This window comes from Dendropsophus ebraccatus, chromosome 2, assembly GCF_027789765.1.
Source record: "Dendropsophus ebraccatus isolate aDenEbr1 chromosome 2, aDenEbr1.pat, whole genome shotgun sequence".
NCBI classification, from domain to species: Eukaryota; Metazoa; Chordata; class Amphibia; order Anura; family Hylidae; genus Dendropsophus; species Dendropsophus ebraccatus.
Window position 1 is genome coordinate 4,537,883 of NC_091455.1, and position 144,179 is coordinate 4,682,061.

General features: G+C 48.6%; 2 protein-coding genes and 1 long non-coding RNA gene across 5 annotated transcripts; 2 read left to right on the forward strand and 1 right to left on the reverse strand.

Moving 5' to 3' along the window:
* Positions 1–27,709: 27,709 nt before the first annotated feature.
* LOC138784255 (uncharacterized) lies at positions 27,710–28,721 on the forward strand. The gene is made up of 3 exons (XR_011361794.1): positions 27,710–27,795; positions 28,223–28,369; positions 28,649–28,721. It is a non-coding gene; the product is annotated as an uncharacterized lncRNA (long non-coding RNA).
* A 2,958-nt stretch (positions 28,722–31,679) lies between these two features.
* Positions 31,680–60,329, reverse strand: LOC138782934 (mucin-2-like). 2 transcript variants are annotated; one of them, XM_069956951.1, is made up of 3 exons: positions 59,848–60,329; positions 56,757–56,856; positions 31,680–34,661 (listed from the first exon to the last, which is right to left on the reverse strand). In XM_069956951.1, exon 3 carries the CDS (start codon positions 34,537–34,539, stop codon positions 33,016–33,018), a length of 1,524 nt encoding a protein of 507 aa, XP_069813052.1. In that variant the 5' UTR covers positions 34,540–34,661; positions 56,757–56,856; positions 59,848–60,329; the 3' UTR covers positions 31,680–33,015. The 2 variants fall into 2 exon arrangements, 1 of the variants encoding a protein (XP_069813052.1); XR_011361596.1 differs by lacking the exon at positions 31,680–34,661 and adding an exon at positions 55,587–56,124 and having other exon boundaries at positions 59,848–60,274.
* Positions 55,696–116,474, forward strand: LOC138782933 (cytochrome P450 2C20-like). Of its 2 annotated transcripts, none has more exons than XM_069956950.1 (10): positions 55,696–55,785; positions 70,032–70,215; positions 75,863–76,025; positions 93,065–93,214; positions 94,028–94,188; positions 95,975–96,148; positions 98,855–98,996; positions 111,548–111,735; positions 115,430–115,571; positions 115,674–116,474. In XM_069956950.1, exons 1-10 carry the CDS (start codon positions 55,775–55,777, stop codon positions 115,871–115,873), a joined length of 1,515 nt encoding a protein of 504 aa, XP_069813051.1. In that variant the 5' UTR covers positions 55,696–55,774; the 3' UTR covers positions 115,874–116,474. The 2 variants fall into 2 exon arrangements, with proteins under 2 accessions (XP_069813051.1, XP_069813050.1); XM_069956949.1 differs by lacking the exon at positions 55,696–55,785 and adding an exon at positions 58,397–58,741.
* Positions 116,475–144,179: the final 27,705 nt, after the last annotated feature.

Below are 144,179 nucleotides of genomic sequence, written 5' to 3' on the forward strand. Positions count from 1 at the left end.
ATTGCCCCGTGTACCACCGCGCAGGTCCTCTGGTCCACACGGGTCCCTACGCTAACTCCACACCGTGTCGGTCAGCGACCGCCAACCCCGCAAAGCGTGCACGTGCAGGGAAGGGAGGCCATGGAACGGCCCTGCAACCCCAATGTCACAGGACCAGACCCAAAAAGCCCCACCAAAACCAAGCCAGCACCACCGGCGGGGAAGGCTGCCCCCAAACGACACAAGTATGGATATGGTATTACACTTACCATTGCTGCTCTCACAGAATGGGGAAGACATAGGGTCCAGACATGTGAGCACAGGCATATCCTGCTAATTTTGGTCATGTGGGTCTTATAAAGGAGTGCGAGCTGTTCAGAGAGGGAGAACTGTGACCGACACGGTGTGGAGTTAGCGTAGGGACCCGTGTGGACCAGAGGACCTGCGCGGTGGTACACGGGGCAATATGGCTTGATCAATTCATATACAGACACTCTGGTGTTGATTTTTAATATAGGCCTAGCGGCATTAGTATCAGCCATAGATGGGATGTGCAGCCGTTCCACTCTCTCCAGTTCGTATAACTACTATAATACTGCTCCTATATACAGGGATATAACTACTATAATACTGCTCCTATATACAGGGATATAACTACTATAATACTGCCCCTTATATACAGGAATATAACTACTGTAATACTGCTTCTATATACAGGAATATAACTACTATAACACTTCCCCCCTATATACAGGAATATAACTACTATAATACTGCTCCCTATATACAGGAATATAACTACTATAATACTGTTCCTATATACAGGAATATAACTACTATAATACTGCCCCCTATATACAGGAATATAACTACTATAATACTGCTCCTATATACAGGAATATAACTACTATAATACTGCTCCTATATACAGGAATATAACTACTATAATACTGCTCCTACATACAGGAATATATCTACTATAATACTGCTCCTATATACAGAGATATAACTACTATAATACTGCTCCTATATACAGAAATATAACTACTATAATACTGCTCCTATATACAGGGATATACTACTATAATACTGCTCCTATATACAGGAATATAACTACTATAATACTGCTCCTATATATAGGAATATACCGTACTACTATAATACTGCTCCTATATACAGGAATATAACTACTATAATACTGCTCCTATATACAGGAATATACTACTATAATACTGCTCCTATATACAGGAATATACTACTATAATACTGCTCCTATATACAGGAATATAACTACTATAATACTGCTCCCTATATACAGGGATATAACTACTATAATATTGTCCCTATATACAGGAATATAACTACTATAATACTGCTCCTATATACAGGAATATACTACTATAATACTGCTCCTATATACAGGAATATAACTACTATAATACTGCTCCTATATACAGGAATATAACTACTATAATACTGCTCCTATATACAGGAATATAACTACTATAATACTGCTCCTATATACAGGAATATACTACTATAATACTGCTCCCTATATACAGGAATATAACTACTATAATACTGCTCCTATATACAGGAATATAACTACTATAATACTGCCCCCTATATACAGGAATATAACTACTATAATACTGCTCCTATATACAGGAATATAACTACTATAATACTGCTCCTACATACAGGAATATATCTACTATAATACTGCTCCTATATACAGAGATATAACTACTATAATACTGCTCCTATATACAGAAATATAACTACTATAATACTGCTCCCTATATACAGGGATATAACTACTATAATACTGCTCCTATATACAGGAATATACTACTATAATACTGCTCCTATATACAGGAATATACTACTATAATACTGCTCCTATATACAGGAATATAACTACTATAATACTGCTCCTATATACAGGAATATACTACTATAATACTGCTCCTATATACAGGAATATAACTACTATAATACTGCTCCTATATACAGGAATATAACTACTATAATACTGCTCCTATATACAGGAATATACTACTATAATACTGCTCCTATATACAGGAATATACTACTATAATACTGCTCCTATATACAGGAATATACTACTATAATACTGCTCCTATATACAGGAATATACTACTATAATACTGTCCCTATATACAGGAATATACTACTATAATACTGTCCCTATATACAGGAATATACTACTATAATACTGTCCCTATATACAGGAATATACTACTATAATACTGCTCCCTGTATACAGGGATATATCTACTATAATACTGCTCCCTGTATACAGGGATATATCTACTATAATACTGCTCCCTATATACATACATTGTGCCGTCCATACTATTGCCATCACGAAGCAGAATATGTTTCATATAATGTGCAGCCAGTGATGTCGCCCTTAGCGGTAGATGAGTTACGGGTTGCCCATCATGGCCGTCCCCCTTACATTCAGCGTGGTCTTTTTCCGGCTCGGCGTTTGTCACAATGTGCGTACCTCAGGGTTTGTCAGCAGCCGCTTGCTCATGTAATCCGCTCCTCAGCGAGTGTGTATATAAATATCTAGATGAGACTGCGACACGTCATCCATTGAAAGGTGACAAGCCCCACCATGAAGAAACTGGTTTTCCTCTCATTATCCTGTCACGTCTTGTAAGGACTCTCATAGACTCCCTCATATTCATCGCTTCACTTCCTCGGGAAGGATCTCACCTCTGCCTTGTGGTGGTTGTCGTCATCTGTGGTGCCTGAGGTGCCATGTCCCGCACCCTCCTGCTCTGTGCCCTGGCGTTCCTTATTGCTGCAGGTCAGTGCCCGCTCCCCGTATTACAGTGCCCCTTACTATATCCGGTCAGACTGAACCCTAGTGGTGGGAACAACCAGGATCTCCAATGGATATCATTATGTAGAGTTATGTGGTAGATGTCTCCTCATTTACTGCCTGTGGTGGCCCCAGGTACCATCCACAATGTATGAGGAGAGTAGAGGCCCTGGTACCATCCACAATGTAAGAGGAGAGCGGGGACCCAGGTACCGTCCACGATGTAAGAGGAGAGTGGTGGCCCCAGGTACCATCCACAATGTATGAGGAGAGTAGAGGCCCTGGTACCATACATGATGTAAGAGGGGAGCAGGGACCCAGGTACTGTGCACGATGTATGAGGAGAGTAGAGGCCCTGGTACCATCCACAATGTAAGAGGAGAGCGGGGACCCAGGTACCGTCCACAATGTATGAGGAGAGTAGAGGCCCTGGTACCATCCACAATGTAAGAGGAGAGCGGGGACCCAGGTACTGTCCATGATGTAAGAGGGGAGCAGGGACCCAGGTACTGTCCACGATGTAAGAGAAGAGCAGGGATCCAGGTACCATACATGATGTATGAGGAGAGTAGAGGCCCTGGTACCATCCACAATGTAAGTGGAGAGCGGGGACCCAGGTACCGTCCACGATGTAAGAGGAGAGTGGTGGCCCCAGGTACCATCCACAATGTATGAGGAGAGCGGGGACCCAGGTACCATACATGATGTAAGAGGGGAGCGGGGACCCAGGTACCATACATGATGTAAGAGGGGAGCGGGGACCCAGGTACCATACATGATGTAAGAGAAGAGCAGGGATCCAGGTACCATACATGATGTATGAGGAGAGTAGAGGCCCTGGTACCATCCATGATGTAAGAGAAGAGCAGGGATCCAGGTACCATCCATGATGTAAGAGAAGAGCAGGGATCCAGGTACCATACATGATGTATGAGGAGAGTAGAGGCCCTGGTACCATCCATGATGTAAGAGAAGAGCAGGGATCCAGGTACCATCCATGATGTATGAGGAGAGCGGGGTCCCAGGTACCATCCACGATGTAAGAGGAGTGGTGGCCCAAGAGGAAAGTAGGGGCCCAAGTACCGTACATGATGTAAGAGAGGAGTGGTGGCCCAAGGTACCATACATGATGTATGAGGAGAGCGGGGTCCCAGGTACCATACATGATGTAGCAAGAGAGCAGAGGCTCCAGGAATAAAACACGATGTAGGAGAATAACAGGACCTGGGTACCATAAATGACATTGGAGAAGGGGTGGGGGCCATTTTGTGGATTTTTGTTCTAAGATTCTTTGATAAATAATTCCTATATGTGATGGAGAACACTGGGCCCTTCATGTACCGATCCCAATGGCACACAGCAGAGGTGCCCAGGATGGTTTAGTGATGCCGATCCTTAGGCCCTGGTATGGCAGCTCATCCCATCAAAGTGAAATGGTGGGCATGTATGAGGGATGAGGAGTTTTTTTAAGGGTAAGGTCATCAGTATTGAGGAAACTTGATATATGGTATAGATGACAGTAAGAACTTCACTAACCCCCAAGGGTAGATGGACTGGTGGACCCTCTAATGTGTAGTGTCTGATGGAAATAAAGGTCAAGGAAAATGTGGTTTAACCTGAATCTATAGGGGACATTTTGGTGCATGTTGCCGGGGAGGTGTGTGTGGGGGGGCTATTGTCCCTCTTGCCTCCCAATAAGCAGCTGTACACTGGTGGCTCTGTTGAGCAAAGTGTTCATTAGTGTTGGGGGCATAAAGCGCCAACAGGAACCTCACCCTATATACATCAAAACATGGCCTCCCCAAACCAAGGGATCAAGTCCACCCTGGATCTGAAGAGTCGGTTGCTCCACCACCCACCTGCTCCTCCCCCGCTTACACCAGAATCCCCCTCCTCACCGGCCATTAGAGTCCTCCTGACCAGAGATGTCAACTGCGATGATCTCCTGAGACGGAGAAATCCACATTTTCTATGTAATTCTGGTTTCACAGATTATAGAGCCGCCATATATATGAGATAACGGATAGCTCTACCCCATCCAAAAACATGAACACTTTGTCCTGCCGATGGGAATGTGTAGTGATGTCATCGAGTGTCTAATGAATTCGCTACATTTCTAGTGATGTCACAATTTAGGTCTTGATTTCTCTATTCGCAGTATGCGTCTAATGATGTCACCATGTGTCCAATGATGTCACCAAGTGCCTTGTGATCACCTCATGTGTCCAGTGATGTTTCCACATATCTAGTAATCTCACAATATATGTCCAATTTCTTCAATAAGTGTCTAGGATCAGTATGATATCTCTAGTGATGTCACCATGTGCTCGGTCATTTTCCCATGCGTCTAGTGATGTCACCATGTGCCCGGTCATTTTCCCATGCGTCTAATGATGTCACCATGTGCCCCGTCATTTTCCCATGCGTCTAGTGATGTCACCATGTGCCCAGCCATTTTCCCATGCGTCTAGTGATGTCACCATGTGCCCGGTCATTTTCCCATGCGTCTAGTGATGCCTCCATGTGTCCTGGGAAAGTGAGTAGGTACAAAAATACAAATGTTTAGTGATGTCACCATGTGCATAGTGATGTCACCACATTTCTAGTGATGTCACCATATGTCTATTGATTTACCATATGCCAAGTGATATCTATACATCTAGTGATGTCACCATATGTCTAGTGATGTCACCATAACAAATCACTCAAAACTGATCATATGATCAAGGGGAAGCTTCTCCCGCTGATGATGTTGGATTTATGACATCAGGTGTATTAACTCCTTTTCTTCCTCCTCCCAGGTGATGCCTTACGATGCATGGACTGTAGAGACTACACTGGAGCCTTCTGCTCCGGGGACGCGGTGACCTGTCCTCCAGACACTGATGTGTGTTTGTCCACTCTGGTTCAGTATGAGATCAGTAAGTTCTCTGCCCAGTGACATAGTAGAGAAGGTCCACGTCTGGCCTTGTGGTTGTTTCTCTCTGGCCTCTTTCTGTCATTTTTGGGCCTGCACAGGTGGTTCTCCCCAGATGGACCCCCTGGACTACCTCTATAGTATGCATCCTGCTTGTTTTGTATACAAGGACCCACGATGTATAGTTGCCTGGGAATATTCCATCATTTTAGGAACAGAGGACATCACTGATACAGCTGGCTAGGGTCTGGTACTGACCCCCTGTGGTACCCAGGCATGTCTACCAGTCAGTACCAGTCTGGAGCTGCAGCTTCATGTCTGGGGGGTTAGTGGGTTTGGAGCTCGGTGCCCGGGGTACTGATGGGTTAGCTCAGTGTCCAGATGGTCCAGCTCTTAACCCACCAGCCTCTCCAGACACTGAGCTCCTAACCCACCAACCCCCCAGACACTGAGCTCCTAACATACCAACCACCCAGACACTGAGCTCCTAACCCACCAACCCCCCAGACACTGAGCTCCTAACATACCAACCACCCAGACACTGAGCTCCTAACCCACCAACCTCCCAGGCACGGAGCTCCTAACCCATCAACCCCCCAGACACCGAGCTCCTAACCCACCAATCTCCTAGGCACAGAGCTCCTAACCCACCAACCCCCCAGACACTGAGCACCTAACCCACTGGCCACCTGATTTACAAACCAAATGTGCCAAAAGGGGCCAGTTTAGGTGGATTCAAATACTATAAATAAGGTTAGAGACAACAGCCCAAAACACGTCCCAAATTGCCCCCACTAAGTAAAGGCCTCCTCCTCATGACGTCCATGTGTGGGTGAAACAAGTTGAGGGGCTATGCGGCGTGTTTAATATCACTTGACCATCAGTCGTTACATAGATAGTGTATTACCGACATACTAAGGGCCCTATTCCACCGGACGATTATCGTTCAGATTATCGTTAAATCGTTCGAATCTAAACGATAATCGTTCGGTTAAAATGCAGTTAACGATTAATGACCGAACGAGATATCGTTGATCGCTTTATAAGACCTGGACCTATTTTTATCGTAGCTCGTTCGCATTGAATCAGACGTCGTTCGGTCGTTCACTGTAGATACGAACGCAATAGCGAAGAAATAGCGAAGGAAAACTATCGCAAATATGATCATAAGTAACGAATATCGTTCCATGGAAATGAGTGAATGTTTTCAGGTCTTTCGCAATAGCGGTCGTTTGAGATTGTTAATCGTTAACGATTATGCAAACGATAATCGTCCGGTGGAATAGGGCCCTAAGATAGTCAGTAGGCTGCAGCTACTAAGACTATTATATACCCTCTAAGGGCGTATGGATTACTTATTTTAGTACTGTGGTGGCGTGGGTTTTTAAATTACGTAACTAATATGTGAGAATATACATTTTTAGTAAAAGCCAATAAAAGTTATTGGTACTTTATTTATTGGGGACCAGTTGGGACGTGTTTTGGGCTGTTGTCCCTATCCTTTTTGATAGTGTTCGAATCCACTTAAACTGGTTGCTTTTTGGCATTTGGTTTGTAAATAAGGGGTAAGTTTGGATCTCAGTGCCTGGGGAAGGGATTAGTGGGTTAGGAGCTCGGTGTGCAGGTGCTTAGTGGGTTAGGAGCTCGGTGCCTGGGGGTTAGTGGGTTAGGAGCTCAGTGCCTGGAGGGTTAGTGGGTTAGGAGCTCAGTGTTCAGGTGCTTAGTGGGTTAGGAGCTCAGTGCTCCAGTGTTTAGTGGGTTAGGAACTTGGTGCCGGGTGGTAAGTGGGTTAGGACAGTGGCGGATTAAATGTACTCTGGGCCCCGGGCTGTCCACCCAACCTGGGCCCCCCCCCCAGTCAATTCGCCCACATTATAATCTGCTACTGCGCCCCCCCCCCACTGTCCCCAATAAACACTGCCTGCCTCCCCTCCCTGCTGGCCCCAATAAACATAATGTTTGGTCCCTTGCTGCTACCCCCAGTAAGCATTGCCCACCCCACCTCCACTGCCCCCAATAAACATATCGCCACCTCACCTGGTCCCCTGATGTTGCCCCCCCCCAAGGTCACAGCAGCACAGAGGATGTCAGGAGAGGAGGGTGCTGATCTTATAGGAGAGGTCCAAGCAGCACAGAGGATGTCAGGAGAAGAGGGTGCTGATCTTATAGGAGAGGACCGAGCAGCACAGAGGATGTCAGGAGAGGAGGGTGCTGATCTATAGGGGAGGTCCCAGCAGCACAGAGGATGTCAGGAGAGGAGGGTGCTAATCCTATAGGAGATAGTCCCCCTCTGTAGATGGTCCCCCTCTTTCCCCCTTATAGCTGGTCCCCCTCTTTCCCCCTCTATAGATGGTCCCCCTCTCCCCCCTCCCTTATAAATGGTCCCCCTCTCCCCCCTCCCTTATAGATGGTCCCCCTCTCCCCTCTCCCCCTATAGATGGTCCCCCTCTCCCCCCTCCCTCTATAGATGGTCCCCCTCTTTCCAGATGCCCCCCCCCAGTGAGTAAATAACACAAAAATAACAAAATATAACTCACCTACCCTGCGTTCCCCCGTCGATCTTCTCTCCTTCTGCAGTCTCCGTCTGATGCGCGGCTGCCGGGGGTGTCCGGTCCTCTCCCCGGCAGCGCGCGCATCACACAGCTCCTAGTGCCGCCTGGGCCCTGACTTCCGGTACGTACGCTCCCAGTACCGGAAGTCAGGGCCCCAGGCGGCACTAGGAGCTGTGTGATGCGTGCGCTGCCGGGGAGAGGACGGGACACCCCCGGCAGCCGCGCATCAGACGGAGGCAGCAGGAGACTCTTGTGACCGCAAGCGAAACAATGCTTGCGGTCACAAGAGTGCAGTGGCGGGGGGAAGGGGGCCTCCCGGGCGGCATTATAATGTGGGCGGCAAGGCATGGGCCCCCCCGGAGCCTCGGGCCCCGGGCGGCCGCCCAAACCGCCTACATTATAATCCGCCATTGGGTTAGGAGCTCAGTGCTCCAGTGTTTAGTGGGTTAGGAGCTTGGTGCACAGGTGGTTAGTGGGTTAGGAGCTTGGTGCACAGGTGGTTAGTGGGTTAGGAGCTTGGTGCACAGGTGGTTAGTGGGTTAGGAGCTTGGTGCACAGGTGGTTAGTGGGTTAGGAGCTTGGTGCACAGGTGGTTAGTGGGTTAGGAGCTTGGTGCACAGGTGGTTAGTGGGTTAGGAGCTCAGTGCCCAACTGGTTAGTGGGTTAGGAGCTTGGTGCCCAGGTGGTTAGTGGGTTATAAGCTCAGTACCTGGAGTTAGTGGGTTAGGAGCTCGGTGCCTGAGCCCTAGTGGTTTTCCCGTCTCAGGATCCAGTAGTTATTGCTTCCAGTCACAGTGATCCATTGGTTCTCAATGATCCATTATGTATAATGATCTGTATAGAGAAATCTCCAGATATACTGGGAGATGGATCTGTTATGAGTCATAGTGTTAACCCCTTGTGTCCATTATTCATGACTAGTATTGACTTCCTGTTGTTACTTTTGACAGATTCCACAAATCCTCAGATCCAGAATGTTCTCCATTCTATAGGAGCTGGTGAGTAGACAATTCATTAAAGAGTCATCAGGTCTCTGATCAAACACTGGATGCTCCCAATCTCATCTGCAAGAAGTTCTGCTCCTTCAGGCTATGTGCAAACTGAGGAATTCTTAAAGGAATTGTAGAGGAAAGTTTTCTGCTTGAAATTACTTGCCTAGGCTATGTGCACACTGAGGAAAAGGGGAGGAATTCAGCTTGAAATTCCTCCCGTAAAAAATGTACAGAGCAAATTCCCATTGTGTTCAATGGGTTTTCTGCTCTGTTGTTCACACTGCAGAATTTCAGAGCAGAATTTTCTGCCGCAGATCTGCTAGAGGAATCCTATAGAAGTCAATGGGGGGCTTAAATTCTGCTTGAATTCTGCCTGAAAACTTTCAGCTACAATTCCTCGAGAATTGCTCAGTGTGCAAGGGCCCTGATTCAGCTATAAGGCTATGTGCACACTGAGCAATTCTCGAGGAATTGTAGCTGAAAGTTTTCAGGCAGAATTCAAGCAGAATTTAAACCCCCCATTGACTTCTATAGGATTCCTCTAGCAGATCTACAGCAGAAAATTCTGCTCGGAAATTCTGCAGTGTGAACAACAGAGCAGAAAACCCATTGAACACAATGGGACTTTGCTCTGTACATATTTTACGGGAGGAATTTCAAGGTGAAATTCCTCACCTAATTCCTCGCCTTTTCCTCAGTGTGCACATACCCTCTGGCAGAATCTGCTAGAGGAATCCTATAGAAGTCAATGGGGCTAGAATTCTGCTTAAAATTCTGCTTGCATTCAGCTTGAATTCCACTCGAATTAAGCTCAAATTCAGCTCCTATTCTGCTTGGAGCAGAATTAGGCTATGTGCACACTGAGGAATTGTCGAGGAATTGAAGCAGAAAGTTTTCAGGCAGAATTCAAGCAGAATTTAAGCCCCCCATTGACTTCTATAGGATTCCTCTAGCAGATCTACAGCAGAAAATTCTGCTCGGAAATTCTGCAGCGTGAACAACAGAGCAGAAAACCCATTGAACACAATGGGACTTTGCTCTGTACATATTTGGGTATGTGCACACTGTGGAAAAGGCGAGGAATTCAGCTTGAAATTCAGCTCAAAATTCAGCTTGAAATTCCTCCCGTAAAAAATGTACAGAGCAAAGTCCCAATGTGTTCAATGGGTTTTCTGCTCTGTTGTTCACACTGCAGAATTTCCGAGCAGAATTTTCTGCTGTAGATCTGCTAGAGGAATCCTATAGAAGTCAATGGGGGGCTTAAATTCTGCTTGAATTCTGCCTGAAAACTTTCAGCTACAATTCCTCGAGAATTGCTCAGTGTGCACATAGCCTTTTACAGGAGGAATTTCAGGCTGAATTTCAAGCTGAATTTCAAGCTGAATTCCTCGCCTTTTCCTCAGTGTGCACATAGCCTTTGGGGCCCTTGCACACGGAGCAATTCTCGAGGAATTGTAGCTGAAAGATTTCTGCTTGAAATTCCTCGCCTATTCTGCTCTGGCAGAATTTGAGCGGAATTTGAGCGGAAATCAAGCGGAATGCAAGTGGAATTACCAGCAGAATTCAAACCCCATTGACTTCTATAGGATTCCTCTAGCGGAATCCGCCCAAAGAATTGACATGTACATTCTTTGGGCGGAATGCGGATTCTGCACGGAATTCCAGACGGAAATTTACTCTGTGTGCACGGGCAGTCGGAAATCCCATTGTTCTCTATGGAAAGAGCAATGTTGCATTTACCCGGGCGGAATTCCATGCGGATTCCGCCCGCTTTTTATGGCGGAATTCGGGCAGAATTCCGCTAGAATTGCTCAGTGTGCACATACCCTTGGGCAGAAAGCAGATCCGAGGCAGAAAATTCTGCTCTGAAATTCTGCAGTGTGAACAACAGAACGGAAATCCCATTGAACACAATGGGACGTTGCTCTGTTCATATTTTATGGGAGGAATTTCAAGCTGAAATAGCGGATTCCTCTTGAATTCCTCACCTATTCCTCAGTGTTCACATACCCTGATCCTGTATTGTCACTTACCACCTTCTTCTTCTCTTCTTACTCCTGGATCTTGCGTCTCGTCTGTCATTTCCTTTTCTCATCTGACTCCTCTCTTTACTCTTCTCCCTTTCTGTCTTTCTTCCACCCCCTCTTATTCCTTATCTTGTACTCCCTCGCCATGATTCCTCCTGTCTTCTTCTTCACTTCCTCACTTCCCCTGACTTCCATCCGTTACCCTCTAACTCTTCCTGCCTTCCTATCTTTTCCTCTTGACCAGTCTTTTTCCCTCTCCCGATCTTTGTCTGCTTCTCTGCCCATCTTTCTCCATTCTTCCATCTCTTTCTTACATTCTGGTCTTTTCCCTGAGACTTCCTATGTTCCCTTGTCCTTTTTTCTGACTTTTCCTCTCTTCCCCTGGCTCTTCCTTTCTACCACCTGACTCTTTATCTCTTTCTTCCTCTCTTCATCCAGTTACTTCCTCTCTTCCCCGTTCTCTACTTTTCTTCCTCAATCCCATTTTCTCTTCCCCTGATCTCTTCTTCTCTTCCCCTATTCTCTTCGTCGCTTCCTTGCTTGTTCTTTTTCTCTTCCACGTTCTCCTTCTTTTCCTTGCTCCTTCTTATTCTCTTCCTCATTCTCTTCCTCGCTCCCTCACATTTTTTCTCTTCTTCCGTTACCACCTTGTCTTGCTCTTTCCCACTCTCTTTCCCCATGCTCTTCTTCTCTTCCACATTCTCCTTCTTTTCCTTGCTCCCTCTTATTCTCTCCCATTCTCTTCTTCTCTACCATCTTGTCTTCTTTCCTTCTCTCGCTCTTATCTCTCCCTCTATTCCCGTTTTTTTCTTCTCTTTCTTGCTCTCTCACCTTCTCTTCTTCTTTTTACTCTATTCTGCACGTTCTCTTCCTCACGTTCACTCACTCTTGTTCTTTCTCTTATTCTCTTTCTCGCTCCCTTGCGTTCTCTTCTATTACCCCATTCTCTTCTTTTTTATCTTGCTCCCACCTGTTCTCTTCCACGATTCTCTTCTTGTGTTCCCTCGTTCTCCTTTTCTCTTTCCCCGTTCTCTTCCCCTCTTCCCCCATAAAACATATCAGGAAAGACTTAAGGATTTGAATCTATATAGTCTGGAGGAAAGAAGGGAAAAGGAGGACATGATGGAAACCTTTATATATGTTACAGGGGGAAGAAGGGAAAGGGAGGACAAGATGGAAACCTTAATATATGTTACAGGAGGGAAGAAGGGAAAAGGAAGACATGATGGAAACCTTTATATATGTTACAGGAGGAAGAAGGGAAAGGGAAGACATGATGGAAATCTTTATATATGTTACAGGAGGAAGAAGGGAAAGGGAGGACATGATGGAAATTTTTATATATGTTACAGGAGGAAGAAGGGAAAGGGAGGACATGATGGAAATCTTTATATATGTTACAGGAGGAAGAAGGGAAAGGGAGGACATGATGGAAATCTTTATATATGTTACAGGGGGAAGAAGGGAAAGGAGGGGCATTATGGAAACCTTTATATATGTTACAGGAGGAAGAAGGGAAAGGAGGACATGATGGAAACCTTTATAAATGTTAGAGGAGGAAGAAGGGAAAGGAGGGACATGATGGAAACCTTTATATATGTTACAGGGGGAAGAAGGGAAAGGGAGGACATGATGGAAACCTTTATATATGTTACAGGAGGAAGAAGGGAAAGGAGGACATGATGGAAACCTTTATATATGTTACAGGAGGAAGAAGGGAAAGGGGAGACATGATGGAAACCTTTATATATGTTACAGGAGGAAGAAGGGAAAGGGAGGACATGATGGAAACCTTTATATATGTTACAGAAGGGAAAGGGAGGACATGATGGAAACCTTTATATATGTTACAGGAGGAAGAAGGGAAAGGGGGGGCATGATGGAAACCTTTATATATGTTACAGGAGGAGGAAGGGAAAGGAGGACATGATGGAAACCTTTATATATGTTACAGGAGGAAGAAGGGAAAGGGGGACATGATGGAAACCTTTATATATGTTACAGGAGGAAGAAGGGAAAGGGGGACATGATGGAAACCTTTATATATGTTACAGGCGGGAAGTGTTTTTTTAAAAAAAAATTGAACTCAAGAGCAAGAAGTTATTAGGGGAAAGATCAGAAGCAACGTGAGAAAATATTACTTTACTGAAAGAGTAGTAGATACTTGGAGGAAACTTCCAGCAGATGTGGTTAGTAAATCTACAGAACAGAACAATAACAGATAATAATAAGGGAAATACAGATAGGGCAGACTAAATGGACCCAGTGGTCTTTTTCTGCCGACAATCTTCTATGTTTCTTCCTCTCTTCACCAATTCTATTCCTCTCTTCCCCCCATTCACTTCCTCGCTCCCTAATGTTCTCTTCTCCTCTTCCCGTGTTCTCTTCTTTTCTTCCCCCGTTCTCTCTTCGCTCTCTAACATTCTCTTTCCCCCTTTCTTTTCCTCGCTCCCTAACGTTCTCTTCCCGTTGCCTTTTCTTACTTGCTCCCTAATGTTCTCTTCCTTTCTTCCCCCTTTCTCTTCTCTTCCTGTTTTCTTTTCTTCTCCCCTTCTCTTCCTGTTTTCTTCTTCTGCTTTCCTACTCCCTAACGTTCTATTCTCTTCCCCATTGTCTTCCTCGCTCGCTAACGTTCTCTTCTCTTCCCATTCTCTTTTCTTCCTTGCTCCCTCCTGTTCTCTTTTCTTCTCCTCTTCCCCCATTCTATTTTTCTTGTGGTGTCCCACTAGGGTGTTACTGTTGCTTACACCCTTTGCAAAAGTCTGTACTTTTTGTGGTCTTATTGCAGCTAAAGTAGTGGTCTTATTGCAGCTAAAGTAGTATTAAGAGATGACTACTAGATGTCGCCATTTTTTGTATTGAAGTATAGAAGATGCACGGCTGAAGTGTCTCAAAGGGTTGATGTGTTTGTGTGTACCAGAATCTGTGGACCAGTAGGATCTTCACTTTCTTCTGTCCTATTGCCTCTTCTCTGTGTTCTTCTGTTGCACTCTTTCCACCCAACCACAGCACGCTTTACACGCTGGATAGGAAGTTAGTCCCTTGGGTAAAGGAGGGGTCTTAGTTGGAATTCTGTGGAGAAAGGACGCAGACCAGATTGCTCTCCACAGTGGTCCTACCTGGGCCCTGGCCCTCTGCCAGGTCCCCACATAAGGAAGAGGAGTAGTCTTAGTCAGTGCCTTGCATGGGTAGGATGCAAGACAGTGCTCTGCTACAAACTTCTCTCTCAGTGCCTATACCCCATATGATGCAGTGTTAAACCTCTCAGGAGAGGACTAGTCAACAGATCACCTCAACCCACGCCTTGGACTAGGAGAAACAACAGTGCAGGACAGTATCCGCTAAAGAGCCAAAGAGCTAGGAACTGATCCGGGTGGAGCCAGGTTACTGTTAAAGTCTATGAACTCCATTTTGAAGCGCAAGTGTTAGCCAGGGAACCCTCAGGTCTGGGGCCTGTATCACCTATTAGCACGGTTCAGCCAACGCTAGTGGGCATAAGGTGGTGTGAAGATTATAGAAAGGTCAATACACAGGCACAGGTTTTCTCATTCTTCTTCTTTGGAAAGTATTCTTCTATATACTCCAACATCCCGGCAGAGCACATTAGTACTTGGGTTGAGACTCTCACGGCACCCTCCTATCTATTCCGCTACCGCAGTACAACTCTGCCAACTCTACTACATCGTACTCAGCTCTTATCAAACAGATCTGGTGGTTCTATGTTCGAGTATTCATTGGAACGTTGGCACCTTTGCCAATAGTAAATCCAGTCAACGTTCTCCACGGAGTCTGTGGAGTCACTACCACCTGCACAGCAGATACTCTGTAACCTTGGGACCAGGGCAGTTTCTAGGTCTTTTTGGCAACAGGGCGACTCTTGATAAAAACGCCCCCCCCCCCCCCCCCCCCCTTCAGTCCTGGGGAAGAAAGGGGGGCTATTATCAAGATTCGGGTTAATAGGAAGAAGCAGTGTGTGTATTATGGAATAGAGCAGTTCCGCACCCCTGACAAATAATGTTCTCCTGAATAGAAAAACATCATTCAGTGACTCACAGGTAAAGTCTTCCTTGATCTGAGGCGTCACTTTCGTTTTCCTCTCCTTCTGGCCTGGACCTCCATGATGATTTCTGGCAGTTAGAATTCGTCTCTTCAGAACCTGCCAGACAAACATCTCAATCTTTGCACTTCTTCAGCAACTTTCTTCCCTTTTCCCACTTATAGGGTCTCAAAATGTAATAATTGTGCTGTTTGGTGCAGTAAAGTCAGTAGGTATGCGAGTTACCCTTAGTATGCTGTGCCCCCATATAGTAATAATGTCACCCTGCACTCCCCCATATGTCCCCCTGCACTTCCTATATAGCAATAATGTCCCCTGCATTGTCTCCATATAGTAGTAATGTCCCCCAGCATTGTCCCCATATAGTAGTAATGTCCCCCAGCATTGTCTCCATATAGTAGTAATGTCCCCCTGCATTGTCCCATATAGTAGTAATGTCCCCCAGCATTGTCTCCATATAGTAGTAATGTCCCCCAGCATTGTCTCCGTATAGTAGTAACGTCCCCCAGCATTGTCTCCATATAGTAGTAATGTCCCCTGCATTGTCCCATATAGTAGTAATGTCCCCCAGCATTGCCCCCATACAGTAGTAATGTCCCCCAGCATTGTCTCCATATAGTAGTAATGTCCCCCAGCATTGTCCCCATATAGTAGTAATGTCCCCCAGCATTGTCTCCATATAGTAGTAATGTCCTCCTGTACTCACCCTATATAGTAGTAATGTCCCCCAGCATTGTCCCCATATAGTAGTAATGTCCCCCAGCATTGTCTCCATATAGTAGTAATGTCCTCCTGTACTCCCCCCATATAGTAGTAATGTCCCCCAGCATTGTCTCCATATAGTAGTAATGTCCCCTGCATTGTCCCATATAGTAGTAATGCCCCCCAGCACTGCCCCCATATAGTAGTAATGTCCCCCAGCATTGCCCCCATATAGTAGTAATGTCCCCCAGCATTGCCCCCATATAGTAGTAATGTCCCCCAGCATTGTCTCCATATAGTAGTAATGTCCCCAGCATTGTCTCCATATAGTAGTAATGTCCCCAGCATTGCCCCCATATAGTAGTAATGTCCCCCAGCATTGTCTCCATATAGTAGTAATGTCCCCAGCATTGTCTCCATATAGTAGTAATGTCCCCCAGCACTGCCCCCATATAGTAGTAATGTCCCCCAGCATTGCCCCCATATAGTAGTAATGTCCCCCAGCATTGCCCCCATATAGTAGTAATGTCCCCCAGCATTGTCTCCATATAGTAGTAATGTCCCCCAGCATTGTCTCCATATAGTAGTAATGTCCCCCAGCATTGCCCCCATATAGTAGTAATGTCCCCCAGCATTGTCTCCATATAGTAGTAATGTCCCCCTGCATTGTCCCATATAGTAGTAATGTCCCCCAGCATTGCCCCCATATAGTAGTAATGTCCCCCAGCATTGTCTCCATATAGTAGTAATGTCCCCAGCATTGCCCCCATATAGTAGTAATGTCCCCTGCATTGTCCCCATATAGTAGTAATGTCCCCTGCATTGTCTCCATATAGTAGTAATGTCCCCTGCATTGTCCCCATATAGTAGTAATGTCCCCTGCATTGTCCCCATATAGTAGTAATGTCCCCCAGCATTGCCCCCATATAGTAGTAATGTCCCCCAGCATTGTCTCCATATAGTAGTAATGTCCCCCTGCATTGCCCCCATATAGTAGTAATGTCCCCTGCACTGCCCCCATATAGTAGTAATGTCCCCCTGCATTGTCCCCATATAGTAGTAATGTCCCCCAGCATTGCCCCCATATAGTAGTAATGTCCCCCTGCATTGCCCCCATATAGTAGTAATGCCCCCCAGCATTGTCCCCATATAGTAGTAATGTCCCCCTGCATTGCCCCCATATAGTAGTAATGTCCCCCAGCATTGTCTCCATATAGTAGTAATGTCCCCCAGCATTGCCCCCATATAGTAGTAATGTCCCCAGCATTGCCCCCATATAGTAGTAATGTCCCCCAGCATTGTCTCCATATAGTAGTAATGTCCCCCAGCATTGTCCCCATATAGTAGTAATGTCCCCCAGCATTGTCTCCATATAGTAGTAATGTCCCCCAGCATTGTCTCCATATAGTAGTAATGTCCCCCAGCATTGTCTCCATATAGTAGTATTGCCCCCCAGCATTGTCTCCATATAGTAGTAATGTCCCCCTGCATTGTCCCCATATAGTAGTAATGCCCCCAGCATTGTCTCCATATAGTAGTATTGCCCCCCAGCATTGCCCCCATATAGTAGTAATGCCCCCCAGCATTGTCTCCATATAGTAGTAATGTCCCCCAGCATTGCCCCCATATAGTAGTAATGTCCCCCAGCATTGTCCCCATATAGTAGTAATGTCCCCCAGCATTGTCCCCATATAGTAGTAATGTCCCCCAGCATTGTCTCCATATAGTAGTAATGTCCCCCAGCATTGTCTCCATATAGTAGTAATGTCCCCCAGCATTGTCTCCATATAGTAGTAATGTCCCCAGCATTGTCTCCATATAGTAGTAATGTCCCCCAGCATTGTCCCATATAGTAGTAATGTCCTCCTGTACTCCCCCCATATAGTAGTAATGTCCCCCAGCATTGTCTCCATATAGTAGTAATGTCCCCCAGCATTGTCCCCATATAGTAGTAATGTCCCCCAGCATTGTCCCCATATAGTAGTAATGTCCCCTGCATTGTCTCCATATAGTAGTAATGCCCCCCAGCACTGCCCCCATATAGTAGTAATGTCCCCCAGCATTGTCCTATATAGTAATAATGTCCCCTGCATTGTCTCCATATAGTAATAATGTCCCCCAGCATTGTCTCCATATAGTAGTAATGCCCCCCAGCATTGTCTCCATATAGTAGTAATGTCCCCCAGCATTGTCTCCATATAGTAGTAATGTCCCCCAGCATTGCCCCCATATAGTAGTAATGTCCCCTGCATTGTCTCCATATAGTAGTAATGTCCCCCCAGCATTGTCCCCATATAGTAGTAATGTCCCCCCAGCATTGTCCCCATATAGTAGTAATGTCCCCCAGCATTGTCCCATATAGTAGTAATGTCCCCCAGCATTGTCTCCATATAGTAGTAATGTCCCCCAGCATTGTCCCCATATAGTAGTAATGTCCCCCCAGCATTGTCCCCATATAGTAGTAATGTCTCCCTGCATTGCCCCCATATAGTAGTAATGTCTCCCTGCATTGCCCCCATATAGTAGTAATGTCCCCCAGCATTGTCCCCATATAGTAGTAATGTCCCCCAGCATTGTCCCATATAGTAGTAATGTCCCCCAGCATTGTCCCCATATAGTAGTATTGCCCCCCAGCATTGTCTCCATATAGTAGTAATGTCCCCCTGCATTGTCCCCATATAGTAGTAATGTCCCCAGCATTGTCTCCATATAGTAGTATTGCCCCCCAGCATTGCCCCCATATAGTAGTAATGCCCCCCAGCATTGTCTCCATATAGTAGTAATGCCCCCAGCATTGTCTCCATATAGTAGTATTGCCCCCCAGCATTGCCCCCATATAGTAGTAATGCCCCCCAGCATTGTCTCCATATAGTAGTAATGTCCCCCAGCATTGTCCCCATATAGTAGTAATGTCCCCCAGCATTGTCTCCATATAGTAGTAATGTCCCCCAGCATTGCCCCCATATAGTAGTAATGTCCCCCAGCATTGCCCCCATATAGTAGTAATGTCCCCCAGCATTGTCTCCATATAGTAGTAATGCCCCCCAGCATTGTCTCCATATAGTAGTAATGTCCCCCAGCATTGTCTCCATATAGTAGTAATGTCCCCCAGCATTGCCCCCATATAGTAGTAATGTCCCCCAGCATTGCCCCCATATAGTAGTAATGTCTCCTGCATTGTCTCCATATAGTAGTATGTCCCCCAGCATTGTCTCCATATAGTAGTAATGTCCCCTTGCATTGTCCCCATATAGTAGTAATGTCCCCCAGCATTGCCCCCATATAGTAGTAATGTCCCCCAGCATTGCCCCCATATAGTAGTAATGTCCCCCAGCATTGTCCCCATATAGTAGTAATGTCCCCCAGCATTGTCCCCATATAGTAGTAATGTCCCCTGCATTGTCTCCATATAGTAGTAATGTCCCCCAGCATTGTCTCCATATAGTAGTAATGCCCCCCAGCACTGCCCCCATATAGTAGTAATGTCCCCCAGCATTGTCCTATATAGTAATAATGTCCCCTGCATTGTCTCCATATAGTAGTAATGTCCCCCAGCATTGTCTCCATATAGTAGTAATGTCCCCCAGCATTGTCCCCATATAGTAGTAATGCCCCCCAGCATTGTCTCCATATAGTAATAATGTCCCCTGCATTGTCTCCATATAGTAGTAATGTCCCCCAGCATTGCCCCCATATAGTAGTAATGTCCCCTAGCATTGTCCCCATATAGTAGTAATGCCCCCCAGCATTGTCTCCATATAGTAGTAATGTCCCCCAGCATTGCCCCCATATAGTAGTAATGTCCCCCAGCATTGCCCCCATATAGTAGTAATGTCCCCCAGCATTGTCTCCATATAGTAGTAATGCCCCCCAGCATTGTCTCCATATAGTAGTAATGCCCCCCAGCATTGTCTCCATATAGTAGTAATGTCCCCCAGCATTGTCCCATATAGTAGTAATGTCCCCCAGCATTGTCTCCATATACTAGTGATGTCCCCTGCATTGTCTCCATATACTAGTAATGTCCCCCTGCATTGCCCCCATATAGTAGTAATGTCCCCCAGCATTGTCTCCATATAGTAGTAATGTCCCCCAGCATTGTCTCCATATAGTAGTAATGTCCCCCAGCATTGCCCCCATATAGTAGTAATGTCCCCCAGCATTGTCTCCATATAGTAGTAATGTCCCCCAGCATTGTCTCCATATAGTAGTAATGTCCCCCAGCATTGTCTCCATATAGTAGTAATGTCCCCCAGCATTGTCCCCATATAGTAGTAATGTCCCCAGCATTGTCCCCATATAGTAGTAATGTCCCCCAGCATTGTCCCCATATAGTAGTAATGTCCCCAGCATTGTCTCCATATAGTAGTAATGTCCCCCAGCATTGTCCCATATAGTAGTAATGTCCCCCAGCATTGTCCCATATAGTAGTAATGTCCCCCAGCATTGTCCCCATATAGTAGTAATGTCCCCCAGCATTGTCTCCATATAGTAGTAATGTCCCCCAGCTTTGTCCCCATATAGTAGTAATGTCCCCAGCATTGTCTCCATATAGTAGTAATGTCCCCCAGCATTGTCCCATATAGTAGTAATGTCCCCCAGCATTGTCCCATATGGTAGTAATGTCCCCCAGCATTGTCCCATATAGTAGTAATGCCCCCAGCATTGTCTCCATATAGTAGTAATGTCCCCCAGCATTGTCCCATATAGTAGTAATGTCCCCCAGCATTGTCCCATATGGTAGTAATGTCCCCCAGCATTGTCCCATATAGTAGTAATGCCCCCAGCATTGTCCCCATATAGTAGTAATGTCCCCCAGCATTGTCCCATATAGTAGTAATGTCCCCCAGCATTGCCCCCATATAGTAGTAATGTCCCCCAGCATTGCCCCCATATAGTAGTAATGTCCCCCAGCATTGTCCCCATATAGTAGTAATGTCCCCCTGCATTGTCCCCATATAGTAGTAATGTCCCCCAGCATTGTCTCCATATAGTAGTATGTCCCCCAGCATTGTCTCCATATAGTAGTAATGTCCCCTGCATTGCCCCCATATAGTAGTAATGTCCCCCAGCATTGTCTCCATATAGTAGTAATGTCCCCCAGCATTGTCTCCATATAGTAGTAATGTCCCCCAGCATTGCCCCCATATAGTAGTAATGCCCCCCAGCATTGCCTCCATATAGTAGTAATGTCCCCCAGCATTGCCCCCATATAGTAGTAATGTCCCCCAGCATTGTCTCCATATAGTAGTAATGTCCCCCAGCATTGCCCCCATATAGTAGTAATGTCCCCCTGCATTGTCCCCATATAGTAGTAATGTCCCCCAGCATTGTCTCCATATAGTAGTAATGTCCCCCAGCATTGCCCCCATATAGTAGTAATGTCCCCCAGCATTGTCCCCATATAGTAGTAATGTCCCCCAGCATTGTCTCCATATAGTAGTAATGTCCCCCAGCATTGTCTCCATATAGTAGTAATGTCCCCCAGCATTGCCCCCATATAGTAGTAATGTCCCCCAGCATTGCCCCCATATAGTAGTAATGTCCCCCAGCATTGTCTCCATATAGTAGTAATGTCCCCCAGCATTGTCCCATATAGTAGTAATGTCCTCCTGTACTCCCCCCATATAGTAGTAATGTCCCCCAGCATTGTCTCCATATAGTAGTAATGTCCTCCTGTACTCCCCCCATATAGTAGTAATGTCCCCCAGCATTGTCTCCATATAGTAGTAATGTCCTCCTGTACTCCCCCCATATAGTAGTAATGTCCCCTGCATTGTCTCCATATAGTAGTAATGCCCCCCAGCATTGTCTCCATATAGTAGTAATGTCCCCCAGCATTGTCCCCATATAGTAGTAATGTCCCCCCAGCATTGTCCCATATAGTAGTAATGTCCCCCAGCATTGTCTCCATATAGTAGTAATGTCCCCCAGCATTGTCCCATATAGTAGTAATGTCCCCCAGCATTGTCCCCATATAGTAGTAATGTCCCCCCAGCATTGTCCCATATAGTAGTAATGTCCCCCAGCATTGTCCCCATATAGTAGTAATGTCCCCCCAGCATTGTCCCATATAGTAGTAATGTCCCCCAGCATTGCCCCCATATAGTAGTAATGTCCCCCAGCATTGTCTCCATATAGTAGTAATGTCCCCAGCATTGTCCCCATATAGTAGTAATGTCCCCCAGCATTGTCCCCATATAGTAGTAATGTCCCCCAGCATTGTCCCCATATAGTAGTAATGTCCCCTGTACTGCCCCCATATAGTAGTAATGTCCCCCAGCATTGTCCCATATACTAGTAATGTCCCCCAGCATTGCCCCCATATAGTAGTAATGTCCCCCAGCATTGTCCCCATATAGTAGTAATGTCCCCCAGCATTGTCCCATATACTAGTAATGTCCCCCAGCATTGTCTCCATATAGTAGTAATGTCCCCCTGCATTGTCCCCATATAGTAGTAATGTCCCCTTGCATTGTCCCCATATAGTAGTAATGTCCCCCAGCATTGTCCCATATAGTAGTAATGTCCCCCAGCACTGCCCCCATATAGTAGTAATGTCCCCCAGCATTGTCCCATATAGTAGTAATGTCCCCCAGCATTGTCTCCATATAGTAGTAATGTCCCCCAGCATTGCCCCCATATAGTAGTAATGTCCCCCAGCATTGTCTCCATATAGTAGTAATGTCCCCTGCATTGCCCCCATATAGTAGTAATGTCCCCCAGCATTGTCTCCATATAGTAGTAATGTCCCCCAGCATTGTCTCCATATAGTAGTAATGTCCCCCAGCACTGCCCCCATATAGTAGTAATGTCCCCCAGCATTGTCCCATATAGTAGTAATGTCCCCCAGCATTGCCCCCATATAGTAGTAATGTCCCCCAGCATTGTCTCCATATAGTAGTAATGTCCCCTGCATTGCCCCCATATAGTAGTAATGTCCCCCAGCATTGTCTCCATATAGTAGTAATGTCCCCCAGCATTGTCTCCATATAGTAGTAATGTCCCCCAGCATTGCCCCCATATAGTAGTAATGCCCCCCAGCATTGCCTCCATATAGTAGTAATGTCCCCCAGCATTGCCCCCATATAGTAGTAATGTCCCCCAGCATTGTCTCCATATAGTAGTAATGTCCCCCAGCATTGTCTCCATATAGTAGTAATGTCCCCCAGCATTGCCCCCATATAGTAGTAATGTCCCCCAGCATTGCCCCCATATAGTAGTAATGTCCCCCAGCATTGCCCCCATATAGTAGTAATGTCCCCCAGCATTGCCCCCATATAGTAGTAATGTCCCCCAGCATTGTCCCATATAGTAGTAATGTCCCCCTGCATTGTCCCCATATAGTAGTAATGTCCCCCAGCATTGTCTCCATATAGTAGTAATGTCCCCCAGCATTGCCCCCATATAGTAGTAATGTCCCCCAGCATTGCCCCCATATAGTAGTAATGTCCCCCAGCATTGTCTCCATATAGTAGTAATGTCCCCCAGCATTGTCTCCATATAGTAGTAATGTCCCCCAGCATTGCCCCCATATAGTAGTAATGTCCCCCAGCATTGCCCCCATATAGTAGTAATGTCCCCCAGCATTGTCTCCATATAGTAGTAATGTCCCCCTGCATTGTCCCCATATAGTAGTAATGTCCCCAGCATTGTCTCCATATAGTAGTAATGTCCCCCAGCATTGTCTCCATATAGTAGTAATGTCCCCCAGCATTGTCCCCATATAGTAGTAATGTCCTCCTGTACTCCCCCCATATAGTAGTAATGTCCCCCAGCATTGTCTCCATATAGTAGTAATGTCCTCCTGTACTCCCCCCATATAGTAGTAATGTCCCCCAGCATTGTCCCCATATAGTAGTAATGTCCTCCTGTACTCCCCCCATATAGTAGTAATGTCCCCCAGCATTGTCCCCATATAGTAGTAATGTCCCCCCAGCATTGTCCCATATAGTAGTAATGTCCCCCAGCATTGTCTCCATATAGTAGTAATGTCCCCCAGCATTGTCCCATATAGTAGTAATGTCCCCCAGCATTGTCCCCATATAGTAGTAATGTCCCCCCAGCATTGTCCCATATAGTAGTAATGTCCCCCAGCATTGTCCCCATATAGTAGTAATGTCCCCCCAGCATTGTCCCATATAGTAGTAATGTCCCCCAGCATTGCCCCCATATAGTAGTAATGTCCCCCCAGCATTGTCCCATATAGTAGTAATGTCCCCCAGCATTGTCTCCATATAGTAGTAATGTCCCCAGCATTGTCCCATATAGTAGTAATGTCCCCCAGCATTGTCCCCATATAGTAGTAATGTCCCCTGTACTGCCCCCATATAGTAGTAATGTCCCCCAGCATTGTCCCATATACTAGTAATGTCCCCCAGCATTGCCCCCATATAGTAGTAATGTCCCCCAGCATTGTCCCCATATAGTAGTAATGTCCCCCAGCATTGTCCCATATACTAGTAATGTCCCCCAGCATTGTCTCCATATAGTAGTAATGTCCCCCAGCATTGTCCCATATAGTAGTAATGTCCCCCGGCATTGTCCCATATACTAGTAATGTCCCCCAGCATTGCCCCCATATAGTAGTAATGTCCCCCCAGCATTGTCCCATATAGTAGTAATGTCCCCCAGCATTGTCTCCATATAGTAGTAATGTCCCCCAGTATTGTCTCCATATAGTAGTAATGTCCCCCAGCATTGTCCCATATAGTAGTAATGCCCCCCAGCATTGTCTCCATATAGTAGTAATGTCCCCAGCATTGCCCCCATATAGTAGTAATGTCCCCCAGCATTGCCCCCATATAGTAGTAATGCCCCCCAGCATTGTCTCCATATAGTAGTAATGTCCCCAGCATTGCCCCCATATAGTAGTAATGTCCCCCAGCATTGTCTCCATATAGTAGTAATGTCCCCCAGCATTGTCTCCATATAGTAGTAATGTCCCCAGCATTGCCCCCATATAGTAGTAATGTCCCCCAGCATTGTCTCCATATAGTAGTAATGTCCCCCAGCATTGTCTCCATATAGTAGTAATGTCCCCCAGCATTGTCTCCATATAGTAGTAATGTCCCCAGCATTGCCCCCATATAGTAGTAATGTCCCCCAGCATTGCCCCCATATAGTAGTAATGTCCCCAGCATTGTCCCCATATAGTAGTAATGTCCCCCAGCATTGTCTCCATATAGTAGTAATGTCCCCCAGCATTGTCTCCATATAGTAGTAATGTCCCCCAGCATTGTCTCCATATAGTAGTAATGTCCTCCTGTACTCCCCCCATATAGTAGTAATGTCCTCCTGTACTCCCCCCATATAGTAGTAATGTCCTCCTGTACTCCCCCCATATCACCATACATATTCCCCTTTGGTTGCCCCCAATATAACTCCACCTCCCCCTTGTATGTATATTAATTTACCCCCCTCGGACCCCTTGCATTAACCCCTCAGTCTCCACAGTAATGCCCAAAGTCCGAATAATAAGTCTACGTTTAAAAAAAACCCAATACACTCACCTGTTCTCCGTTCCAGCGCTGATCGGCCTCATCCTCCTGTAGTCTGCGGCTTACAGGTCTTCTCCTACAGGTGGTGCATGATGAAATGACGTTATCACGCACGGCCCGCGGGAGAGGACGTGCGCCGTTCTTCTGTACAGGAGCAGGGAGTCCCTGCTTCTGTACGCACATTACGTAATAAGCTACGAAATGTACGTACAGGAGCAGGGATTTCGCTCCTCCTGTACTGTAGTGAGTACATTGTACGCATTGCCACTTACTTTTCACAGTTTTGAGCGGCTGAGCGGGCAGTCGGCGGCAGTGTGCAGGGCTTCCCTTTCAGCTGTGTGGCCGCACACCGCGCAGCTTAAAGGGAACACTGCCTAAGAATCTGACGCCCCCTCCAGGACCGCAGAAGCGCCACCTAGAGGTGAGGGGGGAGATGTGGGAGGTGAGGGGGGGAGATGTGGGAGGTGAGGGGGGAGATGTGGGAGGTGAGGGGGGAGATGTGGGAGGTGAGGGGGGAGATGTGGGAGGTGAGGGGGGAGATGTGGGAGGTGAGGGGGGAGATGTGGGAGGTGAGGGGGGAGATGTGGGAGGTGAGCGGGGAGATGTGGGAGGTGAGGGGGAGATGTGGGAGGTGAGGGGGGGAGATGTGGGAGGTGAGGGGGGGAGATGTGGGAGGTGAGGGGGGAGATGTGGGAGGTGAGGGGGGAGATGTGGGAGGTGAGGGGGGGAGATGTGGGAGGTGAGGGGGGGAGATGTGGGAGGTGAGGGGGGAGATGTGGGAGGTGAGGGGGGGAGATGTGGGAGGTGAGGGGGGAGATGTGGGAGGTGAGCGGGGAGATGTGGGAGGTGAGGGGGGAGATGTGGGAGGTGAGGGGGGGAGATGTGGGAGGTGAGGGGGGAGATGTGGGAGGTGAGGGGGGAGATGTGGGAGGTGAGGGGGGAGATGTGGGAGGTGAGGGGGAGATGTGGGAGGTGAGGGGGGGAGATGTGGGAGGTGAGCGGGGAGATGTGGGAGGTGAGGGGGGAGATGTGGGAGGTGAGGGGGGAGATGTGGGAGGTGAGGGGGGAGATGTGGGAGGTGAGGGGGGGAGATGTGGGAGGTGAGGGGGGAGATGTGGGAGGTGAGGGGGGGAGATGTGGGAGGTGAGGGGGGAGATGTGGGAGGTGAGCGGGGAGATGTGGGAGGTGAGGGGGGAGATGTGGGAGGTGAGGGGGGGAGATGTGGGAGGTGAGGGGGGGAGATGTGGGAGGTGAGGGGGGGAGATGTGGGAGGTGAGGGGGGGAGATGTGGGAGGTGAGGGGGGGAGATGTGGGAGGTGAGGGGGGGAGATGTGGGAGGTGAGGGGGAGATGTGGGAGGTGAGGGGGGAGATGTGGGAGGTGAGGGGGGGAGATGTGGGAGGTGAGGGGGAGATCCAGAAGGAGGGGGTGCCGCCGGGGGGTCCGTTTTACCTCCCTTAGGGAAGGGGGTTAGCAGGGGTGCTGATGATGCCGTGAGTCTGGGTGGCTTGTCGGGCCCTGCCGTGCGCCCCCTAGCGTGCGGTGGCCCGGCCCGCCTGGTTATAGAAACGGCCCTGCTTGGGACATCTCTCCTTTCTGTGGGTGGTGGGGCCTACCATCCAGGAGGCTTGTTACACCACTCTGACCACCTGTGACTACACTATCCCGAGGGACCCAGCAGCAACCGGACAGGACACCGACCACAGGGGAGAAGGGTACAACCGGCCTTACACCCCTAAAAGCAGACGTGCCATCACACCTGTGCCCACCTGGCACTGGCGTCACGTGACAAAACCCTTAAGGTCCGGCTGTATCTCGGCCATCCACCACAGGAGTGGCGTCACACTACAAACAAGTGACCGGCCGTCCCACGGCTATAACACCATCCGGGGGCTCGCCACACTCCCTTCCCCCAGCTCTGCCTCTGTTTCCCCGCTCCTTTCTTTTGTTGGTTAGGGTTTTAGTAATATCCCCGCAGGCTGCATCATTCTGCCTATAAGCGCCATAAACCTCATTGTGGTTAGAGCCTTGTAGATTTGACCTTTATTCTTCCTCTTCTTTATACTTTGCAGTTTCCCCGCTGACCTTTGTGAGGGGCTGCGGATATTCGGAGAAATGTATGGATGTGGTTGTACTCAGGACCCCATATAGCAGAACCGTGACAATTAACAGGTGCTGTAAATCAGATGTGTGCACACCAGAGACACCCGCAGGTGAGTGCTGGGAACTACAAGCAGTAATGGTGAGATGTAATCAGTAATGGTGACTGTGAAGAGCTCAGCGATTGTGACCTCCGCATAGTCATCTCCCCAATGATAATTCCTCACTTACCCCCACTCGCTTCTCCATGGTGCTTGCACACAGGCCTGAGATTACTATGCTCAATGCCAAGTGTCAGCCCAGGAAGGGTAAAGCCACTAACAGTGGACTCCTCCGCAGACGGCCCTGAGGCCAGGACACTATTACCTGCCTGGATGTGAGCAGACGCTCTGCTGGAGGAGACTCCATGGTCACCATTAGGGAGGACACAAAGCTTATAGATGACGGCAGTGACCCCATGAGACTGTACTGGCCTTGGAGTTTAGTGACTTTGTTCTGGTTATAACTCACGTTATATAATCTCCATCTCTTCACTGTCAGTCCTTCCCGAAGCCCCTAAGAACAACATCTTCTGCCCCGGATGCTTCCAGGTCACCCCCAACTACTGTAACAGCTACACCCCTGTACTATGCCGGGGCACCGAGGACCAGTGCTTCACCTACAACAACCTGCAGCTGTATGACAATGGTGAGAACAGCGCCCCCTAGAGGGGTGGTAATTATCAGACAGGATGGGTTATGGGGGGATGTGTAGGTGTGATATGGGGGGGGAATGTGTAGATGTGATATGGGGGGGGGAATGTGTCGATGTGATATGGGGGGGGGGGAATGTGTCGATGTGATATGGGGGGGGGATGTGTAGATGTGATATGGGGGGGGAATGTGTAGATGTGATATGGGGGGGGGGGGGATGTGTCGATGTGTTAGGGATATCAGCCTCTTATTCTTTCTTACATTCCTCCCTCAGTCTCCATCGCCATTGCTGGTTGTTCTACGAAGACGGCCTGTAACCTCAGCCTGCAGGGGGATCAGAGGAAGCCTCAGTGCATCGGGGGGATTGTCAGCGGGGCTGGAAGTCTCTGCAGCTCCCTGCTCCTCATCACAGCCCCTCTTCTTATTATTAAATCCTTATAGTGACCTTAGTATGACCCCATTCTATGACCTCACAATAACTGCAATTTCTGACTTCAGTATGACCTCATATAATAACCATACTGGGAGCATGTATTAATACCCCCAGTGTAATGCTCCCGTCTCAGCCGGCCCAGTGTGCACAGTGAAGCCCCTAAAACATCTTACACGTCTGTGTTTTGGATCCAATTCAGACTTTATCTGTACAGTGTGAACGGAGTCTGAAGTCGAGATGAAGTAAAACCCCCACCTGTTATTACTCAATTACTTGCTGTATACCGCCATCGCCCGGCTAACTGCTGTATACCGCCATCACCCGGCTACCTGCTGTATACCGCCATCGCCCGGCTACCTGCTGTATACCGCCATCGCCCGGCTACCTGCTGTATACCGCCATCGCCCGGCTACCTGCTGTATACCGCCATCGCCCGGCTACCTGCTGTATACTGCCATCGCCCGGCTACCTGCTGTATACCTGGCTATCAATGGCAGGCATAGTTATAGAGGAGTGTACAGTATATCCTGCTCTGTTTGAGGGAAGGGGGGAAGGGTGTGGGGCCGCCATATAACAGTAAATAACGGCCATTATTTCAATATAACAGCCGTTGTTCTAAAATAACAGCAAATATTTGCCATTAAATGACGGCCATCCACTCAATTTCACCATTGTGTGAACAGAGCCTTTCTGTGTTTTTAATCCACTCCTGGTTTTGGTTGCAATATGAGGACCACAATACTGACTGAAATATACGTAGTTTGAATGCAGCCTTATACTGCTCCTATATACAGGAATAATACTGCTCCTATATACAGGAATACACTACTATAATACTGCTTCTATATACAAGGATATAACTACTATAATACTGCCCCCTATATACAGGAATATACTACTATAATACTGCTCCTATATACTGGAATATAACTACTATAATACTGCTCCTATATACAGGGATATAACTACTATAATACTGCTCCTATATACAGGAATATAACTACTATAATACTGCTCCTATATACAGGAATATACTACTATAATACTGCCCCTATATACTGGAATATAACTACTATAATACTGCTCCTATATACAGGGATATAACTACTATAATACTGCTCCTATATACAGGAATATAACTACTATAATACTGCTTCTATATACAAGAATATAACTACTATAATACTGCTCCCTATATACAGGCATATAACTACTATAATACTGCCCCCTATATACAGGAATATACTACTATAATACTGCTCCTATATACTGGAATATAACTACTATAATACTGCTCCTATATACAGGGATATAACTACTATAATACTGCTCCTATATACAGGAATATAACTACTATAATACTGCTCCTATATACAGGAATATACTACTATAATACTGCCCCTATATACTGGAATATAACTACTATAATACTGCTCCTATATACAGGAATATAACTACTATAATACTGCCTCCTATATACAGGAATATAACTACTATAATACTGCTCCTATATACAGGAATATACTACTATAATACTGCCCCTATATACAGGGATATAACTACTATAATACTGCTCCTATATACAGGAATATAATTACTATAATACGGTTCAGGGAAGAAAAAGAGTGCTGCACCTCACACCTATGGCTGATACTAGTGCCTCTCGGCTGCATAAAAAACATCAGAATTCTGTATGTGAATTGATCAAGCCACACTGCCCCATGTACCGCGTGCAGGTATCTGATACACATGGGTCCCTACACTAAGTCCACACTGTGCAGGTCAGCGCCCCCCCCCCCTTCCCCCCGCAGGCGTGCACAGTCAGGGAAGGGAGGCCATGGAACGGCCCTGCAACCCCCATGCCACAGGACCAGACCCAAAATTGCCACACCAAAACCCAGCCAGCAGCACCGGCAGAGGAAGCTGCCCCCAAACAGCACAAGTCTGGATAAGGTATTGCACTCACCATAGCTATCAAAGATAGAATGGGACAGACAGGAGGGATTAAAACCATGTGCACTCAGGTGTCTCCTGCTAATTGCGGTCATGTGGGTCTCACCAGGAGGAGTGCAAAACACGGAGAAAAGAGAGAAACAAAATACGGTTCAGGGAAGAAAAAGAGTGCTGCACCTCACACCTATGGCTGATACTAGTACCTCTCGGCTGCATAAAAATCATCAGAATTCTGTATGTGAATTGATCAAGCCACACTGCCCCTGAAACGCATTTTGTTTCTCTCTTTTCTCCGTGTTTTGCACTCCTCCTGGTGAGACCCACATGACCGCAATTAGCAGGAGACACCTGTGTGCACATGGTTTTAATCCCTCCTGTCTTTTCCCATTCTGTCTGCAGCAGCTATGGTGAGCGCAATACCTCATCCAGACTTGTGCTGTTTTGGGGCGACCTTCTCCGCCGGCGGTGCTGGCCGGGTTCTGGTGTGGTGTTTTTGGGTCTGGTCCTGTGGCCCCCGTTCCCTGACTGTGCGTACCTGCGGTGTTGGTGGCCACTGACTGGCACGGTGTGGACTTAGTGTAGGGACCCATGTGTATCAGATACCGGCACGCGGTACATGGGGCAGTGTGGCTTGATCAATTCATACACAAAATTCTGATGTTTTTTATTTAGCCTAGCGGCACTAGTATCAGCCATAGGTGCGAGGTGCAGCGCTCTTTTTCTTCCCTGAACCGCATAACTACTATAATACTGCTCTTTCGTTGTCACTGACCATTATGTGGTATTAGGGGCAGAATGATGGGGGAGAAGAGGCAACATAAAGTGTGAGAAAGTAACCAGGGCTTTCCCTTTTGTTCCATATATAACAGCACACAGTAAAATGTTAAGATTTTTTTGTTTATTACATTCATTTGTGTTAGGTGCAGTATGTATTAGTATTAGTGTTACATAGTGTTCGGTGCAGTATGTGACGGTGATGTTACATAGTGTTAGGTGCAGTATGTATCGGTGATGTTACATAGTGTTAGGTGCAGTATGTGTCGGTGATGTTACATTGTGTTAGGAGCAGTATGTGACGGTGATGTTACATAGTGTTAGGTATAGTATGTATTGGTGCAGTATGTGTCGGTGATGTTACATAGTGTTAGGTGCAGTATGTATCGGTGATGTTACATAGTGTTAGGTGCAGTATGTATCGGTGATGTTACATAGGGTTAGGTGCAGTATGTGTCGGTGATGTTACATAGTGTTAGGTGCAGTATGTATCGTTGATGTTACATAGTGTTAGGTGCAGTATGTATCGGTGATGTTACATAGTGTTAGGTGCAGTATGTGACGGTGATGTTACATAGTGTTAGGTGCAGTATGTATCGGTGATGTTACACAGTGTTAGGTGCAGTATGTATCGGTGACTTTTCATTGTGCTAGCTGCAGTATGTATCGTGATGTTATATTGTGTGAGGTGCAGTATGTATTGTTGATGTTACACAGTGTTAGGTGCAGTATGTATTGGTGCAGTATGTGTCGGTGATGTTACATAGTATGTATTGGTGCAGTATGTGTTGGTGATGTTACATAGTGTTAGGTGCAGTATGTATCGGTGATGTTACATTGTGTTAGGTGCAGTATGTGTCGGTGATGTTACATAGTGTTAGGTGCAGTATGTGTCGGTGATGTTACATTGTGTTAGGAGCAGTATGTGACGGTGATGTTACATAGTGTTAGGAGCAGTATGTGACGGTGATGTTACATAGTGTTAGGTACAGTATGTATTGGTGCAGTATGTGTCGGTGATGTTACATAGTGTTAGGTACAGTATGTGTCAGTGATGTTACAGTGTTAGGTGCAGTATGTGTCGGTGATGTTACATAGTGTTAGGTGCAGTATGTGTCGGTGATGTTACATAGTGTTAGGTGCAGTATGTATCGGTGATGTTACATAGTGTTAGGTACAGTATGTGTCAGTGATGTTACATAGTGTTAGGTGCAGTATGTGACGGCGATGTTACATAGTGTTAGGTGCAGTATGTATCGGTGATGTTACATTGTGTTAGGAGCAGTATCTGACGGTAATGTTACATAGTTTTAGGTACAGTATGTTTTGGTGCAGTATGTGTCGGTGATGTTACATAGTGTTAGGTGCAGTATGTGACGGCGATGTTACATAGTGTTAGGTGCAGTATGTATTGGTGCAGTATGTATCGGTGATGTTACATAGTGTTACAGTATTGTGTGACTGTGATTATTAGCAGACAGCTATGGCTGACATCTCTTATCATTGGTGGCCTGGATTTCTTGTATTATGTCCTCCATGGCCGCCTTCATGATTGTCAGAAGCTTTTGCTGGAGGTCAAGCATTGGTCCTCTGACCAGACAGGGATAGATGGGGTGCAGTATAATGGGGGGACATTGTGCGTTGTTGCTGTCTTGTTCAGGTGTTCCTGTAGAATTGCTTACATCACTGGTTTTCTGCTTGTGTTGGGTTTCACCTTGTTTTGAATCCTCATCTTCTGAATGTATTAGTCCAATCAAAGGAAGTCTCACTTTATCCACCATGTCTAGACTCCCTGTGACCCCAGACTCACCGACTCTGCTCATCATGTGACTGGGTGCAGTTGTACTTGCTGATGAATCAGGTGTAGTTGTGCTTGATGATGGATCGGGTGTGGTTGTACTTGCTGATGGATCGGCTGTGGTTGTGCTTGCTGATGGATCGGGTGTAGTTGTGGTTGTAGTTGCTGATGGATCTGGTGTAGTTGTTCTTGCTGATTGATCGGGTGTCGTTGCAGTTGTGCTTGCTGATGGATCGGGTGTAGTTGTGGTTGTACTTGCTGATGGATCGGGTGTAGTTGTGGTTGTACTTGCTGATGGATCGGGTGTAGTTGTGGTTGTACTTGCTGATGGATCGGGTGTAGTTGTGGTTGTACTTGCTGATCGATCAGCTGTAGTTGTGCTTGCTGATGGATCGGGTGTAGTTGTGGTTATAGTTGCTGATGGATCGGGTGTGGTTGTACTTGCTGATGGATCGGGTGTAGTTGTGGTTGTCCTTGCTGATGGATCGGGTGTAGTTGTGGTTGTGCTTGCTGATGGATCGGGTGTAGTTGTGGTTGTGCTTGCTGATGGATCGGGTGTAGTTGTGGTTGTGCTTGCTGATGGATCAAGTGTAGTTGTGGTTGTAGTTGCTGATGGATCGGGTGTAGTTGTGCTTGCTGATGGATCGGGTGTAGTTGTGGTTGTGCTTGCTGATGGATCGGGTGTAGTTGTGCTTGCTGATGGATCAGGTGTAGTTGTGCTTGCTGATGGATCGGGTGTAGTTGTGGTTGTAGTTGCTGATGGATCGGGTGTAGTTGTGGTTGTAGTTGCTGATGGATCAGGTGTAGTTGTGGTTGTAGTTGCTGATGGATCGGGTGTAGTTGTGGTTGTAGTTGCTGATGGATTAGGTGTAGTTGTGGTTGTGCTTGCTGATGGCTCGGGTGTAGTTGTGGTTGTAGTTGCTGATGGATCGGGTGTAGTTGTGGTTGTGCTTGCTGATGGATCGGGTGTAGTTGTGGTTGTACCGGCTGACAACTCTGAGTCACTGTTTCCCCATTGTAAATTCTTACTGAACTGCTGCCATTTGTTGGTGTCCTGTTTGTCGCTGGCTGATTTGTTGTGGATTTGTGATTCCAGATATTCTTGAGCTCTGAGTAATTTCTTTAATAGTTCTAGAGAGTCCAGACTTGTGGTGTTGGTGGGGGAACTTACAGCCGGTTCTGCCTCCCCTGTGGGGGGCATCTTCATCCGTCCGTGAATAAGCAACTTGTCAAACAATTTCTTACATCGCGGATCTGGTTCCCCCAGCTGATCAGAGGTTGTGGCTCCCTGCGCTGCGTTTGGTGTTGGGGTCGCATTATGTGAAGCCCCTAAATAAAGAAAGAGGTGGTTATAACAGAATCGTCTCCATGAGGGGTAAACCCATATAATATAAAGCTTCTGTTATTAGGACGACAATTGGGGAAGCTATCCAGGAAATACCGTATGTAGTGGGCACAATTTCTTATGAGGGAATTCAACCAAAACCATAGGAATGGGGGTTAAAGGTCAGATCTTTCCCCTCTTTCTTACAGTCTGTAGATTCCCACATCTTCTAGTATCGGGTGCTCGGCACATGAAGCTCTCTGTATGAGGGTTGTGAGGTATAGGAATTAATATGGGGCCATGGGGTATGATACTGCTGTTGTGGTGCCTGTCTAGTGACCCGGTAAGGGCCCCAGTCTTATTGCACCTGAGTAAGGTAACTCCCTTGGGTTCACACAGTGAGAGATGAAGTATCCACTGCAGTAAGTGTTTTCCCCACTAGGTGTTACTAAAGCACTTGTTATCTCTCATGCACGGCTGAAAGAGACTAAAGGGTTAACTGTTTGTATGTCACATGTGTTGTTTCCTTCACTTACAGGTGCAGGTGCTCCCCCTACAGTTTCTGTCCTATGCACTTGTGGTGTCCCACTTCTAGTGTTTCTGTACACCTGTCAAAAAGTTATCAGGTTTAGAACCAGTGATGGATGAGGTACTTTACAGTTTCCCCACTAGGTGTGACTGTTTCTTGTATTTATATGTTCTTCTATGCACAGCTGGAGGAAGGAATGGGTTAATATTATTTGTACCAAGTGTTGTGTGCTCACCACTAGGAGGTGCTCTTTCTTTTCAACCTATCCTACCCTTGCTCTCTTACACTCACCCCCTGTAGGAGGAGTTAGCTCCGTGTGGGAGGAAGTGAGACATGTTAGTTTAGTCTAGCTACTTGACTGAGCAGATGCATCTAAAGACAACTACTTCTTCTAAAAACACTACCACCTTCACTATCCAGTGCTAAGCACCAACAAGGGAGAGTAGTCACCAAGGAACACCCTCGCCCACGCCAGGAGCACGTCTAAAAAGTGCAGGGCAGTATCCTGAAGCAAGAGGAACTGACCTCAGTAGGACAAACCTACTAGTAAAGTAAAGGTCTACATATCCTACTGCGCAGTGCCGGAAACTGGGACACCTTGGACACCTAGCTACACCCAGATAACCATGGCTGGGGCTCGTGCTACCCTCCTGGGATGAGTTCTAAGATACCAGAGGGCAGAAGGCGGTCAGACACAGTCTTAACGTGAGTACGAGCATCACTTCTCAATCAAAGATATCTACCAAGGTTCCGGTAGAGTACAAGACTACATTGGGTTGGGGCTCCTCTGGCAAACTCCTCCCCTCTACTCTCTACAAGCACTACTACAGCTACTTCTTCAGCACCTACCTCAAGCACTAAGCTCCGCACTAAAGTCTGTATCAAGATTATTCACTGTGAAATGTGTACTGTGAAACTGCAAAGCCTTACAGCAAAGCTGTTAAATTTTTATACAAACACATGGGACTCTGCCATCTTCTGTCTGCACCAGCACCTGTGCATACACCCCCACACACTTTGGGTTATTTCTCACCCCTTCTGTAGGTGGCGGTACCGATAGTCCGGGTGGGTCAGTTCCCACTCCAGGTTGCTGTGACAAGGACTCCAAAGGACCCCGCAACAACCTGGAAGGTTAACAACCATTTTGGGTAATACAGCCAGCCACACAAACAAAGCAGGGACCAACATCACACCTGTGTGCTGTACTAGCACTGGCGTCACGACACTAACACCTTTGACTGAGCTCACAGCCAATCCCACCATACACGGTCTTCTCTCTTTTGTGCACACACAGCCCCCACAAATCACAGGAGGGTTTGGTTAGACCCCTGTAGGAAGGAGTTAGTTCCTGTTGGGAAGAATCAGTCTAGTTGATTCTAGTCAGTGAGTAAGGAAGCAACAAGAACTAAGTCCCTGCCGAAGTTAAGCCAGGGCCTGTCCCATGTCTGGGACACAAGCAAGCAAACTACAGATTTCCCTTATGCAAGCCACAGCCACTATGCGCTGCTAGAAAGTAACAAGGAGGAGAACAGCCACCGGAGGATCACCTTGTCCACGCCAGGAACCTCTCTAAAGTGTGGAGGGAAGTTACCTAGGAGTCACAGGAACTGACGCCAGTGAAACAGTTACTTCCAGTCTAGGTAATCCACTGCGCATTGTACTACTCTGACAGGACGAGTAGTTCACTACACAGGGCAGAAGGTGGTCAGACATAGTCTACATGTGAGTTTGAGTGATCTCTCTTTACCCTCTCCAGCTTAAACCGTTCCAGGCATATACATGTCTAATTGGACAAGGCCCTTAAGGCATCCTCTCTCCTCTGCTAAACTTTCTCTTACAAGCACTATGGGGGAGATTTATCAAACTGGTGTAAAGTAGAGTTGTCTTAGTTGCCCCTAGCAACCAGTAGTGGATTACAATAGGGGCATTTTGGGCGGTAGCCCGGGGCCCTGAGCTCCTTGGGGGCCCTGAGCTCCTTGGGGGCCCATGACCACCCAAAATGACTTAAACTTTCAATGGTGTACTGTCTCCTGGCTACACTTCTGCCATGATTTGCAAAAAATCACAGTTTTTTATGGCAATTTTGCACAAATCATTATGACATTATCTGTCCTGTACTATGAACGCCAGGCTACAAACCGTTCCATTATTCAAGTATTGGACCCTGGCCTTTTCTTGCGCACCCGCACCTACACACATCTAAACTTGGGTTAAACCTTTCTCTGTCTCCCTGTGTTGGTCCTATACCACTCCAGGCTATGGTGACAAGTGCCCAAGTGACCCTAGACCCACTCAGCTGCTGGTCCTATGGTAAGGGGCGGGGGCAATGATGCGTGTCCTATGGTAAGGGGTGGGGGCAATGATACGTGTCCTATGGTAACGGGGGTAATGATGCTGGTCTCATGGTAAGGAGGATGGGTAATGATTTTGTTACTATGGTAAGGGGGGGTTATCATGTTGGTCCCATGGTGGGGGGGGTAATGATGCTGGTCCTATGGTAAGGGGAGGGGGGGTAATGATGCTGGTCCTATGGTAAGGGGAGGGGGGGGAATGATGCTGGTCCTATGGTAAGGGGAGGGGGGGTAATGATGCTGGTCCTATGGTAAAGGGGGGGGTTATGATGCTGGTCCTATGGTAAGGGGAGGGGGGTAATGATGCTGGTCCTATGGTAAGGGGAGGGGGGGGTAATGATGCTGGTCTTATGGTAAGGGGGGGGGGGGAATGATGCTGGTCCTATTGCAAGGGGGGTAATGATGCTGGTCCTATGGTAACGGGGGGTAATGATGCTGTTCCCATGATAAGGTTGGGTAATGAAGCTGGTCCCATGGTAAGGGTGGCAATGATGCATCCTATGGTAAGGGGAGGGGGGTTATGATGCTGGTTCTATGGTAACGGGCAGTAATGATGCTGGTCCTTTGGTTAGGGGGGGGGGAATGATGCTGGTCCTTTGGTTAGGGGGGGGGGGAATGATGCTGGTCCTTTGGTTAGGGGGGGGGGGAATGATGCTGGTCTTATGGTAAGGGGGGTAATGATGCTGGTCCTATGGTAAAGGGGTGGTAATGATGCTGGTCCCATGGAAAGGGGGGTAATGATGCTGGTCCTATGGTAAGGGGGGGTAATGATGCTGGTCCTATGGTAAGGGGGGGTAATGATGCTGTTCCTATGGTAAGGTTGGGTAATGAAGCTGGTCCCAAGGTAAGGGGGGCAATGATGCATCCTATGGTAAGGGGAGGGTGGTTATGATGCTGGTTCTATGGTAACGGGCAGTAATGATGCTGGTCCTTTGGTTAGGGGGGGGGGGAATGATGCTGGTCTTATGGTAACGGGGGGTAATGATGCTGGTCCTATGGTAAGGGGGGTAATGATGCTGTTCCCATGATAAGGTTGGGTAATGAAGCTGGTCCTATGGTAAGGGGGGCAATGATGCATCCTATGGTAAGGGGAGGGTGGTTATGATGCTGGTTCTATGGTAACGGGCAGTAATGATGCTGGTCCTTTGGTTAGGGGGGGGGGAATGATGCTGGTCCTTTGGTTAGGGGGGGGGGAATGATGCTGGTCTTATGGTAAGGGGGGTAATGATGCTGGTCCTATGGTAAAGGGGTGGTAATGATGCTGGTCCCATGGAAAGGGGGGTAATGATGCTGGTCCTATGGTAAGGGGGGGTAATGATGCTGGTCCTATGGTAAGGGGGGGTAATGATGCTGTTCCTATGGTAAGGGGGGGTAATGATGGTGGTCCTATGGTAACGGGGGGTAATGGTGCTGGTCCTATGGTAAGGGGGGGGGGGGATAAAGATGCTGGTTCTATAGTAAGGAGGCAGTAATGATGCTCGTCCTATGGTAAGGGGGGGGGGGAGAATGGTGCTGGTCCTATGGTAAGGGGGGGTAATGATGCCTCTTATGGTAAAGGGGTAATGATGTGTCCTATGGTGGTGATGGGGGGGTGATCGTCTTCTTGTTGATAAAGAAGCCAGAGAATGGTAGAGGACACTGAGCACTTCCTCCTCCTTACTGGCTAGGCTTCCTCACACTTGGCAGTGTCGTGGGTGGTTTCTAAACGATCCCAATTCGCTGCTGCTGGAGCCGCACGCTCCATTGTGTGCACTGACAGGTTTTCTGTGGCCGCTATTCAGTGAACATTCAGGACATTCTCTGTAGGTTGTCACATTCCAGCTTCCTCTACCGATAAATATAACTCACCAGCTTCAGCAATGGCCATAAGGATGTAGAGCGTGGATACGGTCACTAGGGTCATCATGGTGGAGTGACCCCCGAGTCTGTGTCCCCCAGAGAAGTGGCTGCGGTGCTGCTGGAGTCAGAGGAGCGTTCTCTTTGCCTTGTTGCACTTTTTTCCCTGACTCTTTTAGGACGTTGTTTCTCTTCATCTCTGGTTTTGGCTCCACCTGGAAGAGTCCTGGATACACTGATAAGATGACACAATGCTGGCTCCGATCCTTACTGCATCTCCTGTCATTATGGGAGGTTTATACTCTGCTTGATGCTTGGTGAACGGCACTTGGTATATTCAAGGGGTTTCCACTTTTATGCAAATAAATGTAATTCTTTATGAAAAAGGGTTAAAAAAAAGGACTAATAATCTCTAGTGGTCATCTACAGGGACATATATACAGTCCATCAGTATACAGCCCCTTGTGACCAGGCCTTCCTCAGTATACAGCCCCTTGTGACTAGGCCTCTCTCAGTATACAGCCCCTTGTGATCGGGCCTCCCTCAGTATACAGCCCCTTGTGATCGGGCCTCCCTTAGTATACAGCCCCTTGTGACCAGACCTCCATCAGTATACAGCGCCCGTGACCAGGCCTCCATCGCTATACAGCGCCCGTGACCAGGCCTCCATCGGTATACAGCCCCTTGTAGCTAGGGCTAACGGCCACAACAATGGCTCCTGATTCAGAGCTATCTGTACTTGACTCCAGGAGATCTTCACTTTATGACCTGCCCGTCTAACTCTGTCTCTCACCATCACTCCTGCCCATCTATCTCTGTCTCTCACCATCACTCCTGCCCGTCTATCTCTGGCACTCACCATCACTCCTGCCCTTTTACCTTTTTATTCCTTGGGGTAGGTCTCTGACTCGGTATACAGCCCCTTGTGACCAGGCCTCCCTTGGTATACAGTCCCTTGTGACCAGGCCTTCCTCTGTATACAGTCCCTTGTGACCAGGCCTCCCTTGGTATACAGTCCCTTGTGACCAGGCCTTCCTCTGTATACAGTCCCTTGTGACCAGGCTTTACTCGGTATGCAGCTCCTTGTGACCAGGCCTCCATCGGTATACAGCCCCTTGTAGCTAGGGCTAATGGCCACAACAATGGCTCCTGATTCAGAGCCTTCTCCACTTGACTCCAGGAAATCTTCACTTTATGACCTGCCCGTCTATCTCCGGCACTCACCATCATTCCTACCCGTCTATCTCCATCTCTCACCATCACTCCTGCCTGTCTATTTCCGGCTCTCACCATCACTCCTGCCCATCTATCTCCGGCACTCACCATCACTCCTACCCATCTATCTCCATCTCTCACCATCACTCCTGCCTGTCTATTTCCGGCTCTCACCATCACTCCTGCCCATCTATCTCCGGCACTCACCATCACTCCTGCCTGTCTATCTCCGGCACTCACCATCACTCCTACCCATCTATCTCCGGCACTCACCATCACTCCTACCCGTCTATCTCCATCTCTCACCATCACTCCTGCCTGTCTATTTCCGGCTCTCACCATCACTCCTGCCCATCTATCTCCGGCACTCACCATCACTCCTGCCCATCTATCTCCGGCACTCACCATCACTCCTGCCTATCTCCATCTCTCACCATGACTCCTGCCCGTCTATTTCCGGATCTCACCATGACTCCTGCCCATCTATCTCCGGCACTCATCATCACTCCTGCCCATCTATCTCCGGCACTCACCATCACTCCTGCCCGTCTATCTCCGGCACTCACCATAACTCCTGCCTATCTCGATCTCTCACCATCACTTCTGCCCATCTATTTCCGGCTCTCACCATTACTCCTGCCTATCTCGATCTCTCACCATCACTTCTGCCCGTCTATCTCCGGCACTCACCATCACTCCTGCCTATCTCGATCTCTCACCATCACTTCTGCCCATCTATTTCCGGCTCTCACCATTACTCCTGCCCGTCTATCTCCGGCACTCACCATCACTCCTGCCTGTCTATCTCTGTCTCTAACCATCACTCCTGCCCATCTATCTCCGGCACTCACCATCACTCCTGCCCGTCTATCTCTGGCACTCACCATCACTCCAGACCTTCTTTTTATTCCTTGGGTAGGTCTGTTCTCTGGGTAGGCCTCTGACTTATGATGAATCCCCCCTTAAAGACATTTGACCACAAGTCCCATTGTATCATGTGCGCTGTAGGCAGGTGGCACTGAAAGAGTTACTGGATCCACAGCCTCCACGAGGTTCTTCCCGGCTTCGTCTTCTGCTTGGTCTTTGAGGGCGTCTCCATTGTCACCGTGGATATAATGTAATCTGCATTACCATCTCATTGCTGCAGGTGACGGTGACCGCACAATAGTAACAGGAAGACAATGGAGCAATAACGGGAGTCACGTACACAGTCTGGGTAATCAATCCAATGTGACGACTGCCCAGCTCTGCTATCAGGGGTCCTGAGGGGATCATAGAGGGCACTTCACTGGGTTTACAATAGGTGGCAATATCAGAAGGCCATTAAGGAGGGGGGCGTCAAATCACGGGAAATCCACCATAAAATCAAAGTGGGAGGATAAGGGAGGCCGAGGAGACGGCCTAGAGGAAACCCCATAAAGTGATAGGATAAGGGAGGCTGAGGAGACCCCATAAAGTGATAGGATGAGGGAGGCTGGGGAGACCCCATAAAGTGATAGGATGAGGGAGGCTGGGGAGACCCCATAAAGTGATAGGATGAGGGAGGCTGAGGAGACCCCATAAAGTGATAGGATAAGGGAGGCTGAGGAAACCCCATAAAGTGATAGGATGAGGGAGGCTGGGGAGACCCCATAAAGTGATAGGATAAGGGAGGCCGAGGAGACGGCCTAGAGGAAACCCCATAAAGTGATAGGATAAGGGAGGCTGAGGAAACCCCATAAAGTGATAGGATGAGGGAGGCTGGGGAGACCCCATAAAGTGATAGGATAAGGGAGGCTGAGGAAACCCCATAAAGTGATAGGATGAGGGAGGCTGAGGAGACGACCTAGAGGAAACCCCATAAAGTGATAGGATGAGGGAGGCTGGGGAGACCCCATAAAGTGATAGGATGAGGGAGGCTGGGGAGACCCCATAAAGTGATAGGATGAGGGAGGCTGAGGAGACCCCATAAAGTGATAGGATGAGGGAGGCTGGGGAGACCCCATAAAGTGATAGGATGAGGGAGGCTGGGGAGACCCCATAAAGTGATAGGATGAGGGAAGCTGAGGAGACTGTCCCTATAGTCTGTAGTATTATATGACTGTCCCTATAGTCCCTAGTATATGACTGTCCCTATAGTCCCTAGTATATGACTGTCCCTATAGTCCCTAGTATTATATGACTCCCTATAGTATAATATGACTCCCTATAGTATTATATGACTCCCTATAGTCAGTAGTATTATATAATTGTCCCTATAGTCTGTAGTATTATATAACTGTCCCTATAATCTGTAGTATTATATAACTGTCCCAATACCATAAATTAAATAGGCTAGCATCACTCCATAAATGATTCGCAATCCGTATATGAAAGACAATGGGAAGATTTATCAAAGGGTGTAAAATTTTGACTGGTGCAAACTGACCACAGCAGCCAATCACAGCTCAGCTTCTACAGCAGCCAATCAGAGCTCTGATGAAAGGAAAGCTGAGCTGTGATTGGTTGCTGTGAGCAGTTTACACCAGTCTAAATTTTACACCCTTTGATAAATCTCCCCCATTGTATCTTATTATAGGAACATCTAATATTTATCTAAATCTGCATGAACGGCTCTAGGGAACCAGCCTCCTCCATATTACAGTAGCATGTTGTAGAGACAGAGGCGTACTATAGGTTCCCTTTCCTCTTTAGATAAAACATAATTCAAGAATAATTTCCATTTTTTCATAAACAAAGTTGTGAAAGTCTCCTTGTTACGTATAGTTCCCAACATCTCCCAATGTAAAGTTTGTTTTAAATAAGTAACAAATTCTGAAATGTGTGACACAGAAGAGTCTATGTTATTGGTTCTACTATGAAATATGTAAGTGATCGGATCCAAAGGAACCATCAATCTCCAGGTATCATGTATAAAAGTTTTAATTAACTGCCAATAAGGCTAGGTTCACACACCGTTTTTTCATCCGATTTTTGCAAAAATCGGATGAAAAAAAAACTATGCATTTGTGTGCATCCGTTTTGATCCCTTTTTCATTGACTTCCATTATAAAAAAAAAAGGATCAAAATGGATTTTTTTTTGTCAACACTACTCTTGTGTCCGTCAAAAAAAACGGATCTGTTTTGATCTGTATTGTTTATAATGGAAGTCAATGGACAGTGCATCATCGGGCAGCAGGAGTACTCAGTCCACAACTAGCAGGCAGTGTTCACACATAGTAGCTTCATAGGGTCACTGCACCATCTGACAGAGAGAGTCATCAGACAGCAGGTGTACACAGTCCACAACTAGCAGCTTTAAGGGTCCGTTTACACACACAGATTTTTTTAAACCAAAGCCAGGAATGTATTTTAAAAGAGGAAAGATCCCACACAGGGAACACACAGTCCAAAAAAGGCACCATAAGTATAATATACCTTGCTGAAGCATCAAGAAACGTCAGCCAGGTCAGAACACAGATCTGCACAGCGACACATACAGTATATACATGTATATTCCTACTTTCCACACGACCATGTGGACAGGAAGAATTGTTGGAAACAGAAGTAAGGCGTAGGCCTGACCCTGCTCCCTTTCCTACAGGGGGAGAGAAAAACACAAGGAGCCAAAGGGTCTGCTGGGTTCTTATAGGCCGGTCAATGAAGTCACTAATTGTTTTTACCATCTGTGCTATCATTGCAGGAAGATAGAATCTCCCCATTAGGTGCTGCTGCTTGGGACATAAGGGAAAACATGAAAGCGTCCTACCAACATTATCCTACCTGATTGTGAGCAAAGTCACTGGGGCTGAGCTGCAGTCACATATCAAACAGCTGAGCGGCATGGGTGTCGAGTGTCCGCTCATTAGTATGTTTTGCCCCAAAAAAACCCTTTAAGATGTGTTAATCTATAACTATTATACTGATTATAATCATTGTGTGACACATCTACATAAATAATAAAATAATTCTCAGTCATTGCAGCGTTTTGTCTGTTTATCCTAATAACTTCAAGTGTCCATTTTTGTATCTGAACTTTAGCAGCAGCAACTTTTTCTCCAGTATGGACGCCATAATGTGACCGCTCTTACAGTACAGACTCCATAGTGTGAACGCTGTTACAGTATAGGAGACTCCATAGTGTGACCGCTCTTACAGTACAGACTCCATAGTGTGACCACTCTTACAGTATATACTCCATAGTGTTACCGCGGTGGTGCGCATGCGCGCGGAGCCCAGGACAGACGTGCGCCGCTGAGCGCAGTGACCCGTCGGCCACCGGAGGCAATATATAGCTAACGAAAGCAGCCCACCTGGTCTCAGACGGCAGCGGAAGGTGTGTGGAGGTCCCAGCGAGTGCGGGGACAGTCCGATGGCCACAGGAGCAGGCAAGAGAAGCGGGATTCCGAGGCGGGCCTACACAGCCCCAGCAACGGCACGGAGGAGGCGGGAAAAGGCAGTAAGCGAGACGGCGGCCACCATTACACAGCGCAGCAGCATCCCCTAAGTCCCCACACTTACAGGGAACGGGACATACAGCAGGCATGTCTACCCCCCAGCCCAGAACCCCCAGCCCAATAATGGACTTGTTTGAAGGACAGTCCTCACAGGCCTCCTCCATGATTAGGGCAATGGCTGACCTGCCGTTTAGCCAGAGTAGCCCTGAGCAGCAAGGGGCTGAGGACACTAACACTGAAGACAGTGAGCCTGCAGGCGCCACTAGCTATTCTGGAGACAAAATCCTATTAGCCCGCTTTTCAGTGCTACTACAGCAGGAATTAGAGAAAACATGAGCAAAAATAACTGCTGAATTAAAAGCTGATTTTCAAAACTTGGGCGGTCGCATTGAGGCTATAGAAACAAAAGTGTATGCTGCCATTTCTACTGTTAACCAACATTCTGATGAAATGGACGCCCTATCTGAACAGCTGGAGGAAGCCCACTCCAAAATTGTGCACTTAGAAACTACGTCCCGTCGCTAAAATTTCCGTATTAGGGGCTTACCAGAGACGGTGATTGACTTGGAGGAAGCTACAGCAGAATTGCTGAACATGCTTCTTCCCGATTTGCCTGATCGATATTACGATCTGGAAAGGGTCCATCGGGCCCTGACGGCTCCTAGGATGGACGGACTACCCAGAGATATTATAGTCAAACCGCATTATTATTCTACTAAAGAGAAGCTGTTACGTGCTGCGAGAGATTCCCCCCAGCTGCAACTAAGAAATTCACCTAAACAGATGTTTGCGGATTAAGCCCCGCGCACCATTCAAAGACGTAGGGCACTGAAGCCTCTGTTGCAAATTCTACAGAAAAACTAAATTCGCTATCGTAGGGCCTTTCCTTTCAGCCTGAGGTTTTCTTGCAAGAATCGCAACTACAGTTTTGCTACAGTGCAAGAAGGAGAGACAGTCCTTGATTCTCTGGGTCTACTCGTCAGTGAACAAGCGAGTTCATCAAGAAATTCTGCACCTCGCTTTGATCAAGAAAAGAGGAGGTGACGATGGAGACGAGCTTCCAGATCAACTACTTAGTGATGGTCAACGGACGACTTATAATGATTCTTCTGTGCTGGACATATTTTGATAGTGCCGTCCTCTAAAGGGCCCGTTAGTATTTTCTCTCCCTTCCCATCCTTTTTCTCTTTTTTCTCCTTCTTCCCTTCTCCCCCCCCTCCTTTCTCCTCTTCCTTCTTTCCCTCTTCACCCCCTCAGCCACTCCCATCTTCCCTCTCTCTTCCTTCAGTTTTCCCCCTTGGTTACTCATGCCCTCCCCTTTCTTTTTCCTTCCCTTCTTCTTTTTCTTATTTCTCCTTCTACTCCGACACCTGCTCTCTACTATATTATTTTATTCACCGACCATCCTTCCCCGTCACTGGTTGGTGATAGTACACCATTTGATAATGCAGTATGGTGGGTTATGTGAGGCCTTTGTAGGCCGGCAGGGGTATGCCCTTGCGCTCTCTATGACATCCGGGAAAGTCCCCCCAGACGGGTACTGGAAGGGTTCTCACTCGGGGTCCTGGGAAGGGGCTTTGCCCCCTCGGTCCTTGGTGACCTGTTTGGTTTGCTTGGTTTTGTTTCTGCTTTGTTTGTGCTCCTCCTCCTGGTCAGGTATCATTAGAGTAACGATTATCTGTTATGATGGCGGATAGAAATACATTTCGGGTGGTAACACACAATGTTCAAGGCCTTAATAGCCCAGTAAAGAGGAAAAAGGCTTTCCATTTATATCATTCTATGCATACTGATGTTTTGTGTTTACAAGAGCTCCATTTTTCTAAAAGTTCTGCTCCCAAATACATGCATAAAATTTTTCCTGTATTTTTCATGTCTTTAGCGGAAGAAAAGAAGAGAGGAGTGGCCATCTTTTTCTCCAAGAAGGTTGACTTTACCTTATCTGAGATGCACTGCGATAAGGATGGGCGCTACCTACTGGTGACGGGCATGCTGCAAGGTTCCCCAATATCCTTCCTTTCATATTATGCACCTAACACAGGTCAGGTCAAATTTTTTCAAGACCTGCTAAAGACATTGGCTCCTCACTTAATGGGACAGCTTATATGTGGGGGAGATTCTAACTTGGATAAAAAAGCTGGGCCCAACAAACTGGGCCTTGATTTAGCCAAATTACTTCACTCATACGACTTGATTGATGCATGCCGATCAGCTAATCCTTCAACAAAGGATTACACATATTTCTTGGTGGCCCACTCCTCCTACTCTAGAATAGACCACATCTTATTGTCTGTACAACTTGCTTTTCAATTAATTCTAAAATTATCCCTACTCCGTGGTCTGACCATGATCCAGTTTTGGCCTCCCTGGAGGCGCTCTGGGTAACTCCAACAGATTGCCATGGCGGTTGAATGAATCTCTTTTAACTTCACCCTTAGTTTATGAAGAAATTTTAACCGAGCTCAAAGGGTTTTTTCAAATCAATCTTGCCCAAGACACTTCTCCATTTATAAATTGGGAGGCACACAAAGCGTGTTTGAGAGGCAAATTGTTGAGTATAGCTTCTAGACTAAAAAGAGAGAGGGAGGCCACTCTGACCAAGAAATCAGCTGAATATGCACGCTTACTGGCTCTCCATAAACGGGATCCGGTTAGGACTGAATTGAACATGTGTTTGACTTCAGTAGCGGAACGCAGTCTGCGATGGACACAGTTTAGGTTTTTTGGTCAGAGTGACAAACATGGCACTTTGTTGGCCCGTCGACCCACGCCCAAAATTAAAAATGTGTTCATTCCCACGCTTAGACTAGCTGATGGGACCAAAACTCACCATCCACGAAAGGTCCTAGAGACTTTTCACGCATTTTATACGAACTTATATAAGGGTGACCATGTATTTCATAAAAACAAAGCTGAAAATTTATTTAGGGACATAGTATTGCCTACTATTGCCCCCAGTCACGCTGAATTTATGGATAAGCCAATCTCTTTGGAAGAGGTGCTTCATGCCATAAAAACCCTTAAAGGAGGCTCTGCCCCAGGTCCAGATGGCTTTTCGAGCCTTTTATTACAAAAAAATTGCGGATGTTTTGGGCCCACATTTAGTAGTTATGTTCAATGCTTTGAGAGACGGGAATTCGCCATGTGTAGAGGCTTTGAAAGCATTTATTTCGGTGATCCCTAAACCTGATAGAGATCACAATTATTGCGAAAACTTTAGACCCATATCGCTTATTAATGTTGACTTGAAGATACTTACTAAAGTGTTGGCCATTCTCTTAAATTAATTTTTAGAGACATACATTCACCCTGACCAGGTGGGTTTTGTCCCAAACAGGCAAGCAGCGGATCAGACAAGGCGGGTGATAGATCCAATTTCACTTATTCAGTCACAATGGGCCAGGTCCACGTCTAAACAAGCTCTGTGTCTTTCTTTAGACTTGCACAAGGCCTTTGACTCCCTTAATTGGGACTATTTATTTTATGTGTTGGAGCGCTGGGGATTCGGTCCTAAATTTATAACTATCTTACGGGGCCTTTATTCCTCTCCCACAGCGAATGTGAACATAAAGGGCCACATCTCTCCGTCAATCCCGATAAACCGTGGCACCAGGCAGGGTTGCCCTCTGTCGCCCGCCCTGTTTGTCTTGGCTATAGAACCATTAGCGCACCTGATCAGAGCACATGATAGCATTAAAGGGATAGAGGTGAATGGAACACATCATAAATGCGCTTTATACGCAGATGATATTTTATTAATGCTTTCTTCTCCATTGACCTCTCTCCCTAACGTATATCATGTATTAGACAAATTTTCCGAAATCTCTGGCCTTAAGGTTAATCACACTAAATCGGAGATTTTAAACATCAATGTCCCGACTGAGGTGATCAATTTACTAAAATTGAATTTTGATGTGAAGTGGAAAGAAGATAAAATGAAATACCTGGGGATTTTCCTCACACCATCGCTTCCTTCTTTATTTTCGGCCAATTATACTGTTATAGGCAAAACCCTGAAAACTGAGCTCTCAACATGGTCCGCTTTGAATCTATCTTGGTTAGGTCGGGTCGCGGCCATAAAAATGACCTTCTTACCAAAAATCTTATACATGTTCAGAACAGTCCCAATTGATGAACCCGTCGCCTTTTTACTCTCCATCCAGAAGTATATCTTGTCTTTCGTATGGGGACCCAGACGCAGCCGGGTTGCTAAAAAAACGTTATATACCAATAGAACAAATGGAGGGTTGGGCCTCCCTAATATTACTAAATACTACTACGCTGCTCGCCTTGCACCAATTGTCACCTTACATAGAAAAGCCTTTCGCCCAACTTGGGTGGCGGTAGAACAGCAAACGTGCCCCCAGGTTCCTATTGACCTGTTACTATGGATTCCAATGCGTAATCGTCCTACCATCCTATGCCCAACTCCTCTCTTCTACTTTAGCCTTATGGGATCGACTATGGAAGCCTTTTGGGTTACGGTCTGACCATACACCTGCAGCGCTCTTGTTTGCAAACCCAGACTTTCCTCCTGGGAGACAGATTAGTCAGTTTAAATGGTGGGTGGAAAGGACCTCTACAGGATAGGAAAGTTCTTTTATCAAAAGGGCATTTGGCCAAAAGAATATTTCATGTCCAAATTCAATCTACCTGAAAACGAATATTTTCGATATAATCAAATAGCCCATTTTATTTCTTCTGTAAAAGATGGCGCCACAGATGTCACGACTTCGTCCATGTTTGAACATCTATGTATAAACTCTGCTAATGAGCCTCATGTGTTATCCGCCCTGTATAATGTATTGATCTCTCCCGCAGGGAAACTATCATACATGATACAATGGGAAAATGACTTAGAGGTGTCTAATTCTACTAGAGAATGTCAAGACATTGCCACCACTACTGCTAAGATATCTATAAATGTGGCCCTGGTTGAAGCAAATTATGAGGTCTTGCTCAGATGGTACTTGGTCCCAGTCCGCATAGCAAAAATGGTTTCGGACTATCCAGCAGACTGTTTTCGTAGATGTGGGGCTGAGGGCACTATGTACCACACATGGTGGGCTTGCCCGAAAGTTAAAAGGGTTTTGGCGGAGAATCTTTAATATGCTTTTTTCTCTGACTCATTGTAATGTTAGAATGTTGCCTGAGTATGCTGCGTTATTTAATGTAAAATACCCAACATGCAAAGAGCCTCTCAGTGTTTTGCTTCATACCTCTTCCTAGCTGCTAAAATAGCCATTGCCACCTCATGGAAGAAGCCTGTAGTCCCGCTTGATCTGGTAAAGTCCAAACTTAATGGGATCATGGTTAATGATCGCCTCTCTTCGATTTTGTATGATAAAGGGGAATAGTTTTTGAAGGTGTGGCAACCCTGGATAACATATCTAGATCCGAGTTCCGGGAGAGTCTAGATGGAATGGCTGTTGGAGGGGCACGGGAAGTGAGTGGATTCCCTTTGTCTTTTGTGAATGTTCTGTCTATGTCTGTTATGTGTGACGTTAAGATTTATGATTCTTTGATCTGTACTGGTTGAATGACGGATGGGAACTGGTTTTAAATAAAAGGGACACTCCGGTTTAAAGAACTGTTGAAAAACAGTGACTAGGTATCTTACGATGTATTTACCAGGGTTAAACTGGTTTTGAAGGAAGAATTGCCAATTTTCTACCTGTCTTTTTTTATGGCTAGCTTATGTTATGCCTTGATGTTATTGCCTATGTTGGGCATATTGTTTGCATGTCTTAAAAACTTTTGAAATAATTTAATAAAATCTTATGAAAACCATAGTGTGACCGCTCTTTTACACTATATACACCATAGTGTGACCGCTCTTACAGTATATACCCCATAGTGTGACCGCTCTTACAGTATATACACCATAGTGTGACCGCTCTTTTACACTATATACACCATAGTGTGACCGCTCTTACAGTATATACCCCATAGTGTGACCGCTCTTACAGTATATACTCCATAGTGTGACCGCTCTTTTACACTATATACACCATAGTGTGACCGCTCTTACAGTATATACCCCATAGTGTGACCGCTCTTACAGTATATACTCCATAGTGTGACCGCTCTTTTACACTATATACACCATAGTGTGACCGCTCTTACAGTATATACCCCATAGTGTGACCGCTCTTACAGTATACACCATAGTGTGACCGCTCTTACAGTATATACTCCATAGTGTGACCGCTCTTACTGTATATACCCCATAGTGTGACCGCTCTTCCAGTATATACCCCATAGTGTGACCGCTCTTACAGTATATACTCCATAGTGTGACCGCTCTTACAGTATATACCCCATAGTGTGACCGCTCTTCCAGTATATACCCCATAGTGTGACCGCTCTTCCAGTATATACCCCATAGTGTGACCGCTCTTACAGTATATACACCATAGTGTGACCGCTCTTACAGTATATACCCCATAGTGTGACCGCTCTTACAGTATATACCATAGTGTGACCGCTCTTACAGTATATACACCATAGTGTGACCGCTCTTACAGTATATACACCATAGTGTGACCGCTCTTACAGTATATACCCCATAGTGTGACCGCTCTTACAGTATATACCATAGTGTGATCGCTCTTACAGTAGATACCCCATAGTGTGACCGCTCTTACAGTATATACACCATAGTGTGACCGCTCTTACAGTATATACCCCATAGTGTGACCGCTCTTTTACACTATATACACCATAGTGTGACCGCTCTTACAGTATATACACCATAGTGTGACCACTCTTACAGTATATACTCCATAGTGTGACCGCTCTTCCAGTATATACCCCATAGTGTGACCGCTCTTACAGTATATACCCCATAGTGTGACCGCTCTTACAGTATATACACCATAGTGTGACCGCTCTTACAGTATATACACCATAGTGTGACCGCTCTTACAGTATATACACCATAGTGTGACCGCTCTTACAGTATAGACTCCATAGTGTGACCGCTCTTACAGTATATACCCCATAGTGTGACCGCAATTACAGTATATACACCATAGTGTGACCGCTCTTACAGTATATACACCATAGTGTGACCGCTCTTACAGTATATACCCCATAGTGTGACCGCTCTTACAGTATATACACCATAGTGTGACCGCTCTTACAGTATATACACCATAGTGTGACCCCTCTTACAGTATATACCCCATAGTGTGACCGCTCTTACAGTATATACTCCATAGTGTGACCGCTATTACAGTATATACTCCATAGTGTGACCGCTCTTACAGTATATACACCATAGTGTGACCGCTCTTACAGTATATACCCCATAGTGTGACCGCTCTTACAGTATATACCCCATAGTGTGACCGCTCTTACAGTATATACCCCATAGTGTGACCGCTCTTACAGTATATACCCCATAGTGTGACCACTCTTACAGTATATACACCATAGTGTGACCGCTCTTACAGTATATACACCATAGTGTGACCCCTCTTACAGTATATACTCCATAGTGTGACCCCTCTTACAGTATATACCCCATAGTGTGACCACTCTTACAGTATATACACCATAGTGTGACCGCTCTTACAGTATATACACCATAGTGTGACTGCTCTTACAGTACAGATTCCATAGTGTGACCGCTCTTACAGTATATACACCATAGTGTGACCGCTCTTACAGTATATACACCATAGTGTGACCGCTCTTACAGTACAGACACCATAGTGTGATAGTGTGACCGCTCTTACAGTATATACACCATAGTGTGACCGCTCTTACAGTATATACCCCATAGTGTGACCGCTCTTACAGTATATACACCATAGTGTGACCGCTCTTACAGTATAGACTCCATAGTGTGACCGCTCTTACAGTATATACCCCATAGTGTGACCGCTCTTACAGTATATACCCCATAGTGTGACCGCTCTTACAGTATATACCCCATAGTGTGACCGCTCTTACAGTATATACCCCATAGTGTGACCGCTCTTACAGTATATACACCATAGTGTGACCGCTCTTACAGTATATACACCATAGTGTGACCCCTCTTACAGTATATACCCCATAGTGTGACCCCTCTTACAGTATATACACCATAGTGTGACCGCTCTTACAGTATATACACCATAGTGTGACCGCTCTTACAGTATATACTCCATAGTGTGACCGCTCTTACAGTATATACCCCAAGGTGTGACCGCTCTTGCAGTATATACACCATAGTGTGACCGCTCTTACGGTATATACACCATAGTGTGACCCCTCTTACGGTATATACACCATAATGTGACCACTCTTACAGTACATACACCATAGTGTGACCGCTCTTACAGTATATACCCCATAGTGTGACCGCTCTTACAGTATATATACACCATAGTGTGACCGCTCTTACAGTATATACACCATAGTGTGACCGCTCTTACAGTATATACACCATAGTGTGACCGCTCTTACAGTATATACCCCATAGTGTGACCGCTCTTACAGTATATACACCATAGTGTGACCGCTCTTACAGTATATACACCATAGTGTGACCCTCTTACAGTATATACACCATAGTGTGACCGCTCTTACAGTATATACACCATAGTGTGACCGCTCTTACAGTATATACACCATAGTGTGACCCTCTTACAGTATATACCCCATAGTGTGACCGCTCTTACAGTATATACCCCATAGTGTGACGCTCTTACAGTATATACACCATAGTGTGACCGCTCTTACAGTATATACACCATAGTGTGACCGCTCTTACAGTATATACCCCATAGTGTGACCGCTCTTACAGTATATACCCCATAGTGTGACCGCTCTTACAGTATATACACCATAGTGTGACCGCTCTTACAGTATATACACCATAGTGTGACCGCTCTTACAGTATATACTCCATAGTGTGACCGCTCTTACAGTATATACTCCATAGTGTGACCGCTCTTACAGTATATACCCCATAGTGTGACCTTACTTACAGTATATACCCCATAGTGTGACCGCTCTTACAGTATATACACCCCATAGTGTGACCGCTCTTACAGTATATACACCATAGTGTGACCGCTCTTACAGTATATACACCATAGTGTGACCGATCTTACAGTATATACACCATAGTGTGACCGCTCTTACAGTATATACCCCATAGTGTGACCGCTCTTACAGTATATACACCATAGTGTGACCGCTCTTACAGTATATACACCATAGTGTGACCGCTCTTACAGTATATACCCCATAGTGTGACCGCTCTTACAGTATATACACCCCATAGTGTGACCGCTCTTACAGTATATACCCCATAGTGTGACCGCTCTTACAGTATATACACCATAGTGTGACCGCTCTTACAGTATATACCCCATAGTGTGACCGCTCTTACAGTATATACCCCATAGTGTGACCGCTCTTACAGTATATACACCATAGTGTGACCGCTCTTACAGTATATACCCCATAGTGTGACCCTCTTACAGTATATACACCATAGTGTGACCGCTCTTACAGTATATACACCATAGTGTGACCGCTCTTACAGTATATACACCATAGTGTGACCCTCTTACAGTATGCACCATAGTGTGACGGCTCTTACAGTATATACCCCATAGTGTGACCGCTCTTACAGTATATACTCCATAGTGTGACCGCTCTTACAGTATATACCCCATAGTGTGACGGCTCTTACAGTATATACTCCATAGTGTGACCGCTCTTACAGTATATACACCATAGTGTGACCGCTCTTCCAGTATATACACCATAGTGTGACCGCTCTTCCAGTATATACACCATAGTGTGACCGCTCTTACAGTATATACTCCATAGTGTGACCGCTCTTACAGTATATACACCATAGTGTGACCACTCTTACAGTAGATACCCCATAGTGTGACCGCTCTTACAGTATATACACCATAGTGTGACCGCTATTACAGTATATACCCCATAGTGTGACCGCTCTTACAGTATATACACCATAGTGTGACCGCTCTTACAGTATATACACCATAGTGTGACGGCTCTTCCAGTACAGACTCCATAGTGTGACTGTGGTGTACTCCCGAAGGTATTATATCGGAGGGACGGCCGGTCACTTGCCAGGTGTTGTAGTGTGACACCACTCCTGTGGTGGATGGCCGAGATACCAGACCAGACCTTATTGAGTTGTCACGTGACGCCAGTGCCTAGTGGGCACACAGGTGTGATGGCACGCCTGCTTTTAGTGTGTAAGGCGGTTGTACCCTTTTCCCCTTTGGTCAGTGTCTTGCCGGTTGCTACCGGGTCCCTTGGGATAGTGTACTCACAGATGATGTAGTCACAGGTGGCCAGAGCGGTGTAATGACCCTCCCAGATAGTAGGACCCACTATCCACAGTAGCGGTGTGTATGCTGCGTAGGTGGTGATGAATGACCACAGACCCTGTAACTTTCAGTGAGCTGCAGCCTCATACCTTTAAAGATAACAACATCCCTATTCACTGACAGCAAGCAAATCATTTGGAAAGTAAGAGCAATTGAATAAACAGTCTATTAAAATATCGAAGAACTATGTTTTTCTACATTGATTGAGCTTTATTTATTAAAGACTGGACTGTCCCTTTAAGTTGCTGTTGCCCCATATAAGCAGAAGTGGGAGGAGCCATCTGCAGACAGTCCCTTTAAGTCTAGCAGAGGTAGGAAGCTTTGGCTTTATCCTGTTTTGCAGCAGCTGAAAGCGCCCTGTGTATTGACATACACAGCAACGTTGCGGGGTCAGCAGGTCGATGTCCGCCAGGTCAGTCACCCCGCCGCCTCATAAACATGTCCTTCAGATTTTTACAAAAGTCTATGAAATGAAGCTAAACAAATAGCACAAGGTGTTTATGGGGAATTCGGGTTTTTATTGGGCTGTGTTGAGAAATCTGTGTGTGATTTAAAGGGAACCTGTGGTGACAATCCCATAGTGATCACCTGTGAGCAGTGATCGGACGTGCAGCAGGGGTGCGGAGGATTGCTTTATATTCAGCTTCCGTGTAGAGGAATAATACCGCCTCATACTCGGGGTGGTCTCCTGTTTATATAGCTGGGTTAGGATTTACCCTATAAAGCAGTCGTCCTCCTCCTGACACCTGATCTGTAACGAATCACATGACAGAGAGAGAATCCATCACAATTCACATCAAGTAACAAGGAAGAGAAGACAGTGTGTTCCCTGCACTGCTCTATATACAGGTTGTCTGTAGGATCAGTATTCCCAGCATCCTCTTGGCCTGTGTGTACCCTGCACTGCTCTATATACAGGTCGTGTCTGTAGGATCAGTATAAGGCCCAGCTCATGTATTCCCAGCATCCTCTTGGCCTGTGTGTCTGCACTGCTCATGTATTCCCAGCATCCTCCTGGCCTGCTATAATAACGCGTATCTAGTGGCTGTTTATCCCCAATGTGCCGACTGTCCTGAAAAGTACTGGGGCGGCATCCAACTTCTCCAGCCACCGGGAGTCAAATGTCGAGCGTTTGGGTTTGGAGGACCTTGCTAGATCCAAACAGTTCGGCAAGTCCAATCAACGCTAATTATTAGTAATGTCAAAGTGGCAGAAACATATAAGGCTGCAGGCAGGGGCGTAACTAGAAATGGCTGGGCCCCATAGCAAACTTTTGATTGGGCCCCCCCTCCCTCGATCGACCACTACGCCATCAACACACTCAGCTCTACACAGGTTCTGTACACCAAATACATTACAGTGCAGTTACATCAGGTGACTCACAGGGGATGTCTTCTCTGATCAGAGTTGTTTCCTTTTCATTTTCTTCTTCATCTTCCCAGGGCCATTATGAGAACTTGTCCGAGCCACGAATCCACAGAATCTGCCAGACAAACATATTAGGCTCCTTATACTGGCACCATCCTCATCTCTATACACACTGCACATCTCTATTGGCCCCTTTACACCCTCATTTAGTTGGTAGCCCTAACACTATGTGACCCCCTTATAGTATATGACCCCCCTGTGTTTTCAATCCCCCTCATAGATGGTCCCCCATGTTGCCCCCCCCTTATAGATGCCCCTCATGTTGTCCCCCTATAGATGGCCCCCTTGTGTTGTGCCCCTATAGATGCCCTCTCATTTGGTCCCCCTATAAATGCCCCTTATGTTGTCTCCCTAGAGATGCCCCCTGTATAATCCCCCTATAGATGGCCCCCTGTATAATCCCCCTATAGATGGCCCCCTGTATTATCCCCCATAGTTTCCCCCCCTGTATTATCCCCCATAGATGCCACCCCCCTGTATTATCCCCCATAGATGCCGCCACCCCCCCTGTATTATCCCCCATAGATGCCCCCCTTTATTATCCCCCATAGATGCCCCTCTGTATTATCCCCCATAGATGCCCCCTGTATTATCCCCCATAGATGCCCCCCCTGTATATCCCCCATAGATGCCCCCCCCCGTATTATCCCCCATAGATGCCCCCCTGTATTATCCCCCATAGATGCCCCCCCCCTGTATATCCCCCATGGATGCCTCCTGTATATCTCCCATAGATGCCCCCCCCCCGTATATCCCCCATATATGGCCCCCTGTATTATCCCCCATAGATGCCCCTCTGTATTATCCCCCATAGATGGCCCCCTGTATTATCCCCCCTAGATGCCCCCCCCCTGTATATCCCCCATAGATGCCTCCTGTATATCTCCCATAGATGGCCCCCTGTATTATCCCCCATAGATGCCCCTCTGTATTATCCCCCATAGATGGCCCCCTGTATTATCCCCATAGATGCCCCCCCTGTATATCCCCATAGATGCCCCCCCCTGTAGATCCCCATAGATGCCCCCTGTATCATCCCCCTTTGCAAAGCATATAAAAAAAACAAAACAAAAAAACAACACAACTCTTCTAACTCCCCCGTCGGCTGTCTTCTCCGCTTCTCCCCAGGGGGCTTCCTGTGGGGTGTCCCGGGGATTCCCGGGCAGCACTGGTACCAAACTCAGTGTCCGCCCGGGCTAGTACGTCCGGCGCACGGAGAAGTACAGGCCGGGGGGCGGACTCTGAGCTCTCTGGTATCTGTGCTGCCGGGGATAGGACCGGATGGCAAGGGGGGCCCCTCGCGCGTCCCGTCCTATCCCCGGCAGCACAGGTACCAGAGAGCTCAGAGTCCGCCCCCGGCCTGTACTTCCGGCACAGACGCTCCGTGCGCCGGAAGTACTAGCCCGGGCGGACGCTGAGTCCGGTACCAGTGCTGCCCCCAGGTACCAGGACACCTGATGCGGCGGGGCCCCGTAGCAGCCGTAGCCCCTGGCTGCAGGTAAAGAAATGAAGCCAGGGGTAACATAGAGCCTTGTCAAACCACACCGCACAGCCAGATCCCTTCTTGGCTCCTTCTGGAAGAGGTGATGGAGTCTTGGTGATGGGGCACATGAGATCTCATAACAGCAGCAGTAGCCGGCAGGGGGCACATGAGATCTGATAACAGCAGCAGTAGCCGGCAGGGGGCACATGAGATCTGATAACAGCAGCAGTAGCCGGCAGGGGGCACATGAGATCTGATAACAGCAGCAGTAGCCGGCAGGGGGCAGGGTTCTCTCTCCTGGGAGGTGACAGCAGGAAATGTCGGGGATGAGCTTCTCCCGACCTCGGAATAAAGAACAAAGAGCGCGGAAACTTTCACCTGAATCCAGTAAAGTGACGTCTGTGTATAAAGAGAAGAGCGGAGAGCGAGGCGTCATCTGCACCGCGGGGACTGACAGGTGAGCGCAGCTCTGGGGGCAGATAATGATGGGGGGTGATGGGGGTAATAAGAGCCTGACAGTCACATCAGTCACAGGTGAGCGCAGCTCTGGGGGCAGATAATGATGGGGGTGATGGGGTAATAAGAGCCTGACAGTCACATCAGTCACAGGTGAGCGCAGCTCTGGGGGCAGATAATGATGGGGGTGATGGGGTAATAAGAGCCTGACAGTCACATCAGTCACAGGTGAGCGCAGCTCTGGGGGCAGATAATGATGGGGGTGATGGGGTAATAACAGCCTGACAGTCACAGGTGAGAACAGAAGGATATAACAGCAATATAGCTTCTGCCCCTGGGGTGAATGTGACCTGCTGGGTCTCTGTCCGGGCCTGGAATCAGGTCAGGATTAGAGATGAGCGAACCTGGAGCAGCTGGAGTCCATCCGAACCCGAACTTTCGGCATTTGATAAGCGGTGGCTGCTGAACTTGGATAAAGCCCTAAGGCTATGTGGGAATCATGGATATAGTCATTGGCTGCATCCATGTTCTCCAGACAACCTTAGAGCTTTATCCAAGTTCTGCAGCCCCCGCTAATCAAATGCCGAAGGTTCGGGTTCGGATGGACTCAAACCCGAACCCAGTTCGTTCATCTCTAGTCAGGATGTTTCTCTACCATCTGATATCTGTTAGTTTGCCAGTTGCTGTAACAGTGACGGCTGATATATCACTATGTATTTGTCAGAAGGTGGAGAAGACAGAGCGATGTTCTGCAGAGAGGTCAGGGGTGTAATAATCTGCAGGATATTTCACTTTGTAATGAAGAGGACAGAGCAACGTTCTGTAGAGAGGTTAGGGGTGTAATAGTCTGTATGATATATCACTATGTATCTGTCAGGTAGAGAGGACAGAGCAATGTTCTGCAGATCTGTACACAAGCCAGGGGTGTAATACTCTGCAGGATATATCGCTATGTATCAGGAGGTAGAGAGGACAGAGCGATGTTCTGCAGAGAGGTCAGGGGTGTAATAATCTGCAGGATATATCACTATGTATCTGTAAGGAGAAGGACAGAGCGATGGTCTGCAGATTAGTAGCATATCCAGCCCTGCCCTCCTGCACACTTACCTATGTCCCTGACCTGGCACACTGTGACCTCCTGCAGCTGTGAGGTTGAGAGGAGGAGTCAGGCAGCAGGTGATGACCCGGAAGCACTCTCTTTGGCTCCTCTCTCTTCTGCCCTGTGAGGAGAGGGAGGGATCTGCTCTGTGAGGAGAGGGAGGGATCTGCTCTGTGAGGAGAGGGAGGGATCTGCTCTGTGAGGAGAGGGATGGATCTGCTCTGTGAGGAGAGGGAGGGATCTGCCTGTGAGGAGAGGGAGGGAGGGGTCTGCTCTGTGAGGAGAGGGAGGGGTCTGCTCTGTGAGGAGAGAAGGGGCCTGTTCCATGAGGAGAGAAGGTGTCTGCCCTGTGAGGAGAGAAGGGGTCTGCTCCATGAGGAGAGAAGGGATCTGCCCTGTGAGGAGAGAAGGGGTCTGCTCCATGAGGAGAGAAGGTGTCTGCCCTGTGAGGAGAGGGAGGGATCTGCCCTGTGAGGAGAGAAGGGGTCTGCCCTGTGAGGAGAGAAGGGGTCTGCTCTGTGAGGAGAGGGAGGGATCTGCTCTGTGAGGAGAGGGAGGGGTCTGCTCTGTGAGGAGAGGGAGGGATCTGCTCTGTGAGGAGAGGAAGGGAGGGGTCTGCTCTGTGAGGAGAGGGAGGGATCTGCTCTGTGAGGAGAGGGAGGGGTCTGCTCTGTGAGGAGAGGGAGGGGTCTGCTCTGTGAGGGGAGGGAGGGGTCTGCCTGTGAGGATAGGGAGGGATCTGCTCTGTGAGGAGAGGGAGGGATCTGCTCTGTGAGGAGAGGGATGGATCTGCTCTGTGAGGAGAGGGAGGGATCTGCTCTGTGAGGAGAGGGAGGGATCTGCTCTGTGAGGAGAGGGATGGATCTGCTCTGTGAGGAGAGGGATGGATCTGCTCTGTGAGGAGAGAGAGGGGTCTGCCCTGTGAGGAGAGAAGGGGTCTGCTCTGTGAGGAGAGAAGGGGTCTGCTCTGTGAGGAGAGGGAGGGGTCTGCCCTGTGAGGAGAGGGAGGGATCTGCTCTGTGAGGAGAGGGAGGGATCTGCTCTGTGAGGAGAGGGAGGGGTCTGCTCTGTGAGGAGAGGGAGGGATCTGCTCTGTGAGGAGAGGGAGGGATCTGCTCTGTGAGGAGAGGGAGGGGTCTGCTCTGTGAGGAGAGGGAGGGGTCTGCTCTGTGAGGAGAGGGAGGGATCTGCTCTGTGAGGAGAGAGAGGGGTCTGCCCTGTGAGGAGAGAAGGGGTCTGCTCTGTGAGGAGAGGGAGGGATCTGCTCTGTGAGGAGAGAGAGGGATCTGCTCTGTGAGGAGAGAAGGTGTCTGCCCTGTGAGGAGAGAAGGGGTCTGCTCTGTGAGGAGAGGGAGGGATCTGCTCTGTGAGGAGAGGGAGGGAGGGGTCTGCTCCGTGAGGAGAGAAGGTGTCTGCCCTGTGAGGAGAGAAGGTGTCTGCCCTGTGAGGAGAGAAGGGATCTACTCTGTGAGGAGAGAAGGGGTCTGCCCTGTGAGGAGAGAAGGGGTCTGCCCTGTGAGGAGAGGGAGGGGTCTGCTCTGTGAGGAGAGGGAGGGATCTGACCTGTGAGGAGAGAAGGTGTCTGCCCTGTGCGGAGAGAAGGGGTCTGCCCTGTGAGGGGAGGGAGGAAGGGATCTGCCCTGTGAGGGGAGGGAGGGGTCTGCTCTTTGAGGAGATAAGTGATCTGCTCTGTGAGGAGAGGGAGGGGTCTGCTCTGTGAGGAGAGAAGGGGTCTGCCCTGTAAGGGGAGGGAGGAAGGGATCTGCCCTGTGAGGGGAGAGAGGAAGGGATCTGCCCTGTGAGGGGAGGGAGGAAGGAATCTGCCCTGTGAGGAGAGAAGGGGTCTACCCTGTGAGGAGAGAAGGGGTCTGCCCTGTGAGGAGAGGGGTCTGCCCTGTGAGGAGAGAAGGAATCTACCCTGTGAGGAGAGAAGGGGTCTGCCCTGTGAGGAGAGAAGGGGTCTGCGCTGTGAGGAGAGGGAGGGGTCTGCTCTGTGAGGAGAGGGAGGGATCTGCCTGTGAGGAGAGAAGGGGTCTGCCCTGTGAGGAGAGAAGGGGTCTGCCCTGTGAGGAGAGGGAGGGGTCTGCTCTGTGAGGAGAGGGAGGGAGGGGTCTGCTCCGTGAGGAGAGGGAGGGATCTGCCCTGTGAGGGGAGGGAGGAAGGGATCTGCCATGTGAGGGGAGGGATCTGCCCTGTGAGGCAAGGGAGGGAGGGGTCTGCTCTGTGAGGAGAGAAGGGATCTGCCCTGTGAGGAGAGGGAGGGATCTGCCCTGTGAGGAGAGGGAGGGATCTGCCTGTGAGGTGAGGAAGGGATCTGCCCTGTGAGGCGAGGGAGGGAGGGGTCTGCCCTGTGAGGAGAGGGAGGGATCTGCCCTGTGAGGAGAGGGAGGGATCTGCCCTGTGAGGAGAGGGAGGGGGCTGCTTTGTGAGGAGAGGGAGGGATCTGCCCTGTGAGGAGAGGGAGGGATCTGCCCTGTGAGGAGAGGGAGGGGTCTGCTCTGTGAGGAGAGGGAGGGGTCTGCTCGTGAGGAGAGAAGGTGTCTGCCCTGTGAGGAGAGGGAGGGGTCTGCTCTGTGAGGAGAGGGAGGGATCTGCCCTGTGAGGAGAGAAGGGATCTGCTCTGTGAGGAGAGGGAGGGATCTGCCCTGTGAGGAGAGAAGGGATCTGCCCTGTGAGGAGAGGGAGGGGTCTGCTCGTGAGGAGAGAAGGTGTCTGCCCTGTGAGGAGAGGGAGGGGTCTGCCCTCTGAGGAGAAAAAGGGTCTGCTCTTTGAGGAGAGAAGTGATCTGCTCTGTGAGGAGAGAAGGGGTCTGCCCTGTGAGGGGAGGGAGCAAGGGATCTGCCCTGTGAGGGGAGGGAGGAAGGGATCTGCCTGTGAGGAGAGGGAGGGATCTGCCCTGTGAGGAGAGGGAGGGATCTGCCCTGCGAATAGGCACTAGTGTGATCATGTGACCAGACAGCAGCTGTATTCCCCAGGATGCATTGCAGTCTGTCCCATGGTAAATGCCTGCTGCCCTCTCGTATCCCTCCACAGAGCTGTGTACAAAGTAGTCCGCCCCAGTCCAGAGATTGCACTGAGGCCCCTCACACATCTGTACTGTCCTCATATGGGGAGAGAGGGTCACACTTATAGGACAAAAAGTGTTACAGGAGGATTCTCTGTTGCCACTAGCAACCATTTACAGCTCCCATAGCAACCAGCCACAACTCCCTTAGTAACCAGTCACAGCTTAGCTTTTTTCATTAAATGAAATCTGAGCTGTTATTGGTTGCTATGGGAGGTGTTGCTGGTTACTATAGGCAACAGAGAGAATCTTACTATAACCCTGTCAGGAACTTACCTGACCCGGCTCCTGCGGCGTCTTCCCCGGACTCTGCTCCGGCGGCCGGCTCGAGAGCGTGCCGGAGCTCCGCCCGCCGGAGCGGAGTGACGTCACGGAGACCCGACGGCGTCCCTAGTAACCGGGGACGCCGCGGTCTCACGTGACAGTCAGTCAGCCGGCCGGCCGGCACAGCTGATGCGGCTTCGTGCAGGCTGAGTGGCAGATCGCTCTGCCACTTGGTCTGCAGCACCGCAGCTGCAGTGATTGCTGGATCAGGAGACCGGACCAATCAGTGTCTGGTCCGGGCTCCTGGTCCAGTATAAAGTAAAGTGAAAGCCAGCTGGTAAATGCTGGCTATTAGTTATTCTGATCCCAGCTCCCCTTGTCCTTCTCCTGCGTATCCCGTCCTAATCCCTTCTGCCTGACTGCTCGTGTTCTGACCTCCGCCTGACCTCCGACTATCCCTTGTGTTCCGACTTTGTACTGCGTTGCCTGTGTGGTTTGACCCGGCTTGTTCTACTATTCTTTATTGTGTTTGTCTGTCCGTGCTGTTCTGTGTTTCACTTACGCAGCGTAGGGAACGCCTTCGTGGTTGTCCGCGACCGTTTAGGGTCGGCCGAGGCAATTAGGCAGGGTCAGTGGTGGGTTCAGATTCAGGGCCCACTGTCTCTGTCTTGTCTGTTCTTGCCTGTCCTGACAGAATAGCCAGCCATTACCGCCATTTGCCTCATGGACAACCGGACAGCCCTGACTAATATTGTGGACCAAATGCAGCGACTCAACATGATGGTTCAGGAGCTCGCTGTAAGGGTCCAAGAACAGGAGACGGCACCCCGACAGCTCACGGTGACCTCCTCCACACCTCCTGAACCACCTGTTCAACTTCCTGATAAGTTCTCAGGGGACAGGAGGAGATTCCGTGCCTTCAGAGAGGGGTGTAAACTGTATTTTAGGTTACGCCCTACTTCGTCTGGGGGTGAGGTTCAGAGGGTAGGCATCATCATGTCCCTCCTCCAAGGACCACCACAGGAGTGGGCATTTTCTCTACCATCTGACTCCCCTCACCTACAGAGCCCCGACCAGTTCTTTTCCGCCTTAGGTCTATTGTATGATGACCCTGACTGTGCAGCCAACGCTGAACGACAGCTGACTGGGTTGAGACAGGGCCGACGTCCAGTGGAGGAGTACTGCTCAGAATTCCGGCAGTGGAGCGGTCTCTCCACGTGGAACGATTCGGCCCTCAGATATCAGTTTCGAGTGGGTCTCTGTGACAGATTGAAGGATATGTTGGTGGCATATCCTACTCCTGACTCGCTTGAGGACAGCATGACACTAGCCATCAGGGTTGACCGACGACTCAGGGACCGACAGAGAGAGAAGGGTACCCCTGACCACCCTAGAACCCCTGTATCACCGCTCTCACACCCCAAATCCTCTCTCCCAGTCTTACCACCACCCGAAGAGCCGATGCAGGTGGATGCCACCGATGCTAAAGCCCGACGCGCCCATCGCCTGCAGAACAATTTATGTCTTTATTGCGGAAAAGCAGGACACCAAGTTCGGCAATGCCCTTCCAGACCAGGGCCACCGCCGGAAAACTTAAGCGCCTGAGAGATTGTCGAAGGGGTCTCTTAGGCGCACAGGTAACCTTCAAAAATAAGTTATTGTTGCCAATCTCTTTGTCTGTGGGGAATAAAAGTATTAATGGGTACGCCCAGGTTGATTCTGGATCCTCAACCAACTTTGTTAATCCTATGTTTTTTTCTGGTTTGGAGGTATGTCCCCTGCTGCTCCAGCGTCCTATTAATGTCACTGGAGCAGATTCTGCCCCTTTTGCCCAGGGAAGTGTACGTTATGTGACACCTTGTCTTGAGGTCAAGGTGGGGTCTGTCCATGTGGAAAGACTCGACTTCTTACTCATGCATAACTTGTCATCTGACGTGATTCTGGGGTTGCCCTGGTTGGAGACTCACAACCCTGTCTTTGACTGGCCCAACAGGGAGCTGGTACGATGGGGGCCTGGATGTGCCTCCCACTGTAATGCTGTGTCTCTTGCAGAATGCTCCTCCGGAGAAGGGGAGGTTCCAGAATTTTTATCAGACTATGTTGATGTGTTCGACGAAAAAGCAGTAGAAGAATTACCACCACACAGACCATATGTTTGTGCTATTGAGCTACTTCCTGGTGTCAAATACCCTCGAGGTCGGATTTTCAATCTGTCCTGTCCTGAGAGGGAAGCTATGAGGGAATATATAAAGGATAGCCTGCGTAAAGGTCATATACGCCCATCTTCTTCTCCCATGGGGGCGGGGTTCTTTTTGGTTGGGAAGAAGGACGGGGGTCTCCGTCCCTGTATTGATTACCGGGAGTTGAATAAGATTACGGTTAAGAATCAGCATCCCTTGCCATTAATTCCTAATCTGTTTAACCAAATCATAGGAGCTAATTGATTTTCCAAGGTAGACCTGAGGGGAGCATACAATTTAATCCGCATCAGGGAAGGTGATGAGTGGAAGACCGCATTCAATACCTCAGAGGGCCACTTCGAGTATCTCGCCATGCCCTTTGGGTTATGCAATGCTCCGGCTGTCTTCCAGCATTTTGTCAATGATGTTTTTCGTGAGTATCTGGGACGGTTTGTTGTGGTGTACCTCGATGATATTTTAATCTTTTCCCCAGATTGGTCTTCCCATGTGTTGCATGTCCGTACGGTAATGGAGCTTCTCAGACAAAATAATCTTTATGCCAAGTTGTCGAAATGTCAGTTTGGCCTCCAGGAGGTCTCGTTCTTGGGTTATAATATTACTCCCCATTCGTTTAGTATGGACCCGGTCAAGGTGGCGGCCATAAAAAATTGGGAAAGACCTAACAACCTGAAGGCCTTACAAAGGTTTTTAGGCTTTGCTAATTATTACAGGAAATTTATTAAGGGGTTTTCTATCATAGCTAGGCCTCTTACCGATTTGACCAAGAAGGGGGCAGACCTTGTACACTGGTCCAAAGAGGCTCTTGAGGCATACGACACACTTCGGCATTGCTTCTCAGAAGCTCCAGTACTGACTCAGCCAGATTTCGAACGCCCGTTTGTTGTTGAAGTAGACGCGTCCGAGGTGGGGGTAGGGGCGGTCTTGTCCCAAGGGTCAGACACCCTTACCCACCTACGGCCGGTTGCATTCTTTTCAAAAAAGTTTTCACAAGCAGAACGCAACTATGATATTGGCAATAGAGAACTGTTGGCCATTAAGATGGCCTTTGATGAATGGAGGCACTTCTTGGAAGGGGCCAAACATAAAGTCACTGTACTCACTGACCACAAGAATTTAGTTTACCTTGATACTGCTAAACGTCTTTCTCCACGGCAGGCCCGGTGGGCACTGTTCTTTTCTAGGTTCGACTTTGAAATCACCTATCGACCCGGTTCTCGTATTATCAGAGCTGACGCCCTCTCCCGCAGCTTTGATTTTGAAGTCATGCCCGAAAACTGTGTCGATACGATACTAAAACCTGGCGTTGTAATATCTGTTTTGCAACCAGACTTAGTGACTCTAGTCACGCAGTCTCAGAGTATGGCCCCCCATAACACTCCTGAGTCTCTCTTGTTTGTACCGCCGAATCTCCGTCTCCGAGTATTGGAAGAGATTCATGGTTCTGTGTTGGCAGGGCATCCTGGTATTGCTGGAACTAAATATCTGCTGTCACGTCATTTCTGGTGGCCAACATGGAGCCGAGATGTTAAATCGTTTGTGGAAGCCTGTGAGGTCTGTGCTCGATCCAAGGTTCCCCGTAGTCTACCGGAGGGGTTGTTACACCCTCTGCTGGTCCCTACGAGGCCTTGGACGCACTTATCCATGGATTTTATCACGGACCTACCACTATCTAGGGGTAAAACTGTCATTTGGGTGGTGGTGGATCGTTTTTCTAAGATGTGTCATCTTATTCCACTACGTAAACTACCCAGTGCTCGCTTATTAGCCACGCTGTTTGTCAATCATGTGTTACACTTGCATGGGATCCCGGAGAACATTGTTTCTGACAGGGGTGTTCAATTTGTTGCTAAATTTTGGAGAGAGTTTTGTAGTAAACTGGGGGTCTCATTGTCTTTCTCTTCTGCGTTCCACCCTCAAACGAACGGACAAACCGAGAGGGTCAATCAGTCTTTGGAGCAGTTTCTAAGATGTTTTGTGTCTAATACCCAGGACAAATGGCGTGACTTCATTTCACTCGCTGAGTTTGCCCTAAACAACCATGAGCAGCGCTCTACTAGTATGTCGCAGTTTTTTTGTAATTATGGGTTTAATCCCAGATACTCGTCCGTCCACTCTGCCGAATCTGTAAACCCTTCAGCTGAAGATATATTCTCGAAACTGTGCACAGTTTGGGCCCAAGCTCATCAGAGCTTGGTGAAAGCCCAAGAAACCTATCAAAAGTATGCCAACAGAAGACGCATATCTGGCCATCAATATGTTGTAGGTGAAAAAGTCTGGCTCTCAACAAAAAACCTGAAATTGAGAGTCCAATCAGGAAAACTGGCACCCAAATACATTGGGCCATACACTATCGTAGAGGTTATTAACCCAGTAACTTTCAGGCTTAAACTACCATCGTCCCTAAAGATTCATTCTGTTTTTCATAAAGCCTTGCTGAAAAAATATGTGCCACCAGTGTTTCCGTCACCTCCTCCTGCTCCGCTAGTCGTCCAGGGTGAACTGGAGTATGAGGTAGAGAGAATTCTAAACTCTCGGTGGGTGCAGGGTTCATTACAATACCTAGTCCACTGGAGGGGTTTTGGACCAGAAGAGCGTACATGGGTGGCAGTTAGAGATATACACGCTCCTCAGTTAATCCGACGATATCATACCCAGAATCCGTCTAAACCCGGTCCAGTGGATAAGGGTCCTAAGGCCCCTCATAAGAGGGGGGGTAATGTCAGGAACTCACCTGACCTGGCTCCTGCGGCGTCTTCCCCGGGCCTCTGCTCCGGCGGCCGGCTCGAGAACGCGCCGGAGCGGAGTGACGTCACAGAGACCCGACGGCGTCCCTAGTAACCGGGGACGCCGCGGTCTCACGTGACAGTCAGTCAGCCGGCCGGCCGGCACAGCTGATGCGGCTGAGTGCAGGGCTGAGTGGCAGATCGCTCTGCCACTTGGTCTGCAGCACCGCAGCTGCAGTGATTGCTGGATCAGGAGACCGGACCAATCAGTGTCTGGTCCGGGCTCCTGGTCCAGTATAAAGTAAAGTGAAAGCCAGCTGGTAAATGCTGGCTATTAGTTATTCTGATCCCAGCTCCCCTTGTCCTTCTCCTGCGTATCCCGTCCTAATCCCTTCTGCCTGACTGCTCGTGTTCTGACCTCCGCCTGACCTCCGACTATCCCTTGTGTTCCGACTTTGTACTGCGTTGCCTGTGTGGTTTGACCCAGCTTGTTCTACTATTCTTTATTGTGTTTGTCTGTCCGTGCTGTTCTGTGTTTCACTTACGCAGCGTAGGGAACGCCTTCGTGGTTGTCCGCGACCGTTTAGGGTCGGCCGAGGCAATTAGGCAGGGTCAGTGGTGGGTTCAGATTCAGGGCCCACTGTCTCTGTCTTGTCTGTTCTTTCCTGTCCTGACAAACCCATTGTGTTCTATGGCCTTGTCCATGATCGCAGGGGGCTGCAGATTTACCTATGTATGAGGTATCAGTGTATGATGGCGGTGTATGAGGTATCAGTGTATGATGGCGGTGTATGAAGCATCAATGTATGATGGCGGTGTATAAGGTATCAGTGTATGATGGCGGTGTATGAGGTATCAGTGTATGATGGCGGTGTATGAAGCATCAATGTATGATGGCGGTGTATAAGGTATCAGTGTATGATGGCGGTGTATGAGGTATCAGTGTATGATGGCGGTGTATGAGGTATCAGTGTATGATGGCGGTGTATGAGGTATCAGTGTATGATGGCGGTGTATGAGGTATCAATGTATGATGGCGGTGTATGAGGTATCAGTGTATGATGGCGGTGTATGAGGTATCAGTGTATGATGGCGGTGTATGAGGTATCAGTGTATGATGGCGGTGTATGAGGTATCAGTGTATGATGGCGGTGTATAAGGTATCAGTGTATGATGGCGGTGTATGAGGTATCAGTGTATGATGGCGGTGTATGAGGTATCAGTGTATGATGGCGGTGTATGAGGTATCAGTGTATGATGGCGGTGTATGAGGTATCAGTGTATGATGGCGGTGTATGAGGTATCAATGTATGATGGCGGTGTATGAGGTATCAGTGTATGATGGCGGTGTATGAGGTATCAGTGTATGATGGCGGTGTATGAGGTATCAGTGTATGATTGCGGTGTATGAGGTATCAGTGTATGATGGCGGTGTATGAGGTATCAGTGTATGATGGCGGTGTATGAGGTATCAATGTATGATGGCGGTGTATGAGGTATCAGTGTATGATGGCGGTGTATGAGGTATCAATGTATGATGGCGGTGTATGAGGTATCAGTGTATGATGGCGGTGTATGAGGTATCAGTGTATGATGGCGGTGTATGAAGTATCAGTGTATGATGGTGGTGTAAGAGGTATCAGTGTATGATGGCGGTGTATGAGGTATCAGTGTATGATGGCGGTGTATGAGGTATCAGTGTATGATGGCGGTGTATGAGGTATCAGTGTATGATGGCGGTGTGTGAGGTATCAATGTATGATGGCGGTGTATGAGGTACCCAGGATGATGAGCGTCTTCCCGCTGCTGTCACTGGCCGTCTCTTTCCTCCTCACCCTCCTCTTCCTTCTGTCTCCTCCCAGGATGATGAACGTCTTCTCGGTGCGGTCACTGGCCGTCTCTTTCCTCCTCACCCTCCTCTTCATTCTGTCTCCTCCCAGGATGATGAGCGTCTTCCCGCTGCTGTCGCTGGCCGTCTCCTTCCTCCTCACCATCATCTTCCTTCTTTCCTTTTGGAGAAAACAGAAAAAATACCAGTTTTTACCTCCAGGACCTGTCCCACTGCCACTTCTGGGAACCCCCAAATATATTGGGGATCGCGCTGCCTGTAAATACTTCCCGGAGGTAGGTGGCACTGGTTATACTACTGATCACAATAAAATATTTGCCCCCTTATGCTATAAACACTGTACTTTATAAATAATGCTATGCAATAAAGCGCAATATAGAAGAGTTCTATACAATGAACCAGCAACCTCAGATCATACCACAGTAACCCAGAGGTAGCCAGATGGTGTTAGCGAGGACTGGTTGTGGTACCCCTGCGGCACTTGTCACAGGGCCTTGAGTGCCTTGGATCCCCGGCCGTGCCTGAGATAACTCTCTGTCTAGCCCAGCAGTACTGGTCTTGCTCAGGATACACTCACTAGCTTTGAACCCTCTAGAACAGACTAGACCCCCTATATAAAGGGTTAAACTGGGCTACTCTCCCAATGGTGGAGAATACACTGAGGTACAACAACTCACCAGAGCTAGGTTAGGGCAAAGTGTAAATGCTGGCAATCACTCCTCATGCTAACAAAGTAACAAAATATAAGTAAACTCATTAACCCCTATTCACTTTAATGTGCTGGCAAAAAAACAATAAGCAGTGGGAACATCTTGTGGCCAAAAGTGAATATGACAATCTAGAAAAGTTTTCAGGAAAAATTTAACGTTTTTGGGCATTACCTTCAGTGTAAAATGGAAGATCATCAGAGACAGTGGTGGCAGATTGGTTCCGGGACACTACATACCCCCCAGCTTTTTAGAAGCTATCCTCGGCATAAGACTGGAAGGAAGCACCTAGAAGAAATCCCAGCACATTTGGGGTTAAGCACACAATCATAGGGAATATATTTATTTTGCTAGATAAGATAATGCACATAAGTATAAAATGCAACAATTGTTAAGCAATAAAATACTGGAATCAACTGGATGAATCGGTCTATCTGCCTTCAAAGTGTTATAATGAATCAGTCCATATACATGTCACGGCCGCGGCGGCTTCCCGCGTCCCGGGTTGCCGCCGCGACCGCCTCCTGTCCCGTGCAGCCGCCGGGGTCCTTGTGTAGGGACCCGGCGCTGCTGCTGCTTCCGCCCCTGGGGCGCCTCACCTCTCCTCCGTGCATGTCGCGGTCTGTGCCGGCCGGAGCGCGCGTCCCCGCCTCCTAGGGCGCGCGCGCGCCGGCTGTCTCAGATTTAAAGGGGCAGTGCGCTCCTAATTGGTTAGTGGCACCAATCACTCCCCTATAAATCCCAGCATGCCCTGTCCTTAGTGTTGGAGCCTCTACATGCTTCCCATAGCGTTGGCCCAGCCCCCTGTTGTTCCTGAGTCCTATCCGTTACCTGGTCCTAGTCCCTGTTCCTGAGTCCTATCCGTTACCTGGTCCCAAGTCCCTGTTCCTGGTTCCTGTTCCCCTGTCACTCCATCTGTTCCCGTGTTCAGCCTGTCACGTGCGCTCTCACCTGCAGACCATTGCCTGTGCCATCTCCTGCCACGCCTCGCCTGCCGACACCAGCAACCAAGCCAGGGGTAGTGACCTGGGGGTTGCCTGCCGCAGCAAGTCCATCCCGCCTTGCGGCGGGCTCTGGTGAAAACCAGCGGCCCCTTAGACTCCGCCCCCTGGTGAGGTTAGTGCCATCGCTGGTGTCGGTCCAGTGGATCCACTACTCCAGGCGTTACAGTAGGCTCCAACCATGGATCCCGGCGAGGTGCCTGATCTCCGTGACGTCGCCAGAGTGGTCACTCAGCAGGCGCAACAAATCCAGAAACAGTCGCAGCAGATCCAGCAACTCACTACTGCCTTACAGCAGCAGACTACTGCCCAGCGCACATCACCTCCTGACGCTTCTTCTTCGCTCCGACTGGCTCTCCCAAGCAAGTACTCTGGGGACTCTAAGTTGTGAAGAGGATTCTTGACTCAGTGCACCATGCACATTGAACTTTTGAGTAGTCAGTTTTCCACCGAGCGCTCTAAAGTGGCTTTCATCATCAGCCTATTGGAAGGTAGAGCCCTGGCCTGGGCCACGCCACTGTGGGACCGTGATGATCCTGTTGCTGCCAATCTCCGGGCCTTCCTATTCGAGTTTCGCTCCGTCTTTGAGGAACCTGCCCGTGCTTCTTCAGCCGAGACTGCTCTCCTCAACCTCTCTCAAGGCAGCTCCTCTGTTGGTGACTACGCCATCCAGTTCCGCACCCTGGCAGCTGAATTGGACTGGAACAAGGCCGCCCTATTGGCCACCTTCAAGAAGGGTCTGTCTAGTCGAGTGAGAGACGTGCTCGCTGCCCGAGACCTGCCTACCTCCCTGAACGAACTCATTCTACTGGCCACCCGAGTTGATACTCGTTTTTCGGAGAGGGAGGAGGAGGTTCGGCATGAACATTTACTAAGCCGTTCTCGTCGCCATCCCCAGCTGGCGCCGGTTTTCCAGAATCCTGACCTTTCGATGTCCCAGCCCTCTCCTGAGATTCCTATGCAGGTGGAACGGGCTCACCTGACGCCTGATGAAAGAATCCGGCGCCTGGAGCGGAATCTCTGTCTCTATTGCGGGGGTTCCGATCACTTCCGGCTGGGATGTCCCCTACGTCCCCAAACATCCGGAAAATGCTCGCACCTAGGTCCGGTGGGACAGGTGTCCCTAGGTGTGAATGCCACCTTTCCAAGTCTGTCTATGCCAGTTTCCATCCGGACTCCCTCAGGACAAAATCATCAGACTACTGCCTTCCTCGATTCTGGGTCAGCAGGCAGTTTTATTGCGGCAACATTGGTCCAAAGATGGCGGCTACCCGTGACCCGACTAGCCAGGCCCCTGACTATCTCCTCGGTCACGGGCGAAATTCTTACCGACCGTGTGTACTACCAGACCGCACCTTTAGTCCTCCAGGTGGGTCCTTTACATCAAGAAGAGATATCCTTCTACGTCCTGCCCCATTCTTCCCCCGCGGTCCTCCTGGGACTCCCGTGGCTGCAAGAACATGCCCCTCAGCTGGACTGGAGAACCGGGGAGATTCTCAGTTGGGGTCAGGACTGTTCCAACCAGTGTCTCAAGTCACCTCAGACCAAGTGTACTATGTCGTTTTCTGTCCCTGCCAAGCCTCTATCCGGCCTACCGGCAGAAGACCAAGACTCGGCGGATGCCTTCTCTGCCGAGGTGTACCCTCTCTCCGTACCCAAGACTGAGGTCATGTCCTCTCACCACCGGGAGAACTTACAGAAGGACCTCGTCCACAGACCCACATTCCCTTGCCACGTTATACCGCCTGATCGCCTAGTACCAGTCGTCACCTCCACTCTTCGGAGAGTACCCCCCGGAAAGACTCATGTTCACCCTGCGCTTCGTAGAGGTATTTTGAAGTGGGGACATTCCTCGTTGGAGGCCGGGCACCCTGGAGTCCGTAAGACCGGCCAACGGATCTCTCGCCACTACTGGTGGCCCAGTCTATCCCAAGATGTCAAAGACTTTGTGGCTTCCTGTGCCATTTGCAGGCAAGAAAGAGGGGGAGGCCAAAGGGGGGGGGTACTGTCACGGCCGCGGCGGCTTCCCGCGTCCCGGGTTGCCGCCGCGACCGCCTCCTGTCCCGTGCAGCCGCCGGGGTCCTTGTGTAGGGACCCGGCGCTGCTGCTGCTTCGGCCCCTGGGGCGCCTCACCTCTCCTCCGTGCATGTCGCGGTCTGTGCCGGCCGGCGCGCGCGTCCCCGCCTCCTAGGGCGCGCGCGTGCCGGCTGTCTCAGATTTAAAGGGGCAGTGCGCTCCTAATTGGTTAGTGGCACCAATCACTCCCCTATAAATCCCAGCATGCCCTGTCCTTAGTGTTGGAGCCTCTACATGCTTCCCATAGCGTTGGCCCAGCCCCCTGTTGTTCCTGAGTCCTATCCGTTACCTGGTCCTAGTCCCTGAGTCCTATCCGTTACCTGGTCCCAAGTCCCTGTTCCTGGTTCCTGTTCCCCTGTCACTCCATCTGTTCCCGTGTTCAGCCTGTCACGTGCGCTCTCACCTGCAGACCATTGCCTGTGCCATCTCCTGCCACGCCTCGCCTGCCGACACCAGCAACCAAGCCAGGGGTAGCGACCTGGGGGTCGCCTGCCGCAGCAAGTCCATCCCGCCTTGCGGCGGGCTCTGGTGAAGACTAGCGGCCCCTTAGACTCCGCCCCCTGGTGAGGTTAGTGCCATCGCTGGTGTCGGTCCAGTGGATCCACTACTCCAGGCGTTACAATACATCAGAAAATCTTCAGTGTAAACTGGAATCAGGAACTACAAGTCCAAGTGAGGCGCCCCTACTGGAGGCACTCTGCTGTAGGTACATGAGAGTCCATCAAATAAAGTGCTCAATCTAGGTACACAGTCTGCTGGAGTAGTACACACTCCTGTTAGTGCTGTGCATTCCCACAAGAAGCAGGGCAATGATGGGGGTAAAATTTACGGCTAGGCCGGACACAGGGCTCTTTAATGTTTCAGGGCTTCAAACTGGGGACACAGCGCAGCAAACTTGTAGATGGCCCAACATTTTAGGGCTTTGCTAGCCTGGAACAAACACAGGATACAGTTCAGTAGTACCTGTCAGGAAATCCACAATGTGGGCATCTCTTACATAGCTCCCTGTACCAGTCATTGAAGGTTTCTGAAGTAGCATTATCCACCTGCAGAAGGAGCCAAGTTTATCACGGTCCCGAAGTGAATGTGGGAGTGCGGAGCACACTCGTGGACATTGAAGCAGGAGCCAATGCTGGTGCAGAAGGTGGTGGTGAAGGTGTCTCTCTTTTCACCTTCACAGGTGGATGGTGATACGCATCCCATGTCTCTTCCCAATCCTCTGAAGGTGTGGGGTAGAAAGGCTTCTGGATGGGACACTTGGGTCTAGTAAAAGAAGCTGAGGTGTACTCCCTTGATGGCTCTGTGATTCACCAGCACAAACTCCACGGTTGTCCATAATGAGCAGCTCTGTGAATTAAACTTTGAGACTGTTCCCCTTCTTTGCTCCAGAGAAGGCTCACCGGGACAGGGTCTCTCTAGTCACTGGATGTAGTCCTTCTCAGCATCTGCTGTAGAGGCGAAAACTGGGTTTCTTGCAAGCTTGTGAACCCTGGCAATAGCCTCTACCGCCGCCACATGATGGTAGGTTGAAATAGGTGGGCGATCTAGAACCTGTAGTGGAACCTGTAGTTCGCCCAGTGGGGAAAGGTCCTGCTTGAGTTTCTTGACCTCTGGCTCATCCCCGAAGATCCACTATGGAAGTGGAGGTGTGTCTGCACCTGCTGGTCGATGATCACGCCTGGTCTTGTCGTGATCAGCAGTGGAGGACGCTGCTCTACTTCAGACTCCTCATCCTCGCAGACAGAAAGAACTTAGTCCGTTATGGTTTCTCAGCTGTGCGCTGTTGAGAATCGTCCAGTAGATGCGGCGATCACGGGTGGCTGTGTTGTGTGGCAGACTTTATGATTGTCGTAGATGCTGGCTGTGGTGATCGTTGCAGAAAGATGCCAGGGAAGCCGACTGGGACACTGGTGTGAGGTGGGCTAGTACTCCAGAAGCCATGGACAAATCTTGGACTGCTGTGGTAACAATACCATGAGTGCCAGAATTAAAGTCATAACTACAGCCAGGTATGCTATCTCCCCTGTAGGATCTGTATAGTTCAGGGGTATTGTCTCTGAGCCCTGGTGGTCCAGTGTAGATGAGGATGTGTTCCCCTCCTGCCCCTGATATAATTCTTTCTTATGTTTCCTCTAAAGCTTTCCAGGAAGTACGGTCCAGTGTTTACTGTCTGGAAGTTGACAGACCCGGTGGTCGTCCTCTGCGGCTATGAGGTGGTGAAGGACGCCTTGTTGAATCATGGAGATGAGTTCAGCGGCCGCCCTTTGGCTCCAGTCATTGATCTCTACTCTGAAGGATACAGTAAGGAGGCCTCTCCCTTTAAGGCTTACCCCAATAACCTTCCCCTGAGTTCTGCCTAATGCTGGCTCCTCTCTGTCATGCTGGGCCCCTCAGGAGCAGCACTGAGTATAACACTGGGTATACAATTCACCCACCATGTATCTGTAGATCATTCTTAGTGTTTTGTTGGTGGTGTTTTGTGATGGTCCGGGCCGGGTGGTACCTGACTTTTTCTGGAACCCCTGGTGATGTGTGTAATTTTTTATGTCAAGTTTACATTAGGTTATGTTTGGATTAGTAATGGAAGCCATCTAATAGCCATTTTATGAGTAAAGTCATGGATAAAGTCTGACACAACTGCCCCACACCATTATTACCCCAAAACCCACCACCACCAAGGGTTCTAGGCCTGAACTATCATAAAAGACAGTCCAAAGCTGGAATGGTGGCAGGTTGCTATTATTAGAGTGGAGAGAGGTTGAAATAATGTGGGGTCCCTCCATACACAAATCTAAGCAGTGACAGCCTAGTAGTACCGGGGTAGGAGAGGTCATTTATGGCCCTTCCCAGGGTTTTATCTTAATAGATTAAAAAATGTAAAAAGTTTTGTAATTTGTGTAACTGTTATAAATGTCTCTGTAGTTATACTGCCATCTATTGGCCAAATAATGGGATGAAATGATAACAGACACTAGATCGAGATGAGGCTGCATGTGGACTCTCAGAGCACTCCCGGACTGCAGTGGTGGTTTCTCTCCCAGACTGCGCTGGTGTGCATCCTCCCAGACTGTGGTGGTGGGTGTTCTCCCAGACTGTGGTGGTGGGTGTTCTCCCAGACTGTGGTGGTGGGTGTTCTCCCAGACTGTGGTGGTGGGTGTTCTCCCAGACTGTGGTGGTGGGCGCTCTCCCAGACTGTGGTGGTGGGCGCTCTCCCGGACTGCGCTGTTGTGCTCCCTCCCGGACTGCGCTGTTGTGCTCCCTCCCGGACTGCGCTGTTGTGCTCCCTCCTGGACTGCGCTGGTGTGCTCTCTCCCGGACTGCGCTGGTGGGCGCTCTCCCAGACTGTGCTGGTGTGCATCCTCCCAGACTGCACAGGTGGGCGCTCTCCCAGATTGCGCTGGTGTGCATCCTCCAAGACCGTGGTGGTGGGCGCTCTCCCAGACTGTGGTGGTGGGTGCTCTCCCTGACTGTGGTGGTGGGCGCTCTCCCTGACTGTGGTGGTGGGCGCTCTCCCTGACTGTGGTGGTGGGCGCTCTCCCAGACTGTGGTGGTGGGCGCTCTCCCAGACTGTGGTGGTGGGTGCTCTCCAAGACTGTGGTGGTGGGTGCTCTCCAAGACTGTGGTGGTGGGCGGTCTCCCAGACTGTAGTGGTGGGCGCTCTCCCAGACTGCGGTGTGGGTGCTCTCCCAGACTGTGGTGGTGGGTGCTCTCCCAGACTGTGGTGGTGGGCGCTCTCCCAGACTGTGGTGGTGGGCGCTCTCCCAGACTGTGGTGGTGGGTGCTCTCCCAGACTGTGGTGGTGGGTGCTCTCCCTGACTGTGGTGGTGGGTGCTCTCCCAGACTGCAGTGCTGGGTGCTCTCCCAGACTGCGGTGGTGGGCGCTCTCCCAGACTGCGGTGCTGGGTGCTCTCCCAGACTGTGGTGGTGGGTGTTCTCCCAGACTGTGGTGGTGGGCGCTCTACAAGACTGTGGTGGTGGGCGCTCTACAAGACTGTGGTGGTGGGCGCTCTCCCAGACTGCGGTGGTGGGTGCTCTCCCAGACTGCAGTCTAAACTTGTGTATATATATGTATTGCACAGCTGTAGTCACTATAGGGTTGCTGTTCCTTTGTATTCTGTTATTCTGTGGACCAGTTGAGATGCTTCTTTCTTTTCTACCTATACCTTTACCTCTTTCTCTGCACACTCTCTTTTCCACTACTCACAAGGACTCTTACATACCCTGTAGAAAGTAGTCACTTGGGGAGAGGAATTGTGGCATCAGTTTTCCTCCGACAGAATCTCTGCGGGCCTGGCTCTGCCAGGTTCGCTGTCCGGGACAGTCCAGTTGAGTTGAGAACTCAGAGACGTTTCCTTCTAAGACTATAGCTACAGACACTATGCAGTGTGTAACAGACAATGTGGAGAGGTTGTAGATGGAGTATATATTTCCCCATGTTTTATCAGAATGTATGCAGTAGGTCTGGTGCAAAGCCTGGTAATGGGTGCTGATGTCCAGGCCACAGCTAGACAGTCCGGGTTTTAGAGTTCTGAGGCCGAGTAATCAGGACTGGGGAAAAGAGCTAAGGCCAAGTGTCTGTGAGAGCCCCCTGCTCTAAAACTGCATCAGGTTGTATGGACTGTGCTATTTTGTGTTTTGTTGGTGCCAGGTACTAGGCCTGCACTGAGTTAGCCAGGAGCATTTATGTTTAGTTAGAGCCGGACAGTTATAGGGTTTTATTTTGCTGTTTTATTTTGTTTTGCTACAATCGGAGAAATAAAACTGGCTGCGGTCAGTTATACCAAACCTTGGTGTGGACTGACTCCTGCATGTGTGCCTGCCAGAGTGCCTGTCTACCCCAGGAGACCCTTTCCTGCTACCTAATCCCTTACAATTGGTGGAGGAGACTTTAGGCACAAAAATCTGGCACAAGAGATCACTGTGTAAAATTTAAAGGGCCAGTGTTCTTTTTTGTGGTTCTGATAAAGGACTATAAACCTGCACATATAAGATGGAGGACATGATCAAGGCTTTGTTACATGCTGTTGCAGCACAACAGGAGGCTACCAAAATGCAAGCGGAGGCTACTAGAGTGCAAAAGGTGGCTCTAGAGGAGACTAACCGCAGACTGACTGCTCAGCTGGAGCTTGCACAGGAGGAGCAGAGGCAAGACCGGGATGCTTTAAAACAAGTTGTGCAGCAACTATCCAGGTGTAACAGATACCAATCTTACTTCAATAAGGGCCAGTGATTTTTTGCAAAAGATGACAGCAACTGATGATGTGGAAGCCTACCTAACAACCTTTGAAAGAACTGCAGAGCGAGAAGGTTGGCCAGAGGACCAGTGGACAGGACTGTTGGCACCTTTCCTTTCAGGTGAACCACAAAAGGCATATTTTGACCTTGATAATCAGGATGCCATGAACTATGACAAGTTAAAAAGAGAAATCTTAACACGGTTGGGAGTTACCGTTTCTCTCCGTGCCCAGCGTGTGCATAACTGGGTATACCATATGGACAAACCTCCCCGCTCTCAAATGCACGACCTCATCCATCTTACCAAGAAGTGGTTGCAGCCAGAGGTCCTGACAGGCCCACAAATGGTGGAACGGATTGTAATGGACTAATATTTGGGGTCCCTGCCAGTCACCTTATTGAAGTGGGTAAGCCATGGGGATCCCAAAAGTGCTGATCAGCTGGTGGAGATGGTCGAGAGGTACACTGCAGCTGAGGAACTGATGAGTTTGCCACAGCGCCCCCTAGCCCAGCAGCGGAGAACTCCAGGCTTATCTGGTAAGACTGTTCTGAGGGTAAAGGGAGCTGGCAGAGCTGATAGAATGGTGCCTACACGTGGAGAGACTGAAAGTCAGGGACCTGAAGCCTGGCAAGCTGTGTTAGGAAGGTCGGTGACATCTAAGAGACTCAATAAATACTTTATAAGATGCTTTAGATGTGATATGCCAGGACATGTTGTTGCTAATTGCCCTATGACTTATGAACCTATGCAATGTGATGCTGCATCAATAAACCATCGTTTATTACTTTACGCTAGGCTAGCATGTGTTCCATCGCCTGGTGGGGATAGTTATAAACAAATGTGCATGATTAGAGTAGAAGGTAAAAGGGTAAATGCATTACTAGATTCAGGTAGTCTGGTCACTCTCATCAAATCTGGTAAACCCACGGAAAAGTCAGGCTGGAACCATTGATGCCATTTGCATACATGGGGATACCCGTAGTAACCCGACTGAGATGGTTGATATACATACCCAGTGTGGTCCTGTTAAATTCAAAGTTGGGTTAGTGCCAATACTGATGCATGATGTCATTGTGGGGCGGGAAATAGAGTTCCATCTAATATGCCTGTATGTCATGAACCTGAGTCTGTGAGCATAACTCCAGGTAACCCCAAAACGTTTCCTTTTTCTGTCATGGTTGGGGAAGCAGAGGAAACTAGTTCTAATGATGGGGCTTTTACAGATCGGGGAGACCTGACGACAAATGAGATGCCTGACTTGGAGGTGAGGAGGGACCAGTTTGGGGACGAGCAATTAAAAGATCTGACCTTGACTAGAGCCAGGGAAAATGTGAAGGTTATTGATGGGTCACTGGTTGAGCTAGGAACTAGTTTATCTTTTCCCCATATGGCTTTAAAAAATGATTTGTTGTATCAAGTAGTGAAAAAGGGAGAAGATCTGGTGGAACAGTTAGTGGTCCCTAAAGCATATACAAGAATGGTACTAGATCTTGCCCATGGACATTTGGGAATCGAAAAGACTACCGATATAATCCTACAAAGATTCTTTTGGCCCGGGATACACAGAGATGCGAAAAATTATTGTGATTCTTGTCCTGAATGCCGGCTTTCAGCTCCTATGGCACATTATTGTAGTCCCCTGGTGCCACTACCCATTATTGAAGTGCCATTTGAGCGAATAGCAATGGACTTGGTGGGGCCTATTGTGAAATCTGCTAGGGGTCATCAGCACATATTAGTCATATTGGATTACGCTACTCGCTATCTTGAAGCAATACCCTTACGTAATACCTTATCCAAGAATATAGCTAAAGAATTAGTACATGTATTTTGTCGAGTAGGAATACCAAAAGAGATCCTTACAGACCAAGGTACTCCCTTTATGTCAAGAGTCATGAAGGAATTGTGTAAGATGTTTAAGGTTAAACAGCTGCGTACATCTGTCTACCATAACATGCAAAGAAGAATCGATCGGCACCAATCCCTGACACAATGTGCAGCTCCGTAGCGGGAGACGGCTGGGGTGCTTACCATAAAAGGACAGTCTTTGTAAAGGCAACGTGCACGTAGATACATTGAATGGGTAGCACATGGGTACATCTGTCTACCATCCGCAAACTGACGGGTTGGTAGAAAGATTTAATAAAACATTAAAAGCCATGCTAAAAAAGGTGGTGGATAAAGATGGAAAAAACTGGGACTTTCTTCTCCCCTACCTTATGTTTGCAGTCCGTGAGGTCCCCCAGTCATCCACAGGGTATTCTCCTTTTGAATTGCTGTATGGTCGCCACCCCAGAGGGCTTCTGGATATAGCAAAAGCAACTTGGGAAGGAGAAGCTACCCCCTATAGAAGTGTTATAGAACACATTTCACAAATGCAAGATCGTATTGCAGCAGTAATGCCTATTGTAAAACAGCATATGACCCAGGCCCAGGAGGCGCAACAAAGGGTGTACAACCGCAATGCCCGGGTACGCACTTTTACACCAGGTGACAGGGTTCTTGTTCTTATACCAACTGTTGAAAGCAAGTTCCTGGCAAAGTGGCAAGGTCCTTATGAGGTGGTAGAAAAAGTAAGTGAGGTAAATTACAAGATTCGCCAGCCAGGGAAAACAAAGCCTGAACAAGTGTATCATATTAATCTCCTAAAACCCTGGAAAGACATAGGTGGAGATTTATCAAAGGGTGTAAAATTTAGACTGGTGCAAACTGCCCACAGCAACCAATTACAGCTCAGCTTTCCTTTCAGCACTGCCTAAAGCTGAGCTGTGATTGGTTCCTGTGGGTAGTTTGCACCAGTCTAAATTTTACACCCTTTGATAAATCTCCCCCATAGTCTTGTTGTAGAAACCTCCTCTCCAACAAAACAGGTTGGCCTCAATATGTCTTTGTTACCAGAAGTAACAGTACCGGAATCTCTGGCCAATACACAAAAGTTAGAAGTGCAGGGTTTCCTAATAAAAAATAAGGACTTTTTTTCTGAACTTCCTGGCCGTACCGCCCTTATTAAACACGACATTATTACTGAACCAGGTAAAGTAGTTAAGCTACGACCATACAGAATACCAGAGGCCAGGAGAGGGGTAGTCTCTGAGGAGGTTAAAAAAATGTTAGCCCTTGGTGCAGTAGCGAAATTTGGTGGGGGGCACGGGGGGCGGTCGCCCCCGGGCCCACTCAGACAGGGGCCCACTGAGGTCTTAGACAGTTAATGCTGTCTGCAAAAGCTATTGCTTTTGCAGACAGCATTAACACGTCAGTAGTGGCCGGAACTGTATGCGCTCATTAGGAGTGCGAGCGCATACAGTTCCGGCCACTACTGACGTGTTAATGCTGTCTACAAAAGCAATAGCTTTTGCAGACAGCATTAACTGTCTAAGACCTCAGTGGGCCCCTGTCTGAGTGGGCCCGGGGGCGACCGCCCCCCTTGCCCCCCACCAAATTTCGCTACTGCACCAAGGGCTAACATTTTTTTAACCTCCTCAGAGACTACCCCTCTCCTGGCCTCTGGTATTCTATATGGTCGTAGCTTAACTACTTTACCTGGTTCAGTAATAATGTCGTGTTTAATAAGGGCGGTACGGCCAGGAAGTTCAGAGAAAAAGTCCTTATTTTTTATTAGGAAACCCTGCACTTCTAACTTTTGCTTTTGTAGACAGCATTAACACGTCAGTACTGGCCGGAACTGTATGCGCTCGCACTCCTAATGAGCGCATACAGTTCCGACTGGGCCAGGATGTGATTGACACAGCATCAGGAGCCATTGGCTCCTGGCTGTGTCAATCATTCTTGTGGCCGGAGGCAGCGTTATGCCTCCAGCCACAAGAGGCTGCGCTCCGCATCCGCACACGCCCCCCGAACCGCCGAGCCCACCCCCTCCTTTATGCCTCTCTTGCGACCGCAAGCACGGTCTTGCTTGCAACCGCAAGAGGCAATCTTGCCCCTGTCTGATGCGTCGCTCCCTGGGGGATTCCCAGGGAGCGCACGTATCAGGAACCTTGGTGCGCGTCGCTGGGACTTCCTGTACCGGAAGTCCCGGCCTGGGCGCACACTCAGCTTCCGGATGTATGCGCTGCCCCGGAATCCCCCAGGGAGGGACGCATCAGCTGGGGGCAGAAGAGAGGACAGCAGCGACGGGGGAGCGCTTGTTAGGTGAGTTGTGTGTTTGTTTTTTTAATTTGCTGTGCAGGGGGCAAACTATAAGGGGGGATACAGGGGGGGAGCCATCTACAAGGGGGGAATACAGGGGAGGGAAGCCATCTATAAGGGGGGAATACAGGGGAGGGAAGCCATCTATAAGGGGGGGGGGATACAGGGGGGGAGCCATCTATAAGGGGGAATACAGGGGAGGGAAGCCATCTATAAGGGGGGATACAGGGGGGAGCCATCTATAAGGGAGGGATACAGGGGACAGGAGCCATCTATAAGGGGGGGGGAAACAGGGGAGGAGCCATCTATAAGGGGGGGGATACAGGGGGGGGAGCCATCTATAAGGGGGGGGGGATACAGGGGAGGAGCCATCTATAAGGGGGGGGATACAGGGGAGGAGCCATCTATAAGGGGGGGTACAGGGGGGGAGCCATCTATAAGGGGGAATACAGGGGAGGGAAGCCATCTATAAGGGGGGGATACAGGGGAGGGGAGCCATCTATAAGGGGGGAATACAGGAGGAGACATCTATAAGGGGGGAATAGAGGAGGAGCCATCTATAAGGGGGGATACAGGGGAGGGAAGCCATCTATAAGGGGGGAATACAGGGGAGGGAAGCCATCTATAAGGGGGGGATACAGGGGGGGGGGGAGCCATCTATAAGGGGGGAATACAGGAGGAGCCATCTATAAGGGGGGAATACAGGAGGAGCCATCTATAAGGGGGGATACAGGGGAGGGAAGCCATCTATAAGGGGGGGATACAGGGGAGGGGAGCCATCTATAAGGGGGGGGGGATACAGGGGTAGCCATCTATAAGGGGGTAATACAGGGGGGGCATCTATAAGGGGGCAATACAGGGGGGAGCCATCTATAAGAGTCAGCCTACCCACTAAACAAGGGTGTAAAAGGGCCAATACAGATGTGCAGTGTGTAGAGAGATGAGGATGGTGACAGAGTGTGGAGCCTAATATGTCTGTCTGGCAGATTCTGTGGATTCGTGGCTCGGAGAAGTCCTCATAACGGCCCAGGGCAGATGGAGAAGAAGATGAAAAGGGAAGAACTCTGATCAGAGAAGACGTCACCTGTGAGTCACTAAATATATCTGCACTGTAATGTATATGGTGTTTAGAGCTGGGGCTACTGCTAAATGACTTGAAGAGGTGATATTGCTCTGTGTACAGTGGATTATTCAGTTGCAGCAGTGGTGTTAGTCAGTATGTGCTGGTATTAGTCGGTATGTGCTGGTATTAGTCGGTATGTGCTGGTATTAGTCGGTATGTGCTGGTATTAGTCGGTATGTGCTGGTATTAGTCGGTATGTGCTGGTATTAGTCGGTATGTGCTGGTATTAGTCGGTATGTGCTGGTATTAGTCAGTAAGTAGTGGTGTTATTTGTTACTTGTAATCTGGTACTGTGTTTTATTGGATTTAGTATAGAGGATTTAGTCAGTAACAATATGGTGGTGATGGTAGTGGTTGTGGCGATATTTCCCCCTTGTATACTGGTATTATTGGTAATACCATATATATATACCAGTAGCATGCACTTGGTCGAGGAAGGGGGGCTCCAGGTTGACAGTCTGCAGCCCTCAGGGTATGCTGGGAGTTGTAGTACAGTAGTACAATCCTCCGATACCTGCCGCTGTAGACAGATGTATTGCTGGAACTTCAGGGCTGATGGTTGTCACCCACAGGTTGCAGCCACCAGGAGAATCAAACTGAGGACAAGAGTGGTGCTGTCTGTGGAAGAAGGCAGCTATATTTTTCTAATGTTAAGCACTTTTACTTTTTTTATGGTTCTATATTCCAGATGTAGAAGCCTCTTACACGGCTCTGTATCCTTATTCACTATAAGAAATGTAGAAGAATATTCCCTTTATTATTCAAAAAAATCCTTGTCACCTGCTGGGGTTCCCTATGGGTAACGTTGGTTGGGGGCCCACTCAGCCTCACTCTCCCCCCCTAGGCTGAACCCCTAGCTACGCCCCTGCCTTGGTGTTATTGAGGAATCCCATAGTCAATGGTCCAGTCCAATAGTGCTGATTCCAAAGCCAGATGGTAGCTGGAGGTTCTGTAACTGTTTCCGTAAGCTCAACACCATTTCTAAATTTGATGCTTACCCCATGCCAAGGGTTGAGGAGCTTATTGACAGATTAGGAGGTGCCCGATATATTACAACCCTAGATTTAACTAAAGTGTACTGGCAGATACCACTTACTGAGGAAGCCAAGGAAAAAACTGCATTTGCCACTCCTGATGGGTTGTTCCACTATGTTGTTTTACCGTTTGATTTACATGGTGCCCCAGCAACCTTTCTAAGAGTGGTGGATCAAGTGTTAAGACCCCACCGGCGGTATGCAGCAGCATACCTTGATGACATAATCATCCAAAGTTCAGACTGGGAAAGCCATTTGCCCAGTGTACAGGCTGTAATTGACTCTCTGACCGAGGCAGGATTTACTGCAAATCCAAAAAAATGTGCAATTGGGTTGGAAGATGCCAAGTACCTGGGGTATACAATCGGTCGGGTCTGGTAAAACCCCAAATTAATAAAATTGAAGCCATCCAAAGCTGGCCTCGTCCAGCAAACAAGAAGCAAGTTTGTGCTTTTTTAGGGATCACCGGCTACTATAGGCGGTTTATTCCTAATTTTGCCTCCCTTGCAGCCTCTTTGACAGACTTGACCAAAGGGAAAGACTCAGTCATGATTAAGTGGACACCAGAAGCTGAACAGTCGTTTCTAACGCTTAAAAATATTTTGTGCGCTCAGCCGGTGCTGATCACTCCAGACTTTAAAAAAGAATTTATTTTACAAACAGACGCATCTGATGTTGGTCTTGGGGCGGTACTGTCACAGGTATGAAATGGTGAAGAACAACCCGTACTATACTTAAGTAGGAAACTGAATGACTATGAGAAAAAGTATGCAATTGTTGAGAAAGAGTGCCTTGCTATTAAATGGGCACTAGAGGTGCTCCGATGCTATCTTATTGGTCGGCACTTTGAATTGGTCACAGATCATGCCCCGCTTAAGTGGATGTGTGAAAATAAAGAGAAAAATAGGAGGGTAACAAGATGGTTCTTAGCCCTGTAAAACACAGACCTGGAGCTAAAATGGAAAATGCAGATGCTCTTTCTCGTGTTCACTGTTTTATGACCAGTTGTGTTCCAGCCACCAGACTGAAACAGGAGGGAAATCAGGACTTAGATGTGATGGGCTTATAAAAGTCTGCTAGGTGCTCAGATGTCTCTCTCTCTTCCTGGGGAAAAGAGCTAAGGCCAAGTGTCTGTGAGAGCCCTGCTCTAAAACTGCATCAGTGTAACGCCTGGAGTAGTGGATCCACTGGACCGTCACCAGCGATGGCACTAACCTCACCAGGGAGCGGAGTCTAAGGGGCCGCTGGTTTTCACCAGAGCCCGCCGCAAGGCGGGATGGACTTGCTGCGGCAGGCGACCCCCAGGTCGCTACCCCTGGCTTGGTTGCTAGTGACGGCAGGCGAGGCGTGGCAGGAGCAGTAGGCAGGAGATAGTGCAGGCAGAGGATAGTAGACGTGCTCGCAGGTGGCGGACAGGACTCAGGAACAATGGGAAGGCAGCGGGCAAGGACTAGGGACAAGGACTGAACACCGGAACAAGGGACAAGGACTAAGGTCAGGAACAACAGGGAGCTGGGCCAAACGCTATGGGAAGCATATAGAGGCTCCAACACGAGGGACAGGGCATGCTGGGATTTATAGGGAGTGATTGGGTGCAACTACCAATTAGGGACGGACTGGCCCTTTAAATCTGAGACAGCCGGCGCGCGCGCGCCCTAGGGGGCGGGGACGCACGCGCCGGCCGGCACAGACGGAGACCGGAGCGGGACGAGGTGAGGCTCCCCCCCGGGGCCGAACAGACCGCAGCGCCGGGTCCCTGCACAGGGAAACCGGCAGCTGCGTGGGATAGAGGGCGGTCGAGGCGGCGGCCTGGAGCACGGGACGCCGCCGCAGCCATGACAGTACCCCCCCCTTTGGCCTCCCCCTCTTTCTAGCCTGCAGGAACCCCTTGATGAGATCTTTGTCCAGGATGTTAGCCTCGGGTTCCCAGGACCTCTCCTCCGGACCAAATCCTCTCCAGTCCACCAGGAAGAAACGTCTCCCTCTGACAGTTTTCATGGCCAGAATGTCTTTAACAACGTAGACGTCGTCAGAAACGGCTTGTGGAACAGAGAACGGAGACTTATCGGAGAACCGGTTGAGGACCACTGGCTTCAAGAGGGAGACATGGAAGGCGTTCGGAATCCGCATAGTAGGGAGCAGGCGGAGTTTGTAGGTGACAGGGTTGATGCGTTTTAGCACCGAGAAAGGACCAAGGAATCGAGGACCCAACTTGTAGCTGGGAATCTTGAGTCGAACATATTTGGCCGAGAGCCAGACTTTGTCACCTGGAAGAAAATTCGTGGCAGGTCTCCTCTTCTTATCAGCCTGGTCCTTCATGCGTTCAGAGGCTTTGAGTAAGGACTGTCGAGTTTGTTCCCAGATCGACTGCAGGTCAGATAACAACTCCTCCACGGCTGGGACCCCAGAGGATGGAGAGAGAGGCAGAGGAGGACGAGGGTGATGCCCGTAGACCACATAGAAAGGAGACTTGCCTGTGGAACTCGAGTCCAGATAGTTATAGGAGAATTCCGCCCATGGAAGTAGATCGGACCAGTTGTCTTGGCGGCTGGACACAAAATGACGTAGGTAGTTACCCAGGATCTGATTGACTCTCTCCACTTGCCCGTTGGTCTGGGGATGGTAGGCCGATGAGAAGTCCAGCTTCACTTGGAGCTGCGAGCAGAGGGCACGCCAAAACTTCGAGACAAATTGAGAGCCTCGGTCAGACACAATGTGAAGAGGAAGTCCATGCAGGCGGAAGATGTGTCGGAAGAACAACTGAGCCAGACGAGGAGCAGAGGGTAGTCCAGGAAGGGCCACGAAGTGAGCCATTTTGGAGAAGCGGTCCGTCACCACCCAAATGACTGTATTGCCCGCAGATGGGGGTAGGTCCGTGATGAAATCCATCCCAATGTGGTGCCAGGGATGGTCGGAGACTGGCAAGGGCAAAAGTAGGCCGGCAGGTCTTTGACGGGAAGACTTATTCCTGGCACAAACTGCGCAGGAAGCCACAAAGTCCTTGACATCCTGGAGGAGATTGGGCCACCAGTAGTGACGAGAGATCAATTGCCCGGTCTTTTGAGCTCCTGGATGCCCGGCCACCAAAGAGGAATGCCCCCACTTCAAGATATGTTTTCGGAGTGCGGGGCGCACATAGGTCTTACCGGGAGGCAGTCTCTGCAGAGCAGAAGTGGCAACTGGTACTAGGCGATCGGGAGGTATTATATGACGAGGAGATTCCTCTTGCCCCATGACATCGGATGCTCGGGATAATGCATCGGCCTTTATATTCTTCTCGGCTGGATGGAAATGAATGGTAAAGTTGAACCGAGAGAAGAAGAGGGACCACCTGGCCTGCCGGGGATTGAGGCGTTGAGCCGATTGGAGGTAGAGGAGGTTTTTGTGGTCCGTGTAGATGTTAACGGGATGTTTAGCCCCCTCTAGGAGATGACGCCACTCCTCCAGTGCCAACTTAATAACCAGGAGCTCACGGTCTCCAATCGTATAGTTCCTCTCGGCAGGGGAGAAAGTCTTAGAAAAGAACCCGCAGGTTCTGGTCTTGCCTGATCTGTCCCTTTGCGAGAGGACGGCTCCTGCGCCCACAGAAGATGCATCGACTTCAAGCGAAAACGGCCTGGTGACGTCCGGACGGACTAGAGCAGGAGCAGAGGCAAAGGCAGACTTTAGGCTATTGAAGGCTTGTTCGGCCTCAGGAGGCCAACGTCTGGGATCCGCCTTCTTCTTGGTGAGAGCCACTATGGGTGCGACCAGGGTCGAGAAGTGAGGGATGAATTGCCGATAATAGTTGGCGAATCCAAGGAAACGTTGGATAGCTCTAAGTCCCACAGGGCGTGGCCACTGGAGGACAGCGGAGAGCTTGGCCGGATCCATCTGTAGACCCTGGTCGGAGACGATATAGCCAAGAAACGGAAGACTGCGCTGGTGGAAAACGCACTTCTCCAGCTTGGCGTACAGATGATTGGCCCGTAGTCTTCGCAGGACCTGACGCACTTGTGCCACATGAGTCTGCTGGTCAGGGGAGAAGACCAAAATGTCGTCAAGATAGACAATGACGCAGACATAGAGGAGGTCTCGGAAGATATCGTTCACGAATTCCTGGAAGACCGCTGGGGCATTGCATAGGCCGAATGGCATGACCAGATATTCGTAGTGCCCATCCCTGGTGTTGAAAGCGGTCTTCCATTCGTCTCCTTCACGAATACGGATTAAGTTATACGCTCCCCTGAGATCCAGCTTGGAGAAGATCCTAGCTCTACGAAGGCGGTCGAATAGTTCGGGAATTAGCGGAAGAGGATAACGGTTCTTGACAGTCACCTTATTTAAGCCCCGGTAGTCAATGCATGGGCGGAGGGAACCGTCCTTCTTCTGCACAAAGAAAAATCCAGCGCCAGCGGGGGACGTGGATTTACGAATGAAGCCCTTCTGTAAGTTCTCCCGGATGTAGGAGGACATGGCTTCAGTCTCGGGCACAGAGAGGGGGTATACTCGACCCCGTGGAGGAGAAGTTCCTGGAAGAAGGTCTATAGGGCAATCATAGGGCCGATGAGGTGGTAGAGAGTCCGCCTCCTTAGCCGAGAAGACATCAACGAAGTCTTGGTAATCCTCCGGTAGTCCAGACAGAGGCTTGGCGTAAGCAGGTGACCTCGTAGAACATTTGGGTTGAGGAGACCTCAGGCACCTATTTGGACAGTCCTGGCCCCAACTGAGAACCTCCCCAGTTCTCCAGTCAAGCTTAGGGGTATGTAATTGCAGCCAAGGAAGACCCAGCAGGATGTTAGAAGAGGAATGGCGCAAGACGTAGAAGGAGATCCTCTCCTGATGTAAAGCGCCCACCTGGAGGATTAGGGGTACAGTCTGGCAGTGTACTGCTTCGTTAAGAATCTCGCCCGTGACCGAAGAGATAGACCGAGATTGGGCTAGATGGATCACGGGTAGCCGCCATCTTTGGACCAAGGAAGCAGAAATGAAACTGCCAGCAGCGCCAGAATCGATGAGGGCAGTGGTCTGACGAACTTGCCCAGAGGGTGTCTGGATGGAGACTGGCATAGTCAACCTTGGAGAGGTGGCATTTACACCTAGGGAGGCCTCTCCCACCGGACCTAGGTGCGAGCGTTTCCCGGACGCTGAGGACGTTGGGGACATCCCTGCCGATAGTGATCAGCGCCACCGCAATAGAGGCAGAGATTCAGGTTCAGTCGATGAGTCCTCTCATCAGTTGTCAGGCGAGCACGTTCCACCTGCATAGGAACCTCTGGAGACGACTGGGACATGGGAGCAACGGGATTCTGGAACACCGGTGCCAGCCGAGGATGGCGACGGGGCAGACTCAGATGCCGTTCTTGCCGGACCTCCTCCTCTCTCTCGGAAAACCTGGTGTAGACTCTGGTAGCCAGTAGGATGAGATTGTTCAAAGAGGTAGGCAGGTCTCGGGCAGCGAGCACATCCTTCACTTGACTGGACAGGCCCTTTTTAAAGGTGGCAATCAGAGCGGCCTCATTCCAGTCTAGTTCCGCAGCCAGGGTGCGGAACTGGATGGCGTAATCACCAACGGAGGAAGTCCCTTGGGATAAATTGAGGAGAGCAGTCTCAGCCGAAGACGCACTGGCAGGTTCCTCAAAGACAGAGCGGAACTCGTCCAGGAAGATTCGGAGATTGGCAGCAACCGGATCATTACGGTCCCATAGTGGCGTGGCCCAGGCCAGAGCTCTACCTTCCAATAGGCTGATAATGAAAACCACTTTAGAGCGCTCGGTGGCAAACTGACTGCTTAGAAGTTTGATATACATAGTGCATTGGGTCAGGAATCCTCTGCACAACTTGGGGTCACCTCCATATTTACTTGGGAGAGCCAGTCGTAGTTTTGAAGAGGCTGCAGGAGGTGATGACTGCTGAGCTGTGGTATGCTGCTGTACGGCTGCAGTCAGTTGTTGGATAAGCTGTGACTGTTGCTGGATCTGTTGAGCCTGTAGGGCGACCACTCGGGCTACTTCGCGGATATCAGGCACCTCGCCGGGATCCATGGTTGGAGCCTACTGTAACGCCTGGAGTAGTGGATCCACTGGACCGTCACCAGCGATGGCACTAACCTCACCAGGGAGCGGAGTCTAAGGGGCTGCTGGTTTTCACCAGAGCCCGCCGCAAGGCGGGATGGACTTGCTGCGGCAGGCGACCCCCAGGTCGCTACCCCTGGCTTGGTTGCTAGTGACGGCAGGCGAGGCGTGGCAGGAGCAGTAGGCAGGAGATAGTGCAGGCAGAGGATAGTAGACGTGCTCGCAGGTGGCGGACAGGACTCAGGAACAATGGGAAGGCAGCGGGCAAGGACTAGGGACTGAACACAGGAACAAGGGACAAGGACTAAGGTCAGGAACAAGAGGGAGCTGGGCCAAACGCTATGGGAAGCATATAGAGGCTCCAACACGAGGGACAGGGCATGCTGGGATTTATAGGGAGTGATTGGGTGCAACTACCAATTAGGGCCCTTTAAATCTGAGACAGCCGGCGCGCGCGCGCCCTAGGAGGCGGGGACGCGCGCGCCGGCCGGCACAGACAGAGACCGGAGCGGGACGAGGTGAGGCGCCCCCCGGGGCCGAACAGACCACAGCGCCGTGTCCCTGCACAGGGACCCCGGCAGCTGCGTGGGATAGAGGGCGGTTGTATGGACTGTGCTATTTTGTGTTTTGTTGGTGCCAGGTACTAGGCCTGCACTGAGTTAGCCAGGAGCATTTATGTTTAGTTAGAGCCGGACAGTTATAGGGTTTTATTTTGCTGTTTTATTTTGTTTTGCTATAACCTGAGAAATAAAACTGTCTGTGGTCAGTTAAACCAAACCTTGGTGTGGACTGACTTCTGCATGTGTGCCTGTTAGAGTGCATGTCTACCCCAGGAGACCCCTTTCCTGCTACCTAATCCCTTACAAGTGTTAAACCCCTACAGGAGGACAAGTCAGAGATCACCCCAGTCCACGCCGTGAACCTCTGTTAAAAGTGCAGGGCAGTATCCTAAGGCAGAGAAACTGACCTGGATAGAGCAAAGCAATCGTAATGAAGGTCTACGTACTCTACCTCGCAGCGCAGGTGACCCCGGATAATTTCAGACACTTAGCTACTCTCAGGTAACCAAGACCGAGGCTTGTGTCACCCTGATAGGACGTGTACCCCAACACTGCAGGGCAGAAGGGGGTTAGTGAAACACAGGCACAAGTATTCTTCTCTTCTCATAAGTATCACAGAACACTACTACCCTGGGTTGGGGCTCTCCCGACAAACTCCTGTAATCTTCTCTGCTCAACACTAAGCTACATAAGCACCGCTACTCAACCTCAGCACTTAAAGTATCCTTCAGCACAGATCCAGTGAACACAAGTCTGTACCCAAGAAGTTATCTATCACCAGTGTATCCTGTATCACTCTGTGCTGAGATAGCACTGGCGTCAAGACACTACCATCACTGGCTGAGCTGTACAAAGCCAACCAACCACCACAGAAGTGGCGTCACCCATAACAACCTAGTAAGTGACCTGTCGAGCAGCAGAGAGTGTACCACAAATGGAAGCGCTAGGAGTTTTTAAAGATGAGTAAAGACAGAGGCAGGAGGCCAATAGGTGTACATGATCTTACACAGAGATGATGGAAGATGGGGCCCAGGTAGAGACGCTACAGAGGGGTCTAATCACTTCACTCTTTTTCGGGGTTTCTGACACTGTGCTACCTCAAACCTTCCCCACATTTCCTACCATAATGTCCTTCTTAATAATGCAGCACCTAACACTACAACCACATTCTCACCTTCTGCTCCGCAGGTTTTCCCAGCCTGGAAGGAGAGAGATGGCGTCAGCTCCGCAGGTTCACTATCTCCTCCCTCAGGAATTTCGGGATGGGGAAGACATCAATGGAGAGACGGGTGTTAGAAGAATCTGGGTCCCTTGTCAGTGCTGTGACCCTGATAGAAGGTGAGCGTCCTCTACTGGTCAGTGTGGGGCGAGTATGTGTGTGCAGTGTAGGCCAGGACTCGGGTGGTTGCACCATAATGGGTAACTATGACTTACCAGCTTCCATACAATGGAGGGGCATATCTTAAATGGTTGCAATAACACCACCTTAGCAAATGATGACAGGTGGTCAAGAGCACTGAAAGAGTTAACCCAGGTGCCATGTATTTGTGGTGTAGAGCTTTCCTGAGATGTTGATTCCCTTTAGGTTGGGTTCAGAGGCTCTGAAGAGGCAAAAACTTCTCTTTTCTTGACCCTTTCTAAGAAACCCCCCAGTTCAGGGTAAAAACTGTATACAGGGTGTGCTAATGTGGCCTGTAGTGTGACAAGCACTTTATGCAACTACCTTAAACTTACTTTGAGACACCTTAAGACCAACAGATGTGAAAATGTGGGTATTTATAAACAACCTATTTTGGGTTCATTCGCTAAAGTCTTGCCGTTATTGGGTATGATTGACCAGAAGTTTAATCCCTCTGTACTTAACGGTTCTTCGTGATGTCGTCCACCAGCAGTGGCAGCACTGAGTAGGGAGTGTATATGTGTGTGTGTGGGTGGGGGTTATTGTTAGTTTATAACCTGCCATTACCTGGTAACAATAGATAAATGTAGATTACCGAATTAAAGCGAGAATCTCAGTGACTAACGTTCATTTAGAATGTGGAATCTGTTCTGTTACGTCTGCCGCCACCCCCCGAATAGGTGCAGGAACCCGTTATGGGGCAGACGTTCCTTACGCAGTTCGTTGGTTTCTTATTGATTTTATTTTCTCAGGAAAACCCTTTAACCCCCTGAACCTTCTGGGCTGCGCTGTGGGGAACATCACCAGCTACGCTCTGCTGGGCGAGCACTTCGACTATGAGGATCCAAAGTTACAGGAACTGATTACAACTACGAGGAGATTCATCTTCAATACTCACTCACCCCTACATGAGGTAATATACCGGCAACAAACAATATGGTGGGCATCACATATCCACAGGGTAGGAGATAATGCAGCGAGCCGGGGTGTGGAAGAGAGTGAGGGGGTGAGGAGAGGAGGATGGTGGTTGTAGTTTTAGGCTTGTAGATGGTTATGCCTCTCCTGTGTGTAACGCTGAGCTCCTGAGTGAGGGGATACACTGAGGGCTGCAGAGTGAGTGTGCTGTACCTGCAGGATGGCTGGGTCTTGTGGTGCACCACAGCCTTACTGACTGACTTGTCACGGTCTCAGGTGGGCACAAGGGCTTCCACAGGTACAGGTTACTCTTGAGCGCTTCCCTGTATTCTCCCTCTATTCTGTGGGCTACTGCAGAGGTTCCTGTAGGGGGCTGCACCTGTGTGTAAGGTGGTCGGTGTTGTGGACCTGTAGTCCCCCGGGGCCAACCCCAAATACTGCTGTCCGGTAATATAGCCCTTGATGATGAGGTGGTGCAGGTAGACCAGATGGTGTTTGAGTCTGTTTCCCTCCCTATTAGCTAGTGAGCTTTCTCCTTTAAAGAGGATGTACCATCAGGGGTACCGGGCTGGTGCTGAAGCACAGAAGGCGGGTCGGCCCGCCCCTAGTGCGAGGCAATTTCCGTCCCTCTATGACGCGGCTCCATTGATTCTAAAAGATACAGGGGCGGGAATTCCCTCCCACTGGGGGCGGGCCGGCCTACCTCCAGTGCTTGAGGACCAGCCCGGTACCCCTGCATAGAACGGCACCGCACACGGTGGACGTAGATCGAAAAAATGGACCGCGGCACCGGCTTCCTCATGACAGCGCCGTTCTATCGGTGGGTCAAATGAAAGAGGATGTACCTGATGGTACATCCTCTTTAAGTCAATAGGCCATGCCTTAGGCCACAACTTTCTGATCCTAGAGGTATCCAGGGGTCCTAATAAATCTCCCCCTCCCCCCTGAATTCATAAAGAGGGGTACAGAGGCCTCAGTTATCTCTTCTACCAAGCATACTCAAGTCGTTTTGCTTAGGGCTCCTGTCCTTAGGATTCCCACTAGCAATAGAGAAATACCTTGTGTCTCTGTAAATACTCCTGAAGAACTCTCTCAACTTCACTTCTCCTTTTGTTCAGTTTCTCCTCCTTTATCTCCTTCCCCTTCCGCCTCACAGAACAGCCACCAGCTGCACCATACAGTGACTGTACTCACTGAGCACTGACGGAACACTACTTCCTGTCACAGCTAGGTTTTGTGAGGAGCAGGCTCCTCCCACTTTCTAGCAAGTTCTAGGGGCTTCTTACACTACCTAGAGCAGTTCCCACTAAGGACAGTAGGTGTCACTGTTCCCTAACAGTTAGTGTGCTGTGTAAGGCGTGTAACCCATTCTCTGCCGGCCAGTTACACTGTTACAGGGAGATACAAGACAGTTTACATAGGAACATGTTACCTCATAGAACATACAAAATACCACTTGTGGACAGCTGCCATCTTAAGCCCAGCCAGAGGAATAGAGCTCTGGTATACTACAATAACGTCTGATCGATGGGGTCCCACTGATGGTAATGGGGGTCTATCTGCTCCATATAACTCTATGGATATAACAAAGATCTAGTTATTATGGGGGTCCCAGCACTTGGATTCCCTTCTTAGACCCTCATCACTTTTGTCCCTTACACTTGTATACGGCGTATCCATTGTAGCCTCGCTCTCTATATACAGTCTTATATGATGTAAGGGGTTGGTATACGGCGTATCCATTGTAGCCTCAGTCTCAGGTTCCTTCTCTTCTCATCCTGCAGCTTGGAAACACTTTCCCGGTTCTCCTCAACGTCCCAATCCTCAAGGACAAAATCTTCAAGGAAAGTTCCCAGCTGATCTCATTTGTCCGAAAATACATTGAGCAGCACAAAGAGAGTCTGAACCCGAGCGCTCCCCGAGACTTCACCGACTACTTCCTGATAAAGATCAAAGAGGTAGAGATGTAGCAGAGCCGAGCGCTGAGATGTGCAGCTAAGATTCTAAACGTAACATAGCTGCCAGCCTCACTGAGGGGTAGTCACAGCCCCGCCCCCTCTATACCATGTGTATAGAGGTAGTCACAGTCCCGCCCCCTGTATATCCTCTGTATAGAGAGGGAGTCACAGCCCTGCCCCCTGTATATCCTGTGTATAGAGAGGTAGTCACAGCCCCGCCCCCTCTATACCATGTGTATAGAGGTAGTCACAGCCCCGCCGCCGTATACCATGTGTATAGAGAGGGAGTCACAGCCCCGCCCCCTCTATACCATGTGTATAGAGGTAGTCACAGCCCCGCCCCCTATATAATCATGTGTATAGAGAGGTAGTCACAGCCCCAACCCCTGTATACCATGTGTATAGAGGTAGTCACAGCCTCTCCTGCTGTATACCATGTGTATAGAGGTAGTCACAGCCCCGCCCCCTGTATACCATGTGTATAGAGAGGTAGTCACAGCCCCGCCCCCTGTATACCATGTGTATAGAGGTAGTCACAGCCCCGCCCCCTGTATACCATGTGTATAGAGGTAGTCACAGCCCCGCCCCCTGTATATCATGTGTATGGAGAGGGAGTCACAGCCCCGCCCCCTGTTTATCATGTGTATAGAGGTAGTCACAGCCCTGCCCCCTGTTTATCATGTGTATAGAGAGGTAGTCACAGCCCCTCCCCCTGTATACCATGTGTATAGAGAGGTAGTCACAGCCCTGTCCCCTGTATATCATGTGTATAGAAAGGTAGTCACAGCCCCGCTCCCTGTATATCATGTGTATAGAGAGGTAGTCACAGCCCCGCCCCCTGTATATCCTGTGTATAGAGAGGTAGTCACAGACCGTCCCCCTGTATATCCTGTGTATAGAAGTAGTCACAGCCCCTCCCCCTGTATATCATGTGTATAGAGAGGTAGTCCCAGCCCCGCCCCCTGTATATCATGTGTATAGAGAGGTAGTCACAGCCCCGCCCCTGTATATCATGTGTATAGAGAGGTAGTCACAGCCCCGCCCCCTGTATATCATGTGTATAGAGAGGTAGTCACAGCCCCGCCCCTGTATATCATGTGTATAGAGAGGTAGTCACAGCCCCGCCCCCTGTATATCCTGTGTATAGAGAGGTAGTCACAGCCCCGCCTCCTGTATATCATGTGTATAGAGAGGTAGTCACAGCCCCTCCCCCTGTATATCCTGTGTATAGAGAGGTAGTCACAGACCGCCCCCTGTATATCATGTGTATAGAGAGGTAGTCACAGCCCCTCCCCCTGTATATCCTGTGTATAGAGAGGTAGTCACAGACCGCCCCCTGTATATCCTGTGTATAGAGGTAGTCACAGCCCCGCCCCCTGTATATCCTGTGTACAGAGGTAGTCCCTGCCCCCTGTATATCATGTGTATAGAGAGGTAGTCACAGCCCCCCCCTGTATATCCTGTGTATAGAGAAGTAGTCACAGCCCCGCCCCTGTATATCATGTGTATAGAGAGGTAGTCACAGCCCCGCCCCCTGTATATCATGTGTATAGAGGTAGTCACAGCCCCGCCCCCTGTATATCCTGTGTATAGAGAGGTAGTCACAGCCCCGCCCCCTGTATATCCTGTGTATAGAGAGGTAGTCACAGCCCCGCCCACTGTATATCCTGTGTATAGAGAGGTAGTCACAGCCCCGCCCCCTGTATATCATGTGTATAGAGAGGTAACAAAACACAGTAATCACTGAACTCAAGGAGAACAGCGAAAAAAACTCCAATGAAGTCCTCAATCAAGAGTCTCCACTGATGCCCCTAAAAATTTAAATATGCAAAACAAGAGTCCGTGGAGCCTCAGTTACGAGTCTCAAAACAAGGGATAGCCAGATATCTCTAGCCTGTTGCCAACGGGGTGCCTCCATGATGGGGAGAGCACCACACCACCCTGATAAATAGCCCCCTAAGTCCCACTCGGTTGCGAGTATTGGAACATAGACAGGGAAACAACAGGGTGGCCCCTTTTGTCAATGTCTAACTCAAGGTGCGAGTATTGCGATCATGACAAGGGCTTGCAAAGGCAGGCTTCCACCCACAGACAGCCGTTTCGGGGTTTTTGCCCCTCGTCAGTGTGGAGTAGGATTCTGGCTAGTTGGGGCAATGAAAAATCAACCAACAAAACACAGTAATCACTGAACTCAAGGAGAACAGCGAAAAAACTCCAATGAAGTATCAATCAAGAGTCTCCACTGATACTCGCACCTTGAGTTAGACATTGACAAAAGGGGCCACCCTGTTGTTTCCTTGTCTATGTTCCAATACTCGCAACCGAGTGGGACTTAAGGGGTTATTTATCAGGGTGGTGTGGTGCTCTCCCCATCATGGAGGCACCCCGTTGGCAACAGGCTAGAGATATCTGGCTATCCCTTGTTTTGAGACTCGTAACTGAGGCTCCACGGACTCTTGTATAGAGAGGTAGTCACAGCCCCGCCCCCTGTATATCATGTGTATAGAGACGTAGTCACAGACTACCCCGCCCCCCCCCCGGATGACATCACTAATATACGAGGAACAGTTTATCATCTGTTACTGATGGCAGTGGCGGTGTGTGGCGTCTCATGTAGAGGGGACAAGGTGTTGATGGTGGAGGGGGATGGGAGCTATGGCCAGACCGGTGCCGGATATAACACTGACCTCTTATATCTCTATACAGGAAGAAGACATCTCAGGTAGTAACTTCACAGACACCAGCCTCCTGATGACCCTCATCGCCCTCCTCGCCGCTGGCACCGAGACCACAACGTCCACCCTCAACTTCTCCTTGTTGTTAATGAGTAATTACCCCGATGTGCAGGGTAAGAAAGTCCCCGTATATACCGTGTATGACTGCGCTGTATATATCATGTATGACTGCGCTGTATATATCATGTATGACTGCGCTGTATATATCATGTATGACTGCGCTGTATATATCATGTGTGACTGCACTGTATATATCATGTATGACTGCGCTGTATATATCATGTATGACTGCTGTATATACTGTATATCATGTATGACTGCGCTGTATATATCATGTATGACTGTGCTGTATATATCATGTATGACTGTGCTGTATATATCATGTATGACTGCGCTGTATATATCATGTGTGACTGCGCTGTATATATCATGTATGACTGCACTGTATATATCATGTGTGACTGCGCTGTATATATCATGTATGACTGTGCTGTTATATATCATGTGTGACTGCGCTGTATATATCATGTATGACTGTGCTGTTATATATATCATGTATGACTGCACTGTATATATCATGTGTGACTGCGCTGTATATATCATGTATGACTGTGCTGTATATATCATGTATGACTGTGCTGTATATATCATGTATGACTGTGCTGTTATATATGTCGTGTATGACTGTGCTGTATATATCATGTGTAACTGCGCTGTATATATCATGTATGACTGCGCTGTATATATCATGTATGACTGTGCTGTATATATCATGTGTGACTGTGCTGTATATATCATGTATGACTGTGCTGTTATATATATCATGTATGACTGTGCTGTATATATCATGTATGACTGCGCTGTATATATTATGTATGACTGTGCTGTATATATGTCGTGTATGACTGTGCTGTTATATATCATGTATGACTGCGCTGTATATATGTCGTGTATGACTGTGCTGTTATATATCATGTATGACTGCGCTGTATATATTATGTATGACTGTGCTGTATATATGTCGTGTATGACTGTGCTGTTATATATCATGTATGACTGTGCTGTATATATCATGTATGACTGTGCTGTATATATCATGTATGACTGTGCTGTATATATGTCGTGTATGACTGCGCTGTATATATCATGTATGACTGCCCTGTATATATGTCGTGTATGACTGCGCTGTATATATTATGTATAACTGCGCTGTATATATCATGTATGACTGTGCTGTATATATCATATATGACTGTGCTGTATATATCATGTGTGACTGTGCTGTATATATCATGTATGACTGTGCTGTTATATATGTCGTGTATGACTGTGCTGTATATATCATGTATGACTGCGCTGTATATATCATGTATGACTGTGCTGTATATATGTCGTGTATGACTGCGCTGTATATATTATGTATAACTGCGCTGTATATATCATGTATGACTGTGCTGTATATATCATATATGACTGTGCTGTATATATCATGTGTGACTGTGCTGTATATATCATGTATGACTGTGCTGTTATATATGTCGTGTATGACTGTGCTGTTATATATTATGTATGACTGTGCTGTATATATTATGTATGACTGTGCTGTATATATGTCGTGTATGACTGTGCTGTTATATATTATGTATGACTGTGCTGTTATATATCATGTATGACTGCGCTGTATATATGTCGTGTATGACTGTGCTGTTATATATTATGTATGACTGTGCTGTATATATTATGTATGACTGTGCTGTATATATGTCGTGTATGACTGTGCTGTTATATATTATGTATGACTGTGCTGTATATATTATGTATGACTGTGCTGTATATATGTCGTGTATGACTGTGCTGTTATATATTATGTATGACTGTGCTGTTATATATCATGTATGACTGCGCTGTATATATGTCGTGTATGACTGTGCTGTTATATATCATGTATGACTGTGCTGTATATATCATGTATGACTGTGCTGTATATATGTCGTGTATGACTGCGCTGTATATATTATGTATGACTGCGCTGTATATATCATGTATGACTGTGCTGTATATATGTCGTGTATGACTGTGCTGTATATATTATGTATGACTGCGCTGTATATATCATGTATGACTGTGCTGTATATATGTCGTGTATGACTGTGCTGTTATATATCATGTATGACTGTGCTGTATATATGTCGTGTATGACTGTGCTGTTATATATCATGTATGACTGTGCTGTATATATGTCGTGTATGACTGTGCTGTTATATATCATGTATGACTGTGCTGTATATATCATGTATGACTGTGCTGTTATATATCATGTATGACTGCGCTGTATATATCATGTATGACTGTGCTGTATATATGTCGTGTATGACTGCGCTGTATATATTATGTATAACTGCGCTGTATATATCATGTATGACTGTGCTGTATATATCATATATGACTGTGCTGTATATATCATGTATGACTGCGCTGTATATATCATGTATGACTGCACTGTATATATCATGTGTGACTGCGCTGTATATATCATGTATGACTGCGCTGTATGTATATATATCATGTATGACTGTGCTGTATATATCATGTATGACTGTGCTGTATATACTGTATATCATGTATGACTGTGCTGTATATATCATATATGACTGTGCTGTATATATCATGTATGACTGTGCTGTATATATCATGTATGACTGTGCTGTATATATCATGTATGACTGCGCTGTATATATCATGTATGACTGCGCTGTATGTATATATATCATGTATGACTGTGCTGTATATATCATGTATGACTGTGCTGTATATATGTCGTGTATGACTGCGCTGTATATATCATGTATGACTGCGCTGTATATATTATGTATAACTCCGCTGTATATATTATGTATAACTGCGCTGTATAGATGTCGTGTATGACTGCGCTGTATATATTATGTATGACTCCACTGTATATACTGTATATCGTGTATGACTGCGCTGTATATATCATGTATGACTGTCCTGTATATATGTCGTGTATGACTGCGCTGTATATATCATGTATGACTGCGCTGTATGTATATATATCATGTATGACTGTGCTGTTATATATCATGTATGACTGTGCTGTATATATCATGTATGACTGCGCTGTATATATCATGTATGACTGTGCTGTTATATATGTCGTGTATGACTGCGCTGTATATATTATGTATGACTGCGCTGTATATATCATGTATGACTGTGCTGTATATATCATGTATGACTGTCCTGTATATATGTCGTGTATGACTGCGCTGTATATATCATGTATGACTGTCCTGTATATATGTCGTGTATGACTGCGCTGTATATATCATGTATGACTGCGCTGTATGTATATATATCATGTATGACTGTGCTGTATATATCATGTATGACTGCGCTGTATATATCATGTATGACTGTGCTGTTATATATGTCGTGTATGACTGCGCTGTATATATCATGTATGACTGCGCTGTATGTATATATATCATGTATGACTGCGCTGTATATATTATGTATGACTGCGCTGTATATATCATATATGACTGCGCTGTATATATCATATATGACTGCCCTGTATATATTATGTATGACTCCGCTGTATATACTGTATATCGTGTATGACTGCGCTGTATATATCATGTATGACTGTCCTGTATATATGTCGTGTATGACTGCGCTGTATATATCATGTATGACTGCGCTGTATATATCATGTATGACTGCGCTGTATATATCATGTATGACTGCGCTGTATATATCATATATGACTGCGCTGTATATATCATGTATGACTGCGCTGTATATATCATGTATGACTGTGCTGTTATATATGTCGTGTATGACTGCGCTGTATATATTATGTATGACTGCGCTGTATATATCATGTATGACTGTGCTGTATATATCATGTATGACTGCGCTGTATATATCATGTATGACTGCGCTGTATATATCATGTATGACTGTGCTGTATATATCATGTATGACTGTCCTGTATATATGTCGTGTATGACTGCGCTGTATATATCATGTATGACTGCGCTGTATGTATATATATCATGTATGACTGTGCTGTATATATCATGTATGACTGCGCTGTATATATCATGTATGACTGCGCTGTATATATCATGTATGACTGTGCTGTATATATCATGTATGACTGTCCTGTATATATGTCGTGTATGACTGCGCTGTATATATCATGTATGACTGCGCTGTATATATCATGTATGACTGTGCTGTATATATCATGTATGACTGTCCTGTATATATGTCGTGTATGACTGCGCTGTATATATCATGTATGACTGCGCTGTATGTATATATATCATGTATGACTGTGCTGTATATATCATGTATGACTGCGCTGTATATATCATGTATGACTGTTCTGTTATATATGTCGTGTATGACTGCGCTGTATATATTATGTATGACTGCGCTGTATATATCATATATGACTGCGCTGTATATATCATATATGACTGCCCTGTATATATGTCGTGTATGACTGCGCTGTATATATTATGTATGACTCCGCTGTATATACTGTATATCGTGTATGACTGCGCTGTATATATCATGTATGACTGCCCTGTATATATGTCGTGTATGACTGCGCTGTATATATCATGTATGACTGTGCTGTATATATGTCGTGCATGACTGCGCTGTATATATCATGTATGACTGCACTGTATATATCATGTATGACTGTGCTGTATATATGTCGTGTATCACTGCGCTGTATATATCATGTATGACTGCGCTGTATATATCATGTATGACTGCCCTGTATATATGTCGTGTATGACTGCGCTGTATATATCATGTATGACTGCGCTGTATATATCATATATGACTGCGCTGTATATATCATATATGACTGCACTGTATCCCATCCGATGCAGCCACGAACACTGCAATGGCCACATTGTATGTGACCTGGGTCTGTACCTGGTATACGGTGGTGGATCCGCCAGGGTAGAGGAATGGACCAGATCCGGAGTGGACTGCGGGGCTGCCAGTAACACAACCGTCACGCCGGGATGGGAAGGGCCAGCAGCGCTGGGTTTGTCTGGTGGGCGATATGCTTGTGGGCCTTCACCAGCAAAGATCACCGGGAGTAGCTCCTGTGGACTGTCCAGGACTTCTGGCTCATCCCCAAAGGGCCACTGGGGGAGAGACTGCGGTCCTGGGGGGGCGGATGGCCCCAAAGACTTGCGGCATTCTCGCCGGAGGTTGTGCTCCAAACGCCGGGACAGTGTCGTCTTCGTCGTCGCTGGAGTTGGAACTGGTCTCGGACTCCAGCTGCGTGGCTGCGGGAGAGAGAGAGAGGGGCGTTAGTCCGTAGATTGCTTCTTTTTCCTCCCGGAAGGGGTGGCAGTGTCGCCAGGTCATCCTCGGTAACATCAGAGTTCTCCAATGTCCAATGTATTTGAGTGATTTTTCGGAGCGCCCGAGCTGCCGCGAGAACCACCTGCTGTTGATGTTAGTACCTGCTTTGTATATGGCCGCTACTGTTCCCAAATGGTCAGTGACCGGCAGGGTTGTGATGGTTCTCTTAGGCTCGTCACGGTAGTCCTGAGTGGCAACTGACCCACCCGGACTATTGGTACCGCCACCCTCAGAAAGGGGAAAATTAACCCAAGGTGTGCCGCTAGTGTGTATGGGTGCTGGTGCGTAGGAAAGGATGACTGAATCCCTGTAATAGAAAAAATATAACAACTTTACTGTACAGTCTCTTGAAAATACACAACACTCTGGCAGAAATAGATAGATCTTTGTACAGGGCTTTAGAGCTTGAACTCAGTTGTGCTGAGGAGAGGCTTGAAAACGAAGAGTAGAATAGAAGCAGTTGCAACAGTGCTTGAAAGTTTAGAGTAGCGTAGAGGAGGGGAGTTTTTCAAGGGAGTCCCAACTCAATGTAGTACTTGTGCTCTGCCAGAACTTTGGAGAGAATATTTAAGAGTGAGAAGTTTACTTGTACCCGTGTTTAGACTATGGTCTGACCACCTGCTGCCCTACAGTGTTGAGGTACTCGTCCTAATACAAGGTGATACAAGCCCCAGCTGTGGTTACCTGGGTGAAGCTAAGTTGCCGACGGTGTCCCGGTTAACCTGCACTGCAAGATAGAATACATAGACCTTCTGGTAGCTTTGTTCTATCAAGGCTAGTTCCTCTTGTGTTGTAGGATACTGCCCTGCACTTTGTAGAGTGGTTCTTGACGTGGACTGAGATGATCCCAGACTTTTCTCCCTCTGTAGTGTTTGCCACTACATAGCAGATGTAAGATAAGTACCGGAAAGACTAAGGGGGAGATTTATAAAAGGGTGTAAATATACACCTGGTATAAGCTGCCCCAAGCAACCAATCAAAGCTCCTCTTTTATTCTACCAGAGCTGAAAGCTGAGCTTTGATTGGTTGCTGTGGGTAGTTTACACCAGGTGTATATTTACACCCTTTCATAAATCTCCCCCTAAGTGTCTGTAGTTGCATCTGCACATGTGTGTCTCTGGTTGCTTCATACTCGTGTAGACTAAACTCACTGAACACACTATATACTGAACTAACTAGTCCCGGACAAGGGTCCTGGCAGAGCCCGGCCCTGGATTGGCTACAGCAGTGGCATCTGCTCTGTGTGTCCTTCTCCCATGAGAATCTAAGTAGAACTGACACTACACTTCCTCCCACCAAGTGACTACTTCCTACAGGGATATGTAAGAGACCCTCTGAGTGGTGGAAAGGAATTTGTGCAAAGAAAAGAAGAAAGTAATCAGAAAGGTCAGAAAGAAAGAGTATCTTTATTGGGCAATAAAAGTACATAATACATGAGAAGCCCCTTGTTGTCTACAGCTGTAGACATAAGAGAATAAATACTAAACACTGACATGTTCTGGTGAAACTATAAAATACTTAACTTTGAGTGAGGGGCTTTTGCGACAGGTGTGGGAAACACAAAACACCCGTGATGGGACACCACATATATCATGTACGACTGCACTGTATACACAGGACCTGTAAGCCTTGGGGAAAACACACAACAGCTCCTTCTCCGCAGCAGCTGACTCTGAGACTGGAGACACAAAACCTGGACCGGAAGTGTGGCAGCAGTCACCCAGCCAACTCTCTTTGGCATGCTCCCATGAACGACCGGCCCAAACTAGACTGCATGGTAGCCATAGTGGCCTATGACACCAGCAACAGCTGTCTTTCCCCCTAACAAGGCCAGGATACTTGATGAGACATACATCTCATCTATGACGACGCCTTGCAACTTCTTACATGCCCCCCACCCAAAGCCACACATACAATGCACCCTTGACAAGGCGTCTGAATTACCCTGCAGTATTCCAGGCCTATGCTCTACCAAAAATTGATCCAGGAACCAATGGGGGACATTTTCCCCTTTCTTCTCACTCAACCACCTAAGAGGGGTGTGAGCAGACACCAGCCTAAACTTGCACCCTAACAAGTAGTATCGGAGGGATTTCATGGCCCACTCGATGGCTAGGCCCTCTTTCTGAAGTAGTTCTGTTCTGCGGGGGACAGCTTCCTGGTCTCATAACTCACCAGATTTTCTTCTCTGTTTATCACTTGGGACGTCACAGCCCCTAGACCTACAGCCGATGCACCGGTCTGGGTGACAAATTCTCTTGTGACGTCTGGGACAACCAACACAGGCTTCTTACAGCGGGCCGATGTAAGATTATGGAAGGCTTTTACAGCCTCTGAGGGTTACGTAACCATGGCTGACCTCCCCCCTTATATCAGGTTGATCAGGGGCACCGCTAACTGGAAATTTGGGCAGGAATCTTCTATAAAACGCCACAATTCCCAGGAATGCCCTGATCTGTTTCTTGTTAAGTGAACGGGACCAGTTTTATTTAGCCTCTATTTTATTTATTTATTTATTTCCCCTCACCCTACGTAACCCAATTCTCAGGCTTCTTCCATTCATATGGCAAACCGACCTTCCTTATTGAACTCAGGACGGCTTGTACTTTACCTAGGTGGCTCTCCCAATCATAAAAGTAAGCAGCACCCTACTCCATATTTGGTGGGGCTGCCCTAAAATCAAAGTGTTTTGGGAAGGAGTTCTCAGAGTGTACGAGGCATACGTGTAACCAATACCCCGAAGGCCATGCTCCTTTCTCTGTTACCTGGCTCGATGTCACTTCACAAGAAGGGCGTGCTGCAACATGTTCTTGCGGCTGCAAGAGCTGTGATACCACGACATTGGAAGACGGTTGAGACCCCTGCACTGCGGGAGTGGTTCACCGAGATGCAGGGAAGCACTGAGGAAAAGGTGGGGTGGATATCATTAGCACTATATACATATGTATAACATGGATGCAGGGTACAGCTTAGAGGGATACTGCACTGTGTATATAACCTACAGCTTAGAGGGATACTGCACTGTGTATATAACCTACAGCGTAGAGGGATACTGCACTGTGTATATAACCTACAGCTTAGAGGGATACTGCTCTGTGTATATAACCTACAGCTTAGAGGGATACTGCACTGTGTATATAACCTACAGCTTAGAGGGATACTGCACTGTATATAACCTACAGCTTAGAGGGGTACTGCACTGTGTATATAACCTACAGCTTAGAGGGATACTGCACTGTGTATATAACCTACAGCTTAGAGGGGTACTGCACTGTGTATATAACCTACAGCTTAGAGGGATACTGCACTGTGTATATAACCTACAGCTTAGAGGGGTACTGCACTGTGTATATAACCTACAGCTTAGAGGGATACTGCACTGTGTATATAACCTACAGCTTAGAGGGGTACTGCACTGTGTATATAACCTACAGCTTAGAGGGATACTGCACTGTGTATATAACCTACAGCTTAGAGGGATACTGCACTGTGTATATAACCTACAGCTTAGAGGGGTACTGCACTATGTATAACCTACAGTGTAGAGGGATACTGCACTGTGTATATAACCTACAGCTTAGAGGGATACTGCACTGTGTATATAACCTACAGCTTAGATGGATACTGCACTATGTATATAACCTACAGCTTAGAGGGGTACTGCACTGTGTATATAACCTACAGTGTAGAGGGATACTGCACTGTGTATATAACCTACAGCTTAGAGGGATACTGCACTGTGTATATAACCTACAGCTTAGATGGATACTGCACTATGTATATAACCTACAGCTTAGAGGGGTACTGCACTGTGTATATAACCTACAGTGTAGAGGGATACTGCACTGTGTATATAACCTACAGCTTAGAGGGGTACTGCACTGTGTATATAACCTACAGCTTAGAGGGGTACTGCACTGTGTATATAACCTACAGCTTAGAGGGGTACTGCACTGTGTATATAACCTACAGCTTAGAGGGGTACTGCACTGTGTATATAACCTACAGTGTAGAGGGATACTGCACTGTGTATATAACCTACAGCTTAGAGGGATACTGCACTGTGTATATAACCTACAGCTTAGAGGGGTACTGCACTATGTATATAACCTACAGCGTAGAGGGGTACTGCACTGTGTATATAACCTACAGCTTAGAGGGGTACTGCACTGTGTGTATAACCTACAGTGTAGAGGGATACTGCACTGTGTATATAACCTACAGCTTAGAGGGGTACTGCACTGTGTATATAACCTACAGCTTAGAGGGATACTGCACTGTGTATATAACCTACAGCTTAGAGGGATACTGCACTATGTATATAACCTACAGCTTAGAGGGATACTGCACTATGTATATAACCTACAGCTTACAGGGGTACTGCACTGTGTATATAACCTACAGCTTACAGGGGTACTGCACTGTGTATATAACCTACAGCTTAGAGGGGTACTGCACTGTGTATATATAACCTACAGCTTAGAGGGATACTGCACTATGTATATAACCTACAGCTTAGAGGGATACTGCACTGTGTATATAACCTACAGCTTAGAGGGATACTGCACTGTGTATATAACCTACAGCTTAGAGGGATACTGCACTGTATATAACCTACAGCTTAGAGGGATACTGCACTGTGTATATAACCTACAGCTTAGAGGGATACTGCACTGTATATAACCTACAGCTTAGAGGGATACTGCACTGTGTATATAACCTACAGCTTAGAGGGGTACTGCACTGTGTATATAACCTACAGCTTAGAGGGGTACTGCACTGTGTATATAACCTACAGCTTAGAGGGATACTGCACTGTGTATATAACCTACAGCTTAGAGGGGTACTGCACTGTGTATATAACCTACAGCTTAGAGGGGTACTGCACTGTGTATATAACCTACAGCTTAGAGGGGTACTGCACTGTGTATAACCTACAGCTTAGAGGGATACTGCACTATGTATATAACCTACAGCTTAGAGGGGTACTGCACTGTGTATATAACCTACAGCTTAGAGGGGTACTGCACTGTGTATATAACCTACAGCTTAGAGGGATACTGCACTGTGTATATAACCTACAGCTTAGAGGGATACTGCACTGTATATAACCTACAGCTTACAGGGGTACTGCACTGTATATAACCTACAGCTTAGAGGGGTACTGCACTGTGTATATAACCTACAGCTTAGATAGATACTGCACTGTGTATATAACCTACAGCTTAGAGGGATACTGCACTGTGTATATAACCTACAGCTTAGAGGGATACTGCTCTGTGTATATAACCTACAGCTTAGAGGGGTACTGCACTGTGTATATAACCTACAGCTTAGAGGGATACTGCACTGTGTATATAACCTACAGCTTAGAGGGATACTGCACTGTGTATATAACCTACAGCTTAGAGGGGTACTGCACTGTGTATATAACCTACAGCTTAGAGGGATACTGCACTGTGTATATAACCTACAGCTTAGAGGGATACTGCACTGTGTATATAACCTACAGCTTAGAGGGGTACTGCACTGTGTATATAACCTACAGCTTAGAGGGATACTGCACTGTGTATATAACCTACAGCTTAGAGGGGTACTGCACTGTGTATATAACCTACAGCTTAGAGGGATACTGCACTGTGTATATAACCTACAGCTTAGAGGGGTACTGCACTGTGTATATAACCTACAGCTTAGAGGGGTACTGCACTTGTGATGTACCCACGGTGGTGTTGGTCGGAGGAGCGGCCGGTCACTTGCTAGGTGGTCAGGTGTGACTCCACGCCGGAGGTGGTTGGCCGAGATACAGACAGACCTTGGAATGTTATGGCGTGATGCCAGTGCCTGGTGGGCACACAGGTGTGATGGCACGCCTGCTTTAGTTGTCAGGGGCGGTTGTATTCTTTTCACCTGTGGTCGGTGTCCTTCCGGGTTGCTACTATGTCCCTTGGGATAATGTTATCACGGATGGCCAGAGAGGTGTAGTGACCCTCCCGGAATATAGGACCCTCCACCCACAGAAAGGGGCAGTGTCCCAAGGCTGCGGTGTGTGCTGTGTTGGTGGATTGCAGGTAATCACAGAGTCTCTTTTGTGTAGATAAGCCGATTTGCAAATGTTCAGCAGGTAATACAGAATAGACAATATTAGGTTCTTCTGGGTAAAACACTTGATAACACACTTGACAAGGTTCCCAACAAATACTTGACAATACAGCAACCTGATCAGTAGTAGTGCAGTGTAGGATATAGTCGTGCTGACTAGGTAGTGCGTTGAGTCCCCAGACCTTGTTACCTGGGATGAGCCGAATGCTGAGGGTTCCCTGCTGACATTCGCGCTGCGAGATAGAGTTCCTAGGCTTTGTGCAACTTTGCTCTATCTAGATCAGTTCCTGTCTCTTTGGCTCTTGTGGATACTTTGCTGCTCTGTGATGTCTCCTTGTCCTTGGCGTGGGTTGAGGTTGTCTCTGGCTTTTCCTCTCCTTAGAGGGGGTTAACAGTGCACAGTGCTGTGTAGCGTTACTTGTAGAAGAGTTGTGAGCAGTGTACTGTCTTGCGTCTCTCCCATGCAGGGTTCTGACTAAGACTGAACTAGGTACAGGGACCTGGCAGAGGGCCAGGGACCAGATAGGACCACTGTGAAGAGCTATTTGGCTTGTGCCCTTCCTCCACAATGTCCAGGACGAAAGATCTTTGCTTTTCTTCTATCCATGTGACTTATTTCCTCCCAGCATGTAAGGTGCGCTGTGAGTGGGTGAAGAGTGCAACAGAAGAAGAAAGGAGGGAGATGACAGGAAAGAAGAGAACTAGACTCATACTGGTCTACAGATTCAGGTGACATATAGAAAAACAATAACCCTTTACATCCTTCAGCTGTGCGGCTTCCAAATACATATACATAACACAGTGACATCTAGTGGCGAACTTTAGTACTACTTTCATCACCACACAAGTACAATAAGTACAGACTTTTGCAAGGGGTGTATATATCTGTAACACCTGTGGTAGGACACCACACACTGTGTATATAACTTACAGCTTAGAGGGACATTGTGATGTGGTACTTCTAGTGCTTGAAGAAAATAATAATTATGTTAAACATCCTGGAAACAATGTCCTCAGGTCCCCAGTCTCACACCTGCAGTGGCTGACGATGGTGCAGAGGAGGAGCCATGCCAACTCCCTCCATGATGTCTTGTAAGGATCCCGGCTGACGTTTCCTTGTATTCTTCTCCCACATATCCAGCTAAGGTCCAGCAGGAGATTGATGAGGTCACCGGGTCGCAGCGTCCTGCTGGGATTATGGACCGGCCACAGATGCCATACACCAATGCTGTGGTCCACGAGGTACAGAGGGTCCTGGACCTGGCCCCAGTGGCTCACTATCATGCCGTAACCAAAGAGACTCACTTCCGAGGATACACCATCCCCAAGGTACCGAGCCTGCTGGGTGCTGAGCAGTGAAAGCTTCCGAGGCGTCTCCTCAACTCTAGACTGTCTAGGGGGAGACATGCACAACGGCCAGGAGGGGAGGGGGGAGACATGCACAACGGCCTGGGGGGTACGAGGCTGAAGTTGGTTTCTTATTCGGCAGTTTCTTATTCAGAGGATTTTTCTTTTTCCTGTTTTAGCTATTATTCTTACAGAAAATGTATAATATTCATACCCTACCGTAAGTGAAGGGCCCTGAGGGGACCGGTGATAAAAATGGCCAAAAGGAGCCCAAGGTTGGCATAAAAATGGGCATCAAAGTAAAAACACAAAATTAAGATTTAAAAATAAAATTGACTTTGGGCCACTGATCTCACACTGATAATACACAGAGAGGGGCCCCGCATCACATCCAAGAGAGTCCAGCCTGGCCCAAAGTGGTTCTGGGTATGAAAACTGGCATCAAAGTGGGCACATAGGTGTTTTTCATGATTTGAATAAGTAACAGGTGTTTTCAAATGGTTAAATGAGTTAAATACACAGAGAGGGGCCCCGCATCACACTGATAATACACAGAGAGGGGCCCCGCATCACACTGATAATACACAGAGAGGGGGGACCCCGCATCACACTGATAATACACAGAGAGGGATGTCCTGCATCACACTGATAATACACAGAGAAGGGCCCCGCATCACACTGATAATACACAGAGAGGGGCCCCGCATCACACTGATAATACACAGAGAGGGGGGACCCCGCATCACACTGATAATACACAGAGAGGGGCCCCGCATCACACTGATAATACCCAGAGAGGGGCCCCGCATCACACTGATAATACACAGAGAGGGGGGACCCCGCATCACACTGATAATACACAGAGAGGGGCCCCGCATCACACTGATATACACAGAGAGGGGCTCCAGTTTTTATAATGGTCTGTATGTACAATGGAGCAAATGCCAAACTGCAGCACAACGGCATTGAGGATGAAGATAAGAGACATCCCGTCATCCATGGCGTCTCCGCTGCAATAGGGACATATCAGCAGGTTAGATTACTCCCATCTCCAGGTAGTTCCCCTTTAAGGCCAGCTCACACGGAGTAAAATCGGTGGAATTCTGCAACAGAACTCTCCGCTGCAGAATCCGGCCTGCCTCAGTGATATACAGTCTGTCTATGGGAGGGATCGCACGCCGCCGTTCTCCTAGTCTCGAGTGGAGAGACGCGGAAAACGGCGGTGCGCGATCCCTCCCATAGACAGACTGTATATCACTGAGGCAGGCCGGATTCTGCAGCGGAGAGTTCTGTTGCAGAATTCCACCGATTTTACTCCATGTGAGCTGGCCTTAAAGGGGAACTACCTGGAGATGGGAGTAATCTAACCTGCTGATATGTCCCTATTGCAGCGGAGACGCCATGGATGACGGGATGTCTCTTATCTTCATCCTCAATGCCGTTGTGCTGCAGTTTGGCATTTGCTCCATTGTACATACAGACCATTATAAGAACTGGAGCCCCTCTCTGTGTAGTATCAGTGTGATGCGGGGCCCCTCTCTCTGTGTAGTATCAGTGTGATGTGGGGCCCCTCTCTGTGTAGTATCAGTGTGATGCAGGGCCCCTCTCTGGGTATTATCAGTGTGATGCGGGGCCCCTCTCTGTGTATATCAGTGTGATGCAGGGCCCCTCTCTGGGTATTATCAGTGTGATGCAGGGCCCCTCTCTGGGTATTATCAGTGTGATGCGGGGTCCCCCCTCTGTGTAGTATCAGTGTGATGCGGGGCCCCTCTCTGTGTATTATCAGTGTGATGCGGGGTCCCCCCTCTCTGTGTATTATCAGTGTGATGCGGGGTCCCTCTCTGTGTATTATCAGTGTGATGCGGGGATCCCTCTCTGTGTATTATCAGTGTGATGCGGGGCCCCTCTCTGTGTATTATCAGTGTGATGTGGGGTCCCCCCTCTCTGTGTATTATCAGTGTGATGCGGGGCCCCTCTCTGTGTATTATCAGTGTGATGCGGGGCCCCTCTCTGTGTAGTATCAGTGTGATGCGGGGCCCCTCTCTGTGTATTATCAGTGTGATGCGGGGCATCCCTCTCTGTGTATTATCAGTGTGATGCGGGGTCCCTCTCTGTGTATTATCAGTGTGATGCGGGGTCCCTCTCTGTGTATTATCAGTGTGATGCGGGGCATCCCTCTCTGTGTATTATCAGTGTGATGCGGGGTCCCTCTCTGTGTATTATCAGTGTGATGCGGGGTCCCTCTCTGTGTATTATCAGTGTGATGTGGGGTCCCTCTCTGTGTATTATCAGTGTGATGCGGGGTCCCTCTCTGTGTATTATCAGTGTGATGCGGGGTCCCTCTCTGTGTATTATCAGTGTGATGCGGGGTCCCCCCTCTCTGTGTATATCAGTGTGATGCGGGGTCCCTCTCTGTGTATTATCAGTGTGATGCGGGGTCCCCCCTCTCTGTGTATATCAGTGTGATGCGGGGTCCCTCTCTGTGTATTATCAGTGTGAGATCCGTGGCCCAAACTCATTTAACCCTTTGAAAACACCTGTTACTTATTCAAATCATGAAAAATGCCTATGTGCCCACTTAGATGCCAGTTTTTATACCCAGAACCCCTTTGGGCCAGGCTGGACTCTGTTGGATGTGATGCGGGGCCCCTCTCTGTGTATTATCAGTGTGATGCGGGGCCCCTCTCTGTGTATTATCAGTGTGATGCGGGGCCCCTCTCTGTGTATATCAGTGTGATGCGGGGCCCCTCTCTGTGTATTATCAGTGTGATGCGGGGCATCCCTCTCTGTGTATTATCAGTGTGATGCGGGGCCCCTCTCTGTGTATATCAGTGTGATGCGGGGCCCCTCTCTGTGTATTATCAGTGTGATGCAGGGTCCCTCTCTGTGTAGTATCAGTGTGATGCAGGGTCCCTCTCTGTGTATTATCAGTGTGATGCGGGGTCCCTCTCTGTGTATTATCAGTGTGATGCGGGGTCCCCCCTCTCTGTGTATATCAGTGTGATGCGGGGTCCCTCTCTGTGTATTATCAGTGTGAGATCCGTGGCCCAAACTCATTTAACCCTTTGAAAACACCTGTTACTTATTCAAATCATGAAAAATGCCTATGTGCCCACTTAGATGCCAGTTTTTATACCCAGAACCCCTTTGGGCCAGGCTGGACTCTGTTGGATGTGATGTGGGGCCCCTCTCTGTGTATTATCAGTGTGAGATCAGTGGCCCAAAGACAATTTTATTTTTAAATCATAATTTTGTGTTTTTACTTTGATGCCCATTTTTATGCCAACCTTGGGGTCCTTTTGGCCATTTTTATCACCAGTCCTCTCAGGGCCCTTCACTTACCGTAGGGTATGAATATTATACATTTTCTGTAAGAATAATAGCTAAAACAGGAAAAAGAAAAATCCTCTGAATAAGAAACTGCCGAATAAGAAACCAACTTCAGCCTCGTCTGGGGGGTGACATGCACAATGGCCAGGAGGGGCGATATCGGCCTGGGAGGGGTGACATGCTCAACGGCCATGCACAACAGTCTGGAGGGGTGACATGCAGAACGACCTGGAGGAGGTGGGGGTGACAGGCATAACAACCTGGATGGGTGATATAAACAGCCCAGCCCATTAGTCAGACGCTCTGGTCAGTACTCTCTTCCATCTATGGTATTTTATCTTTATAGGGGACAACAGTAATCCCATTCATATCATCAGTCCTATCTGACTCCACTCAATGGGAGACCCCTGAAGAGTTCAACCCTGGGCATTTCCTGGATGACGATGGGCAGTTTCGTCAGAGGTCGGCATTCATGGCGTTTTCTGCAGGTGAGGAGCTGTGTATATATAATCCATGATGAGAGGAGGGGGATGGGCCTGGCTGTAATAATGTATTACACTACACTAAGCCCCCTCTATATGATCTCTCAGGGAAGCGGATCTGTGCCGGAGAGAACCTGGCCCGCATGGAGCTCTTCCTGCTCTTCTCCGCTCTGCTTCAGAAATTCACCTTCACCCTCCCCCCGGGGGCCGAGCGTCAGGACTGTAGACAACTCAAGCAGAACAAGATCAGAAGTCTGTTCTTCCCCCAGGTCTGTGCTGAACCTCGGCCTGTGTCCGGCACACCATAACATAGTGGAACTCTGGCCTTAATTGAAGGCTGTATGCGGCACATTAATTAGGAGACTTGCTCTATATCCATGATTCTTGGCGAAAATCATCCATCTTGGACCTCCGCTCACACCGGACTATTACTGCTGGGAAATTGTGATTCTCCCAATTTAGAGACTTAAAGGTTTATCGGCACAACATCCCGAGCCACACTGTAGACGAGTGCCGCTGTGATAGATCGATACTCGCTTCCAGACTTTTCTACACGGCTCGATGATCGTGCCGCCCCTAATCATCCATCAGTCTCCTTTTACTTCGGGAGATGTGAGGCGGACCAATTATTTTTTGATGTTTAAAGTGAGTGATCAGCCCTGAGTGTTTGCTGGTTCATTGCTGATCACTGTTTCAGTTACTCAGGGTGGTATCATCTTGATTGGGCGATAGTCACTCAGTATGGTAGAGCCTTTTCGATATTGAGCTCCTGGGGAGGGGGGTAATTTGGGTGGTTACAATCTGTAGAATCTGGGGATAAATAACAGCAAATCAGTCCATTTATAAAAGATTTAAAAAAGTTCGTGTTTATAATGAAATCTCTCTAATAAAGGTGGATTGTGATCATGACTTAAGGGATAGCTTACCTGCGCTAGGCCATACACCACCCTCTTTTTCCCCATTGAAGAGACGACACATAGTTGTGGTGCAAAGGCCACAGCGGCCCAATTTTATTAACAATAAAATATCCACCATGTATGCAAAATTCCTCCTCTTATAAAATATAAATAACAATAACCAACGTGGTTAATAACATTGGAAAACAACACCCCCTGAGATAATCCAACCCAGTGGGAGGAGAATTGGAAGGACCCCCTGCTCTTTTTTCCCCCTTTCCGTTATCCACCAAGGTCTTCAACTTGCCCTCAGTCGCAGGCACCTAACCTGAGGACACCACCTGTTGAAGCCATGCACTCCCCTGTGGCACTGGCCACAGGATCTCCCACACCAGCTGGGTACCGCCCCAGCATTCCAAAACCATGTTCTCCAATTTTAACTAATATTAACATTAACTATGAGTCACCAATTTTAACCGGGTCACCTCCAATTCCCCTACCCACTCCAGCCACCGCGACCGTGCGTGACACCTTATGCATGGTCGCTCCTCCACAATCTAAGGGCCCGCACCATCCCATCCTTGAGCCCAAGGATCCACAAATCCAACCCCAGCACATTCAGGTGCACCCCATCAGCCCGCAAAAAGGAGTCATTAGGAACCTCCAAATCAGGATGGCGTACCACTATCCCTCCGTTTCTGGCCACAAAACGCCCAATCGTCTTATTAATTTTCGCGCGGGCCCTATTCACCCCCCGCACCGATCGCGCTTGGTTCCACGACTTTCTGGCCACAATGTCCGACCACACAACAATCAAGCCAGGATACGCCACCCACAATCGCAATAAATCAATCTTAATGTCCCGGACTATCGCCCGAGACGTGCGTGCTCCCAGGTCATTGCCCCCTGCGTGCACCACCAAGACATCGGAGGCCCTATCCATATTGGCGTAAAACTGCACCAAGGGCAACAACCTGGACCACACCAGACCTCTCCTCCCCAGCCACCTGACCTGAACCTCCCCTCTGGCAAACCCGAGCTGTCGCCCAGCTGGCCGCACATCTGCTCTTAAACTGCCCCAATGCACGAAAGAATGACCCACGATCCACATCAGACAGGGGACTGCATCTGGGAAAACAAAACAAAAACACACATCACCACCACCGTGCACCATAACTCCCTACCTCCAACACCAGAAAAAACATCCTCAAAGCAACTGAGGCCTAATATAAATCCTGAACCTCTCAGACTCCCACCGACCTATTCTTCTAATCACCTCAGGCCCCAAGCTCAACGTGCCGCCTCGGTCGCGGCCCCAATCCTGAACGAATGAGAGCTGTACTCCGACGCCCGCTCCCCCACAGCCTCCAAACACCGCCGGAACACCTGTACAAATTGGTACCGAGACAAAAACTGACCGTCCGCATGTACTAACAACGGTCCCTCCACCGCCGGTCTGCACCCTGCGTAAACCCGAAAACACTCCACAGGGCACACTGAAGACCCCAACAACGGGGCCAACCTTACAACACACCCCCTACCAACTTGGTCCGTCTTGGACCGCAGCAACTTACATTCCAACAACCCTCCCCGAACACACACATCAGCCCCCAACAAGCCCCCCCTTTTCTGCCGGCTAGGGGAAACCAATTCAGATATCCTAAACGCACCAAAAAACGCAAGCGAAAATGCCAATCGAAACAACTTAGCCTCGTACTCTGACACACAAATACCCCCCAACACATCCCACACCCGCATCAATAGCTGAAACGACACCGGCCGGCGGGTGTCCCTGCGACGTGCCCCCTTCTTATATCCCCTCAACGCCTGGCGCACCAGGAAGGATTTGGTAAAATCCTGCATCCCCCTCAACCTGAACCAGAAAACTAACGCCGACATACGTTGCGCTATGCCAGTAGGGGACACCCCGAGACTAAACGACCTCCCCACGTAATACAAAACATACTCCTCCCAACTGCCCCTCTCACCACTTTGCGACACCTCACCCACTACCAATTCTCACTCCCGCCACCACCTAGCATAAGCCGACCAAGTACCTTCCGACACTGACCGCTGCACAAGACCCAAGGCAACCTCTACACCCACTGCCATAGGTGCTCCGGACACGGGACCCCGACCTCCTCCGCCTCCGGTGCCAACTCCCGAAACCGCTGCCACTGAAAACGAGAGAGTGCGTCAGCCACCGTATTGCAAACACCAGGAACATGTACAGCCGTAAAATGAGCATTCAGCGCTAACCCCCGCAGCACCAACTTCCTCAACAGCCTCACCACCGGGGGGGACTTCGCCGTCTGCGCGTTAATAGCCTGAACCACGCCTAAATTGTCACAGAAACCCCCCCCCCCCCCCGCTTGTTCTCCAACAAGCCGCCCCAAATCACCGTGGCCACCACAATCGGGAACAATTCTAACAACGCCAAATTTCTCACCAACCCCAACTCATGCCATTCTGAAGGCCACGCACCCGCGCACCACCTCCCTTGCAAAAAGGCCCCAAATCCCCGACCCCCAGAAGCATCAGTAAACAATTCCAAATCCACGTTGGACACAACCCTGTCCATAACCATTGACCTGCCATTGTAACCCGCCAAAAATTCCCCCCAGACTCCCAAATCCTCCCGCAATTCTGCTGCGATCCGCACATAGTGATGTGGTAGTCGCACCCCCGCCGTGGCCGCCGACAGCCGTCTACAGAAAACCCGGCCCATGGGCATGATCCTGCAGGCGAAGTTCAAGCGCCCAATTAGCGACTGTAAATCACGCAACTGGAGCTTCTTGCACCGCCTCGCTGCCCCGACCGCCTCCTGCAGTTCCCTCAATTTGTCATCAGGCAGACGACATTCCATCTTGTCGGTATCAATTACTATGCCTAAAAACTTCACCTCCGTAGCGGGCCCCTCAGTCTTCTCAGGAGCCAATGGCACCCCGAAATGACTGCAAATTCTTTCCATCGTCTGCAACAACACCGCACACACCCGAGACCCCCCCGGACCCAAAAACAAAAAGTCGTCTAAATAGTGCAACACAGAGTCTACCTGAGACTCCTGTCGCACCACCCACTCCAGGAACGAGCTAAACAATTCAAAGTAAGAACAGGATATCGCACACCCCATGGGCAGGCACATATCAACATAATACGCGCCTTGCCACTTACACCCCAGCAACCTAAAACTTTCCGGGTGAATCGGCAATAGGCGAAAGGCGGCCTCGATATCCGTCTTTGCCAGCATACAGCCCCTCCCATACTTCCTAACCCAGAGTACCGCCGTATCAAAAGATGTATAAGAGACCGTACACAGTTCCGGCGCAATGCCATCATTCACGGAACCACCCGTCGGGAACGACAAGTGGTGGATAAGCCTGAACTTCCCTGGTTCCCTCTTCGGGACCAGACCCAATGGGGATGTGCGCAAATCCCTAACCGGAGGTGACTCAAACGGGCCCGCCATCCGGCCCAGCCCCACCTCCTTCGCCAATTTTTCAGTAACCAAGTCCGTACGAGACAAGGCCGAGGACAGGTTGCGCACATCCCCGGTGGAAGGCCCGAGAGAACAAGGGATGCGGAAACCCACACTAAAACCTTCCCGCAGAGTCTCAGCAGCCAGCCTATTTGGATAGAGGTCTAGAAACGCCACCATCCTTTCCACCCTCACCGGGGTCCATCCTCTTCTGCTCAACGTCCCCCCCTCTACCCTTACCCCGCTTTAAGCATCTAACAAGGCCGTGCGCTCCCCCACAACCCGAGCATTCATGTTTAAACCGACACTCCGCCCCGAACTTACAGGTGCCATCATTGTATTGCCAGCAGCACCCTCTTCCCGCACCAGCCGACCGCCCGGCTGCTGACCCTGCGCCGCCGGCTGACTCCCGAAAGGGCTGCCCCCCTCCCGCAACCCGCGGGGCGGACATTAGTTTCATCCAAAGACTGATGTCTTTGTGATCCCACCGGATGGACGGGCGGACCGCCTTCCGCTGCCTAAACTGCTCGTCATAGCGCAGCCATGCGTTCCCCCCATACACCCGGTACGCCTCACCAATCGAGTCTAGGTAACAAAATAAGGCAGAACAGTGCTCCGGTGCCTTCTCCCCAATCACACAAGCCAGAATTGCAAATGCTTGCAACCAATTGGCAAACGTACGCGGTATAAGCCTATACCGCCGACGTTCCTCCTCCTCCTTCTTACTTTCATCCGGTTTTAATCTATCCAGATTAAACTTCTCAAGGGGGAGCAGCGAAAAAATTTCGACATACTCCCCCTTCCATATCTTCTCCCGCACTTCAGCCTTCAGATGTGCCCCCAGCGGCCCTTCAAAGTATACATACACCTCCCCCCGCGCCGCATCCGCACATCATCCACTGGCTTCTGCACCACCCCCGATGCCACAGGCCCACTCACCACAACTGACCCCCCAGTCACGTCACCACCAGCAGCTACGCCAGCCACCCCAACACAAGCCCCCAGCCCAGACTGCGACCCGGGCCCTGTCCACACTGTCGCTGGCGCCACCCCCACACCCGCCAGACTCCTCGACAGCAACTCCTGCATCCCCTGGAAAACAGTTGCAACCCCGCTACACTACCCTGTGTGATCCCCCCACCCCCCGTGTTGGTGGAGAAGGTGGTAAACTCACCCAGCCTCGCTGGACCCGGGCATCCAGCGGCCGTTTCTCCAGTTCCTCCTGGCACCGTCACCGTGGACCGGACAGCTGCTGATGAAGGGCCTGGGTCCTGCCGAAGCACACCCGTATCCCAGGCAACAGACACACTAGGCCGAGGCCCGCCTGACCTCCCGTTCTCCTCCTCCTCCACATGAGTGCCGCCCCCCGGCGCAGCCGACACTAGCGGCGCAGGGGCCCCCACGCTGCCGTCCTCAGAATCCTCCGCAGCTGCCCTGGAGGCGGGGCTGCCTGCCTCACCTCCGTCCTCTGGAATCAGCCGCCTCCTGGCCCGACCTCTCCTCGCAGGCCGCCCGTCCCCTCGACTGGTGGGGGCCGCAGCGTCTCCTCCTTCCCCCCGCCGGCGCGCGTCAGCTCCTGCAGATCTCCTCCCGGGTGCCGGCAAAGGGGGCGGGGAAGGCGAGCTCCGCTTGCGCCGACGCTACCCACGCTGAGCTCTCCCGCCGCTCGGAACATCAGCGGGCGGGGGAGCCGCAACATCATCCTCCACATGGCGTCGGCCGGGGGCGGGGGAAGCCGCAGCACGTACCCCCAGCGCCTCCACTCCCACCCACAGAGGGCGATTCCTACCGGACCTCCGGGCCGCAGGACCGGCAATAGCCTGGGCGGCAGAGGCCGGAGGGTCCCTGACGGGGCTGCGCCGGCGGCGATGGGAGCGAGGGAAGGCATCGGGACTCAGTCGAGTCGGCGGGCGCGACCGGCGTGGCCGCACCGGAACTTCTTCCTCCTCCACCGGGACTTCTGCGGGAGGGGGGACCCCCTGCAACAACTGCTGCTGGAGCCAACCTGGTCCGCGGACCAAAGCCGCCTCCCGAACTTGCTGCATAAGCGCTTCCAGCTCCATGAGGTAAGGCCACCAACACAGAGGGACGTAACTTTCCTCTGTGTAGCTCCGCTAGGTCTGACCGTTCCGCTCCTCCCTCCCCAAATATACCTCGCCTTCTCTCCACCTCTTCCTCCCTTTTCCCACCAATCAACAACAGCCCCCCTTCCCCACTCATCCCCCTTGCACGATCCTGGCACGTGCTTGTCATCTCCCCTAGTCATGTGCCCCCTCCACTATGTTGCACATCGCTGCGGGGCTTTCTGTATTGTTGGTGACGACTGTAGATGACGGAAATGTTATCTGCAGGAGATGGGAGACCACTAGCCGAGTATTATACGCTTATATCTGTACAGGACGTCTCCTCCTCTTCTCTGCACTGGTTATATAACACCATGAAGATGTCTCAGGAAAGTCTTCAGTCACTTTCTCACACTTTGTTCTGTTGTCCCTTGCTCTCCATAATGATAAAGTGACAGCAGGATGGCAGAGATCCTTATAACCCCTGGTGATGGACAGTGCCCAGTCTCCTCACTGTAGGGATGGTATGGGGCAGGTGATGGGCAGTGGTCTCCTCCTCGCTGTAGGGATGGTATGGGGCAGGTAAGTGAACAGTGCCCGGTCTCCTCCTCGCTGTAGGGATGGTATGGGGCAGGTGATGGGCAGTGGTCTCTTCCCCACTGTAGGCAGGGCAGTCTTACCCATTGGGCATGGGAAGCGGCTGCCCGGGGACCCTTGCGTCCTAGGGGGCCCCTGCCCGCTGTCACAGCGGGCAGGGGCCCCCTAGGACGCAAGGGTCCCCGGGCAGCCGCTTCCCATGCCCAATGGGTAAGACGGCCCTGCGCGCCCCCCTTCCCCTTCTCTTCCCCTTCTCTTGCTTGCGGTCGCAAGAGGAAATTCGGCCCCGGCTGATGCGTCGCTCCGCGGGGGATTCTCCGGGAGCGCACGCATCAGGAACCTCAGTGTGCGTCGCTGGGGCTTCCTGTACCGGAAGTCCCGGCCTGGGCGCACACTGAGCTTCTGGATGTGTGTGCTCCCGGAGAATCCCCCGGGGAGCGACGCATCAGCCGGGGGCAGAAGAGGAGAGGAAGCAGCGACGGGGGAGCGCTGGTAGGTGAGTTGGGTGTTTGTTTTTTATCTGCTTTGCAGGGGGGAGCCATCTATAAGGGGGGAATACGGGGGGGAGCCATCTATAGGGGGGGGGGGATACAGGGGGGAGCCATCTAATATGCCTGTCTGGCAGATTCTGTGGATTCGTGGCTAGGAGAAGTTCTCATAACGGCCCAGGACGGATGGAGAAGAAGATGAAAAGGGAAGAACTCTGATCAGAGAAGACGTCCCATGTGAGTCACTTGATGTATCTGCACTGTAATGTATATGGTGTACAGAACCTGTGTAGAGCTGGGTACCTCTATATGACTGGATGAGGTGATAGTGATCTGTGTACAGTGGATTAGTCAGTAGCAGCGGTGGTGTTAGTCAGTATGTGGTGGTGTTAGTCAGTATGCGGTGGTAATATTTGTTGCTTGTTATCTGGCATATATATAGAGAAGGGCAAAACAATATGTCTCATATATACAGAGGGGCAACAACATGACTATTATATTATATATGAACCATGTTGTTTCCCTGTATTCTGTATACAGGGAAACAACATGGTTCATATATAATATAATAGTCATGTTTCCGTGTATATTGTATTATACAGTATACATACAGGGAGACAACATGGTTCTCATATATAATAGTCATCTTGTTGCCCCTCTGTATATATGAGACATGTTGCACTGGTGTGACAATAAACCCTGCAGATTGCTGTTGGAAGTGCTGTCTCCATTGCGTTTTTTGGATACTTTGAAGCCAACCTGCTCTGGTTTGGTGAGGCGGCACGCACGGTTATTTTTTGTTTTTGCGCTGCTGAGAGACTGTGTTGTGAATTAAAGTTTATGTTAACAATAATTTGTATTTTTTATTGTACGTAATTGTACTGGCTAGGGGCGTGGTTGCAAAGATGGGGGGTTTTGATGGCGGCGGCCGCGGGGGGGGGGGGCCCAATTCGCACCTCTGCCCAGGGGCCCATAATGCTGTTAAGACGGCCCTGACTGTAGGGATGGTATGGGGGCAGGTGATGGGCAGTGCCCGGTCTCCTTACTGTAGGGATGGTATGGGGCAGCTGATGGGTAGACCTCGGTCTCCTCCTCACTGTAGGGATGGTATGGGAGCAGGTGATGGGCAGTGCCCAGTCTCCTCCTCACTGTAGGGATGGTATGGGGGCAGGTGATGGGCAGTGCCCGGTCTCCTCACTGTAGGGATGGTATGGGGCCGTCGATGGGCAATGCCCGGTCTCCTCTTCACTGTAGGGATGGTATGGGGCAGGTGATGGGCAGTGCCCAGTCTCCTCCCCACTGTAGGGATGGTATGGGGGCAGGTGATGGGCAGTGCCCGGTCTCCTCCTCACTGTAGGGATGGTATGGGGCAGGTGATGGGCAGTGCCCAGTCTCCTCCCCACTGTAGGGATGGTATGGGGGCAGGTGATGGGCAGTGCCCGGTCTCCTCCTCACTGTAGGGATGGTATGGGAGCAGGTGATGGGCAGTGCCCGGTCTCCTCCTCACTGTAGGGATGGTATGGGGCAGGTGATGGGCAGTGCCCGGTCTCCTCTTCGCTGTAGGGATGGTATGGGGCAGGTGATGGGCAGTGCCCGGTCTCCTCCTCACTGTAGGGATGGAAGGGGGCAGGTGATGGGCAGTGCCTGGTCTCCTCACTGTAGGGATGGTATGAGGCAGGTGATGGTCAGTGCCCGGTCTCCTCACTGTAGGGATGGTATGGGGCAGGTGATGGGCAGTGCCTGGTCTCCTCCTCACTGTAGGGATGGTATGGGGCAGGTGATGGGCAGTGCCCGGTCTCCTCCTCACTGTAGGGATGGTATGGGGCAGGTGATGGTCAGTGCCCGGTCTCCTCACTGTAGGGATGGTATGGGGCAGGTGATGGGCAGTGCCCGGTCTCCTCCTCACTGTAGGGATGGTATGGGGCCGGTGATGGACAGTGCCCGGTCTCCTCCTCTCTGTAGGGATGGTATGGGGCAGGTGATGGGCAGTGCCCGGTCTCCTCCTCACTGTAGGGATGGTATGGGGCAGGTGATGGGCAGTGCCCGGTCTCCTCCTCACTGTAGGGATGTTATGGGGCAGGTGATGGGCAGTGGTCTCCTCCCCACTGTAGGGATGGTATGGGGGCAGGTGATGGGCAGTGCCCGGTCTCCTCCTTACTGTAGGGATGGTATAGGAGCAGGTCATGGGCAGTGCCTCACTGTAGGGATGGTATGGGGCAGGTGATGGGCAGTGCCTGGTCTCCTCCTCACTGTAGGGATGGTATGGGGCAGGTGATGGGCAGTGCCCGGTCTCCTCCTCACTGTAGGGATGGTATGGGGCAGGTGATGGTCAGTGCCCGGTCTCCTCACTGTAGGGATGGTATGGGGCAGGTGATGGGCAGTGCCCGGTCTCCTCCTCACTGTAGGGATGGTATGGGGCCGGTGATGGACAGTGCCCGGTCTCCTCCTCTCTGTAGGGATGGTATGGGGCAGGTGATGGGCAGTGCCCGGTCTCCTCCTCACTGTAGGGATGTTATGGGGCAGGTGATGGGCAGTGCCCGGTCTCCTCCTCACTGTAGGGATGTTATGGGGCAGGTGATGGGCAGTGGTCTCCTCCCCACTGTAGGGATGGTATGGGGGCAGGTGATGGGCAGTGGTCTCCTCCCCACTGTAGGGATGGTATGGGGGCAGGTGATGGGCAGTGCCCGGTCTCCTCCTTACTGTAGGGATGGTATAGGAGCAGGTCATGGGCAGTGCCTCACTGTAGGGATGGTATGGGGCAGGTGATGGGCAGTGCCTGGTCTCCTCCTCACTGTATGGGGATGTTATGGGGCAGGTGATGGGCAGTGCCCGGTCTCCTCCTCACTGTAGGGATGTTATGGGGCAGGTGATGGGCAGTGGTCTCCTCCCCACTGTAGGGATGTTATGGGGCAGGTGATGGGCAGTGGTCTCCTCCCCACTGTAGGGATGGTATGGGGGCAGGTGATGGGCAGTGCCCGGTCTCCTCCTTACTGTAGGGATGGTATAGGAGCAGGTCATGGGCAGTGCCTCACTGTAGGGATGGTATGGGGCAGGTGATGGGCAGTGCCTGGTCTCCTCCTCACTGTAGGGATGGTATGGGGCAGGTGATGGGCAGTGCCCGGTCTCCTCCTCACTGTAGGGATGGTATGGGGCAGGTGATGGTCAGTGCCCGGTCTCCTCACTGTAGGGATGGTATGGGGCAGGTGATGGGCAGTGCCCGGTCTCCTCCTCACTGTAGGGATGGTATGGGGCCGGTGATGGACAGTGCCCGGTCTCCTCCTCTCTGTAGGGATGGTATGGGGCAGGTGATGGGCAGTGCCCGGTCTCCTCCTCACTGTAGGGATGTTATGGGGCAGGTGATGGGCAGTGCCCGGTCTCCTCCTCACTGTAGGGATGTTATGGGGCAGGTGATGGGCAGTGGTCTCCTCCCCACTGTAGGGATGGTATGGGGGCAGGTGATGGGCAGTGCCCGGTCTCCTCCTTACTGTAGGGATGGTATAGGAGCAGGTCATGGGCAGTGCCCGGTCTCCTCTTCGCTGTAGGGATGGTATGGGGCAGGTGATGGGCAGTGGTCTCCTCCTCACTGTAGGGATGGAAGGGGGCAGGTGATGGGCAGTGCCTGGTCTCCTCCTCACTGTAGGGATGGTATGGGGCAGGTGATGGGCAGTGCCCAGTCTCCTCACTGTAGGGATGATATGGGGCAGGTGATGGGCAGTGCCTGGTCTCCTCCTCACTGTAGGGATGGTATGGGGCAGGTGATGGGCAGTGCCTGGTCTCCTCCTCACTGTAGGGATGGTACGGGGGCAGGTGATGGGCAGTGCCTGGTCTCCTCCTCACTGTAGGGATGGTATGGGGTAGGTGACGGGCAGTGCTCGGTCTTCTCCTCACTCTAGGGATGGTATGGGGCAGGTGATGGGCAGTGCCTGGTCTCCTCCTCACTGTAGGGATGGTATGGGGTAGGTGACGGGCAGTGCTCGGTCTTCTCCTCACTCTAGGGATGGTAGGGGGCAGTTTCTGGTTTCCTCCAAACATGACGTTAGAATTGAGGCCAGGTCAATCTTGGGTTCCTCAGAGAAGGGAATCCAGCAGAGAATTAGTTCCAGTTAAGAATTATGGAATCCGCTGGTCTGACCCCTTTCCTCAGATCTGCTTCTTCACAAATCCTGTCTCTGAGCTCTACAGGCCGTTATTCCCTCCTCGTGGCTTGGTTATTGCTCTGATGCATTGTCAGCTGTGAGGAAGTCAAAATTCTCAAATGACTGCAGAAGACGTGCAGTGAAATGTGGTGGCAGCCATCACTGAAGTATTCGTTTGGACATTAAGACATACATTTGTACCGACTCAAACACCCTGGCTATAGTGAAGCATGGTGGGAGATCGCTGAGCTGTGGCTGCTTTGCCGTGGGTGGAGGGATACACCTCATACCTTCCAGAAGAAGCTGAAGCTTGGTTTTATTAAGACCCTCCAACAGGTCACTGATCCCAAGCATACCTTAGAATTCACCAAGGCTTTAAAGAGCCACCAAACATGAACACCACGGAAAATCTGTAGTGGGATTTGAAGACTGTGGGTGCAGCACATGAAGCGGAGAACATTAGTGCCCTGGAGGCCGTTGTCTATGAGGAATGAGACAGGATTCCTCAGAAATGCTACCAGAAACCGGTGTCTGGACATTCTTCACATCTGCAGCAGGTTATACCAGCAAAACATCTACTAAGAACACCGGGTGTCATGATGGGGAGTAACTCTGAGGCCGCGTTCCCTCTCATTTTGGGTCATCTGTAGATGTTTTTTTTAATTTTAAACCATTGACTTGTGACCCCCAACAGTAAAGCGTCTGTATCTTCATACACTCATTCATTTTATGGATGTAACCATATGTAATCTCATATCCTTTCACAGCCCAATATATGGCCACTTCTGTACCCGACTGACCCCCTGAACATCTGAAGCCCATCCACATATCAAGCACGGCTGCTACGGCAGAAGCTTATGGAACTAGTGGCTGATATCAAGGGTCTGAGCCACAGATATGGGACATTATGTGGCTGCCGCAGGAGCAGAAGGGTTTCTACACGTCATGTCACTCAGCTCGGCTTCTCCTAGTCATGAAATGGCTGATAACAGGGATCAATAGTACCCGCTATATACTGATGGTCAGGGCCGGGACAAAGGGTAGGCCAGGGTAGGCGATGGCCTAGGGCGCCATCTAGTGGTGAGTTACAGGGGGCGCAATTTCAATCTCCAAAAAAAAAAAAAAATGACTCCAGGCTCCTGTACTCCTGGTGGCCTCAGAGTGCTGCCCCTCCCTGCTCACCTTCAGCATCCTCATGTCCTCCCACTCTCTCCCCTCCTGGGCAGGCAGTGTGAATATCCCCTCACCCCGAGCAGGATCATTGCTCTGCCCTGAAGATGGCCTGCAAGGACCTGCTAGGACCTTTCACTCGGACTAGAGGCTCCGCCCCCTCCTCACCATGTGACCTCCTCACTATCTGACTGCTGGGGCTGCTGTCTGGTGAGTTCACTGACTGACTCTCATCATCCTGTAGGTGTAGGGAGGCTGGGAGTGCTGGGAGAGGGAGGTCACCTAGGTCACAGGGCTGCCCCATATAACACTGCCCCATATCCCTGCACTGCTCCTCTATACACAGCACTTCCCATATTCTTCCCCAACCTGTGGGTCACCAGCTGCTCCAAAACTACAACAGTCACAGCATGATGGGAGTTGTAGTCCTGCCACAGCTCGGGACCCACAGGTTGGTGAACACGTGTTTATTATGTACAGGCTAATTCTCCTGACACTGGGGCTTTATATCCCTATTGTATTGGGTCCTTGTACTGGGTCAGGATCAGTATATGATGTGTATATGCGGCTATGCTGTCATGGTATAGGGGAGGTGTATGTGGTAGGATCAGTATATGATGTGTATATGTGACTGTGCTGTCATGGTATAGGGGAGGTGTATGTGGTAGGATCAGTATATGATGTGTATATGTGACTGTGCTGTCATGGTATAGGGGAGGTGTATGTGGTAGGATCAGTATATGATGTGTATATGGCGCTGTGCTGTCATGGTATAGGGGAGGTGTATGTGGTAGGATCAGTATATGATGTGTATATGTGACTGTGCTGTCATGGTATAGGGGAGGTGTATGTGGCAGGATCAGTATATGATGTGTATATGGCGCTGTGACTGTGCTGTCATGGTATAGGGGAGGTGTATGTGGCAGGATCAGTATATGATGTGTATATGTGACTGTGCTGTCATGGTATAGGGGAGGTGTATGTGGTAGGATCAGTATATGATGTGTATATGGCGCTGTGCTGTCATGGTATAGGGGAGGTGTATGTGGTAGGATCAGTATATGATGTGTATATGTGACTGTGCTGTCATGGTATAGGGGAGGTGTATGTGGCAGGATCAGTATATGATGTGTATATGGCGCTGTGCTGTCATGGTATAGGGGAGGTGTATGTGGTAGGATCAGTATATGATGTGTATATGTGACTGTGCTGTCATGGTATAGGGGAGGTGTATGTGGTAGGATCAGTATATGATGTGTATATGTGACTGTGCTGTCATGGTATAGGGGAGGTGTATGTGGTAGGATCAGTATATGATGTGTATATGTGACTGTGCTGTCATGGTATAGGGGAGGTGTATGTGGTAGGATCAGTATATGATGTGTATATGTGACTGTGCTGTCATGGTATAGGGGAGGTGTATGTGGTAGGATCAGTATATGATGTGTATATGGCGCTGTGCTGTCATGGTATAGGGGAGGTGTATGTGGTAGGATCAGTATATGATGTGTATATGTGACTGTGCTGTCATGGTATAGGGGAGGTGTATGTGGCAGGATCAGTATATGATGTGTATATGGCGCTGTGACTGTGCTGTCATGGTATAGGGGAGGTGTATGTGGCAGGATCAGTATATGATGTGTATATGTGACTGTGCTGTCATGGTATAGGGGAGGTGTATGTGGTAGGATCAGTATATGATGTGTATATGGCGCTGTGCTGTCATGGTATAGGGGAGGTGTATGTGGTAGGATCAGTATATGATGTGTATATGTGACTGTGCTGTCATGGTATAGGGGAGGTGTATGTGGCAGGATCAGTATATGATGTGTATATGGCGCTGTGCTGTCATGGTATAGGGGAGGTGTATGTGGTAGGATCAGTATATGATGTGTATATGTGACTGTGCTGTCATGGTATAGGGGAGGTGTATGTGGTAGGATCAGTATATGATGTGTATATGTGACTGTGCTGTCATGGTATAGGGGAGGTGTATGTGGTAGGATCAGTATATGATGTGTATATGTGACTGTGCTGTCATGGTATAGGGGAGGTGTATGTGGGAGGATCAGTATATGATGTGTATATGGCGCTGTGCTGTCATGGTATAGGGGAGGTGTATGTGGTAGGATCAGTATATGATGTGTATATGGCGCTGTGACTGTGCTGTCATGGTATAGGGGAGGTGTATGTGGTAGGATCAGTATATGATGTGTAGTGTATATGGCGCTGTGCTGTCATGGTATAGGGAGGTGTATGTGGTAGGATCAGTATATGATGTGTATATGTGACTGTGCTGTCATGGTATAGGGGAGGTGTATGTGGTAGGATCAGTATATGATGTGTATATGTGACTGTGCTGTCATGGTATAGGGGAGGTGTATGTGGTAGGATCAGTATATGATGTGTATATGTGACTGTGCTGTCATGGTATAGGGGAGGTGTATGTGGCGGGATCAGTATATGATGTGTATATGGCGCTGTGCTGTCATGGTATAGGGGAGGTGTATGTGGTAGGATCAGTATATGATGTGTATATGTGACTGTGCTGTCATGGTATAGGGGAGGTGTATGTGGCAGGATCAGTATATGATGTGTATATGGCGCTGTGACTGTGCTGTCATGGTATAGGGGAGGTGTATGTGGTAGGATCAGTATATGATGTGGATATGGCGCTGTGCTGTCATGGTATAGGGAGGTGTATGTGGTAGGATCAGTATATGATGTGTATATGTGACTGTGCTGTCATGGTATAGGGGAGGTGTATGTGGCAGGATCAGTATATGGTGTGTATATGGCGCTGTGACTGTGCTGTCATGGTATAGGGGAGGTGTATGTGGTAGGATCAGTATATGATGTGTATATGGCGCTGTGCTGTCATGGTATAGGGAGGTGTATGTGGTAGGATCAGTATATGATGTGTATATGTGACTGTGCTGTCATGGTATAGGGGAGGTGTATGTGGTAGGATCAGTATATGATGTGTATATGTGACTGTGCTGTCATGGTATAGGGGAGGTGTATGTGGTAGGATCAGTATATGATGTGTATATGTGACTGTGCTGTCATGGTATAGGGGAGGTGTATGTGGTAGGATCAGTATATGATGTGTATATGTGACTGTGCTGTCATGGTATAGGGGAGGTGTATGTGGTAGGATCAGTATATGATGTGTATATGTGACTGTGCTGTCATGGTATAGGGGAGGTGTATGTGGTAGGATCAGTATATGATGTGTATATGGCGCTGTGCTGTCATGGTATAGGGAGGTGTATGTGGTAGGATCAGTATATGATGTGTATATGTGACTGTGCTGTCATGGTATAGGGGAGGTGTATGTGGTAGGATCAGTATATGATGTGTATATGTGACTGTGCTGTCATGGTATAGGGGAGGTGTATGTGGTAGGATCAGTATATGATGTGTATATGTGACTGTGCTGTCATGGTATAGGGGAGGTGTATGTGGCAGGATCAGTATATGATGTGTATATGGCGCTGTGCTGTCATGGTATAGGGGAGGTGTATGTGGAAGGATCAGTATATGATGTGTATATGTGACTGTGCTGTCATGGTATAGGGGAGGTGTATGTGGTAGGATCAGTATATGATGTGTATATGGCGCTGTGCTGTCATGGTATAGGGGAGGTGTATGGGGCAGGATCAGTATATGATGTGTATATGTGACTGTGCTGTCATGGTATAGGGGAGGTGTATGTGGTAGGATCAGTATATGATGTGTATATGTGACTGTGCTGTCATGGTATAGGGGAGGTGTATGTGGTAGGATCAGTATATGATGTGTATATGGTGCTGTGCTGTCATGGTATAGGGGAGGTGTATGTGGTAGGATCAGTATATGATGTGTATATGGTGCTGTGCTGTCATGGTATAGGGGGGGTGTATGTGGTAGGATCAGTATATGATGTGTATATGGCGCTGTGACTGTGCTGTCATGGTATAGGGGAGGTGTATGTGGTAGGATCAGTATATGATGTGTATATGTGACTGTGCTGTCATGGTATAGGGGAGGTGTATGTGGTAGGATCAGTATATGATGTGTATATGTGACTGTGCTGTCATGGTATAGGGGAGGTGTATGTGGCAGGATCAGTATATGATGTGTATATGGCGCTGTGACTGTGCTGTCATGGTATAGGGGAGGTGTATGTGGCAGGATCAGTATATGATGTGTATATGGCGCTGTGACTGTGCTGTCATGGTATAGGGGAGGTGTATGTGGTAGGATCAGTATATAATGTGTATATGTGACTGTGCTGTCATGGTATAGGGGAGGTGTATGTGGTAGGATCAGTATATGATGTGTATATGTGACTGTGCTGTCATGGTATAGGGGAGGTGTATGTGGGAGGATCAGTATATGATGTGTATATGGCGCTGTGCTGTCATGGTATAGGGGAGGTGTATGTGGTAGGATCAGTATATGATGTGTATATGTGACTGTGCTGTCATGGTATAGGGGAGGTGTATGTGGGAGGATCAGTATATGATGTGTATATGGCGCTGTGCTGTCATGGTATAGGGGAGGTGTATGTGGTAGGATCAGTATATGATGTGTATATGGGCTGTGCTGTCATGGTATAGGGGAGGTGTATGTAACAGGATCAGTATATGATGTGTATATGTGACTGTGCTGTCATGGTATAGGGGAGGTGTATGTGGTAGGATCAGTATATGGTGTGTATATGGCGCTGTGACTGTGCTGTCATGGTATAGGGGAGGTGTATGTGGTAGGATCAGTATATGATGTGTATATGTGACTGTGCTGTCATGGTATAGGGGAGGTGTATGTGGTAGGATCAGTATATGATGTGTATATGTGACTGTGCTGTCATGGTATAGGGGAGGTGTATGTGGTAGGATCAGTATATGATGTGTATATGGTGCTGTGCTGTCATGGTATAGGGAGGTGTATGTGGAAGGATCAGTATATGATGTGTATATGTGACTGTGCTGTCATGGTATAGGGGAGGTGTATGTGGTAGGATCAGTATATGATGTGTATATGGCGCTGTGCTGTCATGGTATAGGGGAGGTGTATGTGGAAGGATCAGTATATGATGTGTATATGTGACTGTGCTGTCATGGTATAGGGGAGGTGTATGTGGTAGGATCAGTATATGATGTGTATATGGCGCTGTGCTGTCATGGTATAGGGAGGTGTATGTGGTAGAATCAGTATATGATGTGTATATGTGACTGTGCTGTCATGGTATAGGGGAGGTGTATGTGGCAGGATCAGTATATGATGTGTATATGGCGCTGTGCTGTCATGGTATAGGGGAGGTGTATGTGGTAGGATCAGTATATGATGTGTATATGTGACTGTGCTGTCATGGTATAGGGGAGGTGTATGTGGTAGGATCAGTATATGATGTGTATATGTGACTGTGCTGTCATGGTATAGGGAGGTGTATGTGGTAGGATCAGTATATGATGTGTATATGGCGCTGTGCTGTCATGGTATAGGGGAGGTGTATGTGGTAGGATCAGTATATGATGTGTATATGTGACTGTGCTGTCATGGTATAGGGGAGGTGTATGTGGTAGGATCAGTATATGATGTGTATATGTGACTGTGCTGTCATGGTATAGGGAGGTGTATGTGGTAGGATCAGTATATGATGTGTATATGGCGCTGTGCTGTCATGGTATAGGGGAGGTGTATGTGGTAGGATCAGTATATGATGTGTATATGGCGCTGTGACTGTGCTGTCATGGTATAGGGGAGGTGTATGTGGTAGGATCAGTATATGATGTGGATATGGCGCTGTGCTGTCATGGTATAGGGGAGGTGTATGTAACAGGATCAGTATATGATGTGTATATGTGACTGTGCTGTCATGGTATAGGGGAGGTGTATGTGGCAGGATCAGTATATGATGTGTATATGTGACTGTGCTGTCATGGTATAGGGGAGGTGTATGTGGTAGGATCAGTATATGATGTGTATATGTGACTGTGCTGTCATGGTATAGGGGAGGTGTATGTGGTAGGATCAGTATATGATGTGTATATGGCGCTGTGCTGTCATGGTATAGGGGAGGTGTATGTGGTAGGATCAGTATATGATGTGTATATGTGACTGTGCTGTCATGGTATAGGGGAGGTGTATGTGGTAGGATCAGTATATGATGTGTATATGTGACTGTGCTGTCATGGTATAGGGGAGGTGTATGTGGCAGGATCAGTATATGATGTGTATATGGCGCTGTGCTGTCATGGTATAGGGGAGGTGTATGTGGTAGGATCAGTATATGATGTGTATATGTGACTGTGCTGACATGGTATAGGGGAGGTGTATGTGGCAGGATCAGTATATGATGTGTATATGTGACTGTGCTGTCATGGTATAGGGGAGGTGTATGTGGTAGGATCAGTATATGATGTGTATATGTGACTGTGCTGTCATGGTATAGGGGAGGTGTATGTGGTAGGATCAGTATATGATGTGTATATGGCGCTGTGCTGTCATGGTATAGGGGAGGTGTATGTGGTAGGATCAGTATATGATGTGTATATGGCGCTGTGCTGTCATGGTATAGGGGAGGTGTATGTGGTAGGATCAGTATATGATGTGTATATGGCGCTGTGACTGTGCTGTCATGGTATAGGGGAGGTGTATGTGGTAGGATCAGTATATGATGTGTATATGTGACTGTGCTGTCATGGTATAGGGGAGGTGTATGTGGTAGGATCAGTATATGATGTGTATATGTGACTGTGCTGTCATGGTATAGGGGAGGTGTATGTGGCAGGATCAGTATATGATGTGTATATGGCGCTGTGACTGTGCTGTCATGGTATAGGGGAGGTGTATGTGGTAGGATCAGTATATGATGTGTATATGTGACTGTGCTGTCATGGTATAGGGGAGGTGTATGTGGCAGGATCAGTATATGATGTGTATATGTGACTGTACTGTCATGGTATAGGGGAGGTGTATGTGGCAGGATCAGTATATGATGTGTATATGTGACTGTGCTGTCATGGTATAGGGGAGGTGTATGTGGTAGGATCAGTATATGATGTGTATATGTGACTGTGCTGTCATGGTATAGGGGAGGTGTATGTGGTAGGATCAGTATATGATGTGTATATGGCGCTGTGCTGTCATGGTATAGGGGAGGTGTATGTGGTAGGATCAGTATATGATGTGTATATGTGACTGTGCTGTCATGGTATAGGGGAGGTGTATGTGGCAGGATCAGTATATGATGTGTATATGTGACTGTGCTGTCATGGTATAGGGGAGGTGTATGTGGTAGGATCAGTATATGATGTGTATATGTGACTGTGCTGTCATGGTATAGGGGAGGTGTATGTGGTAGGATCAGTATATGATGTGTATATGTGACTGTGCTGTCATGGTATAGGGGAGGTGTATGTGGCAGGATCAGTATATGATGTGTATATGTGACTGTGCTGTCATGGTATAGGGGAGGTGTATGTGGTAGGATCAGTATATGATGTGTATATGTGACTGTGCTGTCATGGTATAGGGGAGGTGTATGTGGCAGGATCAGTATATGATGTGTATATGTGACTGTGCTGTCATGGTATAGGGGAGGTGTATGTGGTAGGATCAGTATATGATGTGTATATGTGACTGTGCTGTCATGGTATAGGGGAGGTGTATGTGGTAGGATCAGTATATGATGTGTATATGGCGCTGTGCTGTCATGGTATAGGGGAGGTGTATGTGGTAGGATCAGTATATGATGTGTATATGTGACTGTGCTGTCATGGTATAGGGGAGGTGTATGTGGTAGGATCAGTATATGATGTGTATATGTGACTGTGCTGTCATGGTATAGGGGAGGTGTATGTGGCAGGATCAGTATATGATGTGTATATGGCGCTGTGCTGTCATGGTATAGGGGAGGTGTATGTGGTAGGATCAGTATATGATGTGTATATGTGACTGTGCTGACATGGTATAGGGGAGGTGTATGTGGCAGGATCAGTATATGATGTGTATATGTGACTGTGCTGTCATGGTATAGGGGAGGTGTATGTGGTAGGATCAGTATATGATGTGTATATGTGACTGTGCTGTCATGGTATAGGGGAGGTGTATGTGGTAGGATCAGTATATGATGTGTATATGGCGCTGTGCTGTCATGGTATAGGGGAGGTGTATGTGGTAGGATCAGTATATGATGTGTATATGGCGCTGTGCTGTCATGGTATAGGGGAGGTGTATGTGGTAGGATCAGTATATGATGTGTATATGGCGCTGTGACTGTGCTGTCATGGTATAGGGGAGGTGTATGTGGTAGGATCAGTATATGATGTGTATATGTGACTGTGCTGTCATGGTATAGGGGAGGTGTATGTGGCAGGATCAGTATATGATGTGTATATGTGACTGTGCTGTCATGGTATAGGGGAGGTGTATGTGGCAGGATCAGTATATGATGTGTATATGGCGCTGTGACTGTGCTGTCATGGTATAGGGGAGGTGTATGTGGTAGGATCAGTATATGATGTGTATATGTGACTGTGCTGTCATGGTATAGGGGAGGTGTATGTGGCAGGATCAGTATATGATGTGTATATGTGACTGTACTGTCATGGTATAGGGGAGGTGTATGTGGCAGGATCAGTATATGATGTGTATATGTGACTGTACTGTCATGGTATAGGGGAGGTGTATGTGGTAGGATCAGTATATGATGTGTATATGTGACTGTGCTGTCATGGTATAGGGGAGGTGTATGTGGTAGGATCAGTATATGATGTGTATATGTGACTGTGCTGTCATGGTATAGGGGAGGTGTATGTGGTAGGATCAGTATATGATGTGTATATGGCGCTGTGCTGTCATGGTATAGGGGAGGTGTATGTGGTAGGATCAGTATATGATGTGTATATGTGACTGTGCTGTCATGGTATAGGGGAGGTGTATGTGGCAGGATCAGTATATGATGTGTATATGTGACTGTGCTGTCATGGTATAGGGGAGGTGTATGTGGTAGGATCAGTATATGATGTGTATATGTGACTGTGCTGTCATGGTATAGGGGAGGTGTATGTGGTAGGATCAGTATATGATGTGTATATGTGACTGTGCTGTCATGGTATAGGGGAGGTGTATGTGGCAGGATCAGTATATGATGTGTATATGTGACTGTGCTGTCATGGTATAGGGGAGGTGTATGTGGTAGGATCAGTATATGATGTGTATATGTGACTGTGCTGTCATGGTATAGGGGAGGTGTATGTGTGTTCTGTCCCCACATGCGGCGAGTGAAGGTTTATCTGACTAGTGGGCCTGACTGGAGATTTCCTACCTTGTATTCCAGCATATGAGGCAGACAGGAACCAGAATAAGCATCAGGTAGAGTAGGAATTGAGCAGAACGTAGTTTAATAACGTCACATACAGCTTAGTCACAGATGCGGTATAGTAGTTATATTGTGCTGTTGCTGCTTTCCTAGAAGATACCTTGCTGACACTTGTAATTTCTGGTCAGAAGATTATGACTCTGATAAGCCCAAGCAAGCACTACTTCTCCAGTCAGAAGCAGGATGAGGAATGCCTGCTACAGGAAGTGACGTGGAGACTGGGCTATAAGACACACCCACTAAGGGACAAACCAAAAAATGTGAAAATGGAGGGGAGTCTAAACTCTTGGCCAGCAGATGGCAGCACAACAAGAATACATGTAATGAATACAACAAGGAATGAATGTAAACAATGCAGTTATAAAACATCTGAATAACATACAAATAAGTGAGGAGAACAGCACACTCCCCGTCTGAAATTCCCTTAGGGGGATTTCACTATAAACTAATTTCTATGAAATATAGTGCAAAACCTGAAACAAAACATGTTAATATGCGATATAAACAGTGAGATAATCCTGTTTCATAACTGAGGAATAAAGTTCCTTAAAGAAAGTTCAGTCCTTTTCATCCGCCAGGAACATCCTCAACAGGCAATATCAGGATCAGTTCGTTGATAGGCCTTGCAAACGTTTTGGTCTCACCCTTCCTGGAGATCTTCAACTCCACCTTCCGGATCTTGCCATCCTTGCTGGGAAGAACCTTTGTAACTAGTCCCATAGGCCAGTCCATCCTTTCGGTTTGTTGTTCCTTCATCAATACGAGGTCTCCTTTTTTCAAGTTTGGTTTCTGGTGTTGCCATTTTCTTCTTCCTTGAAGAATCACAAGATACTCCTTTCGCCATCTGTTCCAGAAGTAATCCGCTAAGTGTTGTACACGTTTCCACTGTTTTTGGTAGATGTTTCCATGAGTGTACTCTCTACTTGGCGTCAGTTGATTCCCAGTTTTCTGGGTGAGAAGAGTAGCTGGAGTCAGTATAGCTGGTGCTTCAGGATCCATTGATACTGGAACAAGGGGTCTTGAGTTGATGATGGCGGAAACCTCAGCAAGAAGAGTAACCAGGGTCTCATGTGTGAGTCTTGAAGAATTCACATCCATAAGCATAGAGTTCAAGATGCTGCGTGAGATCCCGATCATCCTTTCCCAGGCGCCTCCCATGTGGGAACTATGAGGAGGATTGAAAATCCAGGTGCAACCCTTCTCTGCCAGCTGATCTTGGATGGGCTTGGTGTCAATATTCAGTTCTCGGCATGCTCCAATGAAGTTGCTTCCACGGTCAGACCTCAACTGCTTCACTGGTCCTCTGACTGCGAAGAAGCGTCTTAAAGCATTAATCAGGCTGGATGCGTCCATGGATTCTATCACCTCTATGTGAACGGCACGCACGCTCATGCAAGTGAATAGTACGGCCCAACGCTTACTGTTAGCGTGGCCGCCACGGGTCCTGCGTGCAGACACCATCCATGGCCCAAAGACGTCTAGGCCAACATAGGTGAATGGTGGCTCAGTACTTAGTCTGTCCGCAGGCAAGTCAGCCATCTGTTGGTATAACTGTTTTCCCCTTGCTTTACGACAATGTACACAGTCATGCAGTAAGTGCGCCACACGCCTCTTCATGCCTAGAATCCAAAGGCCTGCAGAACGTAACTTGCCCTCAGTTATTTGCCTTCCTTGGTGTTCAGTCCTTTCCTGGTGGTGCCGGATCAACAAGGTGGTAATGTGATGTTTGCTGGGAATGATGAGAGGGTTTTGCTCTGCAACTCCTAGGTCAACTTGATTGAGTCGACCACCAACCCTTAGCAAACCAAAACTGTCCATAAATGGATTCAAATTAGCAATAGGGCTTTTCACTGGAACCTGCTGTTTGTCGTACAAGCACCTCCACTCAGCACTGAATTCCCCCTGCTGCACATGACGTATTATAAGGGATTCACTATGAGAAATGTCCTCAGCAGAGAGGGGTTTATGGCAGACGTGCCAGCCACGACAATCGTGATCTCCCATTTCAGGCTTGCTGTTTAGGGAACGCTGAAGAGAGTTAAATCTTTGCAAAGCTTGTTCCCGGTTGTTTGGGAGTCTTACCCTGGAAGCTCTGAACGGTAGTGGAGAAACCCAGTGATTGGTTTCCTCCTTAGAGAATTCACTGTCCATTATCTTGACAAAGTCTCTGTCCTCTACTGACAAGGCTACTTTATCGTCATCCTTCGTTGTGAGGAACACTGATCTCCCCAAGTTGTCAGCATAGGGGGAGGGAATGACGTCAGGCAGCTGTATGAGGTCTGGAGGTTTCTCCTTGACTTTATAGTGATGAGGGCACGGCTTGATGCAAGATGTGCGTCCGTCCCTGTGCACGTAAGTCTTAAAGGAGTCAATTCCTGGTTGATCCAAGCATACATTTCCAATGATTACCCATCCTAAGTCCAGTCTCTGGGCGTATGGGGCATAGTCAGGACCGTTACACTGCTGACGCACTTTGTGTACCCTTAGATTGTCTCTGCCAAGCAGGAGTAGAATTTCAGCGTCCATATCCAAGGGTGGGATAACACTGGTCAGGTGCCTTAGGTGTGGTTGGTGAAATGCAGCTTCTGGGGTAGGAATCTCATCCCTGTGATCAGGTATTTGGTCACATTCAATCAGTGTAGGTAAGGGTATCTCTGTGTCTCCATTGATGGGAGAAGCGATGAATCCTTGTGCTCTTCTGCCACAAGTCTCTATGCTGCCTGAGCAGGTGTTTAAGGTATAGGGTTTTGTGGGTCCCTCGATCCCAAAGGCTTCAAAGAATTTAGGTCCGGCTAGGGACCGGTTGCTCTGGTCATCAATGATTGCGTACATTTTTAGAGCCTTTTTTGGTTGTCCTTCTGGGTAAACCTTGATCAGACATATTCTGGCACAACATTTGTCCCTTTGGCTCTCCCCACATACCTCCGAGCATGAACAGGAAACATCAGTGGTAGAGTTAGCACGATTCTGAGGCTCCCCGCCATGGCTTGTAGTGGGAATACTGGTAATTGCAGCCGATGAATCGCTGGTGGGTGGGGTTAGGTGCATAACCGTGACATGTCTGTCGCTGTGACACTCCTCACACTTAATGGCAGATTTACAGTCCTTAGCCATATGCTCCAATGAGGCGCAGCATCTGAAACATACTCCTAGCTCAGTGAGGATTTTCTTGCGTTCCTGTATGGGTTTGGACCTGAAGCCTCTGCATTTATTTAGTGAGTGAGGTTTTTTATGAATGGGACATTCACGATTAAAGGACTTGTCTCTTGATGAGTTAGTTTGGTGTTTACCCGTGGATGCTGCAGGTGGTGGCAGGTTAGTCTTTCTAACACTCGCACAGCTCTTAAAGTGTCACTGTCGTGAATTTTTTTTTTGCAGAAATCAATAGTCCAGGCGATTTTAAGAAACTTTGTAATTGGGTTTATTATCCGAAAAATGCATTTTTATCATGAAAAAGCAGTTTGAAGCTCTCCCCCCTGTCTTCATTGTTCTCCTATGGAGAGAGCTAAAGAAAAGACCAAAACAGGACAACAAAGAGTTAATCTACAAATCCCTCACTCGTTATCTGTTCTGACCATCACCAGTGACCTGTCTGAGCTCGGATTACAGCTGTCACCCAGCTCCGTGCCTGTAATCCTCTGTTATCTGCTTTCTGCTGCCGGCTAACTCCCTCCTTCCTCCTCCCCCCTCCCCTCTCCCTAGAGCAGACTGGGGACGTCTCCTGCAACAAGTCACAATTTTCAGATTTTTCAGAGTGGATGAAAAAGAGGAAGGAGGGGGGGACCTGGGAAAAGGCTTTTTACATGCAGATAATGGCAGATTTGGCTAATAAACCCAATTACAAAGTTTCTTAAAATCGCCTGGACTATTGATTTCTGCAAAAAAAAAAAATACGACAGTGACTCTTTAAAGTCTCTGTGTTTCTGTGTGGCACCTTCATACCTTGATGATGATGCAGCTGGAATGTTGAGCTCCAGGAAGTCAAGACTGGGGTCATTCCTCATCTGGGCCTGTTCGTCGATGAACCTGCAGAAGTGGATGAATGGTGGAAAGGTGACATCATGTGCTCTCTTATATCTTGAGACTGATGTTGCCCACTTCTCCTGCAAACTGTATGGCAGCTTTGTGACGATTGGGTTTACCCCATGGGCGGTATCCAGATAGCATAGTCCAGATAGACGAGGATCTCTTTTAGCAAGTTCCAGTTCCATGAGCAGATCACTTAAGTCCTGAAGCTTGTGGACTTCCTTCAGATTAATCTTTGGGATGTTCTGCAGTCTCTTGAATAGGGCTTTCTCTATTGCTTCGGCACTGCCAAAGGTACGTTCAAGTCTCTGCCAGGCAGCGGCAAGACCTGCTTCAGCTTGTCCCACATAGACAGTCCTTAAGCTCTTGATGCGATTTGTAGAGCCAGGGCCCAGCCATTTGACCATGAGATCAAGCTCCTGCTCTGCGGTAAGGTTGAGGTTGGCGATGGCAGCTTTGAAGGTTGCTTTCCAGGCTCTGTAGCTCTCTGCGCGGTCGTCAAATTTGGAGAGACTGGTGTTGATCAGCTCCCTGCTAACCATGTACCTTGCGAACTCAGATATATCTGTTTTCTCACTTCTTGTTGCCGTGTCAACTCGTTGTACCCCTTGGGCGTATGGGTTGGTTGGCGTGAAAGGGTGAGATGTTCCAGGGTAGAATGATGTTGCTGCAGGGTTGAGCTGTGGTTTAGCCTCTATAAGTTCTGACGACCGCTGCTTGTGCTGCGCGACTAGGCCAGAAAACACTCTGTAACCATCTTCCTGTGATAGTTGTCCTTGAGAAGGCACATCTGGGTGACGATCATCAGTTTGTGCGGGTGCTATAGGTGGCACCGTAGCTGCAGGTAGAGCTGACTTGGAGATTTCAGTGTTGTCAGCTTGAATGGTGCTAGAAATAGGGGGGGCTGCAGGTAACTGATTCAGCACATAGTCATTGGTGCGATCGACAGGATTGTCTGTTTCTTGTGGCAAGCAAACTGGATCGAGACCTTGGCTCATTGCTTGCTCAAGTACCTTTACTTTGGCCAATGCAATTTCCTCTTCCATCTCTGTTTGAAGGATCTTTATCTGAGCCTCTGCTTCTGCACTCTCTTTTTTAGCCTTAGCTTCGGCCATTGCAACTTCCTCTTCCATCTCTGTTTGAAGAATCTTTATCTGAGCCTCTGCTTCTGCACTCTCTTTTTTAGCCTTAGCTTCGGCCATTGCAACTTCCTCTTCCATCTCTGTTTGAAGAATCTTTATCTGAGCCTCTGCCATTACTTCCTTTTCTCTGAAGGCACGTCTTATTTTGGATTGCTCTGCATCTATGCGGGCCTCTAGTAATCTGTCACTCAGAACTGAGCTTCTTGAGCACGAGGATCTGTATGACCGTGATGAACGTTTAGATGAATTTGATCTGTGCGATCTAGTCTCTTGTAGATGAGAGATACGGAGCTCCGCCTTATCTTTAGCATTCTGCACCATGGTGTCTCTTTCTATTTCTGATGATTCTGCCTTGATCAGCTCTGTTAAGGCTTCATCGATATTAGAGGCTTTTAAGAAGGTGATATACTTTGCAAACAGTCTCTTATATCTTTCATGCTCTGTATTCAGCCGTGCAACAGCATCTTGTTGACTCTCGGCGTCACCCTTGGAGGATTGAAGACTTGCCACGAGGGAGGTAACTCGTTTCCATCTCTCCTCCAGGTCATCACAGAGCTCATTTTTAGCAGTATGATAATTTTCAATTACCTTTAGTGTCGGTTTGAGAGAGCGTCTTGGTCGGACAACTTGGTCTGTTGGAAGTGTGAGTTCTGCTTCCTGCTGTTCCAAATCATCACTATCAACTTGTCCTTGCTGTGTTTTATCACTGGGGAGTTGCTCGGGATGCTTTTCGGCCATTTTGATTTAAAGTGTACTGTCTCTTTAAGAAAATTAACTTTGGAATTGGGGTCTGAAAATCGCAGCACAGCTTCTTTAGGACACCCCGATATGATTCCCAGCGTTATTTGAGTGATTTGTGGGGTTTTCAAGTCTGGGTGGCCAGACCAACGGGAGGTAGTATGCAGCAAGTCTCTTAGGAGGGGTATGGTCTGAGGGAGCTTCACACACAAAACTGTGCTTCTACTGAGTGATGAAAGGTTCATGTAAGATATGAGAAACAGCTTGGGATGCTTTGTGGAAGACTTCTATGCAGGTGTAGAATATAGCAGACACACACTGTGCTTGTCCTGAGGCCTGTCCAGACGTGCTGTCTCAGATTAGCTGACCATGTGCTTGTTGCTATGGAGACCTCTGACTGGTCTGGGTTACAGGCAATTTCTAGCTGTGATTTTGGGCTTTTTAAGTGAATCTTCTGACTGTTCTGTCCCCACATGCGGCGAGTGAAGGTTTATCTGACTAGTGGGCCTG

Coding starts and splice junctions, on each gene's coding strand:
- LOC138782933 (XM_069956949.1), top strand. CDS start 58,602: ATGTCGGGGATGAGCTTCTCCCGACCTCGGAATAAAGAACAAAGAGCG. Junction 76,026..93,064: donor TCTCTACTCTGAAGGATACA/GTAAGGAGGCCT, acceptor TCTGCTCCGCAG/GTTTTCCCAGCCTGGAAGGA. Junction 115,572..115,673: donor ATTCATGGCGTTTTCTGCAG/GTGAGGAGCTGT, acceptor ATGATCTCTCAG/GGAAGCGGATCTGTGCCGGA.
- LOC138782934 (XM_069956951.1), bottom strand. CDS start 34,539: ATGAAGATGCCCCCCACAGGGGAGGCAGAACCGGCTGTAAGTTCCCCC.